The 144,179-nt window shown below is 41.2% G+C and overlaps 2 protein-coding genes across 3 annotated transcripts; one reads left to right on the forward strand and one right to left on the reverse strand.

The window, feature by feature from the left end:
* Positions 1-25,983: 25,983 nt before the first annotated feature.
* On the forward strand, positions 25,984-41,190 carry MSH6 (mutS homolog 6). The gene is made up of 10 exons (XM_051783686.1): positions 25,984-26,267; positions 28,249-28,451; positions 31,142-31,317; positions 32,381-34,919; positions 36,245-36,510; positions 37,119-37,236; positions 39,418-39,507; positions 40,019-40,173; positions 40,383-40,582; positions 41,022-41,190. Exons 1-10 carry the CDS (start codon positions 26,005-26,007, stop codon positions 41,101-41,103), a joined length of 4,092 nt encoding a protein of 1,363 aa, XP_051639646.1. The 5' UTR covers positions 25,984-26,004; the 3' UTR covers positions 41,104-41,190.
* On the reverse strand, positions 41,157-113,339 carry FBXO11 (F-box protein 11). 2 transcript variants are annotated; one of them, XM_051783688.1, is made up of 23 exons: positions 112,901-113,339; positions 77,707-77,834; positions 77,507-77,588; positions 71,565-71,706; positions 70,162-70,291; positions 69,061-69,144; positions 68,838-68,970; positions 63,611-63,717; positions 63,410-63,521; positions 58,378-58,484; positions 58,155-58,292; positions 49,272-49,489; positions 48,870-48,955; positions 48,694-48,788; positions 47,539-47,661; positions 47,352-47,437; positions 46,961-47,037; positions 46,704-46,847; positions 45,676-45,786; positions 44,461-44,568; positions 43,066-43,174; positions 42,575-42,673; positions 41,157-42,496 (listed from the first exon to the last, which is right to left on the reverse strand). In XM_051783688.1, exons 1-23 carry the CDS (start codon positions 113,010-113,012, stop codon positions 42,367-42,369), a joined length of 2,661 nt encoding a protein of 886 aa, XP_051639648.1. In that variant the 5' UTR covers positions 113,013-113,339; the 3' UTR covers positions 41,157-42,366. The 2 variants fall into 2 exon arrangements, with proteins under 2 accessions (XP_051639648.1, XP_051639647.1); XM_051783687.1 differs by having other exon boundaries at positions 71,565-71,709.
* Positions 113,340-144,179: the final 30,840 nt, after the last annotated feature.

The raw sequence follows: 144,179 nt of genomic DNA on the forward strand, positions 1-144,179 counted from the left end.
AGTTTTGAAGCTTTTGACAAGAGCAAGACTAACCCTAATAAATTACTTATGAACTCAGACTTATCAGAACTTATGCAGCAGCTGTCTGAGAATCTGAGAAGGTACAGTGAGCTCCTGAAAAACTGATTTAATGGAATGCAATTAAGGACTAAGAAGTATCAGATGTATGTAATCATATTCTCTGGATCTAGAAATTCATATTCATAATTCTCAGGCAGCATTTTCAAATTTGTTATTTGCTGGTATTTTTGTGTGTGTGTGAAAAATTTATTCCCATTATACATCTCATTGGGTCTAACTAGCAAATTCTGCTTTATTACGATGTTATTTATTCAAATTCTGGTCAGGGAACGTGAGCCTGGCCTAGTAAATCCAAAGAGCAAGGGATTTTTTCTGTCCAATGGAAGCTACCTGAAAACTAAAAAAAAAAAAATACTTGCTCCAAAAATTTCCTGTGAGTACAAAATGGAATCCTTAAAGAACATGTTTGGACTCATTGGGTGAGTAATTTTGTTGTGTTAGTTAAATTTAGTTGCTTTGTCTGACACATAGATTGGCTACCAGCTCTGTGTCTAAATTATTTCTGCAAAACTAGTGCAGCACTTTTACAAAAAGCATACCTTGAACCAAACTGTGAATTAAAATCTTGAAGGAGCTAGCAAGTAATTCTTTCTTAGCAAATGGCCAAGTAGAAACAAGTATCAGACATTCAATATGGAAGAAAATTTTTATTTCAAAAATTATTCTAAAAAAGCAAAGTATTAGGAGAATTAGACCTGTTCTGTAAAATATTAGACCAAATTACTTTTCCCACCCATACAATTGATATTTCTTTTTTTTAAGTGATGAACAATCTATGTTGTGGTTGATGTATTACCCCTTGGAAGTTCTTTAACCCACATCCCAGAAATAATTAAACTGAAATTACTCTGTGCAAGGCAATGTAAAATAAAGATAATAGTTTAAGATTAATCTGAACATCAGTTTTGGTGAAGTCAAACTGTCAGCACTCATTAATAGCGAGTTTGAATCTGAAAGAACTTGAGACTCTTTTTGCTTTAAAAAATTCAAAAATAGACTTTGGTGGGTGCTTCCTTGATGTGGGACTGCATTTGTCAGCATCACGTAAAGACAAAGGAGAGTGAATGTTGTGCTCCCAGAAATCTTGCATCTCTTGCTTCACTGAACATGCCAGGCAACTTGAACTCCTGACACCGGTGGGTGTGCACAGAATAACATCCAGGCACTCCAGTTTCCATAGGAATGCTGAGAAGGAAGGCCTGGGCTCTCTGTAATGGCACGACTCTTCTTTTCTTCTCAATATTGTCACAGAGTGTGAAAGGACAATGGCCTTCCAGGTCCCTCTGTGAAGATGGGACCATCCCGTGGCTGCCAGTCTGGGGTTCCTTGAACCAAAATGCTTCAGAATCATCTGAGCTGATACCTTGTGATGCACACAGGAGACACTACCCATTTTTGCAGTCCCTGTACTGTTTAAATGACTTACATTCCTGTTAGCTCTTGTGCTAGTAGTGCTGTTCCTCTGTAGGAACATTTAGGGAATACTGTAAATCCTTCAGGAATTTTGTGGTCAAGGCAGTGTAATACAGTTATTTTGAGCTCCAGCTCACAGTGCCATACAATTACATCAGATTCTGCGTTTTCATAAAGAAGAAATGGCAAGTTTCTTGCCCTTACAGAAAGCTTTAAGCTTTAAAATATGAAACTGATGCAATGTCATCTGCCTGAGGGCCTGAAATAAGAGCTCTAAAGAGACTGATGCAATGTGATACGCTTGAAAACCTGAAATGTGCTCTAAGGAGTGTGAACTCTAGTATGCAACTTCATTTCATGTTTATTCCTGAATCCATGGTCCCATTGAGGTTAGTGACAACCACCCTTGCAAAGAGCAGTGAAAAGGCAGGAATAGATAATTGTGGTAAGCCCTGCCTACTCACCAAGTCACTGTGCAAATTAATGAGGTATTATAGGTTATCCTACTGTTCTTCCTTCTTCTCTTACAAAAAAGAAGACATTCTATTCTCCATTTGCACTGATTAAGCAGGACTATGGCAGAAGGCTTCTGAATATGGAGACATGGAAGGCTTTTTGGCAATACATATGGGCTTTAAATTATTTTGTTCCAGCCACTACGTATTGGGAATGTCATTAAATAAGAGGATGTAAAAAAAGTAATATTGGAAGTTCATGAATGCTACATAGCTTGGTAAACTATTATTTTTCTGTGTAAAGAGCCCTTAAAGTACACATGGGGATAAGGGAAAGGTGAATCTGTCAGGAAACTGTGTTGAACAATTATGCAGTTAAGGCTAGAAGCAGAAAAAAGCCAGGACTCTGCAGAAAACTAGAATTAATGAAACCCATTCTTCCCTTTGAGCCATAATGTTATCAGCTTGCTTTACTCCTCACTTATAGAATTGGCTCATCTCCATTTTTTAAACTCAATTATATGGTATAACTGAAGGCATCATCTGGCCTTTCAGTACTTGTTGTTACTTTCATCTGTTAAATCATGTAAGTATTTTTGTAATTAATAAAGTCTTTTAAGTGTTTAGTTTTAGGTTTTTTAAGCTGTTTTTTTTTCCTCTTTGGGCAAAGGTATTGTAATTGCTCAGCTGCTAATCAGCTAACAGCAGTTGGTTTGAATATTTGTGATCTGACACTGTATTCTCAAGGGACTAAAAATATGCGTATTTCAGATTTTACTAGAAGAAACCATGACATTTAACTGACTGAGGTCTCTATCCCACAGAGAACTCAACATAACCTTTGGTATACTATTTGTTTGCAGAATAAAGAAAACCTTCACCGGGAGTTAAAAGAAAATAGAACTGAATGAAAAAGTCGTAATCTGGAATACAAATAGGAACAGAAATATATCTATATGTGTGTGCATTTCTACTTCGCTTCTCTTTCAGTTGCCCCATTTCTCCAGAGGAAAAGAAGCTCAAAGTAAGAGATGTTTAAATTTTATTTTTTTAAGTACTGAGGGAAATAAATTGACAAACAATAAAAGCAGAAAGAATGGAAACAGCAGTGTAGGCTACAGTCAGATTGGCTGCTGTAACTCCAGTTGGGTAAGAGGTTAACGTTGAAGCTCTGCTCACCACCTCCCCCTCAATGTTACTGCCTCTCCAAGATCTGCAGGCGTCACAGAACATGCAGATTTGAGTTGTGTTATCTGACTTTAGGGAGTCATTGAACGTGCAACCCTGCCAACTGCTCCAAAGCCAGTACTGCTGCAGGGGCAGTGGCATCCACCCAAGGATCTACCTGGTGGTAGCAACCCCAATAACCCAGCTCAGCTGCCAGGGCAGCACCTCTGACCAGCCAAATCAGTGTCAATCCAACAACACCAGATTTTTACTGCTGTAACTCAGAGCAGAATGTGACACATAAAAGCTGCAAACAGAATGAGAGCGAAAGTGCATCAGTTTAGAGGAATAGGAAATGAAGAAGAAAAAGTTAAGAGAAAAAAAATGAAATGAGGCAGAATCTGGCTCAGATGTATAAACCATCTGTAGTGTGTATCAGTGGAGCAACAAAGACCTCCAGCAATACAAGCTTTGAGGCCAAGTGAAGATGGAGTGACTGCATATGCAGTGGTTTGCTTATACCCAAGGACCTGTTCCAAAGGTTCCAAAGATTCCAGACTTCCAGAGGAGTCTCCAACAGTGACCTGGGCTGCATGGGTAGCTACTGAGTCTCCAGGTGCAGCTCAGGTCTAAAGAGTTTTTTTACTTTTAAAACTGTAAGAAACACCTTACTCCTTTTGCCAGATCAATACTTCCACTCTAAGATGCAGTGCGATTCTGCAAATCAATCTTGGCTTTTTTTCTGCTTGAGCCCGGATCTCACAGTTTTGTTGATAAACCATGAAATCCCTCATGTCACTCAGCACACAGGGGTGTGAATGGAGGTACTGGGGTGAGGCACTGAGAGATCACTTGAATAGGAAGTCTTACAGCTGTGATGTCAGAGATACCTGTTTTGGCAGGGAAAACAGCTGGTTACTGTTCTCTCCACAGCCACTTGAAATGTGGGAGGGTGCTTAGCATAGAGCCAGTCCTCAGCACAGTAATCCTATAAATCCAAAGAAGTTAATGGAATAAAGAGCATTTTTTTATGACTTGGGAGCCCCCTGTGGCTGCAGATTTGGCAGTAGCATCTGGCTTCATGTTCCAGAAATCTCACAAAAAAGCTTCATGATGGAAAAACAAGGCACATTGGGTCCCTAAGCCTTTGATGTGTATTTCTCATCATAAACCTTAGGAGTTTTTGTCCTTTTTAGGGTCTCATGGATTAGTTTTGAATGACTTACATAAAGGCTCTGTGTCTGCATCTTCCATATTGTTGTGCCCTCAATGCATATTTGCTTTTATCTCCTACAGGCAGCATTGGCATCCCATATCCAGTCAGAACATCTGACTTTGTGGGACCGTTTTTACACCAAGAAAGAAAGTGTCTTGTGCCAGTCCAATTCTTTTCCACTGAAGCTACTCCTGGTTATTTATTAAGGAATAAATACTTTTCAAATCGGCTTCCACAGTCATGAGCCTTTCCAGCACAATAGAGCTTTGAGCTGTCATTTGGACAGGGCTTGTGGCACAGACAGAAGTGTGTCTTTGCTAATTTACAGTTTATTCTGTATGTAAAAAAGCTCCACAGAAGGGACTGTCACTGTTCTGAGAAGGGACTTCTGAGAAAGGACTAGTCACTGTCATTCCATGACATTCACAAATAATCTCAGTAAAAAGCTTGTTCTCACCTCTATAAAATAAAGGTAACATGAGAAAACTACAGACTGTGCCCAGGCAAACCTGTGAAGGTGAGCAGTTACTATTCTCCTCCCCACTCTTGAAATCCCTTAGTCTGATACTGAACCCACCCTGTGCTTAATAAAGGGCTCTGCTAAGCTACTTCTAGGGCTGTAGGAATTGACCAGCCCAGACTTTACTGAAAATGTGGTACACAAGACCCTTGCCGGGTTCAACTGCTGGGACCATCCAGACCAATTGCTGTGCTTCCAGCATAGGAGAAAGGAGTACTCTCCTGAGCCTGGCCACTGTCTGCAGCACATTCCCTCTGTATTCACAACTGTTGGATTGGGGATTGTCCTGGATTTGGTTGGGATAGAGTTAATTTATTCTCAGTGACTGGTACGATGCTATAGTCTGGATTCAGTAGGAGAATAAAGTTGAGAACACACTGAAGTTTTGGTTTTTCCTAAGTCGTGTTTATCCTATGTCAAGGACCTGTTTTTGTGTCTCATGCTCTGACAGTGAGAAGGTATGGAAAAGAAAAAAAAATGGAAGAGAACACAGATGGGACAGGTGACCCAAGCTGGCCAAAGGGATATTCCACACCATAGAACACCATGGCCAGTATATAAACTGGGGGAGTTACCTGGAAGGGGGACTGATCTGGGTTCGGGAATAGGGTCTGGCATTGGTCAGTGAGTGATGAGCAATTGTATTGTACATCACTTGTTCGAGGTTTCTTTCTTCTCTTTTTATTATTATTATTTGCCATTACTATTATATTTTACTCTGTTTTCAATTATTAAACTGTTCCTATCTCAACCTACAATTTTTACTTTTGATTCTCCTCCCCATTCCACCTCTAGGGGAAGAGGGGGTGTTGAGCCAGCAGCTGTGTGGTGCTTAGCTGCCAGCTGGGCTTAAACCATGACAGGGATGTTGAAAGTATATCCATTTAGTGTCTGCTGATGGAGCTAAAAAGAGTTTGCCTGTGCCTTTTTTAAGCTTGTTGAGAGCAACAGAACCACAGTGTCCTAGGGGAGCAAGTTCAAGAAGTTCAGACCTTGCAAGAGCAGTAAATTTTTCATCTCTTTTAAACCCATCTCTTACAAGTTTCATTTAGTACCCCTCAGTCCTCACGTTGCAATACTTGGAGAACAACAGTTCCCCATCCAGCTAACAGCAACTTTGTAAACTTCACTTGCATCTCGCTCCACCTTTTCCTCTCCATGTCAAATAGTGCTGGTCTTTTTGGCCTTTCCATGCAAGGCAGAGGCTCCATCCTTTTAAAACTTCATTGCTGTGTCTAAGGTCTCTCTGCCCACACTGAGGTGCAAGGCAGCAGAACCGCCAGCACTCAGAGCACAAGCTGTGGGTGTACCATGGTCCTTTGTGGCGGTGCCAAGGTGACATCTGTTTTTGCCAGGATCCTTTCCGGCGGTGACCTGATGGTGCTTTGGTGCTTTTCCAGCTGCTGCTCTGCACTGAGACAATGATTTCAGTGACCTGCAGTGATGGCTGCAGGAGCCCTTTCCTGAGAGCTCCAACTGCCAGTTTTTAGTTCAATGTTGTGTGAGCCTGAATTAGATGTACTTAATATACTTTTATCGGCACTGAAGCATATCTGCCACCTTTTTGACTCCCATTGTCAGTACCTTGTTTGACTGCTGATCTGCATAAACTGGGAATTTTTCTGTCTGCCACCTTCTCCAGGTTACGGATGAAGATGCTGAATAAAGTCTGACTCACATCCAGTTCCTGAGAGACACTACTGTTGACCCTCCTCCACCCTGAAAAGTGACAGTTTTGCCTCTCTTTCTGCTTTTATCCGGTAATCATATTTCAAACCATAAAAGCACGTTTCCTCTAATCCCATGGAAATCTAATTCCTCTAAGAGCTTTTCATACAAGTCTTGTCAAAGGCTTTTTCAAAATCCAAGCATACTATGTCCACTGGCAATCTTTCTTATAATTCACAAAATATTCCTTGTCCGTGTAAGTCATCAACACACAGGGTTACCACATGAGAACTAAGCACATTTAACACTTGGTTTCAGAATTAGAATCATCTTTAGGTCGTATGCTTTTATTTCTCAAGTGCATTGTGCAAGAAACAGTCCAGGTTCCCCTCCCATGTGATGCACCTGCAAGCAGAAGATAAGTGATAGATCCTAATTTGTATATTGGTAGTTCATAGCATTTTCTAAACTGAAATCTGAAGAAACAAATATATTCTTTATTTAAATAAAGAAGCTGAACAAATACGTGAGTTTTACAATCTAATTATATAAAATCTACTCAAAAGAAAAGTCTGTGGTTTCATCCTGATCCAAATAGAAAGTAACAATGACTGCTAGGTCAAATTAAATAGTTTTGAAATCCAATATTATTATTTCATTAGATTTTAATATACTTTCCTGCCATCCTAAATAGTTAACTCAATTTTGAAGTTAAACATTATTTTAAAATTACAAAGTGCCACATGTCATTATGATACATTATGTTTAAAAAAGCTTTTTTAAATTGTAGGGGATTTTCTGTATTTGTTGGCTGAAACTTACTAGCCAAATTCTGGTGTGAATTTACAAATATTTCCTGCCTTATCAGCAAGTAAATTTTCGGAATGAAAAATTTCAGTGAACTTTATATACAAATCTCCCCATTTGTAGTCACGAACAAGATTCTATGGACTACAGTATCATGTTTTCTGTAACTTGACTGAATATCAAAGTACAGCGTTGTAATTAATGCACAGAGGAGTCTGGTTTGAAAGTAATTCACACTTCTTCCTCTCTAAACTGCAAAAAGTCAAACTTTCAAACCGCTCCTCTCTCATACTTATTGACGCTGTTTTCTTACTATGAAACTGAACTGTGTTGGTCATTTGATGCTCGGGGGGTTGGGACATGTCTTCTATGAAGACAGGCTGGGAATTTTGGTTGTTCAGCTTGGAGAAGAGGAGGCTCTGGGGAGACCTTAGAGACTCTTCCCGTACCTAAAGGAAGCTCACAAGAGAGCTGGAGAGTGACTTTTTACACAGGCAGATAGTGATAAGACAAATAGGAATGGCTTCAAACTGAAAGAAAGCAGATTTAGATTAGATATTAGAAAGATACTCTTGGCTATGAGGATAGTGCACAGGTTGCCCAAAGAAGTTGTGGATGCCCCATTCCTGGGAGTGTTAAAGGCCAGGTTGGGTGGGGCTTTGAGCAATCTGGTCTACTGGAAGGTGCCCCTACCTACCCATGGCAGGCAGGTTGGAGTTAGATGATCGTTAAGGTCCCTTCCAACCCAAACTGTTCTATCATTGTATGAATTTGCAATAATTCATTTTTAGAGGTTAATCCTCTTAAAAGCAGAGTTGTTCTGTGCCATATCTTTATTTCTGTCCTGAAATCTGAAAAGGCCTAGAGTGTCACAATGCTTCATATTACAGGTATATTTTGATCATTTTTACTTATGACGTCTTAGGTGTCCAAGTTACAAAAGATTATTGTCAATATTCAAATCAAAAAGTCATTCAGAAAGAGGAATTTGCACAGGGTGTAAGTCTGGTATGAAATCACGATCAACTATGCGTGAATCACTCTTTCAGAAGACAATTGCAGGTACTTAGTGATCTAACCACACACCTCAGGGAAATTTATATGCCAGTGATGTACTCTCCAGAATTTAATAATGCATATGCATCATTAATGTGCTACTTAGCAAACCTAGGGAATATCATTTATCAGTCAGGCAGAATTTCTCTTAGTTTTTATCCTGTTGCTTTGCACTACAATTCAAAATGAATAATCATCTAACTTCAGCTTAATAAAAATACATTAAAGAAACTCTTGTTTTTCAGACAGAATTTTGGGGGTGAGTTAAACAGTACAAGTATTAACTGGCCTAACTTTCACCAAGAGCAACAAGGCTAAGGAAAGTGAGGACTAGAAGTTAAGGGTGTCAAAACATGTAAGCAGGGAAAAAAGACAATTTCAGCATGGCAAAGGTGAAAAACATTTAGAAGAACCCGCTACTGACTGTACTCACTGGCAGGATTTGAAAATACTACCAACTGCAAAAGGGATGCCCCCACCACAAACTTCTTTACAATATTATGTAAACTTGGAATTTTCCTAAAACGTGATTTTGTTACAGCTTTGTTCATTTTTACAAATGACCCCAAAGGTTACAAAATACGCAATATTATTGGATTTTTTTATTTTTTATTTTTTTTAACCAAAGCTCTGGAATAGGGGAAATAATGAGCAATCAGGCTAACCAGATTCCGTAGTCTCAATGTGTTATATAGAGGTATAAGAAACTGCTATTTATAAAATCATGTGAGGGACCTCAAAAATTTTACTATTCTTTGATCTTTAAATGTCTTTAGAAGTCCAGCTCTTGGACACAGAAAAAAAAAATCCTGAAAATCCTATCAGGTCAAGATTCAGCAGGTAACTATGTTAAAGTTTATTTGCTCTATGTGTTGTAACAATTAACATTGCTTTAACCTGTCACAGTTGCATTCAAAGACAGCATCACAGTGGTGATGTTAAACCTTTAGCACCTGGAGTTAGGAATTCTTTTTCTATCTGGATTATTTCAGTTTATATTATATGGAGGTATCCAGTGTCCTAACTTGCAGAACATCATGTTATTGGAAGACAAGATGTTAATAGAAAAATTACTGTCATGAAACTAATACAAAGCATGTAATGAACTCTTGCAATTATTCCTTTTTTCTTCAGAGCTTTGGTCATTTCAGCACTCATTAATAGTTAGGTAAACACAATATTGCTGGAGAGTAGTTGAAAAATGTATGTAACCTGTTAGCTGAGGCAAAGTGACCCACAACCATCTGACGGAGAATAAACCCTCTTGGGTGGGGTAATGTGTACCTACTTTTCTTTTTTGATTATGTTTCTTATTGAGACAGCTCTGATTTTGTATTAATTAACTTGGTCCTTTGTAGTGATAGAGGAGGCCTAAGCATTCAGTACACATTTCTTTCTATAGATCATTTTCTACCCAAGCAAGTGAGAGTTCACGTGGCTGACAGATGTTCACGGAGGAGCGAGATAAGTGCAGTGTACCTAAATATCGATTTGGGATGTGATGATGTGGCTCCCTCTACTGCATTATCCTGGATGGTGTTGCTGGTCCCTGTCAGGGTTCCCTGGCTTGGCTATGAGAAAAAAGAAGCAGCACTTTTAAATGAAAACAAACTAACCCACCCCAAAGATTACACTAATAAATTTAACTCACTAAGAAATAGCTCTATGATTCTCTGAAGTAAGTCACAAAGATATACCTCATTTTGACACTCCTTCAGGTGTAGCTGGAGCCTTGTAGCTCCTTTAAGGCAGGGAAGTGCCCTAAGGAGATGGGCTGTTCCTCCAGAAGGGCTCCATGTCTCTTAAGGTCCTTTTCCTCCTGCTCCTATTGATAACTCCATCATCAACTACTTTTCTTTTTCTCTCCTGTTCCCTGATTCTTGTTATCTCCTTTTATGTGTTTTTTTTTCCGTCCACTTATTGTTTTGTTTTTATTTCCCCTTCTTGATCTTTTTGTCTTACCACTTCTATATAAGGCAAAATGCTTGGAAAGGAGTTGTTATTTCTTCTGACAGTAGCATTGATCATTGTCACAAAATCCTTAAAGTGGAAAACAATTCACTGGCAGCCCAAAAAGAAACTGGTTCAGTATCCTGGATGCTACAGTTATTACAGTGCATCAACACCATCCATACAACCACAAGAGGAAGGATGTTGGGGACCATGGGGCAGATCTGTGTTTCTACATGTGCCCTGACTCAGTGTGGTGTGACATCAGTGTGACCTGTCATCCCTGTCCTACACAAAGCTGGGCTGCTCTCAATTAACCAAGGAGAAACAAGTGACTGCAGTTAGAACTGATGTGGAAAATGGCTGAATGTCAGTTTGCACTTATTCTAAGCAGATCTGTTTGAAATGAAGATGTAAATTTACATCTGCTTTGCAGGCACCTGGAATGACTGTGGTGCTTGTGCAGGAGGTCACCACTTCGTCTCTCTGCAGAAGAGTAACAGTGTTTATAGTGTTATTCCTTTGATCTTTGCAATATCAGTGAACATCTGTGATTTCAGCTCATCTCTGACCTTGCAGTGGAATTAATTGGCAGTGGAGTTTCCACAGGATCACCTCCATCTGACGCTGATGTGGAAGGTAATGACCGTCCAGCTGGTAGGTGACTGTGAGTACTGAGCTCTTGTGCCATTTCCAGCCACTCCAGGTAGGCCCATGAAGGGAAGTACAGCTAACCCCCTATACTGTCCCTGCCTACTAACAGGTACTTTCCATGTCTCAGTGGACAGCCAGTGAAAACAGACTCCCCTTCATACACTACTGGAAAGATGATCCCTTTGGGAAAGAGAACCATCTGAATTTTCCACCATGTGTCTGAGTGCATGTGCATACCCATGCCCATGGGCACGCACACCAGATGCACTCCAGTGAGGCTGCAGAGCTGCCCTGTTGTGAACTGTCAGCTGCACAGTTACAAGTCTCAGAGTTGGTTTTTTTCCATGAAATTTACAACACATGATACCTTTTGTGAAATCCCAGTTTCCAAATCTCCAGGACGACACGGGAATTTATTTCAAAGGAAGGCAGGTTCTTAGCTCTCATTCTTCCAGAGAAATATTTGAAAATTAGACCACTTGGAGCCTTGGATTAAGAAATCACAAGGCAAATTTAAAAGTTCATTACATTTTAAAAGCTTGTTATTTTTTAATGCCCAAAGTTGGCAATATAGCATAAGTCTGTGTAAGCTCACAGATTTTACTTAAATTAGATGCTAACAGAGTTCAGCAGTCCTCACCAAAAAAATATGGGGCCATCTGTTACCAAAGAGTTTCTTCTAAAATTATGAATCCCCATTGTGGCTGCTGCCCAGCTGTAATTGGCTGAGAGGTAAGTAAGCCACCGCCTGAGGGGAGAGAAAAAGACAGTGAACAAAAATTTTACCCAGAAAATTAACAAATTATACTACAGCTGTTTAGTAATTTTTCCAATACAAAAGTGCTTCAAACTAATTAAGTGCCTTTTCCATTCACAGAAAAACACGTGTTAAAAAGTGCACCAATTCAATGAGCTCGTTTAACTATGAAGCAGAATTTTCTTTAAGAGACCCTGTGTTAAGATTTAAGGAAGAATGTAGGAGGAGATAGCAGATGCTCCAAGACAAGTGAAAATTTTTTAGGTGTACTTCTATTAATAAAAAAACTGAACTGTATTATTACTATGAACGCAGGACATTCAAGACACGGAGTAATATACAAGCCAAGAAGTGATGTGGGAGTCTTCCGGCTGAAGTTGCCTTCCTGAAACTACAAAGAAAAGAGGATGTGTCAAACAGAAGACCACTAAATGTGAAACAAAAAACCAGTAATGTAAAGGTAGTCTGTCAAAGGAGACCTTGTCTCCTGGTAACCCTGTGGAAAAGTCAAATTTAGTGATAGAAATTATACCTTAAATTATGCATCAGTTAATGTCACCACTAGAAGCTTTAACTTCTGAATTTCAGGGAGCACTGACAGCAGACTTGCCATGCAACTAGCCTAACCTCTGAACCACTCAGTGTTAAACTTATGAAAATGCCAGTGCCTACAGAATGAGCAATATAGATATTTTCTGTCTGGCACAGACACGTGAACTCCCATTTCTGATGAAAATCACAGATCACAGGTTATAGAGTCACTTAGGCAAGATGCTTATCATTCACGGCTACAGCAGTTCTGTTCAGAAGGATAATTATCCTTCTGCAATTTGGCAAAACCCTCTAAAACTCTGCACTTTTTTCCAGAGATGCTTCCTTTGTATGTTTTTGACACCTGTGTTATACATAAAATGAACATAAGTGGTGTCCATCCATTTTTAACACCCACCAATGTTTTAACATAAGGGTTAGTTGCAGTTGGTTCCACAGAGCAATGTAGGAAGCCCAGTGGCCACGTAGGAAGCCCTTGGATAAGGAGGAGCACCCTCAGGGTCATCCAGTATTTGAGGAGGAAGAGCATCTGTGGTCAGCCTGTGTGTGCTCTAGACCACACACGGGGCTGACTGAATGTCAGCCTCAAGGTGAGCATGCGAGGACTGGCTGCGCATCCTTTCCAAAACTTCTCGTAGCAGGCTACTTGCTCTGTCCTGGCAAAAAGCCTTACACATGCCTCTTCCAAATTCTCCACAGGAAAACAGAGAAGAAAATACTACAGTGATCCTAAAAAATGAAGCTTCCAATCACCCTGCTCAGTGCAGACCACCAGGAGTGCAATTGTCAGTGCAGGACTGCGGAGTTCCATGGTAATACAATTGTCAGGGGATCATGAGTGAGTTGCTGGTTTTAGCAGGCAGTTCAGGGAAGATGTGGAAAAGGATATCTTTATATAGTAACCTATTTTAGACACCAATAAATCTTAGAGTTTTTTAAATTAGAAACTTGCTTGAGGAAGGAAATAATTTTTAGAGCTGACCTGTGGAAAGGATCAGTGTATTTGGCACTCTCTCTAATTTGTGAAGATATACCTGTGTCCTTACTTGAAACGCATTCAGTTTTAAATCCCCTGCCTCTCCAAGGTGTGGATGCCAGCTGCACAAATAGATCTAACAATTCTGTCCTGTAGGTAAATTGCCCCTGCATCACTCCTTGCCTCACTGGTTCCCCAGCCTGCTTAATTGCCATATTGTATCATGAAACAACCTGCCGTCCAGATGCACCTCATGCATTTTTATTTTCTTTTAACAACTACAACAGGAGATTAGTAAACTGATTGCATGTTGTATTGCATGATATAACTTATCAACAAATAAACTGTGTAGCAAAACAACTATACTAGTAACTATTTTCAATAATAACTGTTAGGTACCCACTAGAAGACCAATACCAGCTGTATTGTTTCATGACAATATTTTGCCCAAACACTAAAGGAGTATTGAAAAATAATCAACTGGACTTTATATCCAAATGTGGTGTTATTTGTCTGTAGGGTTTGCTGCTCTTTCTGTTCAGTTATGGTGGTCAAAACTTTGTAAAAACTAGGAGGGGAATGAGGACAGATTGACAACCGCCTACAGATCAACACCTTACAGCATAACATTGTCCTTATGTATGTGAACAGCAGCTTGGTGGAGAATATAATATTAGCACCCTGCATGGCTTTCTTCTCAAAGAGAAAGAAAGGAAAAACAGCACCAAGTGGAGCTTTTGGCAGGGATTAGAGATGCCCGTAGAGAAAACGAAGACTTACAGGAAAAATAAAAGAATAGGAAACCTTTCTTTGCTATCAGGTGAAGAGAGATATGGTGTACACAGCAAAAAAAAGGAGATAACCACAGAGAGGGTCCTGAACTCATGAGGGATGGCAAAAATCATATGGAGAGGTGACACATAGAGCCACTACCATGTACAGGAAGGAGACCAGAATGTTGCAGAGAGTCTTTGCCATCACAGGGATGAGCAGGATGAAAGCCCTGATAATTCCATTGAAAGCTCTCAGTCTCCATGCTTCCCCTGGTTTATATTCTACCACACATACCAGGGAGCGATCCCTGCTTTACCTTGAGCCAAGCACAACTTGTTTCAAGGAGAGGTCATTACTGCCCTCTCAGAGATCTTGAGCCCTGACTCCCTGGAAGCTTCATATTATGTGGCTCCCAAGTCTGGCTGCTGAAATACAAAGTGATAGTGAAAACCAAGATGCATTAAAATAGCAACATTCTAAAATTGAACCATATTACAGTGTGAACTACTAGGTTAGAACCAGCTCCCTAGTGCAGCTACAAGCACATAGGCAGTGAATTTAATGAAAATAAACTCTTACTAAGCATTTGAATTCATATTGTGAGTCCTTCTGCCCTTTGTGCTGCTTTACACGCACTAACCTGGCCACTATGGGGAAAATTAATTTCTAGACTCACTTCAGTCAATAAACTCAACTATCACAAACTCACTGTATGCATGTTTAAAAATAAATTAATATAAATACAAAGCTGCTAACAAAACAGAAACTTCAGGAAAGAGATCTTTTGGAGGAGCTGCGTGAAAAAGTCTACAAAAAGGAGCTCAGAGTAGTAGTTCCAATAAACGATTACATTCCAGTAAGATGACTGGTTATCATCTCCTTGTAAAAGCAAAGTCATTCAGCAAATGTTCATAGTTAAATTCTCTCTCTTGCTAGGAAAATCAGTTATGAGCTGAGGTGTGAGTCAGGGGATGGATCCAGTGTGGACAGGGCTCGGTGGGCACAGTACTCGTCCAGTGTGCCCTCACAGCTCCGCGTGGGCAGACCACCCAGCCCCATGTCACTTGTCCCAGTCTGCACCCTCATCAGAGAAACAACTTTTGGAAGTCATTTCCCAGATTTAGTGCCAATGTCACTTGGCAATAGATTAGCTCTGCATAAGGAACAAAGTTATAGATTTAAGACGGAAATCAAGAAGCCTCTTCTTTTTTTCTGCCGCATTTTAATTAGTAGGAACCAATTTTCCTTTGGCTCTCTGAGCACTATCTGGCAGGGATGCAGAACTGAAACATTTAATGATACTGTACTCGTTCTTCATCACCAGGCTGCTTTCCTGTTGCCTCTCTCACCCATCATCACTGCTGACAGGGGATATCTCTGAAGCAAGAGGACATCAGTAATGCAAAATACAAATAATTTCTTTTTGCAACACCAATTTGCAACATTAATGCAGTGCTGGGGAAAAACCTGGAATTTGCTTAACCCTATCCATCCTGCTCAAAATTATGTTCCCTGCCCTAATGGCTGCAATTATCTCATAGCACTTAATTAACAGATCATTGTCATGATCTGTCTTTGCAAACCTTTAAATGAAAACTTTTTGTTTTCCACAACAGATTGTCTGATTTAAACAGGGATTGATTCAGGGAAATTCAATGCCATGTGCTATGTAGGTCAGACTGTTTGATTACAGTTGTTTTTTTCTGGATGTGTGAGTTATTTTTTCTTTGCAAATTGTAATTATTAACCTGTATCATTGAAAAACCTGCAAGTGTTCATATTATTAATAGAAGCACAATAAAACAGACGGCAGGAAACAGGATAACTGTGGGTGGCTACTACACTTTCATACAGCAATAGCATCTTGAACCCAACGAAATCAGCAGATGAATGTTCCTGCTCTGTGGGAGCAGGATGGAACCATGGAGAAGAGTTTGATCATCTTCAGCCCTGGCCCATTTTAATTTTGTTTCCTGTTATTTTTTTTCCTTCTGTTTTTTTTAGGACATTCTATTATTATGCACGGATCTATACCATATCACATGAAAAACATCTGAATTGGAGATGCAGTCTGTCTGCAGTTTTGGTTGTGAATTAATTTCACAGGTTATGTTTAGACTCTTCTTCATTTTTGAACTCTTGTTTCTGGTAGTTCTGCCACATGCTATTCAAGCAGCTCTCATCTCACTTCAGGTCTGCATCTAAAAGAAGGCAGAATGTAAACAAAACATCCTAAAATGTTATTTATTCAGAAATCTTACATTTTCATCTCTTCTTTTTGCTGCTTTATCATGTTAGAAAAAAGAGTAAAAAGGTTTGAGTCATAGACTGTATCATTAAAGGTACCCTAAATAAACATCCATTTCTTGCTTTATTTCTTGCTGCTGAACAAGCTCTTCTAAAGCTCGTACAAGGAAGCTGCATGTCTGCAGACATACAAAAAAGCAAGCAAAGAGGAAAATAATTATCTTCTGTTACTAAAATAAAGGTAGTTTCTCAACCCAATTACAGAACAATCAGTTACTGCATAAACAGTCTCTTATTTATTTCATACCCATGCTTAGCCCCTTAAATATGCTAGAAGTTGAGAAGGAAATTAAGAAGTGGTAAACTTAGCACTGGGGAAAAATTGTCCTTTAAACACACTTTCAAAGCATCCTTTCCTGTTTTCTGGGTCTGCACAAAATGAGTATATTAGGATACCTGACTCTTACCAGCCCACCAGATCAATTACATTTAGGTCAGAATGACCTCAGCACTCATAAACATTTTGTCATGGTCATATTTTTCTTAAAACTTAACCTTTTCACCTGTTACCTGATTTACAGCATTCATCTCATGCTTAACTTCTCCTTTGGGGCAATTTCTGAGAAAGGTCAATGTTGTCTTCAGTGCTGTCTATATCATATAACATGACAAAACTATTTCTGTAAAATGTTCCACCTCACAATCTAAGATTGGCCTGTCAGCCTTTGTCACCAGGGTGAGGCCCATAAAGAATTTAGCACCGCTTTAGTGTTGCCTCTGTTCATCTCATGTCCGTGGATAAAAAAGCAGTGGCTGCTTTCTATTAGTCAGTCTCAGAGAAAGGACACACATTAATCAAATGAAGCAGTGGATTGCTCTTTCCACTTCCCTTAAGCTATTTGCATGCCAGTTATTTAACTTGGTTTTGATAGCTGATAGATACTGAGTATCTGCAAGAGCCCTGTAAAAACAGTTAAATCTCACAAACTTCCTTCACAGTCATGTCTTGTGCCAAAAATGAAAATAAACTGTACTAAAAGTTTTTTAGAAATTGGGTTTATAATAAAGGAAGAAAGTGAAAATTGTTGCTTTTGTTACAGTGGGACAGCTGCAGAATATTGGAATGATAAAATCTTATCAGTTTTGTTCAAAATGAAAAAATCCTAACTATAATAATAGCTAGGGCTGTGGGGTTTTTCTGTCAATTTAAGAACTTTCTGTTAGCTCTGGAAGACAAATTTGTCACTTTGCTCAGCAGACACATAAAGAAGGGTAGTGCACATATCCTGTGCTTCAAATCCACACCAAAGTGAAGTTTCCTAGACTGCTGTTGACATTAACTATCATAGATAGAGGTCTTTTGCTAATTGCTTACCAAATTTTGTCTGAAGAGCTTTCAAAAGTTTGATATGAACAATTTTTTTTGCCCTGGGCATCCAGCCCCTGCCTGAGCCGTGCTCACTGTAGCTGTGCCTGCCTGCAGCCCTGCCTCCTGGATGGACCCTGGATCTGATCCAGCCTCTCGCCTGGCCTGGAGCAGTTGTGGTTATCAGCACCCTGCTCTGCCTTTAACAACTGTCCAGCACCCCTTTCTGTCTCAGCTGTAGAGAGGCACTGCATAATCTAGAAAAAGCAAGGTTTCAGTTTCGCAAATTTTGAGATATCTTGAAAAAAGCCAAATCCTTGCCATTTCCAGGGCTCCTAGAATTGAAAATGTTCAGAACCACTTAGGGAGCTGAAAAGCACAGTTGAAGGCTGTGTGGGAGTATTTGCGTATGCACTGGCGGGGGAGAGGGAGGAAAAGAATTACGATAAATACAGCACTTTTCGGTGTTCAGCTGAGTTTGGTGTAAAGTCTACACTGCAGGAACTTAACAATTCCCTGTGGTTTTCCCTGCAAAATAAGGTCTTCAAAAAAAGAGGGGAGGACAGAGTTGTTTATAGTATTGTCATTAATAACACCTTTTATATCCTTTCAAAGACTTTAGTTTCTTAATCACTCTATAACCTATCCTATTGAGACTGATTGAAAAACAAGTAGAATTTCTTTACTGGATAAAAAATGAAGACCGTGTCCTAAAAGGTCCCTCAGCATGAGTTTGTGTGAATGGCTCTACAGGCACATGTGTGGACGGAGAAATAGGCACCAGGAACAAGGAGGCTGAAGAATGCCCCTGGGACAAAGGCAGATGAGCATAGGGCTCCTAGGCAAGACTCTTCCTGGGGAAAAGGCACCAGGGAGTGTTTGAGAGGGAGGAAAACTTCACCTACTGCAGGGAGCCAGCTGCACAAGAAATAGTTTCTTGTTGAAAGGAGTGCTTTAGGAATGGTAGTCCCCAATTTAGTGTTCCCACTGGAACTCCAAACCACGTGCAGCTTGCTCACTCGCTCCCCCCCTTTCCCCTGTCCCTCCCCAATGCAGCAGATTGGAGAGGAGAATTGGAGGCAAAAAAGGCAAGGATCATGGGCTGATCCCAAGCAAGGGCCTGCCATGGCCCAATCTGGCAATGAAGGAAGACCTGGTCACTCACCAGGTGAGTTTTGGAAGGAAAGGCAACCCTGTGCTCGGGCCAAGCTGCGCTCACTTGTCCCCTGAATGTCACCATGCAGGTGTGGCACCTGGAGGGAGGACGTCACCTGGACGAGCAAGGACACCCGCTGGGCAGCAGCCACTGGGCACAGCTCTGCAGGGACAGAGAGCCTGTGCTGCTGCCCACAGCTTGGAGAAGGGCAGGGCAAGGTTTGGGACAGGCTGTGCCGGTGACATGCCAGCTCTCAGGAGGCTGCTGCCGTCTCCTTGCCTGTCCTGCTGCATCCCTCAGCACGGAGCTGAAAGCAGGGCAGGGCAGGCTGTGGGAGTGCTGGCCTGGTGCTCTTCACTGGGTTTTTGCTCTCTTTTCCTTTGCAGCAGGAGGGACCAGCAGAAGCAGCAGCAGGAGGAGGAGGTGGCTGCCCTGGTGCCTTGCTCTGCAGAGGAGCCCCTCTGCAGCTGCCCAGGCACCAGGGCAGGTGGGCTCTCAACTGCTGTTGGAACACAGCTCCTCAGACAAGCCCATGCCCTCCTGCCTCTCCTGCAGGAGCTGCTGGTGGTCCTGCACCAGCAAGGACCAACCACTGAGGGCATATTCAGGAGATGTTCCAGGGCGAGAGCCCTTCAGGAGCTGTGGGAGGCCCTGGACCACGGCACAGAGGTCACCATGGGAATCCAGCCTGCACTGGCACTGGCCCTCCTCCTGAAGTGAGTGCTTCTGACCTGCAGCTACAAGAGCTCCTGGCTAGGCTGGAATCTTCAAAGGCTCACTGGGAGCCCTTGGCATTGAAGGATTTCCTCCGAAGCATCCCCTCCAAGCTCCTCATCACAGAGCTCTACAGGGACTGGATGGCAGCGATGCAGATGGCCAGCAGGGAGGAAAAGATCTGTCAGCTGAAAGGGTAAGCGTGGGCAGCAGCCTGGCTCCTGAGCAGGGACTGGGAAAAGGCTGGGACTTGCCTGAAAGGGGACAGTCTCCTTAAAACACAGTTTTTTCTGGCAACTTGCTGTTGCTGGGTTGGGGTCAGGTTGCGGGGGAATGGACAGGGAGCCTTCCCTGGTATGGCCTTGGGTGAAATCAGAAGCTGGGAGGTAACCATGTGCTGCCTTCCTCAAGTGCAGAGCCTCGAGCGCTGGCTGAGAGCACCTGCAAAGCTGCACAGCAGAGCCACTGGCTGCCCCTGCCCCGTGCCAGCCTTGGGGGTGGCTCTGGGCAGCACGTGCTTGAGGAGCGTTGCCTTGCTGTTCCCTCAGGGTGGCCAAGAAGTTGCCGGCAGCAAATCTCCTCCTCCTCAAGCAGCTGCTGTCCCTGCTCCAGCATATTGGGTAGCAACGTCTCCACCAGCAGAATGACCTCCAGCAGCCTGGCTGTCTGCCTGGGGCCAAACTTGCTGAGCCCACCCCAGGAGGAGCTACTCCTGTTGGAGGCTGCGCTGGCTCTGAGCACACCAGTGATGTTGTCTGGAGCAGCTGCTGCAGCTCCCCACCCGTGCCAGCTGGGCTGCCCAGAGGGCCCTGGCAGCCCCCTGTCTCCAACAAATGCTGGTGGGGCAGATGCCTGGAATAGCTGCCCCACGGCCACCGCCTTCCGTGCAGGGGCTCAGGAGGGATGGGAAAGGCTGCTTGACGTGCGTTCAGGCCCCTGGGCTGAGAGCATGGCTGGGACGTGTGCAGGTGAAGGTGCTGGTGGAGTTCATGATGGACAACTTTGATGCCACCTTTGGGGAGGAGATGGCTGGCCTGGGGGAGTCACCAGCACCCACCGACAGATGCACAGGTATGAGCAGGAACCTCCAGGGGGTTGTCACAGCCTGGCACTTGGGATCCCAGAAATCTCACCATCAAGAGGACAACTAGTGTAGGGCTTGGCTGGGTTTTCCTTTATGTCTTTTGCTTTCTAGACCTGTGTTTGGAGGAGCAAAGTGGCCCCACAGGCGGAGCAGACGAGGATCATCAGGCAAAGACCTTCCCGGATGCCTCCTCTGCCCTGCCGGGCGTGTCCACAGAAGACGGGGCAGACCCAGTGGTGGAGGCCAAGGGGGCAGAGGTAGGTCAGCTGCACAAACACTGGGACAACGTGTCCCACAGAGGCAGAAAGTTTCTGATGAGGCCCAGTAGCTGCTGTGCCTCCTCCTGACAGCCCATCCCCTGAGCCCTTTCCTACCTTTCTCCCCCTACAATGACACCTCTGAATAAAAAGCGGATGGGTTGTTTCTCCAATGCCTTAGGCACATGCTTGATCAAAGTACAAAAGACCTACAAATTCAAGCTAGAGGGGAGTAGCTGTCAACTTGAGAGGGCTTTTGCTCACATCCTACTTCATTCCAGCTTCCTCCAGTCTATTTTGGGGCAGGTGTACTGTGTGAGACGGGGATGATGCAAAACAGCATCTTCTCTGGGGAGCTGATGGCCATTTGGCAGTCAGTCACTTCCTACTCCAGGCTGTCTCTTGCCACCTCTTACCTCCCAAATTTCTGGTTTAGGCACCTCCAGCTTTGCCTCCAAATATCCCCCAGAGTGCAACAGAATCCCTGGCACCCACAGAACCACTGACGAGCCTTTCAGCATCCAGAAGGTAAAGTGAGCTGGCGTTGGCTCAAACAAGAACTGACTCCTGGAGATTGTGGCTTTGCCTATCAAATGCAATTTTGGGGGTAAAGGTTTGCAGGCTGCTCCCAGGAAAAGAAAAAGAGAAGGAAAAGATGAAGAGAGGAGGCCTGGCCCAGAGAGATGGAAGGCCAAGAGAAAAGGAAGAAGGGGAAGACAGGAAGAAGACAACAAGAGAAGTGTAAGAAGGTCCAGCAGGTCAAGAAGCCCAGGTATGTCCCAGGCTCTGCTGTCCATCTTTCTCAACTCTCAACACTGCCCTAAGTCAGCCCAACTCCCTGGCAAGGGCTGGCAAGGGGTGGTGCTGAGCAGGGCTTGGCAAGAGCTCCATGGCAGCTCCCCAGGGGATCTCCACCCAGCCCTGCTGTGTGGCACAGGGGCACTGGGCACCTCTGCAGGCACCCAGGGCTCTAAGGGCATCCATCCTCCATGGGGTAAAGGCCCAGAACCAGCCCATCACCATTGTCAGCAAAAGCTCTCTCTACTGGGCCACAAACAGCTCCTTGTCAGCTGCATTCCCCAAAGACAGGGGAACCAAGCCACGCCAATTCCTGCCTTTGTGGGTTCATTTTCTGACCTTCTGACTGTTACTGCAGGTGCTGCTTTCGTGTTGCCAGGTGAAGCCCTGGGACTCGTGGGCCTGCCTCCCTCCCTGCAACTTAAGTTCGTGTTTGTAGTAAAGTTAGCTTTTGTTTGTTCTCACTGTGTCTGACATATGATGTTATGGACTGGGGAGATGTTGCTTGGGAATGAATCCTATGGGAGGAGTTTGGGATCATCCCTTGCCCCAGAAGCCTTGCCTCCTGCAGGTCAAGCAGAGGAAGAGCCAAGTCCTGCAGCCAGGCAGGAGAAACGCCTTGCAACATGGGGATGCTGGAGAAGAGGCAGCTGGAAAGCTGTGCAGACACCTGGGTTCCCAGTGGATCTATCTATTCATCTATCTGAATACATAAAGTACACACACACACACACACACATATATATATATGGTGAAACAAATGATCTGGAAGGACTTCCTGAACACCCTCCTGAAAGCTCCTGATACATCAGTGGACACCCCTGCTTTTAAGTAACCAGCAGGGGTTGGTCTCCAGCTCCTGCTCCCCCCCGTGTACCTGTTAGTGCAGATGTTTGTGAACTGTGTGAGGGAATGAGTGCACACAGAACGTGATGAGCACCTTGCTATTAGTAACAGCATAATAAAGGCCATCTAGTACATACTGGTATGATCTGTGTTTCCCCAGACTGACCTCGCCAGAAAATTAGGGAACGTACAACAGGATTGCACAGGTTAACTCCTACATTTTTGTGGGTATCAAAGTGCAGAGCTACCCCACCTTGGAGAGGATGTCTGATATTTGATCCAGACTTTCTAAATTACAGACTTTGGTACGTCTCTAACGTGGCATTTCATAAGTGGCTGTCACCATAAGTGGAGGAATGTCCAGACTCAGACCCAGGGACACCACAGACCTGAAGATCTGGTATCATCGGAGGGGACAAATTAAAAAGTTGCAAAAAAAGTATTAATCTTCTCAAAGGTGCATACTCTGTGTCCCTTGCCCAAGCTACAACAGTCATCTCCAGCCCGAAGACATGAGAGCCTATCAGGAATCTGTTCAAAACAGGTTTCATCTTTAAAGACTGGGCCTGTTCACAGCATTCTCCCAAGTTTTTTCCCTCTCTCCCTCAGCCCATCTCCCTGCTTCTACCTGCCAGATGGATGATTGGAGTGTAGTTTTCCCAACAGTTATAAATTTACATAATGGTGCCTATTTGCTGCAAACAGTTGAAAAAAATGTGTCATCCAAATATTTTTGCAAGTACTGGTCCTGGTGAGTGTTTTTGATGGGAACAGCCATACCTGCTGAGGGGATTACCCTGCAGCATGTTCCACTTCCAAGCACTTCACCGTCCATGTGCTTTGGAATCCCTGGATTATTCTCAGGAAACTAAATACCATTGCTTTGCTTCTTGAGTTTGAGGCTTGTGTGGCTGAGGACACATCAGATTGTTTCTGAAAGCAATAGATGACAAATCAAACAGAAATTTTGCTTTTATATGAAGCGAAAATAATTCTTATAGGAGGAACACGCTTCTAAAATCCCTCAGTATCATCTGGGTTTGTGTGACCTCTTGTGGTTAAAGCCCTGCTTTGCAGTTCCATATTTTTACTGGCGGTGAGAGCACACCTGCGGCTTTTTCTGCTACAGTTGAGCAGAAGGGTAGAAGAGACTTCGGCTTGCATTGCTAAACCACAGTCTTAGTGAGAGAAAAAGCTGTGCTAACAGGCATGTCGTAACAGTAAATATTTTTTCTCTGTATTTATGTTGTTATTTTTGCTCTATACTACTGTAGCAATTAAGACCCATGAATGGTGGGTTTTTTCCCCTTCAGACATAGGTGCAACTTTGTTAGTTAAATTTGTCAATTCACTATAAAATCACAGAAAATTCTGAGTTGGAAGTGACCCACAAGGATTATCCGGTCCCACTCTTAGCCCTACACAGGACCCTCCCCAAGAGTCACACCATGTGCCTAAGTATCATCCAAATGCTCCTTGAGCTCTGTCAGCCTTGGTGCTGTGACCACTTTCCTGGAAGCCTCCGGGGGAAGAACCTTTTTCTAACACCCAACCTAAACCTCCCCTGACACAGCTTCAGGACATTCCCTCAGGTCCTGTCACTGATCACCACAGAGGTCAGTGCCTGCCCCTCCTCTTCCCCTCACAAGGAAGTTGGAACTGCAATAAGGTGTCCCCTCAGTCTCCTCTTCTCCAGGATGAACAGACCAAGTGACTTCAGCGGCTCCTCATACGGCTTCCCCTCAAGGCCCTTCACCACCCTCATTGCCCTCTCTTGGACGTTCTCTAAGACTTTAATGGCTTTTTTGTATTGTGGTGCCCTGCACACAATGCACACAATGTTCAAGATGAGAGCAGAGCAGAGCAGAGCAGGACAATCCCCTCCCTCGACCAGCTGGTGATGCTTTGCCTGATGCCCCCCAGGACATGGCTGTCCCTCCTGGCTGCCAGGGCACTGCTGACTCATATTCAACTTGCCATTGACCAGGATCCTCCTGTCCCTTTCCCAGCACTGCTGTCCAGCATCTCATTCCCCAGTCTGTATGTACATCCAGGGTTATCCCATCCCAGGTGCAGAATCCGGCACTTTCTTCTGTTGAACTTCATATGGTTGGTGATTGCCCAGTCCTCTAATTTGCCAGGTCTCTCTGCAAGGCCTCCCTGCCTTCCCAAGGAGTCAACAGCTCCTCCCAGTTTTGTGTCATCTGCAAACTTGCTTAGTATTATTCCCAGTCCTGAGTCCAAGTCATTCATGAAGATGTTGGAGAGAACAGGCCTAAGACCTGTGGAACCCCACTAGTGACAGGTCACCAGTCTGATGTCCCCATTCACTATTACCCTCTGTGCTCGACCATGAGCCAATTGCTCACCCACTGCATGATGTGTTTATCCAGCTGTGTGCTGGACATTTTGTCCAGAAGAATCCTGGGAGAGACAGTATCAAAAGCTTTACTGAAATCCAAGAAGATTACATGAATGGCTTCCCTTTCCTCAGAAAAGGAAATCAGGTTTGATAAGCAAGACTTTCCTCTCACAAAGCTGTGCTGGCTTGACCAGTGACTGCATTGTCTTTCAGCTGTTTCTCAATACTTCCCGGAATAATCTTCTCCATAACCTTACCAGGCACTGAAGTGGACTGACAGGCCTGTAGTTGACAGGATGCTCCTTCTTGCCCTTCTTGAAAATTGGGACAATGTTCACAAGCTTCCAGTCAGCTGGGACCTCTCTGGATTCTCAAGACCACTCAAAAAATCATTAAGAGAGGTTTTGCAATGACATCAGCCAGCTCTTTGTGGATTCTGGGATGAATCTCATCAGGCCCTATAGATTTGTAAGGATCCAGCTGGAGCAGCAGATGCCTCACAATTTCAGGATTGACTGGGAGTTGATCATTCTCGCAGTCATGGTCCTCCAGCTCAGGGCACTGAGACCCCCTTGGTCTGTCATCCATGTGGAAGACAGAGGCAAAGAAAGTGTCAAACACCTCCGTCTTGTCTCTGTCCCTGTTTGTGAGGTGACCATCCTCACCCTGTAATGATATTTGTATACTGCCTATTGTCATTAATATATTTGAAAAAAACCTCTTTTTATTGTCCTCCACATTTCTGGCCAGTTTCAACTCCGCTTGAGCTTTGGCTGCACGAATTTTCTCCCTACCGCAATTTTGTCCTGACACCCGGGCATCACTCAGAGCTAGTTTATTAGCTGCTATTTCATGGATTAAGTCCCTTGCTGATTAGGTCTGAAAGCATAAAAATACCAAACACCGAAGAACATCCTTTTTTTTAAGAAAACATTTACATATCCCACACTTCGCAACACAGCTAACAGGGGCAGACCCGCTGGGCTCGGGGAACGACCCCCCGGGTCGCCCCTCACGGTTCCCGCCAAGGCGGCGGGCGGGGCGGGGCGGGGGCGGGGCCCGGCCCGGGGGCGGGGCGGGTTTGGCGCGCGTTTGGCGCGCTGGGGGCGCGCGCTTCCCGCCGCGGCCATGTCTCGGCAGAGCACCCTGCTCCGCTTCTTCTCCAAGGCCAACCCGGCCCCGCCGGGGGACGCCGTGCCGGCAGCCGCCCCTGCGCCGGCAGCCGCCCCTCCGCCGGCCGGCGCGGGGCTCCGGCGGCGCCGGGGCTCGGGGGAGCAGAACGGCCGCCAGGCCGCCCGCAGCACCCGCGGCGGGGCGGGCGGAGCGGCGGCGCGGGCCGGGGAGAACGGCGAGAAGGGCGAGGGGGACGGCGCGGCCGTGAAGGCCTCCAGGTACCGGCGGGGGAAGCGGGGAGGCCGCAGGAGCGCGGCCGGAGGCGGGAAGGGAAGGCGGGACGGGGCTGCTGCCGGCAGCGGTGGGAGCGGGACCCTCGGGCCACCCCTGTCGTCGCTCCCGTCGTTGTCCCACCCCCTGTGCCCTGGATGTGGTGCTGTCCCCCCCCCCGTGCTCTGGATGTGGTGCTGTCCCGCCCCATTCCCTGGATGCGGTGTCCGGCCGTGCAGGCCTGCAGCCGCCCGCGCTCCCGGCGGGCCTGGGCCGGCGGGACAATGGGACACCTGCGGGGAGCGGAGCCGCGGGGTTGGTTTTTACTCTTTGGGAATAGTGTGTCACTCGTGCCTGTATTCCCTTTCCGTGGTGTATCATAGAATGGGTCAGGTTGGAAGGGACCAGGGTGTGTCATCCGGTCCAGCCTCCGTGCTCAGGCAGGGTCGTCCCAGAGGACATGGCACAGGATTATGTCCAGACTGTTCTTGAATACCTCCAGTGAGGGTGATGCCACACCCTCTCTGGGCAACCTCTTCCAGCCTGTGGCCACACAGAGTAAATAAGTTCTTCTCCGTGTTCAGGTGGAACTTCCTGAGCATCAGTTTCTGCCTGTTGCCTCTTGTCCTATTGGTTGGCACCACCAAGAAGAGCCTGGATCCAGCTTCTTGGCACCCTCCACTTAACATGTTTATACACGTTGATGAGGTCCCTGCTTGGTCCTCTCATCTTGAGGCTGAACAGGCCCAACTCCCTTAGCCTTTCCTCTAAGAGAGGGGCTCCAGTCCCTTAAACATCTTTGTTACCCTCCTCTCAGACCTCTGTGTCTCTCTTGTACTGTAACACCATGATGGCAAGTGTCCCACATGTCAGCGAACTGAGTGTTGCTGGTTCTTGGACCACATCCCTCAGGAATATCCTGGCCATCATCTGTGGGAGTGTGGCAGTGGCTGAAATATCAGGGGAGGAGGAGAGAGAAAATAAAAGCTGCATCAGGTGCTTTGCAGTGGGGACAGAGTTTTTTATTTATTCATTTTTTGTAGCTTGAGGGTTTTTTTAAAATCTTACTTTTTTCCTTTAGGTGCCTAGTTGATAATTAGTCTCTACAGGAAAACTTGTCTTAGTTATGTAGGTTGATAATTCGTAACACCTAGTCTGCTATCTTTTAGGTAAGGTCTGGTTGGACCCAGCTACTCTCTCACTCCCTTAAATCCACGAAGAGTCTGGTTACATCAGGCTGTAGGTGGCCCAGCCTGAGGAGAGGGGTTGGACAAGATGACCTCCAGAGATCTCTTCCAACCTCAGCCAGTTTTCTGTGACCGTGAATCCAGAGGAGGCCACAGAGATGCCTGGGGAGCTGGAGCACCTCTCCTATGTAGACAGGTTGAGAGAGCTGGGGTTGTTCAGCCTGAAGAAGAGAAGGCTTCAGGGAGACCTTACAGCATTTTCCAGTACCTAAAGAGGCCTACAAGAAACCTGGGGAGGGACTATTTACAAGTAGTGATAGGACAAGGGAGAATGGCTTTAAACTGAAAGAGAGTAGGCTTAGATTAGATATTAGGAGGAAATTGTTTACTGTGAGGGTGGTGAGGCACTGGCACACGTTGCCCAGAGAAGTTGTGGATGCCCCATCCCTGGAAATGTTCAAGGCCAGGCTGGATGGGGCTTTGAGCAACCTGGTCTAGTGGAAGGTGTTCCTGCCCATGGCAGGGGGTTTGGAACTAGATGATCTTTAGGGTCTCTTCAGACCCAAACCATTCTGTGATAAAACTCTGTCTCTGTGGGGATCCAGTAGAACTTGGGGGAGCAAATAAAAAAAAATTGAGAGGTGTTGGTGGTGGTGTAGAAGGACTGTGTAATCCAGGCTGTACCACCTGGGAGCCTTCCAAGACCCAAGGGGCGTAAGCCGCTCAGAAGCAGTGTACAGTTACAGTTATGAAGAGAGCTCTTTTAAATGTTCCTTAAATTACACATTTGTTGTCTCTGCAGTGTCTCCTGTGAGTATTCTCCTGGGGACTTGGTCTGGGCCAAGATGGAAGGTTATCCTTGGTGGCCATGTCTCATATACAACCACCCAACTGAAAGAACAATAGTCAGAGGAAAAGGAAAATCCACTCGTGTCCATGTACAGTTTTTTGATGACAGCCCTACAAGAGGCTGGATCAGCATTAAATACCTGAGGCCATATAAAGGTAAGAGATACAAACTAAACTTTCTGAAGTAGAAATATGCCACTTGTTTTGGAAAAATGTGCTTGAAGTATAAGGGTATGGTATTCTCCATAGAGAAAGAGCAGCAAAACCAAGATTAGAATTGAGCATGTTTTGTGCTTTGTAACTTAGAGACAGCAAGTTTTTGAGGATTACAGGTATGTTTATGGTTACACAGTTCTTTGGACATAAACCATTAAGCCCTCTTGTTTATTAGATTAGAACAACTAATTAAGCAAACTTGCTTATGCTTTAAAGATTTTTCCTTCATTTCTCCCATCAACATAACAAGTATCTAAAGGATAAATCCAGTAATTCCCACTTTTAGCCCTGAAATCCTTCATTTATTAGGAGTGTTGAACCCAGTTTTTAAGCAGCTATTTAGGAACTCTAGTTTGTCCAGAATCAGAAGACTAGACTCAGGATGTTAGGTAACTAAAATTCATTCTACTGTGGTGTTTCTTTTAGGCAATGCAGCAGTTTTGTTAATAAAATATATAACTTGAGAATTGAGTGTGTTTGTGAGGGTATTGCTTGTAGTTACCGATCAAAGTTGGTCTTTGTCATATTGAAGAAATGACTTGGCCAACTAGTGCAAATCAAATATATCAAGAATTGTCATTTTGCATAATAAATCTTACCTTATTAATAATCATGATCTGTTTTCCCCTTATTTAATAATTTTACTGTTGCTGAAAACTAAATCATTGTGAACTGTCATGTGTAAATCATGTTGCTGTGAACTGTCTTGTTGGTCAGTCAGATACTTTGGGTGTAATATGATATTTCTGATGTGCTTTAGGATTTCCTTATGTCAGTGAAAAAACTAAATTTAAACAGTCTTCCTTTTTACAAGTCAGAGTTCCATCTCATATCATCATGTAGCCACATTTTTTTGACTCCTTTGTACTTCAAGGCACCGCACTTTGGCCACAGTTTTAAATTCAAATGTTAATGTCATTGCCATGAGTGTTAACATAATGTAGTGCAAGTGAGTTGGTCCATGGTTTATATGTCCCTTCCCTGAAGGTATTTTAAAAGGATCAAATGGATTTTAAGAGCTTGCAGTTGCACTTAAAAGCAAATACAGCTAAGGGGAATTAATCTGTTTGCCAATGGAAAATTGTGGAAAAATAAGAAGTCACAGATACACAGGTCTTTCCATGAGAAATGTGCTGAATGCGGAACAGAGTAAAAATATTTAAAATATGTGGTTTGCTTGAAAATTCAAGCAAAAAGCATCTTGGTATACAAAGTAAGAGTGTTGGAGTCTTTGGATAAGAAAATGGTGAAGCTTCTTGTGTTGTGTTATTGTTTTTACCTGAGTAAATACAGACTGGACAGGGCCAGGGGTGTAACAGCTGGGCATGCAAGAAGGGCAGGTGAATACCAGTTGGTAGAGTGAATATGCAGGTGTTGCACACTTGAGTGTGCAGTTAAATTATAGGAGGAGATTTTTCTCCTGCCATTGTTAAATTGCATTTAATATTAAAGCAAAATATTTTTAGATTGCCTCACTGCATTTGCAAAACTAGAACGGAGAGACCTGGATTGTTAATGTGTTGCATTTGTGCTGTAGAAGGAGCTACTTGTAACTCCCTGCTTTGCTACTGCAAGCTCGAAGAAACGAGTGTGAGCAAGAGTTCCATTTGGCTTCTTTCTGAGGTAGTTGGCCTCCTATGAGTCAGCTGCCTGTTGTCTGCCTCTGAGTTGGAGCTGAAGCTTCAGTCAGTAATGGGATTCACAGGAGTGGGTGTGAGGACCTATCCAAACAGATCCTAGATAGACTTGTTAGAGCAGAAGCAGGAATTGCCCTTCTTTATCTATCACATGCTCGTGTCCTCTTTCTCCTTTCCCCGAGTTGAATATATGATATCTTATATATAGCACTGTTTTCTTGAGCATGGCGTTAAGATGAATCTCAGTGTCTTTGTGGACCCTTTCTAGAAACCAGTCTGTGGATTGGTTGGCTTTGTTTTTGTGCTGTGTACAGGTGGTGGAAGGAGGAAGTGCCGTGCCATGGGGCTGTGAAAGAGGATGAGGGAATGGTGCAGTTATTAATAGCAGGCTTTACTCGATACCCTGCAGTGTCAGGGTGAATCACCAGTGTGATTGAGGATCAGCTAATCTGGCTAATAGGTTAGTGTTGGGTCTGGACACCTTGCTGCTCTTCCAGGAGCAGTTTGGAGGCCAGCAGAGCTTTATTCAAGAGGTCTGTGTCATAGGTGACTCGTGCCTATAATGTGAAGATAACTTTGTGGCTGAACTTCCCTGTGATTGCTAAAATACCCGTGTGGTCTCAGTCAGGCCTGTTTGCTGCACTGTGAGTGTGAAGCGTTATTTTCAGTAGTTACTACAGTGAGTGTGAGGGTGTTTAGAGCTCAGCTTAGAAGTATTCACACGTGGTAATGAGTTACAGAAATAGAAGCAATTCTTCAAGTGTTCATGTACTAGGTAGGCATTTCATTTGTGAGTGTTTATACTTTCTCTAGGGGTAGTTTATCAGGCTGAGTGATGAGTTACTATATTTAAGTATGGTGGGAATGTCTGGTAACAATGCAGAATGTTAGGGATTTATCTAGTTGTCTGAATACATTTAAAAGTGAAGCACGAACAGTAACTGTCTAAATGGTAGACTGACTTCAGTTTCTGACAAATTTGTGGTTTTGCAGGTTCATCAGATGGGGAGACGCTGAAGGGAGGAATGTTTTACAGTATGAAGCCTGAAATTAAAAGAGCAATGGTATTAGCAGACGATGCAATGAGCAAAGATAAAACTAAGCGGCTTGAGCTGGCAGTATGCAATGAACCTTCAGACACAGAGGAGGAGGAAGAGGAGGAAATAGAGGTAAAATGTTTCTTACTTGCTGTCATTTTCAGAAATAGTACTAGAACCTAGGAGCTGTGTCGTGGAACTAAGCATGGAATATCCTGCAATTCTCTGGTACAGTAATCACAGCTTATCTCCTCTTTAATCATATGTGTATGTGTATCCATATGTCTTTTTTTTTTACTGCTTCTGTGTTGTCAGGTCACATGCTGGTCTCTCACCTTTTCTAGTTTGAAAGACAAGTCTCTCTGGTGTTTTGCGTGGTAAGGACTGACCTCAAGCTACTTAACTTCCCTGACTCTCTTCACTCATCACTCTCTGGGTGACCCACTTTCTCACTCATAAGTGCTTTTTTCTAGTGCATCTTTTTAATCTTCTCTATCTGCTATTCATAGTCCAAGTTGCCTTAAGTTTGATCTGAAGTTTTAGTGTGTCATAATGTAGAAGTTTGTAACATTTGTTCATGGCAATGGTGCAGTGGGCACTGGCACTTTGTACTCACTCCAGTCCCTCCACTGATGTTTTTTTCCGGTGCTGTTGCTGGAATTATTAAATTGTAAGGCTGAAAAGGCAAATAATGGAGTTTCTTTTTCATACACAATCTTCTTGAAGGTTACTATAAGGTAGTATGTTTCTAGGTGGAAATAAGTAGTTAACTCAAAAGTAAAACTCAAGGGCAAATCTCACATGGGCTTGTACTGAAAGGTAGCAAGACTTCATCATGTTTCTGACAAAAGTTAACATTGAGTTGGTTTATGGAGGTGTTTCTCCTTTTTGTTGAATTTCATGTGCTATATACTTTTTGTGCAGTTTAAATGTTTTGTTCATCAGCATCAGTTAGGCACAGTACTGAATGAAGCTGTAAAGGATACAAATAGGACTAATTATGCCACTGGCCAGTAGCAGTTAGTTATCCAGAAAAAACCTGAATTTTGTTAAGGTAAATGGAATTGGCTGTGGCTCTGCTGTCTCTTGCTTGAAGTATCATAGCTACTACATTATTGCACACTTTTGCATTTCTTTTTGCATCAGTGACTTTGCAGTGAGAATTGTCTATGGGTAAAATAATTTATTTTTCCAGGAGATGAGTGAAAATGCATCAGGCAACAGTGATGATTGCAGTAGTGAGGAGGACATGAAGAGCAATAAGCGAGTAAAGAGCAGGGAAAGAGCTGTAAAAACCAAGAGAAGAAGAGTGTTGGATTCTGACAGTGACCAAGAAGGCTCTGACACAGAGTTCAAGCCCGATGTGAAAGAAGCAGCAAGCAGTGAGGAAGCGAGTAGTGGGGTAGATGAAAATGAATCTTCTGACACAGAGACAGATGCAGAGAGTGTTGCAGAAAGTCCCATTAAAGTCCCTTCTAAACGAAAGAGAACAGAGGTGAAAAAGCCTGCTAAAAGGAGTAGCTTAGGAAATGAATCTTCTGAAACACCCAAAAGAGCAGCAACCGTCTCTTCAGAAGCCAAGTCCAAGCTGACATCATTTGCAGCACCTGAAAGTTTTGAGTCTCAAGCAAATGCTTGCAATGGAGGCGTTGGTGGCTTCACAGTGTGGGAACACGAAAAGCTTGATTGGCTGCAGGAAGGGAAAAGGAAAGATGCGCACAGGAAGCGTCAGGGTGACCCTGATTATGACCCTTCCACTCTCCATGTGCCCGAGGATTATCTCAACAAGTGTACACCGGGAATGCGGAGGTGGTGGCAGCTGAAAAGTCAGAACTTTGATGCTGTGATTTTCTACAAAGTCGGAAAGTTCTACGAGTTGTATCATATGGATGCAGTCATTGGTGTAAATGAGCTGGGCCTGATCTTTATGAAAGGTACTTGGGCCCATTCAGGTTTTCCAGAAATTGCATTTGGCAGATTCTCTGATGTTCTAGTGCAGAAGGGCTACAAGGTAGCCCGGGTCGAGCAAACGGAAACTCCTGAAATGATGGAAGCGCGCTGCAAGTCAACGGCCCACACCACAAAGTTTGACAGGGTGGTACGCCGAGAAATCTGCAGGATCATCACCAAAGGAACTCAGACTTACAGCATTATGGACTGTGATCCCTCTGAGAACCACAGCAGATACCTTCTGTGTGTTAAGGAGAAAGAAGACTCGTCCGGACAACGTGTTTATGGGGTCTGCTTTGTTGACACATCAGTGGGGAAGTTTTTTGTAGGCCAGTTCTCGGATGACCGTCACTGCTCGAGGTTTAGGACTTTAGTAGCACATTACACTCCTGTGCAGGTTCTCTATGAGAAGGGGAACCTGTCTGTGGACACACAGAAGATACTGAAGAGCTCACTTGTTTCTTGCATTCAGGAAGGGCTGATCTCAGGTTCCCAGTTCTGGAATGCTTCTAAAACACTAAAAGTCCTTCTTGAAGAAGAGTATTTCAAGGAGAACTCTGAAAATGGGTGTTCTCTGCCCTCTGTAATCAAATCTCTGACTTCAGAGAGTGACTCCCTGGGATTAACTCCTGGTGATAACAGTGAATTAGCTTTGTCAGCTCTTGGGGGGTGTGTCTTCTATCTCAAAAGATGTCTGATTGATCAAGAGCTGCTATCACGGGCAAACTTCGAGGAATATGTCCCTGTGGATATTGCTGCTGCAAAACCTATGAGTTCAAGTAGTTTGTTTGCCAAAACTGGCCAGCGGATGGTGCTGGATGGAGTCACCCTGATGAACTTGGAAGTTCTGCAGAACGGAACCAATGGAAGCACAGAAGGTACTTTGTTGGAAAGGATTGATTCTTGTTGTACACCGTTCGGGAAGCGACTCCTGAAACAGTGGCTTTGTGCTCCGCTTTGTAATCCTAAATCCATCAATGCTCGTTTGGATGCTGTTGAGGACCTCGTAGCAGTGCCAGATAAAATGGCTGAAGTTAGTGAGCACCTGAAGAAACTGCCTGACCTTGAAAGGCTGCTCAACAAAATTCACAGTATTGGATCACCACTTAAAAGCCAGAACCATCCTGACAGCAGGGCCATCTTTTACGAAGAAATCAAATACAGCAAAAAAAAAATTGCTGACTTTCTGTCTGCACTGGAGGGTTTTAAAGTAATGAATGAAATTGTTGACGTCATGGAAGAGGTTGCCAGTGACTTCAAATCCAAAGTCCTGAGGCAGCTAGTCACCCGCAAAGCCACAAATCCAGACGGCCGCTTCCCAGACTTGAGTGCAGAGCTTACAAGATGGGATACTGCTTTTGATCACAACCAGGCTCGGAAGACAGGGGTGATTACTCCAAAGGCAGGTTTTGACCCCGATTACGATGGAGCACTACAGGATATTAAAGCTGTCGAGGAAGATCTTCGCAAGTACCTGGATAAGCAGCGCAAACTGCTCGGATCCAAATCCATCCTGTACTGGGGGACAGGCAAAAACCGATACCAGATGGAAATACCGGAAAGCGTCGTGTCGCGTAACTTGCCCGAGGAGTACGAGCTGAGGTCAAGCAGGAAGGGGTACAAGCGTTACTGGACCAAGGAGATCGAGAAGAATCTGGCGGCGATGGTCAACGCGGAAGAGCGGCGCGACGCAGCGCTGAAGGACTGCATGAGGCGCTTGTTCTACAACTTTGATAAAAACAGCAAGGACTGGCAGGCAGCTGTGGAGTGCATTGCTGTGCTGGGTAAGAGCTCTGCTTCATTCTGACATAGGGTAAAAATTACTCTTGTGTAGGAAATGATGGCATCTGATCTGGATAAGCAAAAAAGGCTTGTTGCTAGCTCTTAAGTTGTAGTTTAAAAACTCTGATTGTGGTAACAGCTTTGGTAGTTAACAGTGATTCCCTGTTTCCTTCCTGTCAGTAAATGGCAGGACAGTTGCTGGGTCTGGATGTTTGCAACCTCTTTCTTCATTCCCATTGTGTGGTTGTAGATGTGCAGCCGAGTATTTCTCACTGTTCAGCGTAGCCTGGTGGGTCTCTCACTGCTTCCCAATTCTTGTGTATGGATTAGTAGCTTCTCATTAAATGGAGCTATAAAGATCTAACCTGCTAGTCGTCTCCTTTCTATCTGAGCAGGCTGCTCTCTCAGCAGCCTTTAAAAATAAAGAAGTGGTGATTATCAAACCTTGAAGAAGGTAGTTTACTAGGAAGACTTCCCCATATCTTTCTAAATTTCTGAGATAGAACAGTCTCCTCTATTCCCTTCTCAGGACTGGCATACTTTTGTACTGTGGATTTTCTGCTAGGATGAGGGATTCTGGGATGTCTTTGTTCCAGGGAAAAATGAGAGCATTCTCTGAATGCCACTGGGGCAGAAAAGGGAGGACAGGCAGGCAGGCAGTGTTGACTAGGAATGGATTCGCTGGGAGATCTGGGAAGCAGTGACATCAGCTACACCACAACATCAGAGAACTCTGATCAATTCAGAATACTGAATTTGTTTCCAGTAGAGGCTGAGCTGTAGTTTTCTGTCTGTAGAGCCTCTAAAATCATAGAATGGTCTCGTTTTGTAGGTAATCAACTTTTAGAACCTTAGATCTCAGCTGACTGGTGGGACTTGTGCTGCCGGTTTTTGCTGGACCAGCAGAATTTTCATATTTATATAAATTTCCTCTGGCAACTTTTAAGCAGCATTATGGTCCTTCACAAAGTAATTCACTGTCACAGAAGCTGATTTCCTCTTTACTTACTCTAAATGAAAAAACAATGCAAAAAATTAATATTTTATACACGTACTTTTGCAGTGAAATTATGTGGATTTTAAAGACTTTAAAAAAGCTAGAGGGGAGGATTTTAACCTGACAACACTAGAAATCTGGAAGGAATGAGGAAAGGCAGTGTAAATATTCCCACCTTTTACTTGTTCTGGAGTGCTTCTTGGGTGTTTTCCTTTAGAGGAAAATGGAATGAACTGGAAAATTGTGTTTACAAAATTGCTATTCAGTGAGTAAATGAATTCCAGTGAATGAAGAAAGTGTAACTTACTGGAATGTCTCCTAATTTTATAGATGTCTTGATGTCCCTTGCTCGCTACAGTCAAGATGGTGATGGACCTCTGTGCCGACCTGTCGTTGTGCTGCCTGTGGACAGTGCTCCTCCCTTCCTGGAACTTAGGAACTCACGCCATCCGTGCATTACAAAAACCTTCTTTGGGGACGAGTTTATTCCCAACGACATCGTGATAGGCAGCAGAGATGAAGGCAGCGGCAGTGAAGCTTCCTGTGTGTTGGTAACCGGCCCGAATATGGGCGGCAAATCTACGCTCATGAGACAGGTGATGGGCTGTCTGTGTGAGGTCAAACGTTCCACAGTGCCTCTGTGTTCGGCATAAGGGAATTACAAGGCCTGGCTGTTGCCAGAGGAGGTCCCAGAAGTGGTCTTTGGGGTGTGCAGCAGAGCACAACAACCGCACTGTAAAGATACAGTCTGGTAGAAAATGCCCATGTTTAGATAGATTTTCTACTTTCACTTTAGGGAGGAATAAGTTTTATTTCTCCTGTGAGAGATGGTTGGGGAAAAGTGATAGAGTACCTTTTTTCTTTTTCAATTGACTTATCTAGGACTTGGCATCATCTGGCAAAAGGTGCTTCTGCAGGTTGAACAAGATGAAACTAGAGATCAGTGGCAACTGTGAAAGCAACAGGGAGTTTGCTTTATAAATGCTGCTTGCTGTGATAACTTGTGTTTTGAAACCTTCCAGAGTAGTTTAGTGCTGCCTGAGATGATGATGCTGCAGCCTGGAGCTGTTAGAACAGTAGGAAGCTTTATGTACTCTAGTCTTTGCTTTAGGGGAAAACAGAGTTTCATCCCCTCGTTCTCGGTGTGGAACTGAAGCTCCAAGCACATTGTGGAAAAGTGACTGTGTCCATGTCTGTTCTGCAGGCTGGCCTCCTGGCTATCATGGCTCAGCTGGGGTGCTATGTACCCGCGGAGGCCTGCAGGCTCACCCCCATCGACAGGGTGTTCACGCGGCTCGGCGCCTCAGACAGAATCATGTCGGGTGAGTTATTCCAAAGGGCTTTTGCCACCCAGCCCAGTGACTTCCTTCTCTTGCTTTGAGTGGCAAGTTGGAAAGGGATGGTACCTTGATTGTGCAGGGAGAGCTGGGCACTAATCTGTTGCCTCTCATCGTTCAGAGTGGAAACAGGATCGTAGTTAGACTTTATTTCTTTCACGTGCGTGTCTGTTGTTATTTCTGACAGACACGTAGGATCACTTCTAATGAATTTTAATATTAAAAGCTGGATACCAGTCTGCGGGATATCTTTTTGGATATGGTACAGTTGATTATATTCTACTCACATTGATATCTTTTTCTGAGTGTTCTGAAATGGGACAGTGATATTTGGGTAGCTGTTGTAGAGGAGTTTTTTTGTACCTTATCGCCAGGCCTAGAAGTCCCTTGTTTCAGTCAGAATGCCTTATGTCTTCAGACAAGGAAAAGAGCCAGGCTTCCTTCTTAGAAGCAGTAGTTGACAATTCTTGGGAGTATTTTGTCTCTTTAATGGAGAGGAAGAAACAAGTGGAGGATGACACAACAACTGGAATGGGAAGTCTGCCTGTGGTGGTGGGCAAAGTGTCACCGGGCTAGAAAAACAAAATTATTGTTGTGGTAAGAAGAGCAGTATCACTGCTCATTTAAGGAGGGCACAGATTTTCTGTGATCTCTCTGCTGAAAAATATGGGTCAGTGATTATGAAAGGATTTAAGCCTACTGGACTTGTTGCACATAAGGAATTTGGAAATGAATCATTCTGAGTTCTTAATTAAAAAAAATATTTACACTTCCCCAAATCAAGGCTTTTCTTTGCACCTAGAGAATGTTTATTAAGGTTTTCTTTGCCTAGCTAGTTTCCATTTTAATTTCAGTACAAAACCAAATCTTAATTGTAGAAGAATACCTAAGTGCTTATGGCAGAAATAAAAACCACCCTTCCTGCACGGGAGGCGATCTAGCAAAATGCAGCATTTTCAATTTTTTTTTCTATCGACTGAGAACTATTCTTTTACAAATATGTGCACAAATGTTACAACATTTCACATCGTGAGGCTGAACACTGCTCAGAAGAACTAGGTTTGATATCTGTTCTTGATGCATTAGTTTGCACACTGCATAGATAAGAAAGCACAGCAAAAGTTGTTCCATGGCAGTTGCTCTGTAATGGGTGTCAACAGGGCTTTTATGAAGTTAGTTTTTTAAGCAATATATAATTTTAAAATTGCCTGTGCAATTTTTAGGGCTTTGTTTTCTAAAATGAATAAACGATTATTCTTAAACATTGGTAAAAACATACTCAATCTTGGGAATTTCTTTAAATGAATGCAGAACATCAGGATTAGTGGACACTGCTTAATAATTCATGTTGGACAACTTATGTTAGAGCAAAGCAGTGTTCATGCAGCACAAGTACAGGAATTAAATGCTTGCCTTTATTGGAATAATTTACATTAATTGCTACTGCTTGTGATTATTTGTAATGACCACTACAAAGAAGTAGTAAATCCAGACTTTATAAGTGTGCATTTATCATGTGAAAGGGTGGGAATAATTGTGTGCCTCTGCTTGTAATCTGCTAAAACCAATTTCATGTTTAAATTTCAGGCCTTGTATTATCTGGGTTGCTTCAACTCCCATGAGATGTTCAAGCCTCAGCAGCAGAATACTTCTCTTGTCACATTTCACTCAATTAGAGTGCATACAAATAAAGCCCTTATTATCCAAATAATTTGTTACCTTATGACATCACAACCAAACCAGTAATTCCAGTCTCTCAGTCTTTGCTTGCTTTTTCACTGAAAAGTCACACACACCTTAGGCCTGTCTCATGCATTTAGAGCAAGAAGGGGCCAAAGATTGCCCCCATCTTGTATCCTTAGTGCCCCTGTTTTTGTCCAGCTGGTACATTTGACTAGTGCTGTGAAAGGTGGACAGATATGGTGGCCTTAAAACTTAATTAACTGTACTCATGCCTATGCCTGTACTCTTAGGGAACCAAACCCTGCTTTTTCTGGCAAATGGAAGCCCACCATTTTCACACTGGAAATAAAGCTCTATGTTTTTGTTCCATTTCAGTTTGCTGTTGAGTTTCACTTAACCAAGATTTTAGTGCAGATTAAATGGGGGTTGAGTTGTGGTTTTCAGATCTTTTGACTACTTTTTTTTTTGTCATTTCCTTTAAAGGTGAAAGCACCTTCTTTGTTGAACTGAGTGAGACTTCCAGCATTCTCCAGCATGCAACAGAGCATTCCCTCGTTCTTGTGGATGAACTGGGTAATTACTCTATAGTTTTAACATAATGCTCCTGATGTTTAACTGGCCAGTGTCTAATGCTCTCTAAAACATGTATTTCTTGTGTGCCCCAGGACCTGATACACCACCTCCCACCCCCCCTCATTATTATCCTATTTCCAGCTGTGTTTCCCTGCTTTTCTTTTACATAATTACTTGCAGCAAACCTCAGGAGAGCAGTAACATCTTTTTCTGCAGTGCAGAGGAGTGTGATTGTTACAGGGCAAATACTTGGGTCACTTCCCACTGATCCTGGTGGCTCTCACCACTCACTGCTGTTTATCCACCTTCCACACAGTGCAGAGGGAGAGAAACCAACACTACAAATGCATTGCTGCGTTTGCCTTTAGAAAGGCACCTCTACCTCTGTGGTTCTTAATTTTAACAATTAAAGGGATGTGCGTCTCTCCCCAGTAGCAAGTAAACTATGGACTGAATTTACTCTGCTGCTTCTGTTCCCGAGTGTGCCAAGGCTGTCCCGTTTTCCCTGCAGGCAGAGGCACAGCTACTTTCGATGGAACAGCTATAGCGAGTGCTGTTGTGAAGGAGCTGGCAGAGAAGATCCGGTGTCGGACGCTGTTCTCCACTCACTACCACTCGCTGGTGGAGGACCATTCCCACAGCGCGGCCGTGCGCCTGGGGCACATGGTATGTGTGAGTGCAGCACAAGCCACGAGGCCTGAAGGACAGGATTTTTCCTTGTGGCTGGAGGGGGGGTGGATCCCATGCTGTGCACCCTTTCCTGTGCTCTTCTACCCCGAGTCACAGGCGTTTTGAGAGGAGGACATGACGTCCCGTGCATTTATTAGGCTGTAAGCCTGTGTTGCAAACACTGACTTGTGCCTTGCACTTCCTAGGCATGCATGGTTGAAAATGAGAGTGAGGATCCAAGCCAGGAAACAATTACGTTCCTGTACAAGTTCGCTGAAGGAGCATGCCCGAAGAGCTACGGCTTCAATGCAGCAAGACTTGCAGATATTCCAGATGAAGTTATTCAGAAGGGGCACAGAAAAGCCAAAGAGTTTGAAAAAACAACCCTTTCACTAAGAGTGTTTAGGTAAGGCTTTGGGTTTCTGTATTTAAGTTGCACATTACTTAGTGGGTACCCACTTTAAAATCTAGGGAGTGGCTTTTTTGCTCAGTCTCACAGCAGTAGGGGCAGCTACTACTTTTGGGAATAGCAAACGTACTTCACAGAGAGGGGAAGGAGGTACTACAGGAGGGCAGATATGATTGGCAGTGCAGTATTTTATGCCAGTCTTAATTTGCACAGAAGTGCTGGGCTGGCTGTGTGCTGAGCCACACTGGGGGAAAGGCTGTGCAGTGCTGGGGGGCACTGGGGGGACCTTACAGTGGTACTGGAGCCTCTGCTGCTGGCAGCCTTCACACCAGGCCCAGCGTCTTCTGTGTCTCCCAAAGCTGTGCCAGGATAGGGAGCTTAAGCTCTGCCTCTCAGTGTCTATCCACGTTCAGTAAAGGTGTTTTTTTCCCCTCAGGTATCTGTGCCAGGTGGTGGATGGTGCAACAAGTGATGCAAATGCTGTGCAGAAACTCACCGCGATGATCAGCCACCTTTAGGGACATGCAGGTTTTGTATGGGCAGTTTCTCAAAAACACGGTAACAGACAACATTATGATCTAATAAACTTTATTTTTTAAAAATGACCATTTTTCCATTGTCTTTCCTAGGAAATTAAACCCTTTAATTCATACCTACCCTCTACATAATGGTTATTGAGTACTCCACAATATATTAAGTCTAGATGTTATGGTACATGCATACACTTTCAGGCTGTTGATTACCCACTGTCACCAATACACATAAATGGAAAAAAGCTATGAAACTGTATAGGGCTGTATATATACTTGTCTCAGCTTCATTAGAGCAGGAAATTGCTGTGATTTTTTTCCAGCAGGTTATGTAAGTAATGTCCAGACTGTTCAAAAAAAACTATGAACAGAGTAAAGTACAAGACTGTTTTGAGGAGACTTTCTACTGTGTACTTTAAAACATAGTAAAATTTCTTTCACAAAACTTAGTTACATGGGTACTTTGTTTTATAGTGCATTATAGTCTAGGAAGTCTCATTAAAACACTCGCTTTTTTCTTTTTGTTAGGGTGGTTTGAGTACAGACTATTGCTGGGGCAGGGGAGGAGATTATTCTAACTTCAGAGGACACCAGAAAAATTGCTGGATATAATTTAAGATTAGTGTTTTCTCTTTCATAGAAAGAACGTACATACTGGGACATGAGTACAGTTACAGCAAGTCTAGGTGTGCTAACAAAACAGGACACATTCAAGTACAATAAGATTTTTTTGCTTGAAATTAGAAACAAACTACATGAGATTAAAGCATTAAAATCATATTTCTCAATCTGAATAAATGTTAAAAAATCAAAAGAAATGCAGAAGTGCTAGCTCACATTTTTACCATGTTACAAAAGCAATTGGTACCCATGTCCATAAAGGCAGCAACAAAGAATGCTGCTTGTCTACAGAATAGTACTACTGCAAATTGGACTGCGTTTCAATGCTACTTGTAAAAACACCAGCTCTCAGAAGTTGGTATCTGTACAAAATTGCAGCTTATTTTTCTTCACTTCTGTCCCTTCAAAGTCTTTGTTTACACAGTAATGCTAAAACGCCCAGTTCTGTTATCCTGAGTCAACATATTGCCACTTTCTTTTTTGGTAGGTTGAGCTCCATAGTGTCAACACCTCACACATCCGCTTTAATACAGTCTCTTTCTGCAGAAATGGGCAAGTGTAACTTCCTCCAAAAAAAAAGTTTTAATAGGTATGATATTAGAATGGCAGGACTTTCTTTCTGAAAGGAATTCAGTTGTGCTGCAATGTATTAGATTCTATAGGTGGAGCAGAGTCATATAGTGTGTCTGTATCGTGTGTAGGCTCTCCGGCAAGCGTACAGGGATTGGACAGTGTTCCAGCACCACAGTCACAGAAAAACCTACAACGAGAGAGAGCTCTTTAGTGTCTGCCTCCCTCGTGCTCTCCACACAGCCCCACGCCCTGGTCTGACACATACCTATCATGTCTAATGAATTCTACGTCATGTCCTTGATGGCACTTCTTAATGCAGTTCACGCAGATGGCGTTGCGGTCTGTGGTGTTGCAGGTGTGACATCTGAAGGGAAAAGCAGCACATCAGGCACGAGCCAAAACCCGACGAGCTCTCCAGTAAAGGGCGGAACAGCACTAAGGAAGGGGGTGCACAGGGCTGGAAAGCTTGGGATTTTTACGCAAATTTGGATTTCACAGCACGCTTTTTGTTGCATGTGTTGAAAACGCTCGTGCTGTGTGATCTCTCAGGCTGAGGTTCACAGTAACAATCTGTTTTCCTCAAGCCCACAGTAAATTCCAGACAATGGGAATTTGTTCAATCCTCCTGTTGCTGCTGAGTAAGAACACACATTTGTGTGTTCACTGACATATGGCAACTGTTCTAGGGGCCTTGTGGGAAGAGAAAGAGTATTTATTTGAAAACCTTACTGTAGGTGATGGGAAAGAACCTGTTACCTGTAGAAGTCATGCATCGGGTAGCTGGTGTAGCTTGAGATCTTATACAAACACTGGCCTCTACTGACAGCTTTCTCTATGGCATCTTGATTGTTCATTATTTTGTTATCTGTTAGAGGGAAAAAACAAATCCAGAACTAATCACACCTGGATCAAAGACTTATTTTTTACCTTGAGGTGTTGCAGCAGAGGGCCCATTAGCAAGTTAGTTCTCTATCTACATTTTAGTTTTGGCATTTACACATATCAAATCCTTGATGCCAGCTCACAAGGCCCATGCCCAGAGTGCTGTGCATTCCTCAGGCGAGAAACACTATTCTTCACTGCACACACAGCATAAAACACCTGACAGCCTCCATTTAAATACTCTGTGCAGTGGCCTGTGAATAAATGGTTGCAGACACAAGCCTTCCTAGCAGGCTTAAGTTTTGTGCTGAGGAACCTGAAACCTGAATGTTTAAAGGTCTCTCATATACCAGAAGGACTTCTACACATCCCTTAGGAAGAGAAAAAGGATTGCTCTTTCTCCATCAGTTTAGGAATGAGGTGCTTACCAACACAGTGGAAGTAGAAATTAGGTCTGACCAGTTCCAGCAATTAAAAGGTGTGCCCAAGGCACAGGAAATTTGATAATCCCCTCTGTTATTCAGCTACTAGATCTTGTGTCAAGTCTTGAAGTGCACCTCAAACTAGTTTTGCCCACTCCCAATAGTGTCACAGCACCAACTGATGCAGTCAGGAAGCCTGGGAGTTGTGAAATGGGGAGCCAGAGCTTTTGTTTTAAGTGGTGTAAAGGATCCATGGGAAGAGACTTAACAACTAAAACCAAGCATGTAAAAATTCTGCAAACTGAACCTTTTTCTTCTAGAATAACCTCCTGGAGCAGTCTGGCATTCAAACCATCATTCCTGTCTCCTTCAACTGGATCTTGTCTCATGCACACTTCCCCGCTATACATGAGAATTTTATGTATGTAAACTGTTTGTATTTTCTGAAAAAAAGTGATTTAGGATTGTGAATATTCATGCCTTTAGATCCTAAAAGTGAAGTGAGGCATGTTTCTTTACTGGACACTTGTTTTTGGACATGTGAAAAGACTTTCCATTATACTAACTTAGAACTGAAGTTTGACATGCGCTGAAGACCAGTAACAAGTTCAGAAGCCATTTTGAGACAGAAGAGCTAATAACAGAGTTTTAATATTATAGCAAAACCTTAAGCTACCTTTGAAAGCGCCTGTCTAAAAGCTCATTACCTTCCACTGAAACTCTCAGTCACAACTCAGCTGAAGGTGGTACCAAATCTGAGCCACAAAGGGTGCAATAAACCCAAGACCCAGCACCAAAGAAAAAAATGGCAAGTGAACAAACACAACCAAGGAGGGCTCAGGCTCACCTTTCATCGTGACATTGACACCAGATGCTAGAAATAAACCTCCAAAGCGGTTGTTGAAAATCTGATTGCCTTCTAATGTTGCAGTCGCATGATTTGTTATTTCGATACCTTTATTGGGTCGGGGGAACAAAAAGAGAAAAGAAAGTGGCAAAGTTAAATCCTTGGTGATTGTGCACTGGTACCTCTCTCACGTTCTTTATTTTTTAAAACCATCATAAACTCAGGGGGAAACTGCACTGTAATTTGTTATAAAACTGAGGTTCAAATGCTGCTGTTGAGTCCTTTCAAAGAGCTGCAGCTGGCATGCACGGTTTCTGGGAGAACACCCTGCTACTGGCTTATCTGATAATAAAATGGTACTATGATCATGTATATTTTCAAGGGGGATATAATCTTTGGGTGGTTAAGGCTGTCATCTTCATGTACATTTGCAAGTTCTTGTGCACATACCTTACCCTTTTTAAAATATCTTTCTAAAAAAGTTCTCAAGATGGGAACCTAAAATAATTTCTTTAACTCTTAGCTTTTATCAGTAACCCGTGTCTTCCAAGTCATTTGTCCAGGACTGCTCTTGACAGCAACCTATCCTTCCCCCCCACCACACTGAAACAACACCTTTAGAGGCTCTTCTCAGAAAACTTGCTTCTTCTGAAAGAAAGATGGGAGAAAACTCAAGAATGCAATTTTAGTTGAAATGGAATGGAATGCAAGAAGTATGGAACCGCAATGATTAAACAGTAAACTGCCAAAAAATCACTGTTAAACATTCTTCATCTCTTTTGGAGTAAGAAACACTTATATTTGTAATTTTTCTAGTTTATGGAGCGAGAAAGTTGAACTTGACATGCAATTCAAATCTCTTCAAAATGTATATTTGCTCAGTTTCCTAAGTTTTAAAGCAGTGATAAAATATTCAAACCAGCATCCAGCAGATCAACTATGAATATGTCCTAGACAACTTTATCAATTACTTCTAGAATAAAACAATGAAAAAGTATTTCGTTAAAAAAATGAGAAGAGAGAATGTATCACTTCTCAACATGCTACTAATTCCAGAGACTTTTATAAACATATTCTGAATTCTCAAATGACTTCTAGAATACACAGTTAAAATGTCTAAATACCATGGTGTAAAGAAACTCAGAGTTAGCTTTGTGAAGAGCCTACACTTTGTGAAGCTCCAACACTTCCAGATTTGATTTAAACAACACAAACCTGCAGCAAATCCATCAAATATTCGGTTTTTCCTTAGCACAGGGTGGCTGTTGGTGCTGATAAGAACACCAGCTTGAGCATTCCTGAAGATATCATTCTCTTCCAGAAGACCTACAACAGACCAACACACAAGACATTTGGGCCTGGTAACATTTCCTGACCTGTAACCATTCTGTGACATACTTTCAAAAGATCTCATCTGTTATCACCCTGCTGATTCCTTTCATTTGAAGAATACCCACCAACAGCACTGAAGTTAGTGATACAATTTTAAAGTAACTGGCAGGGTATAATCTTGGAAGTGTATTTTTTCAGTATACAGGATAGAATTTGGGATCGTAAGCGCCATTACAGAGAACTAAGTCTTTTTGCTTTCCAAATTCTCTTCAATTTTTCCAACACCTTTCTGTTCTTGTCTTTCAAAACAAGCAGCCTGCTGAAGCCAAGCTCCACTTGCATTTTTTTTGTTATTGCATGACAGGATTACTTTGAAATGCTTAACTTAAAATTAAAGCTCATTTACAGCAAGCGATTATCTACAAAATATGAGAAGCTGATATGAGGACACACAAGTCAGGAGATTTCAGACAGGGACCACTTCTAAGTTTACAAGTATACAAGAGATTCCTTAGAGATCTGTCTTTCCCCCCCCCTCCCGCCTAAATCTTGGACATTGGCAGAACCTGAACTGTTCAGGTGCATGATTTTGGCTACGTGACTTGAATTCAATACTGTATTTCAGTCAAATGGCAAAGCTTACAAAAGCAGATGGGATAAAAGTACTGTCCTAAGCAGCAATCTCACAGTCGTCTTGGATGAGATTAATTACCTCTCTGCCTCCCACAGATTTCACTATTACTGATGTAATTAAGGCTAAAAAGCATCTGGGTATGTTCCCTATAACTCTTTTATTACTTCAGAAGACAAGAGCGACATTTCTAAAGAGCACTTTAAAGAGGACACTGTTTAATCTGAAATTAAACTCTCATCCAGAATATTCAGTATATGCCAGTAAGAGAAAAAACTACCTCTTCCCCCATTAAATATACAGATGCCTCCATCTCTTCCATCATGGATTTTATTTCTTCTTAGTGTAGGATTACTGTCTGTTTTAATCCACACACCAGCCATTGCATTATCAAAAATTTCATTGTCTTCTATAAATCCAAGCCCTGAAATTGAAGGAAGGGTGGAAAAAAAATAAAAATCAAGAAGGATAATAGATGATAAGAGATAACATTGCAGAGCATAAACAATTCTGGATAAATGTGAAAAACAAACCTACCAGAATTATAGACAAGAATACCACCATTCTGACCACCCCAGATCTTGTTGCGTCTAATTTTGGGGTTGCTTCCAGTTCTAGAGTAAAATGTAAGCAAAGAAGTCATTTAAAACAGTTTACTACATCTCAAGGCCAAACATTAAAAATGCATCTAAAGGGCCCCATAGATCTCACTGCTTAAAAATCTTAGTAAAATAAGGGCCACCACACATTCTAGTCAATATTTGGCCTCTATTAGTAATAACTTTCTTGTAGGTTAAAGCAGAGGGTATTTAAATATACTGGATTTTAAAAAAGTTATTTTTATAAACAAAATGACAAGAACAGTTAAAAAGACACAAAAGAGCACAAGTCAAGCTACATCTGTTTTGACATAAAATCAGAATGTTACCTTATCTGAACCCCTGAGTACATGTGATTATAGATGTCATTGTCTTCTAACACGCCATGTCCATTGTCATAAAAATAAACTCCAACCTAACACATTGAGAATTAAATTATTAGTTCCAAAGTAACGAGGCATAAAACCACAGACTTTCTTTTCTGTGGCCCTCTTGTAACCACAGGGCAAAACTCACTTGTTTTCCACTGTGTATTCTGTTTCTCCTCAAGACTGGAGTGCTCCCTGTTGTCACCCAGACTCCAGCCAAAGTATTGCTGTAAACTTCGTTTTCCTCAATCACGCCTTGTCCTTTTTCATGCTAAATCAAGATGATTTAAGAGTTGAGAAAACCTGCTAATCACCAGTACTGTTTTTCCTGCTGTATACATCCCTCCCCAACATGGCTTCTTTACTGTAGCAAAGTAATTCCTTTCTATTTGAGTACATTTTTTCACCTTTCCCTCCCCTGCAAACAGCATATCATGATTTTCTGTGTCTGCCATGAAACACCCTGCATGTAAATCCTTATATTCAAGGCTCTGCAGTGGTATTTGCAAATCTCTGCTGGCTGTTGGCAGCATGGCAGCTCCTCAGCACTGTGCACTCACATGACAGCCCTGGCATGTGGTTCCCAAACCTACACCCAGCCCTGTCCACCAGGAGGACAAAAAACTGGCAGTACTATCCCCACCACATGTTTGGGCTCCGAGGCAAAGCACCAGTGTCCTTGGTCAGGGGAAGCTGTTCTGGTTAGATTTACACAATGAACAGATGAGGCTGCACACCTGCAGCATTAGCTGAACCTTACAGAAAGCTACACAAATATTTCTCAAAACCTGATATTGCTAAAGGCAACCTGACAGCTCTTTCAGTTCAGACAGCAGAGCCTTGCACACACTGGAAATTGTGCTTTATTCCCCACTTCTACAATACACAACTGTACAGAAATTGCAATGTAAATCACCCTGAGGGCATTAAAAAAAAATCTTATTTGAGGTTAGTGGTAAACACATTACACTCCTTAAGAGCTGAGCAGACTTCTATTTTTTTAAAAATAATGACATACTACTATGAAAACTAAGCCTTTTCAAAAAGCTTTTAACCAAGAAATGATGAAATTCTGTAATCTATCCTATTTTAAATATTTTATTCTGTAATAGGAAAAATTTGGTGGCATTCATAAAAGCCTTCATCTTTTAAATATCAGCAGCAGCTTCCGTCTCTTACAATGAACCTAGTTTAGAACACAAGAAACTCAATCATTCTAAGCACAAACATTTTACAGAGTACTCTTCTCTAATGTTTATAAAACAGAAGACAAGTTTGTAGCCTGTTTGTAGGTTGTACTTACTACATAAATTCCACCATGTTGACCATCATGAATCTTGTTGTGTCGAACTATGGGACAGCTGTTTGTTCGAATCTGTATTCCTGCTAATGCATTACCTGTTAACAGAAGTGTTGTTTAATACTACTTAGATATTCACTTTTCTCAGAATTCAAGGTGCAACAAGCAAATCAGCTTACCATAAATGTCATTTCCTTCAATAAGGCCTCTTCCATCACCAAAGATATAAACACCACCTTGATTCCCATTAAAAATTGCATTGCCCCTAGGAAACAAAAAAATCCACATTATGAAGAATGGTTCTAATCTCCTGTACAATACTACACATGTATGTAGTGTCTAGGACTGTGCACTACTCAGATTTAAAATAAAGACCTTACGTTCTGTTGCTTTGAGAAAGATCTACCTCCAGGTGTGTACAGAAACTAAAAATGCAGTTCAACTGAACACAGACAGAAATTTAATTTCTACATACACAGTAGTATTTATAGTTCATTATAATTAAATGAAATTAAAGTGCACTTCCTCCATCCCCAGCAAATCTCTTCTAAGCAGTGAAATATCAATGAGGAAAACAATACCTTATTGTTGGGTCACTGTTTGAGGTAATCCAAACACCTGCAAAATTGTTTGCATAGATTTTGTTCTCTATGAATTGTCCTCTTCCTTTTTCATGAACATAGATTCCTCCAGTCTGGCCGTGATGGATTTCACACCGCACTACCGTTGGATTGGCATATGCTTTCACTTCAAAGCCTGCTATCCTGTTCCTATGTATGTTGCAGCTTTCAAAATAACCCTTAGGACACAAAACATGCAGTTTTCTGGTTAAAAGTCCTTTCTAAAATGAAGGCTATTCCCTCCCCTCCCTCCTTCTAAATACAATCCTCATTTAAAAGGAAACAGTACCAAAACTGACAACACAAGTACTTACATAGGTCATTAAAACAACTACTGCCACTATGTAATTTCATTTCCCCCCCCCCAACAATACCGTGTTTGCATTGCTATTTATTACTACCCACGCAACACCAAGCAAAAATGGCAATTCTGGATATAGTCCCTTGAACAGGACTCAGTATTATGTTACCTTAGCTGCTCCTGAGGATCAGACTCCTCTCAAAGGCCATTAAGCCCACAGGCCCAACAAAAAGAAGACAGTGCTATGGAGAAGACAACCTACTTGTTTTCAGACCAAGAACTATCTATATTTGGTAAAAATATGGTTTATTTTTGAAGAACTGTGCTAAACTTCTTTGAAACATCTAGTCAAAATAAATACATAAGAAGGTGGGAGTTCAGTAATTTTTCCAGGGCTGGACTGGTCTGAATGGCCAACTGGTAAACTTTTTTCCCTTTTCCCCTTTTTTTAAACGGTATGCACTTCCACTTAAGGCACTGCAGTAGTAGCAGTAAACCTACAACAGAACAATATTTAAACAAGTGCATTATAAACAAAGGCCATTGCACAAATCCATCCCCAGCACGCTCCTTCTATGCCAACAAGCACTCACATAGCAGCACAATGAACTGGTCCATCTGAAAATTAATCTGGCAAAACAGCTGTTTTCTGCCCAATGATTTCTCTGATTCTAATGCATTCCAGGACCTTGCAAAGGAATTGTGTCAGTCCTTTGAGAGCATTTTTCTGAAACGGTCTCAGAGCATTTTGATACTCAAATTCAACCTATTCTCGAGGTGAACTTTAATGGTATTTCATGCCCATTTTGCCCAACTGAAACAACAGATATTAAACAACTGAAAGACAGGAAGCACCTCTTACTGGAGATGGTAGACAATCACCGAGTGATATGTTTTAATCTGTGGATGGCCTAGATGTAAACTCTTGAAAGCTCTAACACAGACCACCTCCAGCAAGCAGCTGCAGAGAGCAGGACTAACAACAGAGCACGTGACGTTCAGAGCAGGACTCTGCTGCTGACAAACAACCGAAACCACACTGACCCTTCCATCCAAGAACACACGGCTGAAAGATCAAGTGAACCAGTCTCAGTTCTTTCTTTCCTCCTAGATGTCTGACTCTCTGTGCCCTGCAAAGCCCTCTATAGTGTAAACAATCTATATGATTCCACCTATAGTTGTAGCAGTACCAGTCTTTATAATGCAAAAAGGTTACCTGTTTAATGAACTGATAACATTCAGTTATAGATATATAGGTAAAACATCTGACCCAAAAGGAAAGGTCATGACTTTCAATGATCTTTGTCACCCCCACAGGCACCTCGTCCAAACACCCTTTTTCCTGTAGCCACCTAAGTCATTTAGACTCACTCATCATGAGACTTGTTATACTTGTGAACTAAAAAAAAAGCACAATTCCTGCCACTGCTCAGAGTAACTGGATTCCAGTGTTTGTACTCACAAGATCTACCACCCGGAACACCTCAAGCCTGGAGCTTCTACTGGCTATCATGTGGAAATTACTCAATTTACTGCCAGCCTAGGTAGTCAGCAACCTGTTTCACTGTGCTGTGAATTGCTATGGGACTCCATCAAACATATTTTGATTACAAAAAAGCAGAAATACATTCAGTTGAATGAGTAAGTCAAGATAGCATGCACTTCTCTCTACTCTGAGGATTGCAGCCAGGAAAGACACTGCATGGCTTAAACATTCTACAAAAAAAGTACTATTCCATGTGCACAGCTTGGCTCCCCAGACTCCTCTGGGTGACAAATAAAAAAGTCAAATAGAAGATGACTACTTTCTGTCAATATTCTGAATACGTTTTTTTCAAGGACTTTGAAGAAATCCAATCCTAAGTGAGTCAAGATATTTTCAGAGTTCTCAAGGAAGCTACATGCTAACAGACTGGGGAATCTAAAAATCTCCTCAGAAATACACCTTCATGCCAAGAGGCAGTCTTTTGGACTTCTTATCCCAAAAGGAAACACTTTTTTCCTCGTTTTCACCTAAAATGAAGCCCTCAGAGAAACTTAAGTAAGATAATTTGGCATAAAGGCAAGCTTGATTCTCTTAATGGAATACATAATTTCAATTAAAATATTCCTAAACATGGTCTGATATCTTTTTAAATACTTCACACATTACCCTCCCTTTGAAGGCCAAATGATGGCAACATGATGAAAGAAAAGTATTTCAAGTGCACTTCATCACAGCCATTTAGGATGCCATGTAGAAGCTGCAAACAAATAGAGCCTTTATCATGTGGTCTGCAGTATCTCCACAAGCTTCAGAAAGCACTGTTATTTAACAGTATGGAAATTTTGGCTAAAATACTTTTAATTCTTGAAAACAATACCATATACTCTGTAGCTTTTTAACTTGCTTGGAAATTAAGTGAAAGAGAAGGCTCCTTCCCTTCTGCTTGTGTCCCAGTGTATCTGTGTAACATGCAACTTCAGGGAGGAACAGAAGAGGTACCTGTAGATACACTGTGCTCTGCCCACTACATCCTAAGAATGCCATAACATCACTTGACAGCAGAGTACAAGTGTAATTTCTTCAGAAAGCAGAAAATGGAACCTTCACAATGACTGTTCTTCTACTTTCTCGAAAAAATGTTGGACTGCTGATTCAGAAAAAACTGAGAAACTGCTGTTAAGCCTCTGTGAGGGAAATGCTCCTACAAAGAGGAAGAATAAAATAAACTAAAACTTTATGTCAGATAATTTTATAAGGTTGACTGCTGCGTCAGAAAGTCAAGGCTTTCTGCTAGGTGAGATCCTGTAACATTCAATATTCATAAAAAGAAACTGCATTAAAGAACCCACTCTAGCTCAATCGGAGTCAGCTTAAGCTGAACTGCTGGCTTTGAGCTGTCATGGTTAAACCCAGTGGACTTCTAAAACTTTTGAGACCATGTCTGACCATTACCTGTATGCATCATTATTAAATTGAATTCAGTCAAAACAATAGAACTGCTGTTTGTCAGAAACACATGCTCTCATTCCCAGACTTCCTATTTCCTATGCCATCCTCTGTTGATACCAACAACTTCTTTGGCCCAAATTCACCACCTAGGGAGGGCTAAAACTTATTTCAGTCTCTAAGATGCACCCTGGCAATCCCTGGTATCTTTTCAACCACCAGAGCCAATTCCCTTCAAAAAGCATTGTTGTGCCTTTCAACTGTAGCCTCTCAAAGATGTCTAGTGATGGACTTCTGGATCCCAAGAAATCATATATGGGTTCAGACAACATTTCCTCTTTGGAAAGCTAACAATGAAATTGTTTCCAAGTATGAAGATAAATGATTTATTATCCACAAACCTTACTGCCAGCTCCAGCTATAACCAGTACCACCATCAGACACAGCCTGCTCCTTTCTTACCACTTCTGTCTCACAGCACACACACTCTGCCCAACACACAGCTCTTAAGCTCTGTCCAGCTGTCAGGCAGCTCAAGCCCAGATCCTTTGTGGAGACTCTGCCAGGAAGCTATTAAGGTCAGGAAGGTCAATATCCCTCCCCTGCATAGAGGGATTGCAAGCCTTATACTGCCTTCACCTCCTTCTAAGACTCATTTTCAAGTGTACTGGGTATTTTGCTTGTGCTTTGTGGTGGTTTCTGCTTATCATCACTTAGCAGAAGAAGAGTCTGGAAGACACATCACCTGGCAGTGCCAGGACTGCAAAGAAAAAGAGGCCTTTATGATTAATAAGGAAAAGGAATACGGGAGACGTGGAAAAAGTACTACAGACTTACACAAAAATACCAAGTGTAAGGAAACTCAAAATACCTTAGTAGTAGCTTTCTGCTTGAAAAATCCTAGCTATTAAAAAGTAGCTCTGCACATCAGATTTATTTAAAATGCCAGGCAAAGCACTCGCTGTGTGCACAAGATGACAGCTACAGTGACAGAAAGCGTGGGCAAGAACGCACTGCTGCAGCCTGTTAGGATCTGAGCAGGTAAAGCAATCACAAACAAACACCACAGGAATGATAATGTTGATATTCTCACAGGTACACAGTGAACAGAAAAAGATGTGATGACAAAGATGGGCTCCTGAACAGCTGGACAAGCTCAGAAGACTTTTTACATCAAGACAAACACAGTAATTGAACTCTGATGTTTTTTTTTCTTTCTGCATGTTATCTAGTTTAACAAACACTGCTTAAAATTTTAAAAATGATGGGATTTTGTTTGCTGTTTTTCCTTCTCAGAGTAATTTCCCCCCCATTTATTTCTAAAAGGACTATTTTTTCTTTCTCTATCTCAAAGATCACAACATTACAGAAATACAGAGGTATTTCATGTTACTATTTGAACAACACAGATATTTGAAGAAAAAAAAAGATAACTGTGCAAGCTTCCTAAATATTTATTAACGCTGGTATTCCCAAAAGGGTAAGAAAAGAAAAACAAACAAACAAACAACAGGAGATCAAGATAGAAAAAAATTAACTGCTTAGGAGTATCTGACTCTGTGCCAATTTAATCAAATGGCAATTAGAAATGTGACTGACAACAGAAAAAATATGTTTATAAAAATTTGTCTCCCAAAGCCTGGAATGGTCTTTATTTGAAAGTTGGTGCATTTCATAAAAATTCAAATGCAACATAAAGAAAATCACATCCAAGATGCAAAAACAAACCCTTTGCTTTTAGTGCACAGCAAAAGGCCAATCGAGTTTTAATGTAGTCTGTATAGAAACTGGCATATGCCTAATTTTTTTTTTACTTATATACACACTTCTTTAAAATGATCTGTAGTACTTAAAAGACTGAGCTGTAAACTAGTTAAAATCACCCAGACACATGCTGCTATACTTTTATTTCATCAGAAAAAAACCCAACCAAGTAATAGTGAGTTGTGGTTCTCATTTGGGAGCAATGAAAACGAAGATTATTATGCCTAGATCTCAGCTTTAAACTGTAAAATTATGCTCATTCTTACAGAAAGTTGGAACTTCTCTGTTGTTGGCATACAACTACTAAATACAATTTATGACAGATGTCTGGTAACTCGTCTCAGGCAACTGCAGGAGAGGTCAGAGTAAGGCACTGAGGGCTGCCAACGTTATGCTGCATTTTTAATGCCTGCTTGTTAAACCTTCCACACAGCACTAAGGCAAACATCAGAATATTGCCAGTTTAGAAATAAGAGGTTAAGATCCTACAAGTATCAAAACACAAAGAACAGTCTGAGAACATGAAACTCAAAAACTGAAAAACAAAGCACTCTTGAACCTTTCAGAGCCAGCACTTCAGCACAGAAACCCACGGGAAAAGAACGTGTAGGGTAGGAATTCAGCACTGGAATGTACTTTTCCCACTTCACGGTCACAAGCAACATAAAAAAAATAAATATATCCCACAAAGTAACAGAAGGGAAGAGAGAGAAATGAATGTAGAAAAGCCATTGATTTGTTTAGGTATATGGAATTTGTATCTGAAAGATACCATGTCACTTTGTCACTTAATGAGTATGTAAATATTACCAATGATGTAATTTCATTAACTCTATCACTAGGCATGATGCATAAGAGAGGCTGATGCCAAAGCAGACTTTGAGATGGGAGTGCAGAATCTTTCAAAGGAGTTTATGACTACAAAGTATTTCAATAATATTTGCAGCTGAGATAAATATTATTCACAGGTTCTTTTTAATGTGCTAGTGTTTCCTCTGAACAAAACAGAAACATTTATTTCTATTCCATTTTGCTTGTGATATCACACTGATCACAGCACTGAAACAGGCTTTTCATCGGTAAGAAAACAGATCAAATACACTTTTATTTAAAATTAATAAACTGAATTCAGCCTGGCTTTTAATTTTTTTTTAATACTTCAGTATTCATATATTTCATATTTATACTTTAGTATTAAACAAGAAGCAGCTCCTAGCCAGACTTTCCAATTAACCCAAGCCTACACACAGACACCTCTCCTCCAGGAGTTACTGAAGCACCCTACTTTACCAGTTTTTCTATAGCTGATATCACTTCATTAAATTTTTCCAAGACTAAGTCTTGGAGGGACGCATGGATACATGTATCCACTGAAGCAGATTAGTAGTGCTTGCATAATACCTTAGTACAGCTTAATACAGTCCAAACAATGAAATAATATAAAACAAAGACATAACATCTGAAGTTTGCCACCACTTTTTGCAAAATAGCCAAACAACTACATTTCTAGAGAACAGAAAATGATGTAGAGCAATCCATCAGAAGGCTGCCAGCTGGGTATTCTTCTGGACTGGTGCAATCTTGCCCAACACAGAATAAATATACTTTTTAAGAGGTAACTACGAGAGCAGAAAAGAGGTACCTAACAGCAGAATCCCATCACGTTTCTCACCTTCCACTGGAAAGAAGATTTTATGCCAGCAGCAAAAATAGCAGCATTCTGTGACCTGTTTACTTTCCACTGAAACCAGAAAACCGCAAATCCAACAGCTACAACTAAGCACTGCCTCGATCCTTCATCCCCACCTCCCCAGCAAACTGGATGAAAAGGAGAAAGGTCTCACTAGTTTCTGTCCACAGTGGATTTTCTGTTAATACTATTTCCAGTCTGCCAATTCTCATCAAAAACCTGAGGAGATCTGGGTTGGAAATTGCTGAAGGTGCACTTGATCCCACTGTCCACGTCACTGATGAATGGTACTAGTCCCAGTACAGACACTGAGGGACACAACTTGTCACCAATCTCCATCTGGACATTGAGACGTTGGCATCTACCCTCTGGATGCAACTATCCAAACAATTCCTCACCACCAAACAGTCTATCCATCAAATCCACATCCCTCCAATTTAGAGAGAAGGATGTTGTGGGGGACTGTGTCAAAGGCTTTGCAAAAGTTAAATGGCATCTGTAGCCCTTCCCTTGTCCACTGATGTCACCCCATCACAGAAGGCCACTGGGTTGGTCAGGCAGGTCCTGCCCTTGGTGCAGCCATGCTGGCTGTCCCAAATCACCTCTCCCTGTCTCCCATGAGCCTTAGCAGAGCTTCTAGGAGGATCTGTTGCATGATCTTCTCAGGCACAGGGGTGAGGAGTTCCCAGGATCCTCCCTTCTGCCCTCTCTTAAAACTGGGTGCAAGGTTTCCTTTCTTCCAGTCACCAGGGACTTCACATGACTGCCATGACTTTTCAAATATCATGGAGAGTGGCTTGGCAACCACATCAGCCAATTCCCTTGGGACTCTGGGATGCAACTCATCAGGTCCCATAGACTTGGATATGTTCAGGTTCCTCAGGTGGTCATGAACCTGATCTTCTCCTACAGTGGAAGGGACTTTGTTCCCCCAGTCCCTGCCTCACAGTCCATCCACTCAAGGGGTGCAGGAAGAAAGACTGCCAGTGAAAGCTGAGACAACGTGTTGTTGAGTACCTCAGCCTTCTCCTCATCTCGTTACCAGTGTTGCTCATCGGTGGGGTTGCTTTTTTATTGACATTCCTTTTCTGGATGACATACCTGTAGAAATCTTCCCTGATACTCTTTGCATCCCTTGCCAAGTTCAGCTCCATCCACACCCTGGCCTTCCTGACCCCTCCTGACACAATTGGACAGTGTCTCTATACTCTTCCCAGGTCACCTGTTCCTGCTTCCACTGCCTGTTCATTTCTTTCCTGGCCTTGAGTCTTACCAGCAGGTCTCAGCTCAGCCATGCTGGTCTCTTTCCTTCCTTTCCTGATTTCTTACACCTGTGGATCAAGAGCTTTTGCACCCTATGGAAAGCATCCTTAAAAATCGGTCATTTTAAGAGTGACCAGAAGAAAACAGCTCATTTTATCAGCTGGGTGGGGGGAATTGGGAGTTTGTCCTTCAAGCAGGAGAAACAATGATTTGGCACTGTTTAGTAGTCATGCAGAATATTTTCCTAAAACAAATCAGCAAATAATCATCTTTTATTTCAGTGGCAAAAATCCATTCTGTTTACTTCAAGGGCTATCAATCTTATCACTCACTACTTTACAAGTACTGGGAAGCTATCACCCTCACCCCACACAAACAAACATTTTTATGAAAGAGGATCTGAATTCTGATATGAAATTCTGTTTCAAAATTCCACAACTAATTCCATGCTACAAAAGTCCCTCTTCCCAGAGAAGTTGTTTCAGAGTTTTAACACTAAAATAAGGTTAAATCTCCACAGAGCATGTTTCTTCATTTCTAAATCTTCCAGCACCTTATTTTTTGTTCCATTTCAAAGGGAAAAGAATGAAGCATAAATGTAAGCCTACCATTTACATCCTATTTCAAGAGGTATTTTGTCACTGTAACATAATACAATGTAACAGGCTGCCAATCAACTGCAAAAAGCTTGCTTAAACCTCTTTCAGATAAAATTGTCTTTAAAGTGAAGTCTCCCACTGAAGGGCAAGAGAACACCAGCAGGCATATTTTAAAGCATCTGTTCATAAGTAAAAGCATGTTTTTTTAAACATTTCTTCAATGACAGGCAAAATGTGAAGGCTTCAGTTACACAACATCTGTATTCCTTTCTTCAAAAGAAAACATATATGTTACCATGCCATGGTCAAAAGTGAAAACTCCAACGTCACGTCCATGGTGAATGTGATTCCGTCTGATAATGGGATTTCCATGGTTTTTAACCCAAATCCCTGCTAATGCATTATTGGATATCTCATTGTCCTCGTATATTCCCTGGGAAATAAAAATGTAAATTAAGACAGGAATCAAGAACACCAAACAATTTTATCAAAGTAAAGAAATTCGTATAGAAAATTACCTGTGCATGGTCTGTAATATAAAGTCCAACATTTTCACAGTCGCTGATGTTACAGTGTTTAATAGTAGGACAAGCTCCCTGGCCACTAACACATACTGCAGAGCCAACTGGAAGAAAACAGTACAGTTACCATAGCTTCAAAGCATAGTGTATTTATAAATAGTCTGGCAGTGCTTTCGCAAGAAAAGTTAGTGTGAACTGATATTTAAAAAAGATTCAGCGTGGCCAGTGCCAAAACACTGCAAGACACTGGCAGAAAAACACTAATGTCATCATTTTGCAGATGCAAAAATCACAGTAGGAGTTGCTTTAAAAATCACCCTGCCACGATTATACATCTGCAAGGACAATGCTTTATATAATAATTCATGCTTATGAAAGTTCTCATTTATCTCCCTGCATTAGACCCACTGTATACTGACCACAATAAAGGGCAACAGAAATAGAAAAAATTTCTATGCTAATTACTGCTTTTTTTTTACTTCCCTTTAAACTTTCATAACTCAGTACTTCAAAGAGGCCAAACAAATAATAATTTTGTAGCATACAAAGACACACTGTCTAACCAGAGATGAGCAGGACACAAATGCACAATCTCAAGTACACAAAACACCAGGAACCAACAGGTCTCTTCTTGGCTGAGTTACAAAGCTCCTTGAATAATTTCAGCTACCATACCATAACCTAGAAAATAAACCTTTTTCAGGAAACTAGGACTCAAACTGCTCAGGTCTTCAGCAGATCAGCTCAATTCCCTGAATCCCATGAAGTATGAAAATAATAAATTCTGCAGCCATTAAAAATCAGCAGCAGATGCACAGTGATTTCTGAAAGCTAAGACCTTGTCTCAGGGTACTTGGTCTATGTAACACACATCATCCCTAAATAACCAAGCCAGTACCTGCTCTGTTAGCATATATATCCTTATAGCAAATTACCACAAAGACTGTACTTTAATAATTCACAGCCTCATTTACAGAGAGTTTATTTCTTTAATTCCTACAGATATTATTTGGATTGTCTAGTCTGACCTCATGAATAATACAGGCTATACTAATTCCCTGAATTAAGTCCTGTTTCAATTCTAGTAGCAGGAACTTCAACACGTTATCTCTTAGAAACACATTTAATTTTGACTCTATGATTTCCAGCAACTGAGAAACCAGCATAAAGCTTGTTAGCTGGTTACAGGGCTGTTCCCTTTTAATTTACACTTTAATTGCTCATCTGAATTCCTTCAGCTTTAGCACACAGTTACTGGTTCTCTTTACACCAATGTATGCCATACCCAACACACACACGTTTAGTGCAAGCAATTTTCTCGTTCAGCCTTCTCCTTGACAAAGTAACAAACTGCAGTCAGTGTGTTTTTCACTACAACTGAATTTTTCTGCTTTACCTTATATGACTTTTCATTGAACTGTTTCTAAATTTTCGAACGTGTTGCTATGGACACCAGAAAAGAGCACTTTATTCTCAAGTAGGACTAAGCAGAGGCGTTAACACAGTCTCTCTACTTCTGCTCAGTATTCCCAGAGGTGTAACTAAGGATCACATCAGTTCTTTTGGCCACTCGACTACATGAGGGTTCATATTTAGCAGTTCCCCCACTGTGACTCTCTAAGCTTTTCCCAGCTTTCCAGGGGGGAGGTTTATCACTTAGAAGGAGGAACAAATGTGAGTTGTGTGTATAACTTTGCACTTGTCCAGACTATCGTTAACAGTGTTTGACAGCCCAACTACCAAAAAAGGTCACAGCAACCCATCCTCCTGGTTATTTATAAGATTACAGTTATAGTATATTCTTATTATATCTATAATACTCTAAAATATAAAGTCCTCATTCTCTAGAAGTCTCATCAATATGCATCTTATTTATTTTCTTCAAGTCATTACATGGCTTAAAGTCAAGAAGTCATCTTTGAAATAACCACAAAAAAAGCCATTTATAGTTACCCTGAAAGTTATTTTTCATCTATTTGGTGTGTGGTCTGGTAATTCTGTAGAATTCTAATATTTTAAGGCACTATATGCTGAAGTCAAGTATTTTTCAAGGATCAATGTAATTATACTGGGACTGCTGCCTTCTTTTAGTCAAAGAAAGTAATAAAAAATGCTAACAGTGTGATGCAACCATTATAACTTTCTGTAAATATACAATCATTTGATTCAATCATAAATTTTAAATTCTTGATTAACCAAACCCCTTCATTTACTACCTCATTATTCTACCCAGGATCAATAGACAGTAGTCATGCCATACTTCATCCTGTGTAGTCTCCCTCCATACTGCCTCCCCCAAGGACATACAAGATCTCACCCAGGTTTCAAGTTACTGTTGATAGATAATAGGAGCCCAGAGAATTTCTTGGTCAGTTCTTTTTAAACTCCTGCATGATTTTAGAATGTCTATTTTTACAGCTGTTTAACCTCATCCACGGTTACTGTCAAGAGTGGAACATATTTCATTATCCCTCTAGGGTATGAGCACATTTATCATTCCTGCCTATTCTCATTAAATATGGAACAAAAATTACACAACACTTTGCCATTCAAATTTTTCCATGCTATGATGGATCAGCATCACTGCCAAAAGTCCCTTTGTTCCCCAAATTAAGACACAAGCACGGTCTCTTCTAAAGACAGATGTATCTTGTCTTGTTTATCAAGTTCTTTGTGGGGGTAAGGTGTTATTTTGATGGGGTGTTTGTATTTTGGGGGGAAGTCCCCACAGTTTACTTCAATTCCTATTCTCTACTTAAATTAGCTGCTAATAACTTCTCCTTTCTTGTATTTCATAATTGCTTTCACTCCCCTTCCCTCTACCTCTTTTGGTGTCACCGAGGAGTGACAGATTTTTAGGAACCCAGTCTGATGTTCTAAAAGCATACCTCTATCACATTTTGCTTCTTTAAATGAAAGCAATCTTTATTCTCACTCACTTCACTGGACTGAAGTATTCATTGTGTGAAATTGGTCCTTTTGCAGTACCAAGCACACATAATACTGGTTTAGGCTTTATTTTGTTTACTCAAAATATAATGATTGCACACACTTATGCAATATTTAAAATAAAAAGGCACAGTGCCATCCACTATTACTTTTATCCATCGAGGTGAGGACTAACACAGATTTCTTCCACAATGGATGCAATAGAACCTCTAGACTCAGGATCTTGCCATTTAAACTTTATTTAAAGATGCTCTGGACTGGCAGCAGGAGACTTCCAGCTAAAATCCCTTGCACTTACATAGCTCGTATCTCTACATGTTACATACATTAAGACCTTTATATATGACATAATGTAGAAATATGCTTTAATGCAATTAGGAGATCTGCAGAAAGGATATCAAACGTGCTAGGAAAGATTTTGAATGCTTATGGATCAGTATTTCAGAGATGTCAATGATCTGGAAACAGTAAATGCCTTTTCTGGCGGACTGCCATTTTTTCTCCCTTTTTACACACACTCAATACTTCTGAATAGGTTATAGCAAGGCTTGGTAGGATTTAAAAGTCAATAAAATTTAATAATCAATAAGTGATGATAGTACAGCCTCCACACAGGCTCCAAAATTGACCAGAAATTTTAACTTTGGAGAAAAGAAGCAACAATTCAATACAGCAAACATTCAGAAACTTAGAGTCTTGAAGGGGGCAAAAGTCCAAAATCCTCAGAAAATCTTCCATAATGAAAAGTGTTCATAAAAAACATCAAATATTAATTTTAATAAACAACTTTCACCAAAATATCAAGACCTACTAGCATATTTGTAAGTACGTTTCAATATGAAGCCATGCAGCTCTTCAAACTTCTTTTATAATCATGTGGTTCAAGAAACTAATCTAATTCATTTGTTGTCAAGGTCCCCAATATTGCTATATATGAAGTTCCAGAATAAATTTTCTTCATATACTTCAATTTCCCAGTAGTTAGCATTAACACTGAAATACTGAGAGCAGTTCCTGTCCTTTGTTCCTCTCTTGCTATTTTTAATACTTCCATATATTTGCTGATATGCCTTCAATAAAACAGATGATGATGACCAAGGGTAGTGTTTTATAGCCTGAAACCTCCAAGAAAGAGCCCATCTTTCTCCAGAAGGCACAAACAAGGAATCCTTCTACCACTCTCATTGTGGTTCCCTGCAGCATTCTCTCCTTCACAGGTTGTACCAGAAAAGTGTAGTTTTTCTATCTAGTTTGAAGATCTTTTTTCCTCGCCTTTATGTTGAGCTGAGCAACCTCTGTGCACAGCCTGCTGCACAGATCCATTCCCTTTCACTAGCTGAACTTGCTGATTTAAGTTCATACTGCCATTTCCATGCAAAGACTCAGTATCTTAATTCTCCCAAACCACTTCTTTCTGACACTCCAACTGCATTTATCAGGTTGTGTTCAAACACGTCTCGTGTCTAGTGATTACAAACTGTTGTGTCTCCCTGCCAATGACTAAACTGCCATTCAGCTTCTCACTTCAACAGATTCCAACCAGTTCTTCCCTGAATCTCAACTACTAATGTTTCCCAAATCAGGTGGTATAAATTCCCTATTGTCTCTGACGGTGACACTTCTGCCTGTCTTTCAACACTTCTGCCTGTATAGCCAGGTACTCATACTCTATGTCCAATCATTCCACTCAAGAGGAAAGTGAACTCAACTTAGCATTTACATCCCATGACTGTTTAATGCCATCAATCCCAGTAGTGAATATCACAACAAACCTCATGTACACATCCCACGTGTACCCCCTTCAAATGCCCCCTCCTGCCAGCTACAATTAAAAATACTAAAACCAAGTAAGTTTACTTAAACTGTCACTTTTCAGGTTTTAAACCAATTGCCCAGAGAGTCTAAACGGATTCAAATAGAAGACCAAAGGTTTTGGACACAAAGAAGTCGCTAATAGTGCCATTTCAAGGCAAGTAAGGCTTGCAGACATGTATTAAACACCTGCATCAGAAAGTGAAATATTCCAACAGTGACCATACTCAATTTGTGCGTTTCTTCAAACGACAAAAAGCCCACTAACCCGTACAAGTACTTCGAATAATACAGTGATCTATAATTGGACTGCAGTTCACGGTAATCTCTAAGCAGTGGTGAGCATTGTGGTGCTGAGCAGATTTGTCATCAGGGTTGAACTGAAAAAGGAAGAAAACACAGAAATGTTACATTCAATTGCTCGGGTCTTAAAACTTTTAAAAGAGCTGCTGAAGTTTGAGATTCTTACCCTGATTGTCATATATCCAACATAGGCATCTTCAGAACCCTCCATAAAAACGAAGGTGGAATCTCTAGTGTTTTCTATTATAACTTTATCTGCTACTTTTCCAGGTGCTGTAAAGAAAACAATCAGTAAGTCTTAGTTTATGCCACTGGAAAAAAAAATCCTCAAAAGATTTACAGAATTCTGTTCAAAGTAACAAAGGAAATTAACGCTATTGTTGGCATATAAACAGTCTTCATGTAAGAAGAATCTTAAACAAGGAAGTTTCAAAGACAATGAAGAAACTGGTCTTTAACTAAGACAATCTGGCACTAATTTACTGTGCAGTACCAGGAGAAAAACCTTCTCTTGTACAGAGCTAGTTTTTGACTACTACTTATGATTAACTGAATTAGCAGTTTAAGCGTGAGGCATTAGGCTAGAGGCACTTTAATTCTGTTCCAAGCACAATTTATTTTGGTATTCTAAACCCTTTTATTAAAGCTAAAAACATATATTCCATCACTAATTTGAGCCACTATTTAGTAATCTGCTCACGACCTACAAGTGACCTCTTCCCATACTTCTCAAATGTAGGATTCAGAGTTTTGAACTGATATCCTCATTATTCTTCAGGGGTGAAAAAAAAAAATCTTATTAAACTGGATTGAACTACACTACTGCAAGTATGTACAGAAGGTTTCAGACTGGTTCACTTGCAAGATGCCATAATGTGCCATTTGATCTCCTGTGCTACCAGAGAGGCTCTGCTTGATTCTTTATCCTTAATCCAAAGGCAGGCGATGTTTACATTGGGATGGCAAGAGCCGGCAGAGGGAGCACGAGTTAACAACAACCTTGCACTGGAATCAATTCAATGACGCTCATTCACAGGCAAGATCGTTCATCCAATTCAAACCTGCACATTAACTATGCCAGTTAGAAGCAGCCTTCCTCAATGCATAACATATAATGTTTCACATTCTATAGCAGGTAACTTATCTGAGAGCAATCTCAAATCATTCCACACCCCAGACACACAAACACGACCGGGTATTTGCCCTAAATTCTGTATTTTATTGAAGAGGCTACGCACAGGATTTCTCATGAGCAGATCCTTTTCTGCTGTCTGTTGACACTAGTACAGACAAGTGGTATGTCCTGTTCTTTATCTCTCTGGTAGAAAGGTGTCAGTCAGAATGGAGCAACATTTATATCATTATCCAGCTTGTTCTCACTATCTAAAAGCCTGATCTCTGCTTTCACTACTGCAGAGCTGCAAATATTTTAAGGTAGTCTAGCTCTTCTTCATACCACTATTCACTTAGTACTACATAACTAAAAGAGGCTTTGATGAGGAGTTCTGTCATCATACAAAACATCTTTCTGTGGCTTGATAACATTTCTATATATTCAACATGGTGCAAATGCACTGGTATATACAAGTGTATTTCAGTATATGAAAAAGAACAGCACCACAGTATTGCAGGTGAACCAAAACTAGAAAATAGAGGCCCTAACAGGATATAAGAGCCATAAATCAATATCAGAATTGTGTTCTCTTTTAAAGTGGCACAGAAAAATTGCACTTTACACTGGATGCTCTGAAACACAATAAAACAGATTTGTGGAATTCTGTTTGTAGGTGTTTGGAATGCACTTGGGTCACATTCTCTACAGGTATTTCCTTCCTCTCAGCACACGAGTTACTCCATAGGCCTCTGAGTCTGGGAGGTCCCAGAATGCCCATCATGGAATATGCCAGTTAGTAAGACCACTGCACTGAGACCCCCCCTGGGAAAAGACTGAAGACTTCCTTGAGCATTGGTTTCATTCTAAATGCACCAATAAAATTCTCTGCAATATCCTACTGAATCTTTGCAAAATCATCACTCACAGAAGTATCTCTATTTCAGCTTTTGGCTTAGACCATTTTAGAAGAAATGAACCAGTATAAGAATCGGAAAAGGAAGAAGAGGACTACTAATTTTGTAAGCAAAACGCAGCTCCCAAGAAGTCTATTTGCTGAAATCTAAGGGAGTTGTGTTCCATGGGATCAGAATTCATACTCAGCTTAAGGACCAAGATGGATCATTTAGAAATGATGTAACAGAAAGCCTACAATAAGGGACTGTCTAAAGAATTATAAACTAACTGGATGTTGCCTCATAATTCTTTAATTCCTCAAAAGGAATAAAACAATTTCAATTTTCAGTGCATTAAAAGACAATCCACTACGTTCTGCAGGAAGTAATTGTAACCCTGTTCAACTTTACCAGGCAAAAAATAGAGATACCCTTTTAGAACTTGCAGTCTGCAAAATCTTCATCAAAGAACACAGCTCTAAACTAGTCCAAAATACAACTTTCAAAATTCAAAGATGCAGAATGGGTATTTAAGAAAGAGCTCAAGCATGTGAAAGCACTCTTGCACTCTAAAGTAAAAACATATTTAATTACGACAGTCTTACCATTTTAGATTTTTCCACCCTTACAATCACAATAATAATTCTCATTGTTTTTACTAATGTGTTTCTTGATTGAAAAATCCCTTGATAATCCCTTTTTACTTACTCGCACATTATTTAAGCCAAATAAAAATAAAAGAGACACAAAAAAAGAAAGCTGTAGCTCCTAAAACATAGAAAACCACACATATTTAGTGAAAATTCTCATATTGGGACACATGTCTGTCAACTGCTGAAATTCAGTCCATTGAGAGACTTTGTGTCTTGAGTGCGATGAGCACTCCATGGATATTCCTGCACTGAACACACATCCCCTCTCCAACTCTGGAAAATAAATTCTTTTAAGAAATTCATAGGTATTTCTGTCCACTGAACCAGATGCAACAATTTCCTTTCAGAACCTCTACTCTTGTTCCTTACTTGACAGTTCAGATAAGTCCCAGTACTAACAATACCTCCAAAGGCTTCCTTCTGAACTAACTCCTTCCCCTGGATTTAAGGGAAGAAATAAATAGCCCCAAAATTAAACAGGACAACAAACCTAGAATACTAGGCATTATTCTGTAAGAACATTTTGCTTATGTGTGAAAGCAGAAGCTCCTTGTGAGCTCAAGGTATGTTAAGCTGCCTTTCTAATAATGTTGTGCTTCTTCAGAAGTCAGCAGAAGAAATATTAAAGAAATTTGAGTAGAACTGCAGAGAGATTTGGTGCTGCCTTAATCCTACCATTCTGAAAAGCATGTCAGACTGAACAGAGAAGAGGTAGTTCTCCAAGGCTTAGTGGTTCACTTTAATTTGTTTTCTTTTCCAGACAAAAGAAAATTGACTCTCTCTACAATGTCACTCACCATACAGTGGAGAAAGTCTGAGGAAGTGAAGTCAGCAGTGCCAAAAACTGAAATATAAATACATCCAGCATTTCTGGATTCCTCTTGGAGGTTTTGTTCCCCAAGATAGCTATTCTGTTACAAAAATACACAATGCAGATCCCTGGCTTTTAAAGGACTGTAGTTAAGATAACTTAAGTTATTCAGAAAAACAGTTAATTCCAGTGGAAGGGAAAGCAGAGGACTTTTCAAAACCTAAAAGGAGCCAGAGAACATGCAGAAGTCTAACCATGTATCAAAGATGTCATTTCAAGTGTCATGAAGTAACTGAGAAGTTTTGTATCTTAGGACAGCGCCGATCCAGTTTCTTCTGGATTTTAAACACTTCATGAATACAACTTGCCCTATTTGTACTGGCATCTATTACTGTCATCCCCCATCTGAAACAGAAGTCAGGGGCGTTCTGTTATTTGTCTACAGCCACGTCTCCATTAGCAAGCACTGTAGCCAAACAACAGTGGTACTACAAAGTGAAATAGTGCTGAGGATCAGACACCCACACCACCCACGTTGCAGGACAGGGAGGGTAGAAAAGACCGACTTTGGACTAGTCCTGTCCCGGTCTCTCTGACTGAATGTACACTGGCTACTAGAGTGCAGGAAGAGTATTCCAGGAACACATCTCTTAAATTAGTCTCATCCAAAAGGAATCCAGTTAGTGCTCCAAAACCTCTCCACAACACAAATCAAAGCACTGTAAGTAGGGATGTTCAGAATGCTGGCTTCAGATACGCAGCCATGAACTGACAAACTAACACACTAACACAGCCACATCTTGCGGGTCTGGGGGGACAAGTTTTAGGAGTAACACTGGAACAATCTGACTGCACTGCTCAAAACCATTCTCACTGCCAAGTCTGCAAAACCCAGGCAAGAAGTGCCAGAAGGGGCTCACTCAAGAACAAAACAGTTGGTATGGAGAACAGATAAATACCCAAAAAGAGGGACTTTTCAAAACAAAAAAATCCAAACCCAAACTACACACACACACACACAAAACACACCTTACCAAAACAACTACAAACCCCTAACCTAACAAGCAATCAAAAAACCCCACAACCCAGAAAATCCAACCAACCAAGCCAATGCAAATAGGTAGCATCTCAGAAAAAGCAAACAGCAGGCAATTCACTTCTGGGTCACCAGAGAAGCAAGAGGTCTGAGACCCCTTAACCAAGATCTCTACCAGACATGAATACAGTCTCAGTTTCTACCAGTTATCATGCTACTAGGAATTAGCACGCTCACAGTAGTGATAGGAAAAGCAAACAGCTCCACAAGTACCACAACTTGCAGCCAGGTGTATTATCTTATATTATAGATTATATTATATCTTACATTTATCTTATCTTTTTCTTTCCTAATCTGAAAGTCTTATTTGCTTCTCCATAAAGGTTCTCCTTTAGAGGAAAGGTTGGGAGATGAATAGAGAAAAAAACCTCTAGTCTTAGAATCTTTCTGTTGGATGCTCTCATTTCCTTCCTCAAGATGGAATTACGATGAAGAAAATGGGACAGATACTAATTTGGGCTTGCTCCCACTGCTGGTTTCTACTCTGGAGATGGGATATATATATATGTACAAATTTCATAAGAACCACCTGAAAATTTCAGCTGCAGTCATATAACTGAATATACTTTCTGAAAAATTCAATTTTTTTTCTCCCAATAAAATAAAAAGATAAGTCGTTCCAAGAACTAACAAGCAGACAATGGTACTTCAGTCTGAAGCAGCAGCTACTTCTTAGTTAGCAATACTTGTACAAAAAAATATATATTTACTAGGCTGATGAAGAAAGATGGGTATTTATAGTAGATATTTAATACATCAGAGTATTTTTGTAATTAATGTAGTAATTAACACAACTTTGCGATGACGATGCTCTCGGTTTACATACCTGCACCGATCATGGTGATTGGAGATTCTATATATATCCATTCATCAGTATATATTCCAGAGTGAACAAAGATAAGTCCATCAAAATGAGCTTCTTGAACTCCACCAAGAGCATCCTCAATAGTATCATAATACTAGAAGAAAAGGGACAATTTTAGAGAAATGTCCATTTCCATTTAAATACAGATATCTAAATACTTTTAAGAACTGCTTTAGATACATACCAGCATATTTTCTCTTCCTTTGTATCTTGCAGGATTACTGTAGAAGTGTTCAGCAAAACCTGGCTTTACATGTGCTCCTTTGTACTGAAATAAGGAAAAAAGTCTGTGATAAGTTTGCAGACAGGTGGGTCTGAATGCATGGACAAGAGATCTACTAATCCTCTCATTAACCAGCCATTTGCCAATATCAGTTTGTTCCAAGAAGTAAGGATCACATACTGAGCTCCCATACTAGGCACACGATTCAAAATGGCAACAATCAAAAATGGTCTGAGCCTAAGGGAGTGATCAACTAAACCTACTTACAGTAGGCCAACCTACTTACACAGCCAGGAGCCTTGAAACCGGCTGAGAGCTTCAAACACCTTATGCACTCCACAGCCACTGTTTTTACATCCATATCTTGATTCTCCAGCAGCTTGCCACAAAACAAACTGCATTTATATGGTGAGGAAAAGAGAACCCTATACCTTCGCTTGTGATGGAATAAACAAAGAAGCCAAGTCAAGCATTTGTCCTCAACAAGCTTCTGAATTTCATTAATCAAGGTCACGCAGCATTGTTTGATTCACTCACCCTGATATTTCTCTTACTTATGTTTTTCAAATATCATGCCCAGTCATTCTTACAATAGCTCTGGAATTTTGGATCAGAGGTTCAATCACATGCCCTAAAGATAACTTGTTGAGCTGCAGTCACTGTGGAAGATGCACACAAATCTGATAACCAGCACACACACTGGTTTAGTAACAGACAACAACAACAACGTATTTGCAGTTTATTGGAAAACCACAGACCATGACAATCTTTTCCACAGAATTTCAGTGATGCAAAACACAAAGAAAACCCAAGACAGAAGAGCTGGATGCTCAGGCACTTTACAATGTTGTGTCTCCCTAAAGTGTGCCTCAAAACAGGAAATAACTTCAGATTTCCCCCTACTGTGTAACACCAGAGGATCTCTCCCCACCTCCTCAGTCACATCGCCTTATTTAAAGTCTAAACTCAAGCGAATCCCTATTGTCAGCTCCATTTCACAAGTTGGGTTTTTTACTTTTATAAACATCTGTAAATTTGAACATAGACAAATACTACTCTTACCAGTTGCTGGAAGCTTTCTTTCCAGGGATTTGGATGTTCATATTCTTCTGGATTAATCTGATAAAATTTACCAGGTTCAGGATGCATCATGGGACGAGTGTACTCAAATACTTCCATATATAATCTTTTCCTGAGCAGAAGTGTCAAGCAAAAGAGAAAATTAATGCATTTCTGATTACTCTTTCATTTTCACGTAACACCAAAAGTTAAACCCCATTTTTTTTCTGGGATTTGCCAGTCTGACAGCGAATTTTACCAAGATCAGTACCCACCACTTAGACACTTCCAAAACCATTTTTCTGTTGTACTGACCTTTGTGTTTTTCTGAGAAAAATTTTGATGTGTTTCATGATTCAAGTGAAAAAGTTCTCAACGTGCAATTTCCATGAAGAAATTCAAGCGGTTAGTTACAGTGTTTGTGGAAACAGAGTCTAATTGCATATTAACTACAGCATTGCCTTACAAAAGTTAGTAGCACGAGAATAACAAACTTAAAACAAAGTGTGCCACCACCTCTTCCTCACCTTGCCAAAAAAAGACTGAAAAATGCATTCACAGAGAACAAATAATGCACTGTATTCCAAAAAGAGTTCATCAGTGAACAAATTACAGTGGTTTAAAAAGAAGAAAATGGCACACAGCAGTTGGATTCTTTTGATTAGTGCCAGAATGCAAATAATTGCAGTGTCTGAGCCTGTTGATATTAAGCCCAGACTTACAGGATGCCACTGAATCTCAGAAGCTGTAATTCATCTGACAAGACATCCCCAAAGCTGTCTTTAGGACAGAAAAAAAAAGGGGCATTTTTGTGATGTGATTTTATTCTTTTTCTTTTAGTCTTTATTTTTAAAAAAGCAGCCTAAGAAACATGTTATTTTTCCCTTATAAACAACTACAAATTTAGATCCTTTTTATTCAAACTCTCAATAACCCAGAGGAAGGGTGGATTCAAATGGGGGAAAACAGCCCCAACACCCAACCATTAAACAAAACAAACAAAAATCAAATCAAACCAAACAAACAAACAAAAAAAATTTAAAAGTAACACTATACAAAGCTTGCATCTAACATTAAGAAATATTTTATTTCTTTTGCATCACAATTCCCACTGCAGCCTGCAAAGGGTTAAAGAGGGAAGAAGAAATGGCTACTGAAGGGATTGATTTTTTTAAAACATTGTTTAACTAGTATCTATACTACTAGAGAATCAAGTTTTACTGTTTAATACATACAATCAGACATTCATAAGTAACGAATAATGCTTAACTGAACCAGACACATTAAAATACAATTGGTTTTAATTCAACTAATTGTAACCAACATTTCAATTTTTCTATTGTACTGGCATCTTGAGCAGCACATCTAGTATTTCTGAAGATAATGAGGAATAGCTTTTCACTTACCACAAAATTGGATCGTTAGCCAGCTCACTGAAGCGTTTACACACACAAGCTGCTCTACAGAGATCCTGCTCCAGCAGGTAGGAGAAGATCTTTAGAACCACTTCATCTGGCAACTTCTCCTGAAGATACTGTTCTGCAGGTGCTGCTATTAAACAGTAATCGATATAAGATTATTGACATATTTAACCACCTCAAATTCTGACTGAAGTAGATTACCAACTTGTCACTTGAAAGATTTCCATTTAAAATGCCAATTATCTCAAAGCAGCCTTCCTTTCTTTTTTTTTTAAGCATGTTTCTTCTAAATCTGAAGGCAAAAAATCCAGAATAAGTTACAGACTTCAAGTCCTCTTTCCAAACATTTTTTTCACCTTTTTCTATTGGAGGAATCATTCTGTATATGACTGCAGATGTTAAGTAGGCTACTGTGCATGTTCCAGATATACTGGCTTTTCACTGCTACTACCTTCATTGTGATTCCATTAACCCACATTATCCATAAGATAATAATAATAATAATAATGCAGTCCCAAAGCCAAAATCTCTGCAAAATGCTTTCAAATACGAAAGAATTTACTCAGAAATAGTCACTATCTGGAAAAATTACTAGTAAAACTTCCTTGGTCTCCCACAAAGAAGACATTAGGAAAAGAGGTCACCTGGGATGTGGGAAACCAATACCCTGCAGTAAATCCAAAGTCTCCTCTTCCACTTACTCCTCTTTATGCTTTTTTTTTTTTCAAATCAAAAATCTAAACCAGAAGAAGTGTTAGTCTTGCCAGCTGTATTGCTACAGGGAGGCTGGAGAAAGTGGCATTCCCATGTCATTGTGTGGAGATGTGAGTGCACTTTATTAAACCCCTGCTCTTGGGCACACGGGCACTCCACATACACCAGTTCCTTCGGGAAACCCCCACCTGTATTTGTGTTCTCACAAGACCCTTCTGTGGCAGGTATCCTCAGAGCAGGTGAGTTCTGCTTGCACAGGTCACTTGTTTGGTCAACACCTTTAAGATCCTTTCTATGACCCTAAAGGCAGAGCCATACAGAACAGCTGCCAAAGTTCAGAGGATTTGTATGCAAGGCGTTAAAAGCTCTCATCTGCTAAATTCATAGCACAATTACACCCATGTAATGCTCCTTGCATCATTTATTTTCTCCTAGAACATCTGAATCCAAGGAGCAACAGGATTGTGATTTTGGCTACTACAAGAAGATTACTGAAGTGAGTTTAAGAAAGGTAACTTACTAAATGGGAGGGAACAACATTCTGAAAAACAGTATCCCCGTGAGATTTCACCAGAAAAAAAAAAAGCAGCATCCCAGGACTTTCCTGGGAAAAGCTGCACAAATAAATACATTATTTCCAGCCATAGGAGAGAAAAAAGGAACTGCAAGGATCAGAACTGTGGCTTTATGAAGATGCTGAACTGTGGTCTGTAGACCACATCACCAGCACCTGTGTACTATGAGAGAACCAATTAGAGGTGTTTTTACAGGGTGTCATGCATACAGTCTCCAGTCAGACCAGGTAATAGAAATTCTAAAATATTACTGACTTTGCAGTGCCTTTCCCTGAACCTGTTCCTTGTTGCACCACTGTATGAATGTTCCCTTAGTGACTCCCAAATACTGATTTCCTCCAAGATGCCAGAAGGGCATTTATGCAGTTGACAGCTGCTCACAGCAGTATCACAGCTAACATTAAGTATAAGCTACAGGTACATGGCACTTCAATCCAACAAAAATCTATGCTGTACCAAAGTGGGAAGTGTCATCATTCCACATGCCCACAACTATTTGCTCCCATAGTATCCCCATCCTCCTACAAACTATTTTTTATAATCAGATCCTTGTTTTGGTTCATTGCAAGCTGCAGAAGTGCTACTATGGAACAAAAGGAAGGAGACAGGGATGAACATCCAGAAGTTGGCCAAAACAGTTCTGTTCAGCAATGGTATTATAATGTCAGATTACAAAATTATTTTTATTCAAAAAACAAAGCAAAAAAAGGCTTATGAGCCAGGCTAAAGCCAGTAAGTCAGTAAAACTTATGAAATGCAAGTAGTCTGGAAAGGTCTTATGCTCAAGAGACACTTGGGAAGCCCAAAGTCTGGAAATCAGAACAGCAGCCCATAAGGGGAATATGGGTGGGCATCACCAAAGAATGTCACATGCACAATCAATGCTGGTTTTTAAAAAGGTCTCTTTCCACTGGAGATATAAAGGTTCTTTCCTGTGTCAAACAGGCAGGAACAGTTAATTCTACAGTCCTAATTACCCTGGAAATGCATCATAGGGTAATTGGACATTGCTTCTGAATTCATCTTTTTGTGGTAGCTTTCCAGTTAGATGTAGAGATAGTCTTCTACTGTCTTATTGAAAGCTGAAATGTGATATTGCAAATGCAAGGCAGTAAATCCTCCCAAGTCTTCCATGACCTGTCTTCTCCTTTTAACACACAAATCCCTGAGGCATATAATTTGATCTTCTTCCCAAGACAATCAGTTACTTCAATAAGCAACCTGCAGATTTTTTTCTTCCTGTAAGTTTATATATGTTAGGACCTTGAATAATTCTTTATTGAAGAGGGAAGCTCACTAATGTAGTGCCTCCCACTGCTCCAAAGTTCATACTCGTGTTTTCCTCCCTAGGCCCTATCTCAAAATGAAAATTGAAATCCAGATGTGTTTCCTTACTGCAAGGGACAAGGACCAACTTTGAAAGCGTCAAAGCATTTCCTGAAATAAAAAAAAATACTTTTAAAGGCCTCAGTAAACCCCCTCAAGCCCTGCAATTTTTCAAGCAGTATTTACATGGAAACTTAGTCACTGTTTTCAAAATGAAGATGATGATTTTACAGGTGTTTGCTATCCTCACTCAGCTTTATCCAAAATCCTGTAGAAGTGAGCAATTTAACTTAAATTGTCCTTCTGCTCAATTAAGTAGGGGTTGATTTAAAACTTCTCCACTTAAATCACTGATACAGTGATTACTAGGTGAAATTCTCCAGTGTAACTTGAAAAAGCTGATTTGCTTCTTAATGTTACGACTCAAATTTCCTCTGCATCTAAGAGAGAACTACATGCTTTTGTTCTATAAATCCGCACTCCACATCTTGGGTATCTTTAAATAATGTCTCAAAGCAAGGATGCAATTGATGTGTTCTTCCTCTCAGTTTATAAAAATAAGCCAAAACCATTTAAAAGGCTTGTCTGGCCCCCAAATCAGAAAAATTAACGTGCTCTTATTAATGACAGTTTTATGCCTATTGACAAAGTGAAGGTTAAGTACAAAATGCATATTCATATTAAAAAACCCCCCCAGTTTTCCAAGTAAGTGTCAAAACCAGACAAGAATAAAAATAAAAACAAAGTGCAAGAGGTCATCGCCAATCTTTATCTTTGCTCTAACGTAAGTTGACAGTTGAACTATTTATGATTCAGTAAGTGCTAATGTACTGCACAACTGAAAATTAGAAACACATCTGGTTATGTCACTCTGTTTCCACAGGATATGCGTGAAGCTAATTCAGTTTCGGTTTTGATCATTTAGTAGATAGGAATTAGCAAAGTAATACCAAGACAAGGGGCAGGGAAAGCTGCCTGAAAGTGAATTGCCTTCTTTGTACAAAGACCAAGAATGCCACCCTAAGAATTCCAAATTGCAAATTATGTCTTGTATGGGTACCTTTTTTGTCCACTTTTGTGGAGAAGATGGAGACAAATAGCTTCTACTCTACAAGGAGGTATTTAGTAAAAAATCTTTTCTTGTTAAGAAGTAGAAATATGCCAGAAACATGGCATGTACTGTTCTTGGGAAAATATCTTATAAATCACTGGGAAAAGACAAAAATAAATTTAAAAAGTCAGTAAGTTCTGTAAACTATGAGTTACGCTTGTTCCTGATGTACAGTACAATCAATGAGTGATCCAGTAACCTGCAGTCTCAGTATGTACTGCAAAGCCGTAATTCAGGGAAAAGGGAAATTTAAAATAGCAACACTCCCAGCAGAACTAAAGCTGAAATCAGTATTAAAATAAGGAGTAGTCTTCTGTTTTCCAACTACTGCCTCCACTCCAGTTGGAAACTCCAATTGACTGGCATTTCTCTTTCGACTCCACCAAATTTTCCTCAACTCAGAGTTCACACAAAAAGGAATGGTTTTCCACCAAGACATTTTCCTGTGTTTCCAGTCCCATGCCTTCATTTCATCTACAGTTCTACAATAAATCAACTGTACACAAGAATACACAATCTCCACTGATGAGGAAGTCTCATGCTTACAACTCAATTCCAACAGCTATCATTACCTATGCCAACAAAAAACAGGGTGGGAGGGGTTTGTGTGTTAAAATAAATCTCACCACAATCAACACTTGTAGAAATTTAGAGGAATCTCTCAGAAATTCAAGAAAGAAAATAACAAAACCCCATCACCTGTACTGGGAAAGAGATTAATTGCAAATCGGTTGTGGAGGACACTCCCTTGTTAGATTGTGACTGGTTTGAATACAATCTTAAAAGTAAAATTGTAACAATTGTACAATTGTAACAACTACTCTGTTAATTCCATGCTAGAGAAGCCTCAACAATCCCCGTACTCTCCCCACACGAGCTCAAGAATTTAACAAAAGGAATGCACAGCGAAAGTGTGGAGAATTCCTTTGGAAATCAGTGTCATTTGTGCTCTAAGCTGTACCACAGGACTCAAGTAAAGCTACACACCTTCACTAAAGCAAAGAGGAGAGTAAAAGCACAATGATAAATACAGCAAGAAAGTGAATGACATGGAAAAAAGTCTAAGAACTGGCAAGAGAAACTGAGGCCGTGTCAAGATGACTTTGCACAGGGCTTCGGATAGCAAATCAGGAAATGAATCAAAGCAAAATGACACAGGCTGATGTCCAATTGGTTCTGGCTATTTCAAGGATATAAATCTGAGATTAAATGGTTCTTAAACAGCTGCTGAAATCAGGAGTTAATCAAAGAGAGGGAGAATGAAACACGAGTGGGAAAGAGACAGAGTTTGAAAGATAAAATCTACACTGTGGAGAAGGTGAGGAGCCAGAAAGAGCAGACCTCAACAGAAGCAATGAAAACAGACCAAAGCCTTGAGCCAACTGCTCAGTTTTAGTTTACAATATTAAGGGAGACATGGATTAAAAAAAAAAAAAAACCAAAACAAAAAAAACAACCAAACCAAAAACCAAGAAAAGCAACAGAAACCACATCAGTGGCGAGCATTGGTGTTGATTTTCCAGGGAGAAGTGGCAGCAGATCTCCTGGAACCAAAGAGTGTGTCAGGAAACAAAAAGGTATAGAAGCAGAGAGACTGAAAACTACACAGAGAAAAAGTACAAGTAGGGTATGTGTGCCTGTGTATATCTATGATGTGGGTACACACAAAATACACACACAATATAATTATATACACACGTATTGCACATGTGTGCCTATTATACCATGTACATATACTGTAGCTGTGTGCAAAAGTATATGCACATCTATATATATAGGCACATGCATATTTTTATTTAAAAACACACAAACTCTCTCCACAATTAAGTGCTATAATAACATACCAGAACTACGTCTAAACAACACCATCAATAGGAGAAATGGTAAGTAAGGCACCATTACAGCCTTACTGCTCCAACAGTAACTTAGATACAACTACACAGCATTGTGAGGAGAATAAAAAACAACCAAAACCTGCCTGCAGTGAAGCAGACAGACTAAAGAATCAGATTCTAAAAATTCTGATTAAAATCATCATTCCAAATTTGAAGTTCAGAACAAGCCAGTTTTGGGGATTTTCCACTACTGTTTCTTAGCTGGAGAGCACATAGGAAAGGTTAAGTTTGGGGGTGATGTGTGGGGTTGCATGTGAAGCTAAACTGTCCTTCTCTCTCACCCCATTTTTAGTACAAAGTTATTACCTGATAAATCCTGGGATTTTCCAGATACTCTAGCACGTTTTGCTCGGTGGCCAAAGTTTTCAGTAGCTGAAGTGGAGGCACCCTTTAGTGAAATAAATAAGAATTAGTTCAGTCACTAGGTAACTTGTGAAAAATACTACATTAGTATCATATTCTTGAATCAGTAAGATTTCCTTTACAATTAAAACCAAAGAAGTTACCTCCATACTGCTCTTTGTAGGGCAAGCTGTTCTTTTAGGTAGAAGAGTTTTTCTGCGAAGTTGGTATGGACTATTTTGTGCACCAGGACCTGATTCTTCTGCAACCATATCTGCAGGTACATCATCATCTGTAAACAAAAAAAGAAATTTGATCATTGGAATTTTAATTTTGTTTTATACCAGGAAAATGCTTCAGAAATTTTCTGGTAAGTCAGGAGGGTGGGGAGGAAGTGCAAGAGAACAGAAAAGCTCTAGTAAAAAAAAAAAAAAACAAACCAAAAAAACCCAGAATATACACAGCATACATAAAGCTACATGAGACACCTAGGCTTTTGGTTTCTCTGCAAGCATTTAATTCACTACACTAATTCCATCACCTCATTACCTCAAATTTTTCACCTAACACAATCAGCAGAACAAGGAACACGGGATTTCAATTATTAACTAGATGTTATCAAGAAATCCTTTAGTAAACATAACATTTAGAACAAAACTCAAGGCAGAATTTTCCTCTAACATTTCAGGAATAGCCCAGGACAGCATACAGAACCTTCTGTAAAATAGAGGTAGCTTTAAATACATCCTCTTCACCTAAATTATACGTTAGAAAACTAAGAGCATATTTTCTCCCTGCCCCCTAAAAAAAGAAGTGCAGAAAGTGTGATGAGAATAATTTTAAAGTTTTTGATTCACTACTTTCAGTTTTCCCTATTCATATATTTATGGAACATACTTGAAATAAGCAAGGAATAATTACTTATCACTGCATGTCCTATAACCAGCATTACATTATAAAGTTACAAGAATTTTAAAAAGGCCAGGAAAAAAACCCAAACAAAAAAACCAAGAAAATAAATTTAAGCCAACTCCACTGAAGTAAAAGGCATACTTTTTGCAGGTGCTTAACTGTGAGAAAAAAATTTTGGATTTCCTTTTCATTTTAATTGGTCTTTTGTTCTTAAACTGGGCAAAATGTGATGTGGAAGTGATAGCTAGAAAAGCAGTGCTGCACAGCCAGCAGTTTTCCTAAATATATTAGGTTGAGAAGAGATTGATGTAAAAAAAAAAAAAAAAGCCCCAAAAAAGCCCCAGTAACCCACCATAAAACTCCCCTACCCTTCCAATATTAAAGTAATTTGTTTAAAACACAAAGAAACAACTCTAAAGAGACTCTCTTACATTTCAAAATCTTAATATCATCATTTTCCTAAGGGGTTTTTGGTTTAACAATAATTACAAAACTGGATTACACATACCATCAAAACAATAAAACTCTGAGAGAAAAACCCCCCACACTAATTCAGCGTCCTCCTGCTCTCTTATGGTGCCATTTTTTTCTGTTCCTTGGCTGGTATTTATAAATTGCAACCTTGCCATGTACCGTAACAGATCACAACACTGCCAGGACATCTAATTGAGGACAGAATCTGGTACAAAGATGAAGTTCACTGATGGTACATGTGCAACTTCACACAGGCAGCTCAAAGCAATCTAGGAGAGCTTCAGCAGCTCATCAATCCACCTGGAAACCAACCTGCAAGTACCACCTCCGTGATTAGCTTTTGGCCAGCCCAGCACAGCCACGAGGGGACAAGACCACATGACTGGCAAGAACCACCACCCCCTTTTGCAGCACAGGTTTTAGGGACAGAAGTGAATGGTGGAACTTCTACCAAGACCCACCACCTTTTAAAACAGAGACACATCTGTAACTTCACCTACAAGATGGCTCAGTCTTCCTGTCTGCTGCTTACAGAGCACACCTCACTGTCAGCTGAACACTTCTCTACCTCAGAAGCCTAAGTAATCATGAATTATGTAAAAAAACCTAAAGAACACTGACACATGACCAGCAGTGTTTTCTTGTGGAGTGTCTGGCCCAGTGTTGGCATTGTGTGCCTGTGGGAGATTGCTGACCTAAGAGCAGACCCACTGCATGCTCATGATTCAGTCGCCTGGTTTTACCTGTTTCTTTTCATCCCTGATCAAAAACACCCCACCAATTTCACAAGATATCAACAGGCAGAAGATAGAAGCCTCCCCTGGCACACCAGAGCTGAAAAAGAAGCAGAGGGTGTAAAGCAGGCCCTGCCAGGAAAAATTCAGGCACCACCACCAGTCCGAAGGCTCTCTCATAGCAAAACACCAAACATACTCAAACATCGCCACACAGATCTACTCTGCACTGCTTGTTTCTATTTTAAATTTGATACAGTAATTATGATTTCTGTTGCTAATATCTTCCAGAAGCTAACCAGGGACTTTGAGTGCTGTGTCTTAAAGCCTCCACTGCTCCCCTACTTTGCATTAAAGACACAAGATGACTGTCAGCAGAGCTGGTTTTTCCCCCCTATTCTGGATGGTCGGTACAATAGTTCAAAATTGCCACATGAGACACAGCAAAAGCATCATAAGCAAAGACAACAGGAAAAAGAGAAAAATAAAAATCAAAGCACAGAATTTTGATCCCTCAATAGGTGATGAAAAGGGCACAGATAAACCCCAATCAGGTCTTCAGAAGTAAACCCATGGAGGCCACAAAGGACAAAACATATTAGTGCTGGAAAGAGAAGGCAGAAGCCTGAGGGGGAAAATGGCAGTAAAGGTCAGTTTGGCTGAAACACTGAAGGACTGGGTAAGCAGAAGAGAAATGTATTCATTTTCTTGCAGTGGTTTTAGGAAGATGGCAGGAGTCCTGCTCAAAGATCACTTTTCTAGCACAGACGACATTAAGGGATATGCACACGTTCACTCACGCTCACCGCGGGTATTAGAAGAATTAAAATCTTCCTTTTTCCATTTGAACAGCAAGCAAGACGAGGGAAGGGGAGCAAGGGAAAGCAAGAATCAACACAGCATGGGAGGCAGAAGGGTGCCCAGCACACATGAGCCAAGGTGCCCTTCACTGCTGAGCGGTGCCAGCCTGGGGGCACCGGTCCATGTGGCCGTGCACCTGGAACGTAGGGTGACACAGGCTCCTGTATTGTGAGAGCAGCTCACAGGGAGAAGGTGCTTCAGGAGCCAAGATCCTCTGGCCTGGCCCTGCCCCCAACCTACTGACAGGTTGACACGTCACCTGCACAAGTGACGTGCTTATGGAAGGATAACCACAGTCAGGTGAGCTGGATGACATCCTTCTCACCAGCAGTTTTTGCCACACATCTGAGAGGCTTCTGCACAGATGATTTCTGACACTTCAGGAACAACAACTGATCGTGTTTTTCCAAGTGCAGCCTGTGTACTGCCAAGTGGAACGCTACCAAGAAACCTGAAGGTCTTGAGTGATCCTTTACAGCAGTAGCCTCAGTGCTTGTTTTTAGCCTTCCAAACGCTCCCTGCAAGCTCTGAACAGACTAAACCAGCTACAGGGGGAGCCTTCAGAGAAATGTTGCTCACAAAGTAGTATTTCCCCAACACTGCACATTATCCTTCCCTGAGCAAGCAATGTAACAACTCTTAAAAAATACTGAGAACTCCAAGAGCTCTATTTTGAAAATCCTTCCCTAAAAACCACTTAAACGTATGCTGTTTCAGAGCAGAAAAACCTATTTTAAAATACAGAACTTCAGTGCCTCCAAAATATTTTGAAAAACCTTATTTTGAAGTGTGTCAGCTAAACATACATAGAAAGCATTATAATCACATTTGTCAATGACAGAAGCATAGAAGTCAATAAACAAATTTGGAAGAATGTGTGTGTAATATTAATATCCTCATACAAATAAATACCTGCTGAAATGACTGCCAGATGCTGTCACAGTCTTAACCAAGCCATATACATCTGCAGTTTTTAAGAAATTAAATTGAATCTGCTCTCAAATAAATATTTACCTGAATATTTTACACCAATTGTATTGTATAGTAAGATAAAATAATTTCAAACAAAATCATGTTAATTGAACTTTGTGACACTGACAGGTCAAAACCTAAATTTAAATTAAGAATTATCTCAGTTCATAGTGCAAAATGACTCTTGAAACCTGAACCATATACAAGCTTTAAGACTCACAAAAGACCAGTAAGGGCAAATACTGCCATGAGGGAAAGAAAAGAAATCTGCCATTCTGGCAACTGCTATAATCAGTCAAGACTGCTTTGCCTTTCCACAAATGCTATGGAAGTGAGTACATTAAAATAAAGAAAAAAATTAAAATGACACAATCGACTTCTTCTGTTTCATGAAGACATTTTAAGTTACAGAAAAGTGACAAAGGGTTGTCAAAATAGTTTATTTACTGGGAAAAAAAAAACCAAACAAAAACCAAAACCACCTACAGATTACTTCTAGTGAAAGTTCATCACGTCAGCAACACCTTTTCCAAAACATGTGCATATGATGTAGTTTCATTTCTACCTTATATGTGTTCCATTAATATTTCCAAAAATCATCTTACATATAAATGACAAGTAGAGTGAAGATAGTAAGGTTGATAAAGCTTCTTTTTTTTTTTAAAGGTATTAACCCCCCCCAAATTGACTCATTGACTCACCAGTTGAAAAGGAAACAAGGGGGGCTCAAGGGAGGCAGCTCATATACTAACCTGTAGGATTTAAATCACTTCAGTTTTAACATTGCAGCCTCCCATCTTTGTGCTAATTTTCCACATCTTCTCCAAATGGGGCAGGAGGAACAAAACAAACCAAACAAAAAGATTTGTAGTCAAGAGAAGCAAAAGACTGGGGGTGGCAGATATTTCCAGACAGACACAGCATTGAAATTGTTCCTGCAGACTGGGGGAAGAAAGTAGTGGGAAACATAACCAACCAGTTTTAAAATAGAAAAATCCAAATCAAACTGGGAGTAGATCCTAGAAAAACAGCTCTGAAAAATAAAGTTAATCCATATTGAACCTATTTGAATGAAGCCATAACTCATCTTGCCTATCAAACAAATTTCAACAGTAACAAGAGTTCATTACACAGTGTCTTTAAGTAGAACTAGTACAACTTCAGAATGAAATAATAAACTATTAAGATAAAAAAACCCCAATACTGTCAGTCTTCTTAATTAGAAGAAAATCTGAGTAAAGCAACTAAAATGTGAACTGATACAGTTCACTTGCTTTGGGTAGAGCGAATCTTGCCATAAATTTGGCAAAACATGGATAAGGCATAGTGCCAACCTGGGAGATGACAGTTCCAAATACCTCATTGCTGGATTAGTTCAAAATTGCAACAGAGAAGAACAAGTTTAAGGGAGTAAAGAAGGAAGGTACACCCAACAGAACCAGCAATAATGGCCAAAAAACTTACAGAACACAAATACAAGGCAGGAGTTCTGTATTTGCACATACAGTAACTGCAAAAACATTAACATCTCTGTAACAAACTGTCCACACAAAAAATAAGCAGAACACACCCACCCACCATTTTTCTTTAAGGAGCAAAGTCTCTGGGAGTGAGCTGTTAAATAAATGTATGTAGCAGTGGTGTGACTGACACTCATCCTGTGTCCTTGCAAACACTCCCAACAAGTGGCTGACACTCAAAAGCAGACACAGTACCAAAACATGAAAGATACTGAGTAAAGAAATTGTACGTTCTACTCTGCATCTCAGAGCAAAGGTTTCTCACACTAGTAGAGGCTTTCCCATGGATTCCAGACAGCATTTGAGGGTTAGTTTAAATTATGGATGGCTTAAGGTTGCTTTTGAAAACCACTAGCTAGGAATACCACTCCCATGAAGGGAAGAAGAAGAAAAAAAAAAATACAAGAGTGAGAAAAATGACGTGTAAACGTCATTGAGCCCAGATTCAATGTGTCCTCAGGGCAGGAGCATTTTGGTGGTCCTTCACTGTCAAGTTCCACTTCTCCAAAGTGAATTTCTAAACAAACCAAAACCAAATAAAAAGCCCCCAAAAAAACAAGAGGCATGTATAGAGCTATTCCCTTCATTTTATGTTTCATTTTAAAAATACAATATTAAAATAAGAAATAGCTGCAAATTCATTTACTACTAACACCAAAGAGTTTAATAAATACTGTAATATATTTACATTATCATTAAGGAAAGAAACCCTGCAGTATTTTCCCAAGCAAGATCCAAAGCAGCTCAAGTCACAGAAAGGTAAAATCTAAGAGGTGGTACTTTTGTAAGGTTCTAATGGCAGTGTTTGACGAGAAGGATTAACCTCTGACAGGAGTCAAAGCTGTTTGGAACTGGAAGAGACCCTGCAAGAAAAAGATTCAGAGACAGATCTCCACTCAGAGCAGCTCTCAGCTGGGAAAGGGGACAGACCTAACATTAAAAATGTATGCTTTCTTAAAGACTACAGAAAGATCAGACTTGCCGAACACCATATGGGATGAAGAGGTTTTGCCTTCTGGGAAGCAACAACTAGACACAATAACCATTACTGACTACTAGAATATTTTAAATACACATACAATTTCTTACTGATAATAAACCAGAGATACATAACACTACACAAGCCTACTGTAACTTGTACCAGTTTATTTAATAAACAAAAAGTATTTGGAATACCTTGAATTTTTCCTGTATAGAAATTCTTTCTTAAATTGAAAGAGGAAAAAAGTTATGCTTAAGCTAAAAGTCTCAGTACTTGTACAGAGCACAATAAAAAACCACATAACACACCACCCTCAGCCCAAGAACCAAACAGCACCTTTCTGGAATTTACATTTCAAGTTTTTAAACATTGATACCCAAATGAGACATTGGAAATAGGTCGTGCAGTCATCATGGCCTAAAAAAGAGTAAGAATAGATCAGACACTCAAACTCTACCTGTATTTGTTCAAAAGCTTGTGTTAGTTTTACAGCACATGTAAATTATTTTCTACAGGGAGAAAAGCAACTACTTCTAGCTACACTGAGAGTTTCTTAAGGCTTAGATTATTTCTTGTGTTAAATAAAAGTTAATTTCCCTGAGAGGCTAAGAATCTGATCTTTTCTCCTCAGCACACTTTGAAGCCCACCACAGCAATGCTCACGTAGGTCTCTCAAATCACATGGGAGAGAAAACACTCCCTCAAAGGTCTGTCAGGTCAAGTGGCACCCTCGAAATGCTGCACATGCTAAAACACAGCTTACACAGCAAGGCACAAACTTCAGTTCTTAGAGCTGGCACAAACCAGACAAAGTGAAAGGAGACAACTGGGAAAGAAACTGGCTGCAAGCCCAAAACTTGTCCCCACCTGTTTTTCTTAAAAAATTATCAACAGTCACAAACAGCTATTCACATCTTTAAACCTCATTCAGTACAGAGTTCATGGTCCAAAACCATGTAGCACAAAAACCATGTGTGAACACTAGTTAAAAACCCCTCCAGGTACTCCAGAGTATTTTCCTTTTCACAAGTCAGGAGTAAAAAGTGGTAACTAGGATTTGATGAAAAATTCTGGTTTCTTTCCACAACCACACCTCCAAAAGAGATATTTAACATCAGGTAAAAGACTGAATTTCTAAAGAAGTACATTAACATGCACATTTTTATTAGACATACAGAATAACTGTGCAACTACCTGCATACTTGAGCTGCTTGTTAGATAACTCATTTTAGAGAGGGAAGAAAAAGATCTTTTTCTTAGAATAAGCAGCTCTAACCATCAGCACTAGCATGTAGAACTGATGAACCAGAATAAGGAGACAGATTTTTTTTTAATTATATTGTTTTCCCAAACTGCTGATAACTGTATTACAGTATCATATATAACATTTAGCAAAGCAATAAACAAATCTCCAGGTGGCTGCCTTGCAAGTATTTTATTAAAAGAACTGCCCTTCCTGCTTAATAGGCAGCTTGACTTCTGCTCTGACAAGCTTTCATTGAGAAGGGACAAGGATCCCTTTTTGGGTGCATTCCTCATTTATAAAGCAACACTTTCAAAGCTGTGGCCTTGCTGCAGGGTTGCTTGATGTTACAGTGAAAAAGCTGACCAAGTAGATTTTAAGGTTCAGAAATATACATTGTTTAAGAGCCTTTCCTATGTAGTGCTTAAGAGCCTTTCCTCATTATATTTCTGAGTGATACTAAATAAAATAGACTTTATTACTACAAGTTGGGTTTTTTTCTGTCTGACTACTGACTCAAGATTCCAACCAGGACCAATTAAAATTTCTACCTGGTCATACTGCTTCATTTGTTAGAGTAGTCAAATTAGCAGCCTCAAAGGTCACCTCCCTTTTTGGCTGAAATACAGCAACTTTGGTCTCATTAGAAAAGCACAGCCAGAGAGAACAATAAAAACACACTGAAAGAGGTTCAAGTATCCCCACTTTATCCTGACCAGAAAGATGTTTCTGATCAACTCACCTTCAAATTCAGGCAGTACTTCAAGGTGCCTGAACACAGAGGGGAGAATGCAACCCTGTGACCACACCCTTGGTGCCTACAAAAATGCCACCTTACCAGGAGACTGTCTCTCAGACAGGAGGAAATTACAGATTCTCCAATAGCAACACAAAGTGACCAGAACAGACATACAGAGGAATTGTGGAACCAGTCACTGTTACTTTAAAAAATGCAAAACCAACCATGAGCAAAACAAACTAACAAAAAAAACCCAAGCCACCACCACAACCAAAAAAAAAAATTTTTAAAGAAACAGAGAACTCAGTTTCACAAACAATGATGTCAGTAAAATGGCTGGACATTGACAGGATGAAAACCAGCCTCTGAACCTCATGAGAAGAATATTCTAATTAGCATATGTAAACTAAATATGATATATTTTGTGAGGACAGATTATTTCTAATAAGAAGAGAGTAGCTGAATTATGAAGCAGAGAGCTTGCCTTCTTTAATTAGACTGAAGTCTGAATATTCTTGACACCAATATCTCAAGAAAAATAATTAGAAGTTTGTAATTTCGTGTTTTTATTAACTTCCGGCGGCAATTATTTCCAGCCTCATCTCATCCTGCATTATGAGTAACTGCCTTTAGCACTGCTGGAACTGAAGAATGAGCATGACACTCAACTCCAGTTGAGTTTCTGATATCTTTGAAAAAACTGGGTGCAAACCCACAGTGTAGGAATGAGTAAATTCATTAGAATACTGAGATTTCATTAATGAATCTACAATTTACACTTCAAATTTTCTATGGTCCATAACTGATCTATTTGCTGAGATTTTCTGTGATGCACAGGAAGTCAAGAGAAAAATGGTTCCCATTGAAAGGATAGGAAAGTTTATGTGTAATAAAACTATCTACAAGTCTCAATATGAATTAACACTACTGCAACTTTTCAAGCACAACCTCCGTAAAACACCATCTCAGGGCACAGTCATTTCACCAAATTTTCAGGAAATGAAAGCCTCTAACAGATTTCTCTGCCATAAGCCACATCTGCAGAACACTGTTGTAACAAAGGCAGGAAAAAAAAAATCTATCTCCTGCTACTAAGAGCAGTGCAGATTTGGAGATACTTGCCATGCAAAGCCATCTGCCTTATGTGGACTTTCCATCAAAAGTGACTGACATCTATCACTACATTGGCCCAGCTGAAACCTTGTTATGTCAAAGAGCAGTTTTGATGAACCTTTGGAAATTCCTAGTTTAGGATTTCAGAATTTTAAAAGTGTTTATGAAATGCCTATCATGACAAGGAGAGGCAGGCACAGATCTGTCTTGCAGTGGCAAAAGAGCTGAAGAAAAAAAAAAAAGGCAACCAAGATGAAAGGCCAGACAGTTCTTTTTGCATGCTGGGGATGAAGGGGGTACAGTCAGTGTTAACTCACCCAACGAAGAAGAGAGAGGATGAAAAAGTACATTAATAGTACTTTATAGCTTACTGGGTTTGGCTCTCATTCTTCCCTTTCTGTATCCTACTATTATGTTAAATCATAGGAAGGAAAAAAAATTTAAAAAAAAAGGTCAAGACCCAGGAGCCATCAACTTCAGCACTTCGTATGTTTAAACGTAACCAAAAAACAAAGGGTCACCAAGGAAATCCTACTTCGATTTCTGACTTTGTACAGATCCCAAATAACATTTTATCACAGCCTTCAGAAACAATATAAGCCAACAGACCGTGACGCGCAGTTTTCTGGAGAAATCCATACGTGGATTGGCAAATACAGACTGTACCAAGCAAAGATTCCAAGTCAACCATTAGTCTATGAAGAAGCAGAGAAACACCAAACAATCCAGAGGAAAAAATATGGACCATGAAACTTTTGAAAGATAAGTGGGAAGAAAGCACACCTTGTGCTAATACTCCTCACAATTTGGGATATCCAAGAGCGTGTCTCTAGAAAAAGATAACTGTGTAAACTGCAAAAGGTAAAATATTAATTCTGCTACCTCTTTTGGCTATTTTCCCTTACTACTACAATGATATTAAACATGCATTCTACTTTCTCCTCCTGCCCAAGTACTACAATCAACACTTACACAGTATTTCAAGTGTTACAGCTGAAATGAAAAACAAACAAAACCCAAAGAAAATCCAACACATACACCCCCCAAAGAAACTATGAAATACCACTATAAGAACAACTAGCAGCAGTATACTGAAAACCTAAATACATTAGACTGGAGAGGAAAAAAAATAAAACCCCCTCATTACTTCCCCTCAAATTATTGTTCTTTTACTCACTAAATAGACAGACCCCCTTTTACAATATATAGTTATTTCTCACATGACTTTCAGCAAGGCTGTTTAATGATAATTATGCCAGAAACATGCAAGCATTTATTACCCTTGAATTAGTCACAAGTATGTTGTATCTAATATACTTTGTAGTCAGGCTGAATTTTGCAAGCCTACCTGTGGCAAGGTTTGCACACGCCGAGTCAGACTTATCTGAATCCCTACTTACTCTGAAAACTTTTCTCAAGGACTGTTCCTATTATTCTATCCCTTGAATGATCAACTCCAAAGTGCCTGTCAGGAGCAGGAAAGCATAGTTCTGTTTAGCTTCAGGGAAATAACTGAGAAAACAACAGGTGGAACCACAGTAAACGCAAGTACCATCGGGGTGCAGGAGGAAAATGTTTTGTTACTCATTACTTATTTGCCAGCATATATGTTATTAAACGAGTTGAGAAATCTGTCATCAAACTATAAAACACCACTGCAGTAGGTAACTTCTGATTCAAAACCTAATTTGCTAAGAGCTACAGTAAAAAATAAAAAACTGCTGTCAACACCAAATACTGTAGGACTAAGGGCCAACAGCCTACTTAAGCCCAGGCTACTTTGAGAAAGGAAGGAAAGTAAATCCTACACAGAGAACAACTATGCATATTCAAACCTTCTACTCTGGGAGATAAAGATTAAAGAGCTTTTCTACCAAGTTTTATAATATTAATACATGATACAAATACAAATTGCAAGAACAGGATCATCTGTTTTCCACTGCCAACATGTGTTGCACAACAAACATCAGGAAGGCTGGAAAGGTTCTGTATTATATGTTCAAGGAAATTGCAGCACAGGGAGGACACTCTGTTCTTCCCTGCCCTGTAGACTAAGGATCTCCTAAGTACCCCAAACCAGAAGTTACTGCTCTTGGACATCTGGAGGGGGAAAAAATAAAATTACATTCTGATTTTTTATTAGAAAACCAAATGGCATAGTTTTGATATATTAATCAAGTTTTTATGTTGGTTGGTTGGTTGTTTTCTCTACTTCTAAATAGAACTTTTTTTAAACCATGTAATTTTTATAGACACATACTTCTTTTTTTACACCTGAGCACTGTGCAAATTCTGTACACGTTGCCCAGCCCATTCCACAGCACTTCATAACCAACCACCCTACACCACTCACCTAGTTTTAACATTCCCATTTTCAACTGCAATGAAAACATGCTGTCAGATGCTGACTGATGATGTATTTTTACCATTAAAAGCAGTATCATGCATGAAATGCTGCATCAATGAACTTCTAAAAGCCTTTTTTAAGCAGCTATTAAACTTCCATTAGTATTTTCTATTAACACTGTCGTTCCACATTGTGAGGAGCTTTTAGATACGTACATAAACTCATGTGTAAGTGCATCTGAACTTCAGAAATAGGTTTCTAATGTGCAGTACAACTGATTTCGTCACAGGAACTCTGTTTTCAGTAAAACTTCAGAGGCTACAACACCAGCAGTTGCAAATGTCAGGGTGTGGGGGTGGAGGGCAAAAAATCTGTGTATTTGGCTGTTAATTATGTCTTTTGGTAACTAATAACAGTAATTGCAGGTACATTTTTCCAGAAAAATTTTGAAGTAAAATGTAATGGCAGCTTAATTTTAAGAGCTTCCAAATTGAGACATTTTTGCAGTGAATGCTCTTAAGTTTAGAACTCTGCAGACAATGACCTGCATCTTGATGATCTATTCTCAAGTACTGACAATTTCATTACAACAACAACAACAAAAATCTAGCTTCTTTTCTCAGTATCTCTCAACTGTTTTTCTCATTGTCCCAAATTGGCTGAACTTTTGTTACACTAAACAATATGGAAACGCCCATCTTAAAAAAAAAAACAAAACACTTCTTAGATTCTTCCCTGGTAAATGAAGTAGATGCCTATTATTTGCATTTCAAATTTATTCTTAACAACACTGAGCAACAATAAAGTTCAAGCAGGCAGAGCAAGCCTAAGTCACAAAATGGAAAGAAACTATTTTTTCATATTGTTTAAACTATCCAAAAGTACTGAAGGGTTGTTTTTCTTCATCCACTGCCTTTTACGTCTAGTTTTTCTATATATCTGCAGCAGAATCCTGACCTTTTCCTTTTCTTAAACAGGTCCTTCTGCTCATCCACCTGAACTCCCACTTTTAGTTTCTCAAGTTCTGAATATTCACCCATTTTAAGACCAGACAGGACAGGTTTTTGTCATTTATTCCATATCCATTTTGAAGGTCTGAGCCACCACACTTCCTACAAACTCCCTGTAATTTGTCATGCCACAGTATGGTAAATGTGTATTCAAAAAAGTATTTTTCAGTAATGTGTAATAACTGTAAAAGGTGTTTGAATGCAACAAAAAACAACAGGGAAACAGTATGGTTGAAAAAAAGAGTACAGTAACACAGCCCCTTCCAGACTCTTAAAAACCCTTCACAACATAGTAATCCTGTGTTGTGAGCCATTAAAAGACAGATTGAAAAAGCCATCAAAAATAAACCCTGTGCTAGAAGGCCACAAGGACATAAAGAGGTCTTAAGAGGAAGAAGTGTTCTTTAACACTATGCCCTCCCCCCCCCAAAAAAAATAAAATCAAAGATCATCTAGAAGTTGCATATTGAGATGGTCAGTTTTCTCCTTTCATATCTGGATGCTTCCATCACTATCCATCTGCCTCATGTATTTTTCTCTCAGACATAGACACAAAGCAGGGTATTTACAGACCAAGACACTCTGGAGAGTCAGTAGACAAAACATAGGCAGAAAAATAGGGAATCATTAAACTCCTTTTTTGGTTACTTTACCTGCATTTCCTGATTTTTTTTCCAGAGAAAGATTTAAAAAAATTGAAAAAGACTGATAAGAGACTATTGAAACATGTCAAGATGTGCCACAGTAGCTGCCCCACAGTGAGGTCCCCCTCCATCCCATGACTAGTGCTGACTATCCCTCAACTCCCTTATTCCCAACAAACATACACAGTTTGATCCTGTCCCTTTCAGTACTTTTTGGTATTGATGAAGGTTAAAGACGTGAAGAATAAAAATGCAGTTGTGTGCATATGCACAGCTGTCGAGGCATTCTTCTGGAGACAAATCTGATACGTAAATACACAGAAACACATTGTAAGAGAAGAGTCACAGGTGCAGAGATCTAAAACAGAGAGTTCAGTTCTGAACACACTGATCCACCAGAAGAGATGGACACCTCTAATTCAGATAAACTAATTTTGTTTTGTACATCAATGGACTAGGTCGGCCACAATACCTCAGTCGAAGAGGGCTGCCACTGCATAATATTAATTTATTGTGGGTTTTAGGTCATCTAACTACATCCTTTAAAGGTTGCAGAATAAAGAGTATTAACATTAAGAAGGAACATCATATTACAAACAAGATAGATGGTTAACAAACCTTCAGATAAGTTCTGGATGTCAAATAATCTCACAGACAATTATCTCTTCTGGAGGACAAACTGTTCCAAATATTTAAACTAAAAAACAAAGAATTCCTTGGCCCAAAGCAATGCACAAGTTCACTGAGCTTACAGCTGTACAAAAATAAGGGGAGAAAGTGTTTAAGCACTGGAAGGACATTAGAAAAAAAAGTTTCCATAAGAAGACTTTTTTTTTGATCATGAGGGTGACTGAATGTCAACACAAGTTGCCTGGAAAGTTTGTGGAGTCTCTAAACTAAGTGAACGCTTTCCAAGACAGCCATGGCTTTACTCATATGGCAAAGGCAGAAGACAGCATCAGAGAACAACTCAATCACTGCTCCATCATTCTCATCAGGCAGGTGAAAGCTCTCCCACTCCTGCTCAACATACCGAGACTTATAATATTTACTTGCCAGATTTCCTATTATGTGGCCTCACCAGTACACTGAAAGTCCAATCCAACTGCTTTGCTATAAACCCTAAGTTTGTAGTTCATTAGCATCTCAAAGACCTTGGCCCATTTTCACTCTGCTGAGTACTCCATGCTTCTAAAAATCCCAGACATTGTGATATCAGGATAGAAAGACAGACCATAGCACTGGAACCTGTTGCCCAGAGAAGTTGTGGATGTCCCATCCCTGGAAGTGTTCAAGGCCAGGCCAGACAGAGCTCTGAGAGACCTGGTCTAGTGAAAGGTGTCCCCACCCATGGCAGAGGGGTGGAACTAGGCAGATGATCTTTAAGGTCCCTTCCAACCCAAACCATTCTACGATTCTATGATTTTCAACCGCACACATGTAAAACTACAGAGCTTTACAGAGATTACACCGCTACATAAACGTGGATATTTTCTACACTGCTGTTGCTATGTTGCCAAAGAATCCATATCAAAATATATTTTGCCAGTGAGAAACCTTTTATGAAGAAATAATATTTCAGTTAAGTCAAAACATCCTCAGCACAGTAATTTAAAGCTTTGATTCGAAGTACTAAAATATAACTCGGTAAAGTGTTCTGCAGTAATAGAAACTCCCTCCTTCTCTTAGATTTGCATAACATATACATTATCTCATTCCTTCCCAAGTGTCAGACTCAGTTTCATTTCATCATCTTCCTGGTCCAGAGGTTTGAGAGGGAAAAACCCACCACTACCAGGCATTTTGACTCAGTAAGGTTGTAAAACATTCTAGGGTACTTCTACACACTTGACCAGGCAAGTGAAACACCACCAAGTCTTTACAAAAACACTATGTTTATTTAAAAACAAACAGATAAAGGGGCTAGCAACTGGTGATGTATTTATAACCAAAAAAGCTATTTTAGAGCTGTAACAACCTTTTTACAATACTGAATGCTGATGAATAACTGAAACATCCTTTCCAATTTAATTATATCTACAGAAAAAAAAATCCAAAGAGGGTAATCTCAAAGGCAATTTGCATAAGTTTCAAACAAGAGGACTCAAGCTGCTTCCCTCCTCACCTTTCCAAATTAAAGACTTTCCCAAAAGGTAATGAGGTATTTGTGTTTACCTGGAAGGCGAGCATGAAGAAGTAAAGAAACTGCTGCCTGACTGTGTAATCTCATTTACACTGCTCAAACTTGATTATAACAGAAATAAAAGCTTTGGTTACAGAGGTGCAGGAGATTTATCCCCTACTGCTAGAGCTGAGAAAGAAAGCAAAAAACTCCAAGACATCCAACAGACCTTTTTTAAGAGAATTAAGATTTCAAAATGAAGTTCTAACGTGGTAACGTGCATGTTGAGCTCTCCTGGAGCTCAGAAAGGATGAAGAGAGAACTGTACCAAGCTATGCTCCCTTTGATTTTTTCAATTATTAAGCATTTAAAAAACAAAAAAAAAAAACTAAATCAAGAAGTGCTACTGTACCGCTTCATGGTTTCAAGGATCTCTGCAACTGTAAACTGAAGTATGCTAAAACACGTGCTGGTTGAACACACTATAAAACTGCTAGACAAGACTGCTCCAGCTAGAAAGTCAGAGTAATAATATATGTAACCTCCTACATTTTCACTCTAAATTACAGTCAATCTGCTAAAAGTGAAGCCACACGCAATCACTGTCCCTTACAAACTATGTTCTCAAACTAATGAATCTACAGGCTGCACTAAGATGGTTATATAACATGAGCAAATTGAATTTATTTTCCTGACCCTATTTTCTGTCAGTCTTTGTAACCATCACCTCAGTTTCAGTTTCCTTCATCAAATCATCCCATCACAGTTTCACCTGTTCTGAACTCACCAATCTGACACACCTATAAACTACTCAATTGTTCCACTATTATTAATTTGCTGTAGCACCTGGTGAAGCAACCAAGTTAGTCACTTCACACACAGTGGGGGGAAAAAACCCCAAACTTACCCTGAAGAGCTCGTGGACACGGCTGCAAGCAAGACTAGAGCAGAAGAAAGCAAGACAAGTAGGCACGTTGAGTTTGTTTTTACAATAGCAGCGTATTGACCATGTACTGTTTTGGGGTTATGTGAACATTGCTGGTTTACATATGGCCATCCCTTCTCCTAACTGATAATCTGGGATGAGATGATTTAAGAACTCTGCCCTCAAAAACTTGCTTGAAGCTGATGGAGTCAAACCAGAACTGGCTGCTGCCATCTTGATATACTCCACTCAATTCATGAGTTAACGATTCACGTCTTCCAAAAGTAGGCAAGGAGGTTTAAAAGACATTGCTGCTCATATTCTTTCACCTGCTGCTTCTTTCAGACATCACTGCTATAAAGCAGGGGTAGAATAAGTATTTCCTATGAACTCACTTGAATTTAAATACTATCGAAAACTGCTGGTGAAAATAAAGGAGTATGTGGTGAACTACAGTTTTCAATGTTTGATCTGAATTACTTTACCTTGTATTAACATTTAGGAGGTCAATTCAGTACCAAAAGTCCTTAATTTCATTAATCACATTTATCCCACGTTTTTCTTTACTGCACTTGCAAACGATGCAGTCACACTCATTGCTGTGCAATGACACTTTCATAGGACAGTCACCTTCTTCCCCCAGCCCAAAGCAACAAAAGCATCTTGATGCCAAAGAACCGTCCGAGCGCTTCAGAAACATATGACCCCCCAAAAGGTCTTTGGGCAGCAAAGAAAACACACAAGCCCACGGCTTCTATGCCTGGACAAGTGGGTATTATTCAAATCCTGTGAAACCAAAGGCTTGCAGCCAGCACAGCTAGAAGGCAGGCTACCCAGAAACACACATTACACCTGGAAGAGCCCTGTCACTGTACAGTAGCTGGCTGACAATATTTTTTTCCCTTAGATGTCAGAGCATATGCCACCACTGATGACTAACAAGTAAGGAACACAAAGAAGTTTTGGTGCATCAGTCAAACCATGGTTGAAAAACTATGAAGCCTGACATCCAATCAGGCTGCTATCTTTGAAGTGTAGTACTTAACAGTCAGTGAACTATTTCATGTCAGTATTGTGTGCATTTCTGACACTGGCACAAGATGAGAAACAGGCCAGAGACTGAACTATGATGGAATGAATCTTTACTTCCAGTTGATAGACAATAGACACTAGTAGCAGATGGATGCACTGCACTATCCACAGTGATATTCTGGGAAAAACATTACAGTAGTTAGAATGACCAATTATAAGCAGAAATCAACAAGTAAACAAAACTGAGACATAACCATAGAGATCATCTCCCTTAACAGACATCTCTCTTATTTTCAAGTATAGAAAAATATTTTCAGAAAAAAATATTCTACTTTATGTCTTAGACTCTCAAAGGACTTACAGGAGGTTCTGTCTTCGGTAGAGGAAAGTTCAAGACCTCTGTCAAACAGCAAGAGCTATGCATCTGTGCCTACAGACACTAGACAATTAAAAAAAAAAACAAACCAAACAAAAAGAACCAACCTTAAATACTTAGAGGAGGAAGAGTCAGAGCCACTTCATTCTGCTCCTGTCTTTTCACATTTCCTGCATAATTTAATCCTGGAGAACTGCAGTGCTTCAGGGAGCAAGCACTGGTCAATGCCAACAATTTAGCACCAATCCAGCATTAACCATCACTTCTACAAACAAGAGGTTTTTATTGACTATCTAGCGTCCTTACCCTGAAGAGAGCCTCTCTGAAGTGTCTAAGTGTTCCTAGAAGAAAACCTTGCATGTAAAACATCTACAGACTGATGATACCATCCTTTCACAGTCACTCCACACTGCACATTCACCTTCTCTATCAATAGGGTAGCGAGACTATAGATGCAAAGTTAGAACAACAGATCACAGCAAGTTTCAAATTCTGCACATATAGAATGTGTAAGACACAAAAAGCCCCCCCCTTACACAACTACATTTATCTAGTCTGTCATATTTGAAGTGCAAGTGTCGACAAAAGCAGATTCAGTATCACTAAAGACTCAAAAGAAAGGAATCCTTCATGAGTTGCTCTTAAATCACAAGCATTCAAAACATTTTTAGGAAGTGAAATATATTTTGTGCACTCAACACCAAGTATGCCACATGGATCTCGAACATGGCTAAATCCAGCCTACTGTTTTCCCCCCTGAACTAGAATATACAATACTTGTCAACTAGTAATTATACTCCATCTGGTTCAGCATCCTTAGATTTCTGTTCTTTGTTTTTCTACCAGGAAAACCAGGATATTCTCTCTATTCTAATATGCAGTAAAGATACTGTACAAGTGCATCGAGCTCTGCCATGTTCCCCCCTGTAATCTGGTTGAACACACGGAATGTTAGTCATCTTTGTTATATTCATGCTCAGCACACCCACAAAAATGGTCTTAAGATGTATTCTAAGCAACTGTCAGATTGAATTCCTGACATGTTTATTCTCAAACTACAGCTAATTTAAAAAACCAAACCATTCATATTCTATAGAATGAAGAAATAAACTTCTTGCATTAAAAATGCCAGTATATTTATTGAAGTACTTTATGGACATGTAACTTTAATGACTATTTTGCACAGAATACATATTTTAAGAATAATCCTTCAAAATATTGCATCAAGTCTCACCACTCTGAAGTTAATCCAGAAGTTACCTACAGCAACCTTTACTCATTTTCCTCCACATATACCAATATCCATCCTATATAGAGATGCTGTAAATATGCATTTGGGTTCTTTCTGGGGTTTAGTTGCTTATTGAGTTTTTTATTCACAACTTCAAAAACTGGTACACTGGCAGGAACAAGTGCTTCTTCTAAGAACTTTCATCTTAATTGATATGTGGGTGATCTAGCAGTCCATACTCCTCAAAAACAAACAGTACAAACACAAACACCCTCTATGAGGAATAGTCCACAAGCAACTCCAGGCTTTGCACACAGGCAAGAGGCCAACAGCTCCTTTAAGCAACATACACCTACTACTTTTAATTAAACATATAGACAAGTAAATCATGCAGGACCAGCTCAAGCCCTGATACAAGTAAAATGTACAGAAATAACACAATAGATACTTTCTGATCAAGTGCACTAATCAAATGCAGCTATTGGAGTGAAAAAAAATTAAACACTTCTAACAACCTAGACTGGGAGAGTAAAAGTTGTATTTAGAGCTCAGACTAGATTTACTACCAGGCAATATCCTGCTGAAAATATATAATGACGCATACAAAACCAGTATTACATTAACAAGATTTAAAGAGCAGCAGTTAGGTAAAAGACTAAAACTATCTTTCATTGCAGCAAAGCCTTCCATATTCCAGGGCAGGAACCATTTGTGCTCTACATGGTGCCATCTATTAGTAAGAAAACACCGACATTGCTGCAAACAAAGCAAAGAGCTGTGAAATAAAGTAACAGGTTTTGAAAAATTTGTTAATCATATTTCACACTTGAGAGCCAGTCCCCTCAAAAGAAGAACAAAAGAAGTCACGTGCATTTCAAAACCAAAATCCAGTTTGGCTACTTAAGCTTAGATTTCCAGACAAAAGAAAAGCCTTATTAAAATATTTTTTGCGTTCTTTAGAAAACAAATGGGAAAGAAGTTTTCCCTTAATGAAAAGTAACTGATTGTAGATGAAGATCTGAAAACCTTCAGCTATGAGTGTTGGGAAGAAAATCCTACAAAAGAAAAACTTCTAGAACAAACACAGCAATAAAATTGTCAATAACACAAGTGCAAAAAAGATCTGGTTTGGTGCCTTTAGTGGACAAATACAGAGCTGCAGTCATACTGAATAAAGAGCAGTTAAAAATTAATTTTCATCTTCTTTAAAGCCAAACCTTACTGTGAACTAGTTGCTCGCTGTAAACACAGAAGAGTTCTGGTTTCCCAACAAAAAAGAGACTTGAGATAAAAAGGAGGGGAGGAAAAAGTTGTACGACCATCACATTCCCTCCCACTCATAACCACAAATGACACTGGAGACTGGAGGCCCATGTGTATTAAAACACAAGTTAAAAACCATTAAAAAAATAATATTAGGACTACCCCCTCCAATGGGACAGCCTCGGACAGGAGTTATCAACATAGAGTTGTCTCTAATGTATCTACTGAGAAGCGTGGTGCTTGAGTACAGGTCAAAAGCAAGGCACTAAGTCATGGACTTGAACATCTCAAAACACAGACAATATCAGGCAAGTCCTTTATCAAAAGTAATTACATTGGAAGTAATTTTGAAAGTGCCACTAGAATTCACTTTGCCAGTATAAATGAGTACAATAGTTTGTCAGTGCCCTTTCTGGTACTTAGAGTTGTAACATTTCATTCCAAGTCATTACAACTTTATTTTTTTTTTAAATCAACTATATTTTTCAAATTGAAAAGTACAGAGAACTAAATACAGTTTCCTGGAAATTTGAAGCAGTCATTAAAGTCAAATGCTTCCACCACATCTAAAAGCAGAAAAAAAAAAAAAAAAGAAAAGAAAAAAAAATTGTTCTCCTCTAGCAAATAATATAATTTAGTAGGACAGCTCTACAGAAAAATTTAATTTTGGACTGTTCTCTGAGCTATATGTAGCAATGAGGAGATGCTTCAGACATGTTCTACTGCATGTTTGTAAGATTCCAACCTGAACAGCCTGGGAGTCTTATCAATTATTTCTAGACATGACTGTGAAAGGCACAATCAGCAGTGGCAGATTCTGAGGCCAAACCACTGTCTCTTACCAGCAAGTCAATAAATGCACATTGTACATACTCCCTCAAATGGTCTCTGGTTAGTGGATGGAAAAGCAGACAGAAGTGGACAGAGCACACGTACACCAGGTACTATCATCTTTATAAAGGTCCTTTTAGACCAGCCAGCAGCAGCAGGTTCAAGTTAGAGCAGAATATCATCTCCACCAGTCCAGATTATGATGGAGTACTAAGAATCCATTATTCAAGTTATGTTGCTTCCTATCCTCTCCTCCCAACGTATCACCTGGATGAATGGGATGAACAATAGCAGTTAAGACTTATGCAAGAGCCAATGTAAATCCTGGGCTCCCTGAGACTTCCCAAAACCACTAAACTATCAACCTGTTCCCAGTCTTGAGAAAACAAAAAAGTCAACCAATCAACCAAGAAGAGAGGGAGCAGTACCCCCTCTTTCAATAAAAATATTCAAAGCATTTAAAACTAAAAGCCATATATTGTTTGATTGCCAACTGCAGTGTTTTCTCCAGCTACTTATTCTCCTAGCAATTACCTTTTATAAACTCACATAGTCTTCCTCAGATAAAATGGTTTTTTTTTCTCTCTCTGTTCACAGCAACGTGACCATATGATTGATACCATTCAGAGTTACTACATCCTTAGTCAGGAGCCTGTATGATAAAGTTTCTAAAGAACTAGTGCAAAATCCAACTGTTTGAATCTTCCACATGATCTGTAGGTCGCCTCTCAATGTACTTCCTTCGGCATTTGTGCTTTCACAAAGTAACACTGCATTTTAGTAACAATGTGTAATTTTCTTGTGCCCTATGTGTACGGTTCAGTGCACCCACAGGCACACCTATGGCTTCACAACTGTCACGTTGTTTCATCTGAAAACACAAAAAATAGTCTATAACAACACAGAATGCAAGTCATACAAATGTAATTTATTTTCACAGAAATGTCCACAGTTTCTATCAGGATTTTTAAGTTAACTGCACAAACAATTAAAGCAACCCCTACTCCCTTACCCACAACGAAGGGTTCTGACTGACATGCAGTGGCATATTAAAAAAAAAAGTCTGCCAGCCAAAGCAAGCCTCAACCCTGCCAGCTGCCCCTTAGAATACAAGTTGTTGCCCCAATGACAGATGGCCACATAGCTCACTGGCAATGCAAGCACAGCTCCAGTTTGCAGCCCAGCATAATTAAGCCAACTGCAATTCCCATTTACCTTAATATGCTGCCCTAAAAGATTAAAGCACTACCACAACCACCATCTGAGGCATTTAGTGATCCCTGTCTTGAACAAGGATCAGCTGGGAGCATAGGATAAATGACAACCAAGAGCAACAACTCCCAGTACAACCATCCAGTTTTTAGCCTGGGACAAGCTGAGCACTAACATAAATCCAGAAAGAAAACAGGTATTGTACCAAGAGAGACTGCATAGTCCAAAACTAGACTACCAACCACAGGAACTCATGGGCATCATGCTCAATCCTGTGCTTTGTCACAGATATGGTTCCAGGATAAAGATAAACCAAATATAGAGTACAATACTGCCAGAAAGGAGAGTACAGACCTTTTTCCACCAGCTCCTCACACAACAGGCACTGATTGTACAGGTACACCATCATTAAAACAAAGGAAGGAAGAAGCAAATCCCTACTGAGAAAATCCCTTTTGGTAGCCATTTGCAATGACACTGCTTAAACCAACAATGAAACTACGCCTATAGACTTCCCTGGTCACTTTGGGCAAGATATTTAATTTCTTCACACTTTCGTTTCCCACTGCTGAAGTCAGAACAGGGGCACTTCAGTACATCCCAGGTGTGCAACGAGGACAGCTACAGACATGACTGGAAACCCACAAGACACAGGACTTCTGCAATACAAATATCAAAATCAGTAAAACAGAGGGGATCCTTTACCAGTACCTGAAATTACTCCAGGCCATCGCTACCATTACTGTAAGAAGTGCTGGGATAACAGTCATTTCCTCACGTTCACTGCAACTCAAATGCAAGACCTTCAGGCAGAAGGGGAAGATTAAAGTTGAGTGCTCTGATTAGTATTCTTTTTACATCACAGAATGCTTGAACAGCTCTTTCCCAAGTAAACTCTTAGCATATACAAGAATAAGGACTTCTGTGAAAAGATCAGTAAGTCAGGAACCTTCTGGACTAGAAACTGCTCATTAGCCTCAACTCCATCCACTGCATTGCTGTTACCAGAAATACTGAAAGAGGAAACAAAGAACCACTGAATTATTCCTCTTATTCTAAAAGTTAAATATGTAAATATATGTCTGCTCTTAAAAGGAATAAAAAAAAAAAAGAAATTTCTTATTTAATTTAAACACCTAAGATCATTAAGTCTTCTATAGAGACTCTCACTAACAGAAATTTTATCTATGTGGGGGGATTTTTGCCAGCCAGGTTTGCAGTAAGGGTTACTTAGGAATTGTCTCTGTGTATGTGAAAGGTACCTGATGGAGGGAAGATGCATGCCTTGGGAAGAAATGTGTCAGCTGTTTTAATAAAAAAGGAGCAGGTTGATTTTTTTTTTTAACTGAGCTACAAAACCAACACAAGCAGGATTTGTGGATACCAATTCTCAAACATCGCTATTCTGATCTATCTCCCTTTGCCCCTTTCTCAAACCATATATTGATTTCAAAAGCTAGAGGAATTAAAATTCATTTTCTGTAATATATTTGGCTGCTTCTGTAGTAGTAATAAATTTGGGGGAAAGACAAAATATGTCCCAGAAATCTTACCAAAGAAATCTTAACCAGGCTCGAGCAGTGCCCCCAGCCACCACAGTGCACACACAGGATTTAGATTTTTATTACTGAAAAATATAACCTTCCTGCCAACAGGACCCTACACACAAATAACAAGAAAGAAATCACTGTGAATGTTTAATGCTCAATATACACACATAATTTTAGTGACTACATCTGCATCAAAACATCATAAACATACTAAAACAGACCACTTCTTTTTCTTACTATTTAAAACTTGCTCATTGTGAAAGTGGTAATTATTTCCACCATGCAAGTGACAGAAAGAGTCGAATATTTCTGTCTTTCACAGCCATCACAGCACTATTTCAACAGACTACCTGTTTGCTAATAGTGGTAGCCCAGAGGAACGCTGGAAGGTTGGCTGGAAGGCCAACCTTGTTGCTAGGAAAGAAACACTGGGACGGCAACCAAGTATATTCAGTCTGAAAAAATCACTGTGCCCAACTCTCTACAATTTCAGCTAATGTTCTTGATTCCAAACAATTGTACAACATTTCTAAATCATATATAAGCACAAAAAAATACACTGGCAGCTCATAGCACTCTTTGAGATATTGGTCATTGAGACAACTGAAATACAGTCAGCTGAAAGTCAGTCTGCTGGGATTTACCCAAGACATGGTAATGAATCCACTCTTACAGCATCGATGGATGGTAGGCACTGCTTGATAGGCCTCTGAAATAGAGGAGTTAAAAATCATGCTTTTTCCATATACTATCCACTTTTAACTTTCATTGTATTAATATCCATAAGAGCAACCCAGAGCAGAGGACACACTCAAATCTTCAGTTTCTCAAAAAGTTATCCAAAACATAGGCTGAAAAATTAATGAAGTGAATACAAAAACTGATCTTAGATATCAATATTTAAATTTCCAAATATAAATTTGTTTTAAATTAATTTTCCATTCTTCTTTTTCTTTTTCCCACATTTTTACAAATTTAGAGATATCAACATTAGCATGACCAATATATTTTCCCTTTAAAATTACTTATAAAGTTATGTTGTCTATAACTGAAAAATCAGAATAATTTCATGTCCTCTTCTTCTCCTCTGGCATTTAAAAAACAGGTTTAGAGGAGATGGAGCTGTGAGTAAACATTATTTCCTGTTAAGACTTTTAAAGTTAACAAGATCAGATGTTCAAATATTACTTACACAAAATGGGAAATCCAGCATCACATTGACACATATCATGACAACTTGATTTTCAGAACAGAGCTTCATTAGATACCCACTGAACCTACTCAGGTATGCCTTTTTCAGTTTTTAAACCTTTTAAATTAAGGTAAAATTTGACAATGGCAAACATCCATACTGATACTGTCAAGTGTATCAGCAGATTATTGATCACAAGCTGCTGAATGAGCAGCTGCTGCTAAGAAATTTGGCAAGATATGAAAAGGGTCTAAACTTGTTATCAAAGGCCACTTGAAGTCACTCAGATATCACTTGTTATCACAATCACACCCATTCTTCTTCTAATCATCCAGACAGCAACAGTAGCCCAAAGCATTAATCCTCTCTCCTCCCACTGATGCTCAGCTGGCCAAACAACTCTTGTGCTAAAGGAGGTTCTCTCAACAGCGATCTGAGGCACATACCTTAGAGGCTCAATTACTACAGAGCTTTACAGAGTTAAAAGAGAGGAAGCTCCAAATGAATCTGAAGAAAATGGGAGCTGGAACTAGATGATTTTTAAGGCCCCTTCTAACCCAAACCATACTATGATTCTATGAAAACAATTCTTCTGTGATAAAAAATCCACTACTCATTTTCATATACTGCAAACCCCGTGGACCTTTGGTCTTCCAAGGTAGTAAGAGAGAGCTGACCCAAGTCAGCTATCTCCTGTCCTTATCCATGGTCTTGATGAGGGCAGTTGCAGCCAACAAAGGTCAAAACAGGCAAATGAAACTTCAGAGTAAACCCTTGTTTCTTTTGTATAACTGATCTCCACTGACCATGGAAGAATATGAGAACCTTTCTGCCAAAGCAAATGGTCACAGATCTTACCACCTTCAGAGAAGGGTGAAGTGTCACATCTTGCCAACGACAAATGTAACAATCATCTAAAAGTTGCAGTCCTTCCTCCTTCAAGACAGCAACAACTGAAGGAAATAAACATTAATTTGAACAGCTACTACACAATTTAAACTGATGACCCAACAGTATTTGGGTCATCTTTCTGGCCTCTTGCTTTCCCAATAGTCAGGAAAGGCTGGTTTAGCAAAAAAAAAAGGATTCCATTTTGTTCTCAGCTCTTAGAAACAACGATTAAAATCTGAAGTTTTCCTATGCTTCAGCAGCATAACATTTTCTCCAAAGGTATGTTGACAAACCTCCCAACTCTTTATTTTTCAGATGACTATAGCAAGTCTTCACCAAGACCTATGTCTCAAGATGACTGAATTCTAATTTTAAAAAGAAGTCACACATTTCCTCTCACTTTTTCAAGTACAAGAAGCTTGGGAACTGTAAATTTTACATATTACCTCCTAGAAAAAACTCTCACTGACCAAATAAGAATGAAAAATGGCGAGGAAGCTTTGCTGTATGCACACAGGATCAGTAGTACAGTAATCAAATAAAGAGATTCATCTGTTGAAGAAGGGAAATGTAGATTCAAGAGGCAGTTCTGAGTTTCTCTTTGGGAGCCTTAGGAATTCAGTAAGGCAGAAAGACAGGGTGGCGACATCCAACTACTGAAAAATATTTTCCCATAAGCATTTAAGCAGTATTTTAGATTTTTAACAATTATTGATGAACCAGACTGGACTGGATTTTCTATTGCAAAATCAAATTTCAGATAAGAACTAAGCACTAAAAAGAAAATCAATTGTTTTACCTTTCCTGTCATTTCAGATCAAGTTCAAGTGCCATTTGTGGTCAATGGGAATCTTTCAGTCAGCCAGGATTTCAGCGGGCTTTGAATGAGAACATCAAAAATCATTCCTGCAGTGTTAGAATTATTTCAATTACCAAGCATCTTCTGAAAGAACTCGAAGTAAAACTCAATTCTTTAAAAACAAGAAAGAAGTATACCAAGATACTGTGAAATAAACAACTTATTTGTGGTGCTTTAAAATCCATTAATAAAGCTTTTGTAAGGTCTGCCAAAGAAAAACGCACCTGGCAATTGTAACATCTGACTGATTTTCAGGGTAGCATCTTTGTAGGATTCATTCCTTCGGAAAGGTAGGGTCTCAAAACAGCAACGACACAAGAAACTGGTGAAGTCCTCATCTTACTGTTGTACAGATACACCCAAACTAGCTGGGGGACAGAAACTGCATTATTGTTTTAGCCATGGCTCTCCAGCAGGTCTAACAATCCACATGGAGAAGGGAGTGCCTTGTAAGAGTATAATGAAAGAGGGTCAAGCTAACTCAAATTACCTTCCATTTGCCACAGGCTAAGAGCATACACATGAACAATTACTGTGAATCAGATACCACAGATCAGCTGACATATGGTAACCTGTCATCCTACAATAACCTGTCCAAATACAAAGATAGCTTGAAATTCAGACCGGCTATGGAGCCACAACTCTCCTCTATTCAGAAGGCAAGACACTAAACCCTTGAACCTTTGCTTCTGGAGGTATAAACTGAAATCAAGCAAAGAAAAGAACCCACAAATGAGAGCCCTTAAGGTAAAGAGGCTGTTTCCAAATACTACAAACTGGGATTACCAAAAGGAAATAGTTACTGTAATATGACCTATTCATGCTAACCAGCCCTTTGGTATAAAAGCATGAACACAGCATGATGACCATGAGACTGCAAATTCAGCTCTTCTGTTGGTATGGACAGTGGTTATTTAAAACAAGTGTAAGAATTCCAAGTACGGCTGTTGATTTGGCCTTTTTGCCATGTAGCAGCAATTCACAGTAGGACAAAAATCAAGCTCTTCCTTCCAAATCAGTGCTTCCCTCTCTTTTTTTTCCTTCCCTCCCCAGGAGTGCTTATTTCTCTATGCTTTGTACCTACCAAGCTCAATGCAGTCAAGCAGCACACAAGAACTAAGGATAAGCTTTATACGCTCTACCAACATCAGACTGGCACTCACATGGTAGAGCTCTACAGCTGAATCAGTTCTTTGGAACACAGAAAAAGTTGCACAAGAACATAAACACCCCTATAATTTTGATATTGGAACATCAATATGGATCTGGTATGTATTGGCATGCTGTCTCTATACACCTCTGTGGAATAACCTACATAGAATCAAGGTACAGCTGAGAACAGAAACAAACCGAGGAGCCCCAGTGACAAGGTTTCTAGGCAGAGCACAACTATGCAGCAGCTTGAGCTCCTAGAACAAAGCAATGCCTGAACTCTCACATCAGAGGGACTCGACAAACCTGGCAACGGAATGGAAACTGCAGGTTTCTGTTACAACAAACAGTAGGTTTCATTGTATGTACCATAGCAGGTACCTTAGCACAGAGCCCCAGCAGCATTTCAACAGCTCCTCTCAAATGGACAGGACCATCACAGGTGTTGTGGAAGGCTCCAGTCCCACATGACTGCCAAGGGGATCTAACGGCGAGCTGTGAGGACAAGGGGCAGTCCCACTTCCTTCACCCCACTCCCAACTGCGTACACACCCACTGAACTCTGCAGTTAGACAGCTCACACAGCTAAAACAGCAAATAACTACTCAGGGTGTTTTGGAGGTCTAGTTTCCGTGGTGACGTGGTTCAGGGAACTAAGAGTGCAAAGGCAAGGCAGAGGATAATAGCACGGAGCTAGAAGCAGGAGTAACGGGACAGCCCCTTCCTCTAACAAACGGGCTCTAAAGTTAATTATCTTGTAAAAATGCAACTAAAGGAGTATCTCAGAGGAGAGCATAAAAAATAGTCCCCAAAAGCCTGCTGCAAAAACTCGACGTTTTTCAAGTGTTTGTTTCTTGTCTATGTCCTCCCAGCTTCTACACATGGGTGAACCACGGTTTAAGAACAGACAGCGGTAAAACCAGCAAAACTCTGCTTTTGAGAAGAACCACAATAGCCACTATGCAAGTTATCTTTTAAGAAGAATTCCAGATTCAGAGACTTTAATCACTTCAAGAAGAATTCACTAAACTTTCTAACAGGAAATACAATTTTAATGATAGGAGATTCCTTTAGAGTGTCTTCTTTACTTAGGAACCTACATCCAGATCTTGCTCTTCTCTTTTACAAAAATTTAAAAGTAGCAATATATTATAAAAACAGAACTTTGATGTTCTGTAATTTCGTTGTATGTTTTAATATGCTTTCTTCCCCTCCCCTTCCACCCCTTCCATTTTCATTAAGAACTGAAGGACTCAGACTAAAGCTCTAGGTTATATTCATATACTACAGCTTAGTACCACGAGCAATAACAAAATTCACCAAGTTTGCTTCCCCTCCTATCCAAGTGCTGAACAGAGAAACAGCACATAAGTAAGAAACAAACAAACACTTAACAATTTGAAAACATGAAAGGATTAGGTAATAACAAAGTCAACTGAACAAAACACTCATTTTCTCAATTCCTGTTAATTCAGTCAGCTCACCTCCGCTTTTACTGTCCACATTTTGCACAGATCTGGTTTACTTTTCCTCGTCCACCTGTTGTAATGTGTAAGGCTAAACATATTTAATCACTATTAGCACAACTTAGAAATCTTAGAGAAGCATGCTACCTCCTCTCCCTAGCAGACCAAACAGTTCACAGACTGTAAGAGGACGTTTAAGTGCTGCCACAGGTGAGGCACACACCTGGTGCATCCTCCTTCCCCTTACATCAGGGACTCAGACAAGAGTGTGGATTAAATGAGTTGTCCCCACAGCAGTGGCAACTTCCTCTGGCTCCCACTGGCCTCTGAAAGATACCCCCCTGTGCGTGTGCAGAGTTAAGTGTGCTTAATGTGCCGAACAAACACACGCGCGCAGCAATGGCTCTGCACAGGCACTGCACATTCAGCACTTGCACAGCACACCAGACCTACCATGCTGGAGAGGGAACTGCCCAGGGAAAGCAAGCTGCAAGCCTGACATTCCCAGGCAGCTGCTGGGCTGACAAAGCATTCACAGTGCTCCAATGCTATGCATATATATTAAATCCTTCATATTCAGTGCATATAATGTTTTTCATGCTTACTGCCCTGCACACCTGCAGTAAAAGCACGACATACATTGGCCAGCTCTGGTCTACTCCATAACTGTGATTCTCCCATGAAGCACCACAGCAGGAGTGGGGCACAGAGCATAACCCCCAAAGCACAAAGATATCAAATAGACCAATGTAGGAGACACATTACCTCTTAAACCACTGGGCTCCAAGTTTTTGAAAGTAAATAAAAAAAGATTTGGTATTTCTGGGAAACTATAACTGATGTTAATAGTCTTATGAACGACCAAAATATACCAAAACTACAGGCAGTGAACACTACTGTGTATACCAAGAAGAAATACACTTGATTTTGATCTCTCCAAATCAGATAAAAAACTTTAAAATAGATTTAGACACTTGCCTTACATGAAGGACAACACAGGTACACAGATACTCCTTTGTACTCATGATGCAAAATCAGGCTTTGGAAAATAGAAGTTGCACTTGAAGAACCAAGTTTATAGATTCTAAACTTTTATGTGTAAGGTAGGCTTTGGAAACTTCTCACTGAAGAAACAAGAATAACATTTCCATATGTAAATGTATCTTTTTGCAGCCTAAGATTCTCTTTCAAGAAATACAGAAAAGAGTGGACTAGATTTCCTTTCACCTGGAGCAACCGATGCCCAACTTGACTTCTTGCCACAAGGGATGACCTCACAAAAACTGAAACGCATTTAAGTACTTCCATGCAAGTCTGCACATTTGCTTCAGAATAAGAATAATTTAATTTGGTTACTGTTACTGCCCTGAACACACTAAATAAGCCCTTTGGTGCACATACTAAAAAAAAATTTTTTTAAAAAATCGTATATAATCATGCACATGCTTGCACGCAGGCACTTGAAATAGAGCCAAATAAAGACTCTTACCTTTCCTGAGATATTTATCTCAACATTACAAAATTCAGTCGTTGTGAGCAAGAACTCTACTGGAGCTTAGTTTCTACATGTTTGTGTCTTACACAGCCTGACCTACTCTTTCTCCCAGTACGTCAAGCCCTCATGTCCCCTATGCAGACAAATGACTAATTCAATTACCTTGTGTGCTGACAGGCCAGCTGGTTGCTGCTTCTTGGCATGGGTAGAGAGGGTGAGTTATAAATGTCTTTCCCTCATTGTCTTCGTCCTCTGCCCAGCCAATAATTTCCACAAAACTTAACTTCACACCCCTTTGTCAACTTTGGTTGAAATGAGCTAACAAGTTCAGCAGCTGCAGAGTGACAGACAGACTGTATGGGTGTACGTATCTTGTTCTCCCTGGAAAATGGGTGGGGGGAGGAGGGGAAGCAAACTTGCAAGGTAGGTTTACAGGCTGCACATATTAAATTTGCCTCAGCTCCAAGAGTATTGACCCAGGTTAACACAATCTAAATCCGAGCTGCCACAGTCCCACCACACCCACAGGCATTCAGTGTTATCCCTTCCCTTGTACTAGCACTTGTGCCAAAAATCAACCTGGGAAAAAAAAGTCAGTCAGCGCTTGGCGCAGGCAGGTCTGGAGCCAGCTCAGCGTCTGTCACATGGACTCCGCTACCACGTAAAAGAAACGCGCAGGGCTGTGGCACAGGCAGCTGCCCTGGTGCTCCACGTTTGGGACTTAACAGCACGCAGGATCCAATCCTAAAAGCACTTAATTCTGGACATGAAGCTCAGAACCTCATCAGTACCATATACAGCGCTGTGCTGGTGCTACAGAGAGGCACATATGCACTAATGGAGTTGTTATTTTGAAAAGAGCAGAAACAAGAAAAAAATACGCATATGATAGCTCTGAGGTTGACAATTTTAGCTGCATTCTGGACAAGATCTTTTTTTTTTAAATAAGTGCCTAACCTTGTCTTCTTCCTAAAACTATGGCCAAACCTATACGCTCGAGGAAGAAAAAAAAAGGCACTATAAGCAAATATAGGAATATTTAAACACAGATATCACCCAATCCAGATCTCCTTTTGGATAGACCTTTGTCCTAAAGAAAATGGAAGGACACATCTATTCTGTATCCTTCATGCAGAATTGCAAAACCACTGAATAAACCACTGGCAACTCCTCTGGTGACTGGGGAGAGATCAGGAGAGAGAAGGTAAAGAGAAGTAGCAGAGTGTAGCCAGAGTGGCTAATGTAGACGGAGGGAGGTGTGAACAGCAGAACATAAGGCAAAACATCTTGGGAAGTATATCCTGATGACATCTTATCTTGGCTGTACAACACAGTCAGTCTGGGGGAGAAAATGTTTTTATCTGCGATCATTTATGATCTCCCTTCTGCACCATTCAGAATATGTGTACAGTCATTGTTTATCGATGTATGATATAGACGGAATGATTATGCATTCATAGATTTATTCCTACTGCATATATAAATGAGAATCACTTCAGTATAAAACACAGTTTTGCACAATTTTTAAACCCTTACAAGGAACCTTTGATGGAGGATTTTTATAAAAGCATTTTTTCCCAGTGATCTATTTATTAACAACAGGAGTCATAACTTGATTTTTACCCAGTGGTGAACATGTAACAGCTGTTACTCAGTTGTAAAACACTGTCTACTTACACAGCATTAAATAATAAATAAAGCTCAAGACCTAGTACATGTTTTACTAAGCAATCTAATGATATGAAACAAGAAGTTCCCAAGATTAACTATGTGCTGTATTATCAACTCTATTTCATGATATCTGTGCTTATAAGTACTATGCTGTAATATGAAGGGGGAAAGAAATTAAAAATAACAAAGAATAATTTTCATTTAATCACAGCTGCACTCACATTATCTAGTAACAGGTTTTTTAAACAAATTTACATCTGAGTTCAAAAGAAACCCTTTCCTAATAACTTACACTGATTCCTTTGTACAGCCTTTCTGAGGATGACCTACATTGACTGGGAATAAAGGTGAAAAAAGTCACCACCGACTTGCGTGGTATAATCTAACCCCAGTATATTGGCTTTTAATTTAGTAGCATTATTCATCGTCCTTTACTGTAACAGCCCTGCATGAAGCAAGCAAAGTCACAGGTGAAATTGAAATTACCTTCCAGATACAGAGGATCAGACCTTGCAAGTTCTGAGATAGAAATAGAAACTGCACTAGAGACACCCCAAATGTAGGTGGAACACTAATGACAAAAAACCCTAATGCTGTTGATACATTTTGGGGCAAGGGAGACCAAGTGCAACTGACCTTCAAAAATGAAAGGAAAGAGCTAGCAGTGATCTATGTGGAAAGGTAATTTCCATAAACTGTGGAACTTGATTTTGTTCTAATTTCATCACCACTGAGTGGTAAATAGCACTGAACAATGTAAAAAAAAAATAAATTAGGTGAATCTAGAGTGCCAGAAAACATCAGAGTAATACAAATACACTGCAACCTCACATTTTAATAGAGAAAGTTTCTGCCTGTATCTTTAGCAAATTAATAACATATGAACAGTGGCAGTCCAATATAAAACTGAATAATCACAGTATTTAATCCATAGGCACATCTTTCCAGATGCCTTTTAGAAGTTGTATTTTCATCTGTTTAAAAGAAAAAGTAAACCATGAGGTTGAAAAAAAAAATCTATATTCTGCATATGGAACACTGATGATGAAAATCCTCAGTGCATGTCATTGAGAGGAGGAAGTTTAGGGATTTTTTTTGTTTGTTTGTTTTGTTTTGCTTTTTTTTCCATGTTGTTTTCTTTTTAATGTCAGTATACCAGAGAAGTCATTTTAATTATATAATTACTGAAGATTTTGGAAGGTTTACACAAGACCCATAATTGGGCATAAGACATCACATCCTCTGGTTATATACACAGCAATCTGGTCTGGGTAACATTCTTTGCTCTGACCAATGTGTGCGGGGGGGGGGGGGCGGGGGAAGGAAGGGGAGGGAGGGGAGAGGGGGAGGAATGGAGAATTAAAAATACTTCCTCAGATTAAATTTTCTTTACTTCATTTGCTTAAAATGTTATGATTGCATAAAACGCACTAAAATATTTATCGCGACACATCTCCGTAGTTAAAATACCTTGCTCTCGATGTGATATCCTAGATACTCAAACAAAAGACATTCAGCTGACAATGAAGCCCTTTTTTTTCTTAATTTTAAAAAGGCATTTGTACACCTAAAACCGCACCATGGATCAGTCTCCTTTATCACGCCGGAGTTGTGGCAGGTAATGCATAAAAAATTAAAATCCAATCCACCAGATAAGACATGCAAAATGTCTCCTCCAATCCCACCCCCATCTCGCCTTCAGGAAAAAAAAAAAAAAAAAAAAAAAAAAAAAGCCCAGCCACCACCAGCCCTGCACATTCGGAGCACACGCACAGCGGCACCCCCAGAGCCACCGCTGGGGCGACAGCGCCAGGGCCGCGGGGCCGCCACCCCCGAGCCCCCCCGCGCCCCGCTCCAGGCTCCATTAGGGGCGAATCCCCCCTCGCCGCCTCCTCATGCCCTCACACAATGGTGCTTCCCCCCATTAGCTCCGAATTGTCAACATTTTCACGCTAGGCCCCGGCCGGGCTGAGCCGCGGGCGGCCCGAGCCCCCGCTCCGCTGCGGGGCCGCGGGGGCGGCGCGGCCGGGGGGGATCAATGGCCGATGGGCCGCGGCCCCCCCCGGCCGCCGGAGCCGGAGCCCGAACTGCGCAGCAGGCGCGGCGCGGCGGGCCCGGCCCCGCGGAGCCGCGGCCGCCGCCCCCGGACACCATTTCGGGGAAGGTGCCGCCGCGAGTCGCCCCGGCACCGCCGCCCCCCCCGCCCCGCAGCCCCCCGGGCGCTCTCCCCCGAGCCCTTCGGGGGCCCGGCCCGCCGCTCCCCGCGGGGAGGCACCGGCGCTGCCGGGGGGAGAAGGCAGCTCGCCCGCCCGCGGTCCCCGGGGACGGGGCGGGGGCTCGGGGGGGTGTCCTGTCCCGAGGGGCCGCGGGCGATCGGCTCCCCCCTCGCCGGCCGGGGAAGGGGCCGAGCCCCCGCCTCCCCCCGAGCCGGGGCAGAGCCCGAGCCAAACAAAGCGCGGCCTGAGCGGGAGCCAAGGGTGAAGCAGCCTGGGCTTTTCCTGCCGGTCCCCGCGCAGGGCGGGCCCCGAGCCCGGCTTACCCCGATCCCCGGCGGCGGCGGCGGCGTTGTTCCTCTCCTGCTGCTGCTGCTGCACCGGGCGCGGCCTGGACACTCGCCTGGGTCTCCTGTTGGCGGCTCGGACCGAGTTCATTTGCCGGCTCGTGTGGGCGGCGGGAGGGGAGGGGGGGAATCCTCCGGCAACCGGTGCCTCGGCGGGGACGGGGGCGCTCGGAGGGAGCCCCGGGGCGGCCGCCTCGCAGGCGCGGGCAGCAGGGAAGGGCGGGGGGGGATCTCCGGGCGCGGGTCCCGCCGCCGCTGCCGGCTCGCTCGAAGGCAGAGGAGCCGCCGGCTCTCCCAGCGCTGCTGTGGGGGACGATGGCGCCGCGCCCCCCCCGTCCCGGCCCCCCGGCGATCCCGCGGTCCTGCCCGGCTCAGGCCCGTCGCTGCTCCGTGGCAGGAGGAGCCATTGACACCGCCAGGGACGCGCTCGCGAGCGGGCGGCCGTTGGGCGGCCGCGCTCCGCCAATCGCCGCGCCCAACACAAACGGCCGGCGGCGGCGCGGCCAATCGGCGCTGCCGTACTATGCAGCGCGGGGTGGGGCGGGGCGAGCGGGCGGGGCGGCGCGGGGTGGGGCGGCGGTGCGGGATATAAAGGGCCGGGGCGGCGCGTGCGGTGCGGCAATGGCGGCGGTCGGGCCCGGCAGGGCTGTGAGGAGCGGGCTCAGAGTCGGCCCGGCACAGCCCGGGCACCGCCGGGAGAGGGGGAGCAGAGGGGCCCCAGCGCCCGCGGCGGGCTCCGCTGGGGCTGTGTATGATGAGGGAGGGAGGGAGGGACGGCGGGCGGGCGGCTGGTAGGCTGGCGAAGGTGCCTTGTTGTGGTGCCGTGCGCCTTGGTAACCCTGCCTGGGCTGGGATTAGCCGTGCTGCGAGTGCCGGCTCGCTTCGGTTTCCTGGCTGGTTGTTAACCACTTTTCCCCCTCTGGAGCTGTGTGTATTCCTTGGCCAGTGTGCACGCTCGCGTTTGCGTTACCTTTTGGTAATACAACAATAAGTTATTTCTCTTGGGCTGGCACTTTCAGACAGTGCGTGAAGCTTCTGGGTTTTTTATATTTGTCGTGTTGGTGCTCAGGGGGGGGCCTGGGAGCAGGAAAGAAAAAAAAAATTGTTGAAATTAGCTGTGCTCTTTTTTCATTCTCAGAAATCACTTAACAAAATAGGTGGCAAAACTTAAGCAGTAAGGAAGAGATCTCTGTGTAGGGTTACTCGGGAGTCAGCTTCTAATGCTGCGAAGGTGTGTTTGTGTGTAGTCCTACTTAAGCTAAGCACTGGGAGCTTCTGGAACCAGAGCCATTGTCTGTGCCTGGAAAGCTGAAGTGTGTTATCTGGTATAGAATGTAAATAAATGATGGTAATTAAAAACACATTAGGCAGGAGCTTGTTTAAAGCTGACAAATGAAGGTATAATATAGCTATAGGAAATGACAGCTTTTTTTTAGAAAGATCTCTTAAAAACATTTGTATTTGTGCTTCTAAAGGAAATGACAATGAAATTGTATCTTCAAGTTCATATCAGGCGAGAAATAAATGTATGGGAAGTCTCAGTAGGAGATTTCTCTTGTTAAGGAGCGTTTTTTAGACTTACCATTTTGTTGCTTTGAAGAATGACTGGAGAAAGAGTGGAGGATGTTTTTCCCTGTCTAAGTAATTCTAGCCAAATTGTCTAATAGTAGGGAAAGAAATAATGAACTTAGAAGAAGAACTTCATAGGGAAAGAGAATATAAACATCACTCTGTTTGGTGCCAGTTTCTGTCATAACAATTGCCATGTTAGTGTACTAAACGTTCTGTAGAGCTACATAATTACATGTACATATCATAAAAATATTTTTACTTTGGATAGCAGCGTTGTGAAACTGTTTAACTCTCGAATGGAAAGAATGACCCCACCCAAGAATTGTGCTGAACTTGTTGTGTCATAGTTAAGGATATCTCACATCATTAAAAACTTAAAATACAATATTTTGGTAGTTTAAATGCGTTTCTGTTCAGCTGTTCTAGTTGTGCTTTCTTCACCAAGCAAATGAATTTTTGGTGTCACAGGATTACCTGAAATTACTTAATATGGGTATATTCCAAATTTTTAGTACACTGTGTAAATCTTTGAAAATCTATTCAAGGGTCAAGATGGATGACAAGTGAATTTTCACCTAGAACCTTCAAGAATCTGAAACTTCTGATATTAGAATAAAACTTCATTGAAAACTTGAATCAAATCGGACTTTAAACTTTCTTAAAAAGTTTTGAACTACTAAGAAACTCAATGATCTTTTGCCCTCTGTCCTAGTTAGGACAGCTGAGATCAGTTCATCATGGTGGGTGTAACCCAAAACTGTATTCTATAGCCTTCCATGTCATTTCCCAGAAACTAGACTATTGTTGTCAATAGACTATTCGCACCCTCTGCCCATAGAGCATGGTGGGTGTAACCCAAAACTGTATTCTATAGCCTTCCATGTCATTTCCCAGAAACTAGACTATTGTTGTCAATAGACTATTCGCACCTTCTGCCCATAGAGCCTGACTCCTCAGGCTATAAACTAGGTGTTAAGAGGCCTGTGAGATAGGAGGATGTTTCTGTCCTCACACCCTTTGTGAACTCCCCGCCCTGAGGAGAGTACCAAGCATTCCTGCCTGAACTGGAGGATATATAATCTTGGAGTTTTGGAACATTTTTCAACCCACTCGTGGGATCCAGAGGACGGCTGCATCTCATCGCTCTCAACCAGACTTAGACCACCACTGGACTGCGATCACCAGTTTGGCCAGACTGCAGCAGCTCTCCCACCAGCAGGTTCTTCCCCTCTCCCTTTACTTTGGACTCAAACAGGGCCCAAGGAACACCACTTTGTTCAGGCCCCAGGGCACTGGGTTATACATTTGGGTTTTTGTGGGTTGAGACCAATTGTTTGTTTGTATTATTGTACTTACTGTATTATTTTAATAAATTGTTATTCTGACTTATAATCTCTCCTTTGAGTTGAGTTCATTCCCCCTGCTGGTTAACTTTTGAACCAGCACATTTTGGCGCCCAAACGTCGGGCAGAGAGAGAGAAGTCAGAATCACAATTTCATTTGAAGCATTTGTCTATTTGAATATAGAAACTCCCTGATCACCATGTTGTTTGATGCACTCACATGGATGTTGTATTTGAGCCTGTTCATATTTCCACAGATGGCGTATTATTTGCCTATTTTGATACTCTCTTTAAGACCAGGGAGAGGGATCCAAATTGCTTTATTAGTATATTATGTTTATGTCATTCTAACATCAGAAGCAATGAGTTTCATTGTAAATGTGTATTCAGTCCTGTTTGCCTGTCCTGGTTTGGGTTGCTACCTCTGGGGCCTCATTAAAAATCGTACCCAGCTTTTTGGGGGAACAGGGGTGGATGGTTTCCAGCCTCCCACCTCCTTCTTCCCCTTCAGACCTGCTAAAACAGTTTTTGAAAATATTGAGTTCCCTTTTGATGTTAAGGACAGCATAATGTTATTGTTAGTGTTGCTCTGTCTGCTCTGTACTGTGTACACCATGTTTAGGGTCAGAAAAGTGCCTTTTAGGGAGGTTGGTTGGACACCTGCCCTGGGAGCAGATAATGCTGAGTGGCACGGGAAGTGGGAGGACATCAGCCAGTATTTGGAAAAGTTTTCTCCTCCAATGATCTGGAAATTCACCCCTGAACAACTGCAGGATCCTGTTAGCATGATAAGACTGGTGAAGGAAAAATGCTCTGGCAGCTCCAGAGATGGCCAGCTCACAGCAACCTGCTGGGCCCTGGCCACTGCCTACCGGGCACTGCTTGACATGATACAGCACTGTCAGGGTGAGGAGAGAAGGACCAAATCCGCAGACACCACGTCCACCCAAACCACAGCTGAGTCAGAGGGAGAAAGAAATGAACCAACCAGCACCGTGTCCACACAAACCATCGAGGAGCCAGAAGAACAAGCAAAACCAATAGCAGTCGCCCCTGTCCAGAAAAGGAAATCAAAGACTAAATCAGTCCGTATAGCAAATGATGACGAAGAGGCGGGACCTTCACATCCACCGGAGGAGACAGAGCCAGAAATAATCACTCGGTCCCTGTCCCTGGGTGAGCTACGTGAGCTCCGGAGAGAGTTCACACGACAGGCGAACGAGTCCATTCTGACCTGGCTGCTCCGAATCTGGGATGCCGCAGCTAACGATACGATCCTAGATGGGAGTGAAGCCAGACAGCTGGGATCCCTGTCTCGAGATGTAGTCATTGATCAGGGGATTGGAAGGAGGCAGGAAACTCTCAGCCTCTGGCGGCGACTGTTGTCCAGTGTGAGGGAGAGATACCTTTGCAAGGAGGACCTCCACGTACAGCAAGGACAGTGGAACACGATGGAACAAGGTATCCGGTGCTTAAGGGAGTTAGCTGTACTGGAGATAATCTTTTCAGAGGATGAAAGATTCCCTAAGAGTCCAGATGGCGTACAGTGCACCTCCCAAATGTGGTTAAAGTTTGCACGACTCGGGCCAGAAATGTATTCCCGCTACTTAGCAACGCTGCAATGGAGGGAGGGAGAGGACAAGGTGGGAGCATTGGTTAGCAAACTCAGGATTTATGAAGACACTGTCACCGCCCCATTACGAGCCCACGTCTCATCTGTAGAAACCAAACTGGCTGAACACGTCCGAAGCCTGGAAGAGAAAATTGAAGAGGGACACCAGAAGCTAAGAGAAGAGATTAAGGAAGGGATTTTCCATATCTCGCCAGGACAAACAAGAGTCTCTGCTATCAGGAGCCAGCGTCCCCCAGCTAAGGAGAGAAGGTACACTCCACGTGGCGATCTATGGTTTTACCTCCGTGAGCATGGAGAAGATATGAGGAAGTGGGATGGGAAACCCACCTCTTCCTTAGCAGCCCGGGTACGTGAACTGAAAAGAGGAACAAATACCATAAAGAACTCTTCAAGGGTGAACGTTGCTCCAGTCTCTCGTGGGCAAGACTCCAGACGGTACAGGAATGATGATACGTCTGATCCTCTTGAAGGGACCTCCAGGTCATACCCACAAGAAGAGCACAATGAGTACCATGACCAGGACTAGGGGTGCCCTGCCTCTAGCCAGGTAGAGGAGAGGGACAATCGAGTCTATTGGACTGTGTGGATTCGGTGGCCTGGCACATCAGAGCCACAAAGATATAAGGCTTTAGTGGACACTGGCGCACAATGTACATTAATGCCATCAAGATACGTAGGGGCAGAATCCATCTCCATTTCTGGGGTGACAGGGGGATCCCAACAGCTGACTGTACTGGAAGCTGAAGTGAGCCTGACTGGGAAGGAATGGTACAGACACTCCATCGTGACTGGTCCAGAGGCCCCGTGTATCCTTGGCATAGATTACCTGAGGAGTGGGTATTTCAAAGACCCAAAAGGACTTCGTTGGGCTTTTGGCATAGCTGCTGTGGAGACGGAGGAAATTAGACAGTTGAACACCTTGCCTGGTCTCTCAGAGGACCCCTCTGCTGTGGGACTGCTGAAGGTTGAAGAACAATTGGTACCGATAGCCACAGCAACAGTGCACCGTCGGCAATACCGCACCGACCGAGACTCTGTGACCCCTATACATAAGATGATCCGCGAACTGGAGACCCAGGGGGTGGTCAGCAAGACTCGCTCACCCTTTAATAGCCCTATATGGCCAGTGCGTAAGTCCAGCGGAGAGTGGAGGCTGACGGTGGATTACCGTGGACTCAATGAAGTCACACCACCCCTGAGTGCTGCTGTGCCGGACATGCTGGAGCTCCAGTATGAGCTGGAGTCCAAGGAAGCCAAGTGGTATGCCACCATTGACATAGCCAATGCCTTTTTCTCCATTCCTTTGGCAGCGGAGTGCAGACCACAATTTGCTTTCACTTGGAGAGGTGTGCAGTACACCTGGAATCGACTGCCTCAGGGGTGGAAACACAGTCCCAGCATTTGCCATGGACTGATCCAGACTGCACTGGAAAAGGGTAAGGCTCCAGAGCACCTACAGTACATTGATGACATCATTGTATGGGGGAACACAGCGGGCGAAGTCTTCGAGAAAGGAGAGAAGATAATCCAGATTCTCCTAAGAGCCGGTTTTGCCATTAAACGGAGTAAGGTCAAGGGACCTGCTCAGGAAATTCAGTTCCTAGGAGTGAAGTGGCAAGATGGACGCCGCCTAATTCCAATGGAGGTGATTAACAAAATAGCAGCCATGTCCCCACCAACCAGCAAGAAGGAAACACAGGCTTTCCTAGGCGCTGTGGGCTTTTGGAGGATGCATATCCCCGAGTATAGTCAGATTGTAAGCCCTCTCTACCTTGTGACACGGAAGAAAAATGATTTCCAGTGGGGCCCCGAACAACAACAAGCCTTTGAACAAATTAAACAGGAGATTGCCCATGCGGTAGCCCTTGGGCCAGTAAGGACAGGACAGGACGTGAAGAACGTGCTCTACACCGCAGCCGGGGAGAATGGTCCTTCTTGGAGCCTCTGGCAGAAAGTGCCTGGGGAGACCCGAGGACGACCGCTGGGATTCTGGAGTCGGGGATACAAAGGATCTGAAGCCAGCTATACACCAACTGAGAAAGAGATCCTGGCTGCCTATGAAGGAGTTCGAGCTGCCTCAGAAGTAATCGGCACCGAAGCGCAGCTCCTCCTGGCACCCCGACTACCAGTGCTGGGCTGGATGTTCAAGGGAAGAGTTCCTTCCACACATCATGCCACCGATGCCACATGGAGTAAGTGGATGGCTCTGATCACGCAGCGAACCCGGATAGGGAATCCTAATCACCCTGGGATTCTGGAAATTATCACCAATTGGCCCGAAGGTGAGAGTTTCGGACTATCCTCTGAAGAAGAGGAGGAGAAGGTGACACGGGCTGAGGAGGCCCCACCATATGACAAGCTACCCGCAGATGAAAGGCGATATGTGCTCTTCACGGATGGCTCCTGCCGCATTGTAGGGACAAACCGAAAATGGAAGGCAGCTGTATGGAGTCCCACACGGCGAGTTGCAGAAGCGACTGAAGGACAAGGTGGGTCAAGTCAGTTTGCAGAGCTTAAAGCCGTTCAGTTGGCTTTGGATATAGCTGAATGAGAGAAGTGGCCAAGACTCTATCTCTACACTGACTCATGGATGGTGGCCAATGCTCTGTGGGGATGGCTGGAGCGATGGAAAAAGGCCAACTGGCAGCGCCAAGGGAAACCCATCTGGGCGGCGGAGATGTGGCAGGACATCGCTGGCCGGGTAGAGAAGCTGAGTGTGAAGGTCCGTCACGTAGACGCTCATGTAGGCAAGAAACGGGCTAATGAGGAGCATTGTAACAACGAGCAGGCGGACCGAGCTGCCAGGATTAAAGTCTCTCAGGTAGATCTGGATTGGCAGCACAAAGGAGAATTATTTCTGGCTCGATGGGCCCATGACGCCTCCGGTCACCAGGGGAGAGATGCAACATACAGATGGGCTCGTGACCGAGGGGTGGACTTAACCAAGGACATTGTCTCACAGGTCATCCATGACTGTGAGACATGTGCTGCCATCAAGCAGGCCAAGCGGGTGAAGCCTCTATGGTATGGTGGACGGTGGTCAAAGTACAGGTATGGGGAAGCCTGGCAAGTTGACTACATCACGCTCCCCAAAACCCGCCAAGGCAAGCACTACATACTGACCATGGTAGAAGGAAGCACTGGATGGTTGGAGACATACCCCGTGCCTCATGCCACTGCCCGGAATACCATCCTGGGCCTTGAAAAACAAGTCCTGTGGCGACACGGCACCCCGGAGAGAATTGAGTCTGATAATGGGACCCATTTCAAGAATGGCCTCGTAGACACCTGGGCCAAAGAGCACGGCATTGAGTGGGTGTATCATATCCCCTACCATGCACCAGCTGCTGGAAAAGTTGAGCAGTGCAACGGACTGCTGAAAACCACTCTGAAGGCACTGTGTGGGGAGACTCTCAAACACTGGGAGCTGCATTTAGCAAAGGCCACCTGGTTGGTCAACACCAGAGGTTCCATCAATCGAGCTGGCCCTGCCCAATCAGAACTTTTGCATACTGTAGATGGAGATAAAGTCCCCGTGGTACATATGAGAGGAATGTTAGGGAAGACTGTTTGGATTAGTCCCACCTCAAGCAAAGGCAAACCCATCCGAGGGATTGTTTTTGCTCAGGGACCTGGTTCCACGTGGTGGGTAATGCAAAAAGATGGGGAGACACGTTGTGTACCACAAGGGGACCTAATTTTGAGTGAGAATGGTCTGTAATGTTTCATTGTATATATATAGATAGATAGATAGATGTATATAGTTTTAAAGGGATATAGTTTTTAAAGGGGGTTAATTTGGGCATGACATGGATGGCATAGAATAAGGGGTGGATAATGTCCTAGTTAGGACAGCTGAGATCAGTTCATCATGGTGGGTGTAACCCAAAACTGTATTCTATAGCCTTCCATGTCATTTCCCAGAAACTAGACTATTGTTGTCAATAGACTATTCGCACCCTCTGCCCATAGAGCATGGTGGGTGTAACCCAAAACTGTATTCTATAGCCTTCCATGTCATTTCCCAGAAACTAGACTATTGTTGTCAATAGACTATTCGCACCTTCTGCCCATAGAGCCTGACTCCTCAGGCTATAAACTAGGTGTTAAGAGGCCTGTGAGATAGGAGGATGTTTCTGTCCTCACACCCTTTGTGAACTCCCCGCCCTGAGGAGAGTACCAAGCATTCCTGCCTGAACTGGAGGATATATAATCTTGGAGTTTTGGAACATTTTTCAACCCACTCGTGGGATCCAGAGGACGGCTGCATCTCATCGCTCTCAACCAGACTTAGACCACCACTGGACTGCGATCACCAGTTTGGCCAGACTGCAGCAGCTCTCCCACCAGCAGGTTCTTCCCCTCTCCCTTTACTTTGGACTCAAACAGGGCCCAAGGAACACCACTTTGTTCAGGCCCCAGGGCACTGGGTTATACATTTGGGTTTTTGTGGGTTGAGACCAATTGTTTGTTTGTATTATTGTACTTACTGTATTATTTTAATAAATTGTTATTCTGACTTATAATCTCTCCTTTGAGTTGAGTTCATTCCCCCTGCTGGTTAACTTTTAAACCAGCACACCCTCAAAAAAACATTTTCTGTAATTAGCTTTTTAAGGTCCAGTGTGTGGTCTCACTGACAGCCAAAGTGCATTGAGGGCCACCTATAGAAGGTTATGTGGAAGTTTGTGATAAATGCTTTGAGTTGATACAATAAGAACCTCATACTGAATAAGTCAGACTTGATCAGGTTAATTAATTAGTGGTGTACAAAAAGTCAGCATTCAGTGGTTGCTTACAGGACATGGAGTAAAGAAATAGTCACAATGCCTGTCTGACATTCTTAGCTGTGCTTTAGAAGGCCAGACAGTAGAAAGCCTAAGAACTCATCAAAACATTATTGACTAGAACACTGTATCTCCTCGTATAAGCACTAAATCTATCCTGTCTGATTTGTGATGACTGGGACTTGGTCATAATAATTCCAGGTTTGTATGTCAAGTCTTTAATGTGTTATACTTGGCCATCCTGTGTCTCCATTGCTGCTGTAAAGCCTCTGAGAAGAAAAACACAGGTCTGTGATGGAAATGGCACCGAAAGCCCAAACTAATAATTCCGGCTTCATTGTACTGAGCACTGTGTAGAAGCTTTAAGCTATCCTGTATGATGTGCTAGTAAACCATTCCTGAATGTGGGTGCAATTTATACTGGCAAGATAATTTTGCCTTTGTCAAGACAGCTTTTTCTTTATTTAAATTGGGAAGAGAGGGAATGGGAAGTGGAACTGAACTGCATGGTGATCTTTTTGCATAATTGTCTACAGTATAAATGCTTGCTGGGCTGGTTATGTTGACCACAAATCACCTTTTGGTGACCCATGAACAGTTTCACATGAACAGGAAGGCGTAAGATCTTGGTGAAGAGCTTGCTTGGAGCATTTACAGCATAAGCAATTTGGGCAGAGTTGTCAAGTGCTAGCTCATCATATTAACATTATCTTCTAAGCTGCACTGAACTTCAGATGTGTGTGTATATTTAAATGTTAATGATATCTGGTTCTCTGTATCTACTTGAAGAGTTGGCTGTTTCTTTGAAGAGATCACCTTCCTTCTTACATAGAGGAAGGGATGCACAGAGTACTTAGTGATAACAACAATAACTTTTTAATTATGTGTTAGCATAGAATAGTTAGAGATGAAGTAGCTTCATAGAGAGAAATGGTGCAAGTTGTCATGAAGGAAATTCCTATTTTTGAGGGTGATGTGTGGAGACAGAAGAGCAGCTCTGAGTCAGCTGACTCGCTCCAAAGCAAAGACAGTTAAAACTACTTGAAGATCTGATCAAGCTAATGGGACATTTAAATATTTCTTTTCTAGAATCTGAGTATAGCTGAGAGGCTAGAGGTGGTGGGGTCACAGAATAAGTGGGATTGGGAAATGGGTGTGGGGCAGTGTAAATCAGCAAGGCTGATTCAGGCCAGACTGATCTGCAGGAATCACCACTATTTTATTCCCTTTAATGTACGTGTCTACTAGCAACCTCAAAAACCTTGCTTCAGAGCCTGTTAGAAATGCTTTGAATGTTGGACAGATTCCTGTAAATTGTCGTGATCCAAACTTACCCTGAGGATGTGGGTATTGCTTTAATAGTTGATCAAAACAAGCCTAGGGTAACAGATTTCAATGAATCTGTGAGCTGTGGATTACTTCTGAGAGGTTCACAAAAGATAAGTAAGGACAGACTTCAACTTGTATGTGATGGCCCAAAGCTCTATCTAAAATTTTTTCAGAAACTGCAAAATGAAAAAAACCACCACTGATTTACTGGCTTTAATTTAGTGGAAAATGCACAGTATTCTCCCTAGCTTTTGCTTCCTAATATTTGTGAGAGAACAAGAAATATTTTGAGGGCACTGTTGCAGTTTGTCACACAAAGCCTGCTGCAGAGCCTTTAACTACAGCTTGTGGATTTGAATAAGAAATGCAAAGAGTAATTTTTTTATTGTGCTTTTTAATCAATTCAAGTGGCTTTGCAAAGAACCATGTCTCTCCTTCTCCGTACACATGAAAGTGGAGCAAAAAGGGCTGAAATGACTTGCCCAAGAGGGTTTACAGGCTATTAACAGGGCTACAAATAGAACTTGGGGTACAGGAGTCCTTATCTGAGGCTTTCTCCACAGTGTCATGTTACTGCTTTCAGAAGCATAAGACTTTTGCCTATTATTTCTAACCATCTCATATGCTGTTAATATGTCCCTGGACTAAAAATACTGCACTGGAGATTTGGGATTGACCCAGTGTGGATTTCTGACTTTAAGTTCTTTAAACCTGGAGGGTTGTTCCTCTGAAGATTGGAAGAAGTGAGTCTTCCAGAAATATTTAGTGATACCTACAACTGGTTGAACCTGCTTGCTCTGCAGCTTAGAAGTTTTAATGTCATTTTGTTGCAATGTCTCTGACCCATAGTTCCTCTTAATTGTGTTTTACATCCTATCTCATGCAGCTAAATCTTCCCACTCTTGCAGAAAAAGGCACTTAAATCTCTCCTCCTTTTACCTGCAATCCATGTCTCCTGAAATCTAGCTTAATGTTAGCTGACCTTAGTGGGTTGCCTTCTGGGTGAATGTCTGTGGCTGGGATGTTTTCTGTTGCTATACCAACCTGGTTTCTGCACTAAGAATAAAGACCTCAGGGTGGGGAATGTGTGTTGTTTCCTATAAGCTCACAGGACTGTTGCAACATATTTATCTAACATGTTAATTCTGATTCTGCCCTAACAAAAGCTCTCTGGAAGCATGAATGGTACTTCAGTTCTCATTAATTTTTTTTAATAAAAGTAACTGCTGAAAAAAGTCCTGGAGGGATGCTACCTGAATTCTAAATCATTATTAGCTGTCCTGGTAGAAATTTCATAAGCAGATAAATATCTACACATCACCTGCCTTCTGGATTTTTCAGGAGTATTACTCAGGGGATCCAATTACTCAAGCATCCAATCTGTATTTTCAGCCTTGTTTTCCTGGTACCCACTGCCCTCCACTAAAATCCCCAAGCTTGGTCCTTTGGATGGTGCTGAATTTCAATGTTTCAGATGGTCTGAACTGATACAAAACTTCATTGCTAAAATTAATGAAAATACACTGGGTCTAAATCACATAATTTTATGAATGTCCAGTCAAAATAGCATGATTCTCTTGAATGATCTGTTTAGACACAATATAATACTGAGATAATATTTTGACTTGGTTCTTATTCATTTAAGATTTGCTTTTCACTACTCCTGTTCACACGTGCACGTACAGAGATAAAACATGAACTTCAGCTTATGCTTGTAGTTCCTCTCAGGACTGTGGCTCAGATTTAAGACAGTTCTCCAAATCTTGCTGTTAGTTTCTAAGTTTCAGATTTGCCTTGCACTGAATTCTTATTCCTTGGAGTATGCTTTTGTTTCGTTCATTGCATCTGTATGATGCATCTGTATGATGAGTTCTGTCTTTAGAGCTGGGATTTCCCACCCCCCAAATATGGCTGATATGGCTGTTGTTTATATTGCCTTGGAAGGGGTGCAGCCTGAAGAGATCTTTCAACATAACAAATTGAGTCAGGTCCCAAATAAAAAATGTTTCCAAGAAGTACGTCCAGTAATCCCAATGGAAAAAATCATTTACTACCAAGAGGCTGGAGTTGTATGAGGGTCTGGCTCCAACTTTAAACCTACCAAAGAACAAAAATTACTTCTTTAGGAAAATTTTTGCTGGTTTGGGGGATAAGTTCTTCCCCAAAAATATCTCAGTGAGATTCTGAGCTCCTCAGTTTTGCAAAGTACTTATGCTCCCTGATGTTTATCCATCACAGGTCTGGAGTGGCAGGAGCAGTTAAGGACACTTTGCTTCACCTTCATTATGAGCAGCTAAATCTGAAGGGAGCCTGAGGAATCCCAGTCTTCATTTTCAGCATCTCAAACTGTTGGCAGCATTGTAGAGTATCCAAAGGCTGGAGGTGCTTAAATGGGATTTGGTACCTCCATACAGAGAAGGGTCAGCAGTGAGAAGAGATATTTCTTTCGGTCCTGGAGACAGGAAGCTGAAAGCAGTCTCACCATCAACATGTGGTACAATTGTCTTCACTTTAAATCTTGAGAGCAGGAGGGTGTGGGTGCTATTGGTATTATCTGACAATTTTACTCTTAACTGACTTTGTTTATTGATGGGAACAAGTTCTTTATGCTAAGAAGAGAGACTATGAGAGATATTACAGTTTTTTACTTTGCTGCCTGGTGGACCAATGCCATTTTAAATGTTCTGCTCCAAAGCTGTATCCTTTTCTACGCAAGTGTTCTTTAAATATAGAAAGATTGAACCAACCTAGGGAAAAAAATGGATGTAGCACATCATATGTGTATGTCTTGCCAGTTTGCTCCTTTTCTGGGTTAAGCAGGTAGAAGAGAGGAATCTAGATCCTTTTTCTCTCACAGTCTCAGATGGATCTCTCGATCATGGCTTAACTAATGAGTGAGAGAAATGTGTAATTATCCTTGTGACTGAGAAATATTTCCCCAGAAAGAGTTTTTGAATGTCCTGAAGAATGTTTTGCGGTTAGGGACTGAAATGTCATTGCCATTAAGAAGCAATTCTGCTCTTCATAAGCATCTTTTTGCTGCCCCTGCCCCATTCCCTGTTCTGTCAACTAGCATTTCTGCAGCAGCAGAGTTAGGCAGATCAAGGAGGTAATCCAGCTGAAAACTAATCCAGCTGAAAGCATGGCTATTCTTTAGGCACATGTGCAAGTGGTAGTGCAGAGAAACAGTGGGAAAAGATGACTCTTACATGCTGAAGGAAGCTTGCATACAGATTGGCTTATTATGACCCTGGAAGCACACCTTTAGCATTTCCTTGGGCCTTTGTGTGAAAGTCATCTCTAATTAGATACATTTTACTGGAATGCTCTCAGATATAGCTGCTGTGCTGTAGGATCTGTTTGGGCTGCTGCTGAAGCAGCACATTATGTTTTGTGGTTGAGCTGTCCGTTCAAGCAGGTGGCAGCATGTACTTCAAAGATGCCCAACTTGGGACCACGCAGCTAATGTGTTTAAGCTACGTAATGACTTTAGGCGGTAAATTTCTCTTCACTGCCACGTGGTGGTGATGTTGCTTGTTGCCCTCAAGGAGCTTTGGACTTCTGCTCCTGAGGGCAGGTGGCAGATAAGTTGGCAAAGAATGTCTTACAGGATTACTTTCTCCAGTGCTGCATGTTTTTTCCAGTTAGCCACATGCTGGCTTTTGCTTCTGTTTTACATGTAAATGTTCCTAGACCTCAGCATGGTCAGCTAATCAACAACACAATGTGTTTTGCTAGGGATAACTGACAAAATAAAATAGATTTTGAGGGTAGCGTGCTGCAGATATCTCCTTTTGAGTCTGTTTGGCTGTCATTCTAGGATATTCTAGGTTTAGAAGTTTTTCCTAGCCCATCCTTATCATGTCCGTCAAAAACTTGGTTGTGATCTTTTTCATTCCCTAATGACCCTTCTTCTGTGGTGGGATCTGAACTCTGTCTTCTTGTCCTCAGTAGGTCAGCTCTCACCTCCTCTGGTTGTACTGTTCTCTGTGCCTTTCACTATGGCATTGCTGGTTGAAGTGTAGTCTTTTCATGTCTGTCCATTTTGAGACTCCAGGACTTTGAATAAAGGCTGTTTTCTGTGGAATATTGATTTATTTCACTTTCAGGGTGACAATCTTTGTAATGAGTCTCGAATGTTCATTGGCCACTAAGGAGCTGACCTGAAGATGGGTGGTTTTGCTTGCCAAGGTGAGTGGTGGAGTGGCAGTTTGCATCCTTGGAAGACTTAAGGGGTTTGCAAGTTTAAGGGAATCAAGTGCTTGCATTGATTCCTTAGTAGAGTATGTGGTATATGCCCTATAGGTGTGTATTCTCTAGTCTTGATTATGTTACCCAGCATGTGAACATAAATATCAAAGGTATATTACCTTTTCATTATGCAAAGGACATAAAAACATGAATTCACCCAAATTAACTGATAAAGAATAACTGTATATAGAAAATACTCTCTCTCACAGTTGCCTATAACTAATGTCTCAGGATCTTATCAGTTTTATGCTGACAAGCAGAGATGGAGGAGAGATCATCCATTCAGAGGAATGTGTGTATAAATGAGATCAATAGCACTATAAAATCCTCTCCAGCAACTATTGGTGATCAGCATGAGTGTGATCTAGGCCTCGATAAAGTTTATATAGTATAGGTAAATGCATATCACTGTAAGGACAGCTTACAAACAACTGATTTAAATATGTTAAATAAAGTCTGTTTTTCCTCCACTTGTTTGTGTCCAGTACTACAAACTCAGATTTACTGAGTCGCTGAGTTCCTGAGTCTTACATCTTCTCATTGCTTAAGTTTTTATGGTTTTCTTCACAGCAAATCAGAAGAGGAAAATGGGAAATCAAGATTATCATGTACTTTAAAGTCTCAGCTAAGATGAGAAGGAACACTTGAGTAAGACAAGACTATTGTAATACTTCAGCAAATTTTCCTATTAGGAATTGGATAAAGGGAAGTGATGTCTCTGCTGTTTTATGAAACAGGTTATTGACAGTCACTGCAAGTGAATGTTCAACACAGGTAGAGTAGCTGTTGCTTTAGAAGCCTATAAATATTCAACCTTTATTGTTTGTTTTGTAATCTTCATTTCTTAACAGCTGATCTTTGTCTTCCTTTTTTATCACACTGGTGAGTTTATTGTGTGAGATTAAATGGATGACTTTGTCTTGTAAGTTGCTTGGCAAAACCAGGCTCATTTTGATGCAAGTTGGTTTTTTGTTGTTTTTTTTTTTCTTTTTTTCAGATTTACATCTGTGTAGATGACATTGCTTCTGTAAAGCCCTTTGGATATGGACAAACATAATAGTTGTTCACAACAAAAAAATGCACTTGGGTATTTTACTTCATTTTTTTTTTCAGTGATATGTGAGGCAGAAAACAACTGAGAAGAAGGAAAGGCATCAAATCAAATTTTCCCTATATAAACTCTGTTCCAACACAACATTAGTTACAGTAGTCATTCAATGTTGGGCAGTGCTGGGCTGTGGCCACCCAGTGCTGGGATTTTGCATAGCTCTGAACATGTTTGGTGGAAAGGGGAGGTCCAGCTGTCACAATCATAGATTTTCCACAGCTTGCATGAGCATCTTGACAGCTAACTAGTTCTGTTGCACCACACTCTGCTGGACTGTGTATGTAGTATTTCCATACTCAGACTGTGAGGTGTGGGAGAAAGAAGGTAGCAGTCTGATCTATGAGTCAAAATTTTTGAAGGTGTGGAAGAGTAGTCAGTGAAGGAACATAAAAATATGAAGATTGGGGAATGGAATGTTTGGTGTTGGTTTTAATTAGAAACATCCTGTTCATCATTCATGTTGTGAGATAAAAGGAAAAAAATATCCATCACTATAGCACACAGAAAGAGGAAATATCTGTATTACAGTGAGTGAGCAATTCTAATTGACCTGCCAAATATAATTGAACTGAAATACCAACCCTATTACAGCAATATTTCCCTTATTGTGGTGTATGAGAGAGATTCACCTGGCATTACATTTATTCCTAATCTGTCTGCAACCAGATGACTTTTGCCTAAAATTCATACTACTATTAATTCAGTATTAAACTTAGCAATTATATTTGTCAGCTAAAAGATTAATAGAGCCCAACCAACAAACCTTGCTTTCACAAACACAAGGCTTCCTGTGCCTCACCCCTTAGAAAGGGACAAACACGGCTCTAATATCGTGACCTGGAAGAGTGACTGTGTAAACCAGAGAAGGAAGTTGTTACTTGGAGAACTCAGAGCTGAAGGTTCTTTTGGTTTTTGAGGGACTTAGTTCTTGCCGAGGAAGAACCAACCATTGAAATTCTTTGCTCATCTTCTCCTAGGTGTGGTGCTGTGACATGATGACAGAGGTATGTGCTACCCGTGACTGCAGCTAATCAGGTAGAGTGACCTGTGCTCTCCTCCCCCGCACTGGAGACCAGCTGGAGTGACTGATACTGTTACTTCCCATGTTGCTGGAAATTTGGTTAGAATCTGCTTCTCCTGGATTTGTTTAATTAGCTGGCAGTATCTTTAAAATACTTTTTAGAGCATTTCGACTGTGATGTGAAACATGCATCATTTTTAAGGCTTAAACCTTACTAAACGAAGTGAAACAATCTGAGATCCTTCCGTGTGTTGAGGGGAAAAGTTTAAGAGGTTTAAATTCAGATTGTTCTACATTTTAAAACTTAATAAATATCAGTATAAATGGGTACAAATAACCCTTTTGTCCGCAATTGTTGTGAAAGATTTTTTTCACTTTACATGAATGTTTCTATGTAGACTGAAGTTTCCTCTGAACCAATTTCTTTTGGCTTCTAACTAAAAAAGATGAAGACATGTTCCAGGGTAGGGTACTTTGAATTACTATGAAGCTGCCACTTATCTAAAAATAGTGATAAATAAAACTCTTAATTGATTGCTTTCCTTTTTTAAAATACACAGGAAGGCATGACGTTATTCCATTCAGGTCATCAAATTCATACAAGCTATTGTACTACAATGTAAGATGTAAATTTTAGAAGAATAAAAAGTGCAGGAAGTTTGAATGATGCATGATCATAAATTTACTCATCTTTTATATAATGCCCACTTGAGGTGCTGACATTTTCAGTACATTAATTGTTCATAATGAATACTCTTGCATAAAACATTTCACAGGTAATTTTCTGAGGCCAAAGAATGACTAAAAGGTTATTCACTGAAGAGCAGTCAATAATCTGTATCCAAGAGAACACTGGTAGGATGTGAAATAAACTGATGTAACAAGTGAGAAGTTTGCATATATAAAAGTATCTGCCCTTTTCACAGGTTCAGTGCTCTAAATCAGAAGCCTCAGAAGTGGTGTTGATTGGTGTAGAGGCAAAATCATTATGTTCTAACAGTTTTGGGCAAAATAACCACATCTCATGTAGCAGAGGTCCAAGAGGTAGTCACCTCTGCTGCAGGTAATAGACAATCACTTTTGTGCTGTATACTTCAAGATGGGTAACACTAATCAGTGGAGATAACATGTTTTAAGAATATACTAAAAAATCAGGAAAATAAATCAGTTGCTGTGTAAGGCTGCTTTCAGGCAGTAGATTTTAAACAACTTGTCAAATATTTTGTGGCTGTTACAACCTCACATAAGAGCTTTTCATGGTTCATAAAGAAAATTAATGTGAAATCAATAATGGTATTTAAAAATTCACCAAACATTTCCCATCCAGTGAGAGCCTCACTTTCAGAGTGCCACTAATGCAACACTCAGAGTGGGAAAACCACACAGACTTGACCTTAGTGATAAACAAAAGCGAGTGCAGATGGAAAGTGCAGGGAAGAAAGATGCTTTCAGAAGCAACCAGGAGGAAGACCTTCCTGCTTTCCCACAAGAATAAACCTCTAAACAGAGTTACTGTGGGCATCAGCTTACAAAAACCTTGCTTGAAGATGTAGCCTAGGTGTTAGGCAGACTTCCTCCTGGATGATACAAACTGGCCTGAACAGCAACACCACCACCACCAAAATCACATAAGGGTAAAAATCACAACAGAAATACAGTAAAATAAGTTTCCTAGAGCATAATACAGCCATTTGAACTGCCAGACTTCAGACAATGAAGAGGAAACCTTTCCTAGGTCGCTTCATTTTACTCTTGCACAAAACCGGGGATCATTGTGGAAATGGGAAGAAACAAGCCACGTAATTGGATTTGTTTGTTAGTTTATATTTTTAATAGAAGCACAAAGAGGAGTAATACATTATGTAGTGATCTTGCATCTCTACCTGCACTTAGGTGACTTCTCTGCTGCAGAAGATGCACTGTAGTTACCAGCTGTGTGAGTTAATACAACTGTAATTACCCACAATTGCCACATTTGATCTGTGAAATCAAATAGGATTTGTCAGTATCCTCTCTTCCTTCATCCCCAAAGCAACCCAGAACTGTTTTCCAGTGTCTAGCATGGGGTTGTTCGGAGAGAACAGAAGGCGAAGAGCAATCCTGCAGAAGTTGGGTGCAGTGGTCTCTCCTGAAAGGCTGGTTTCCTGAGCTGCTGCACTCAAGAGTGAGATTCAGAATTTTCTCAGTATTGTCATCTCCAGACACCCATGCCCACGCTCTCTTGGTGGCATTCACAAAGACTTTAAAACATGCTTCCTTATTACTCATGGTGACTTCTAGTTTTGGGGGTTCACGTGTCTCACACTTCCCAAGCTTTTTCTCTGAACTTCGGAGTTAGAAATTTGTTTTTCTTCTTCAGCTAGAATTCAGATTCACATGGAAGCACTTGACTCCCAAAGCTGCGGCTTCAACCATCAGATAGGAGATTCATGATAAAATTGGCACAATTGTACTGCTCTAAGCACTTTCGGAGACATATGCTGCTTTTCCTGCTCCTGGAAGTAGTCCCACAGATGTCTCATGATTATTCACTCGAGTCATAGTTGCGGAGTTGAGTTTTTGGTGGCTTGGATTCCCAGATTCCCACACTGCATATTTACCGTGTTCAAAGAGCGGATCCTAATAGAAGACCTGCCTGACTGACAGTGAGGATGTGTTTTACCGAAACCCGCTGTTTCGAACTTAAATCAAAGCGCCTCTTGGCTTGGTCAAAACGAGACATCTCCGAGGACAAAGAGACCAAAAAAGGTGTAAAACTGAAGCGGCCATGGCAGACAGCTGTGGTTGGGGTTGGATGTTCCACGGGGCCGTTTCCATGGCGCTGGTCACAAGGTGGCGCTCCCGCATTCCCGCCTCCGGCGTGAGGGGCCGAGGCTCCCAAGCTTTCAGCCGGCGTTTATTTTGGAAGGAAAGCATGGGAGCGACGAAGCTAGACGGCAGCGTCTCTCGCCGGTTTGGGCCGGGGTGAATTTTTAGAGTGAAATCGCTCTAGGGAGTCTGGGTGTTATTTTCTTGGCTGAGATTCCTGAAATGAGGAATTGCCTGCGTGCCCTTTATGACCGCCCGCTCTCCCAGGTTCATGTGCTCGGCAAGAAAGGCGGTACTGAGCCTGTGCTTACACGCAGTTTAGCTCTGTGCTGCGAGGCTTTAGTATCTAATGTATCAACAGAATAATTGTTGTTGTGGTTTTTTTTTTTTCCCAGGTGTGCTTTTACTGTTAACTGAATTATTCTATTAATTTGCGCGTGAACAGATGTTAGGCAACCTGAGAAAACTGTGATTTGCTTTGTCTTTTAAAATTCCATCAGTGGTTTGGTTGGGGTTTTGTTTATTTTTGATAGAAAACGAAAACAAATTCTGTCCACAACAGCCCTTTGCAGGGTTCAGAACCTTACCTGTGTCCTGCTAAGTGAGATTTAAAGATTCATCGAATGCTAGAGATGGTCTGAAAATAATAAGCATTTCTCAGCGCTTTCTCTAAATTTTCCTCAAAGCTCCTGGAACATTTGAATCAACTGATTCTAAGTCAGTTCAGTTTTCAGGGAAGGAAAGTTGTTTTCTTTTTCCTCCCTTGTAATATTCTTATGAGAAGTGAGGACAAGATCAGGCAGATGGAAGGGAAAAAAGGTACGAAGGAATTGTAACATCAAAATCTTTAAAACTGCATTATTGGTTTGAAAAATGAAGACATTAGTTGTGTAACTTCTGTGTCTAAATTTTGGAAAGTTTTAAAAATGCCATTTTAGTTTTTAAAAATGCTGTATTTATTCAAAGAGGGCTGCAAATGAAAAGTATTGATAAGCTCTACTAAGCGTTTTCATATGGAATCTATTTTCAGCCACATACCAGAAAATGTCTTTGTTATTTTTTTGAATGAGACCCTAATCTCAGAATGACTTTTCATTTATCAGAGCCTTTTAAGTCTGCTATTGTGTTTCCAGTCAGATCCTTTCCACTCACTTCTTTTTTCCTGTGTCAGCCTCTTACAAACTCGCCACAGGGCAAAGTTCGCAGTTATTTTCCAAAGGCACAAGGATTTCCCTTCTCAGGGGTGCACTTGGGCTTTATGCTGTGGAAGCCAAGCACAAATTAATGCCAGCTCTAATCGTTTGTGATAAAGTTTCTTATGGTATATTATACTTAATAGCAAACCTTACAATTTGTGATTTAACTTGTTAGCAATACAAAGGCTTTTGTTTCTCAGGCTGTTTAGTCAGATGAAATGGCTTAGTGGTTTTTTGCATCACCAGCACTGGCATTTGTGTCTGCATTGGTGTTTTTATTTAACATTGTGTTGGTTCCCACTCCAACAATCATTTAATAATATTAAAATACTGCTTTCTAGAAAAAAAGTAAGTTCTGGCATCTGCAGTTGAGAGGTTGGAAAATGTGAGTGCAGTGTGCCAAAAAATCCCCAACAAAAAACACTCAAACAAAAACCAAAACAAGAAATAAACAAACAAATCCCGAAACAAACAAATGAACAAAACCAAAAAAACCAAAGATAAATAATTGACACCTCTTAAAATTCACGATTTTTCTGGATTTTTGTGGGGCAGATTAACAATATTGTAGCATTTAGATTTCCTGAAATATATTTATTTTAACTTTTTTTCCAGGGTGTTCAAGTTTATTTCTTGTATTTTTATAGACAAAAACCAGCTGAAATTCTCTCAAGGGGTTAAGAAAAGCACAAAACCTGTTTGTTCTCTCCTGATTCACCATTACAGATATTATGACTCTTGGTATCAGCAAGGATTTGTGTTCATATCCTTGATCGGAATTTCCACCTCCCCATCCCTTTGCAGTGAGGATGAGCCAGCTGCCATCTCCCACCCTCCTGCAGCTGAGTGGAGCTTTTAGTCCACCTTGGAAAGTGCTTTGCAATCCCTTCCGACCAGAGGCTGAGGTTCAGACTGTAGTTCCTCTTATCAAACATGCTTTTGTATTTCTCACTGGGCGTTCATTGCCTTTAGCTGGGGCTGAGGAGGCAAACAGTTGTTTCCCTGTGTCAATAACCAGATATAAGAGGAGAGAACAGAGGATGCATGGATCAAAAAAAAAAGAGACAAAGCTGTGCTGGTTAACTGCACCATGGGCTCAAATTTTTTACCATGTGTCAGCGTAAAAAATAATCAATCAGGCTGTTTAGGTAACCTGTGCTACCTGATAGAGGCAAATAAACGTCTGCAGTCCCAAAGTGTAAGTGTAGGCAAGAAATCTGAGGATTTTGTGCAGGTTTTGTTTTGGAAGAGCCAGCTTGGTCAGAGTCAGGTCTCTGGGAAAGTATCACCAGCACAAATCAGCCAGGGCTCAAGAGGCCTGAGCCAGCACGGGCTGGCACTGGCAACCAGCCAGCCCAGCGCCTGGTTTTGCTTTTCCTCCTGACATTGAGATGTGACCTTTGGCTGATTCCCTTCCCGTCTCTCCACGCTCTGGTCTCCTCCTACCGTTTGATTGCTTTGTGTTTTTAGACTTGAGCTCCTGGGCAGGGTGAGGCTGCAAGTTCCATCCTATTAGGTGTTTGTGAAGTACACAGCACCACAGTGCTGATCTGGGGTAAGATCTCCAGGCACTACTGCACTACCAGTAATTGTTACTATTAATAGCAAAAACAGCTAGTTGTAATAGAGTGTGGAAAGGGGAATAGCTTGGCATTATTGATGTCAAGTTTAAAGGGTAAAAACTGCATTTGTGTTATTACCTGTCATCCTCTGGAGAACTATAAGCATCTCCCTGGACAGGGATCCAGTTCTGCCCTTACCCTGTATAACCTCATCAGTTTCAAAACAAGATTTAGTGTCATTAGAGCAAATTGGCATTAAGGCAAGGGATTTTGTCCAAGGAAGTCAGGTTGTCTTTACTTATTTTTCTAAGCACATGGCATGAGAAGGATCACTGAGAAATTTGCCTGTCCCAACCTTTCTTCCCAGCTTTCTCAGGTTCAGCTTGTATCACTAACCTTTTAGCCTATCCTGTTTTCCATTCTACTAAGTAGTAAATATCCTATGGAACATCTTAGCAACCTTCAGGATTTTTTTATATTCCTTTTTCTGTATCTCATCCAGGCACAAGGGATAATTGTGTGTCATCTGGTTGTTATCTGGGAACTTGGTCAGCTCTTCTCATATTCTCAAGATTGGTTATAGGTTAATGATTCTCTCCGGTACTGTTGTGGGTAAATGATCATAACTCATCAATGGACTAGTGTATATGACTAGCATTTAGTTTTATGCATTTCTCTTCCCTCTCTGCAACATTTTTATTTCCTGCAATTTAGTATGAGTACCTACTTCCATGATAGATTGTGTCTGGAAGAGAAGGATTTAGACTATCCTGCTATTGTCATCTTTTTTCATGCTTTAGAGATCTCTTTGCACTTTGAAATTTCTGCATTTCAAGAAAAAGAAGAAAAGTCCCTCCAATATGGAACTGGTTAGATTTCTTTGGTAGTCTTTGAGTGTTTCAGTCAGTGCTTTGTTTCCTGGTTGGTACAACTCCTCTATAAATGTCTCTCTAAAATCCTTCAGGGTACCTCCTAAAAGAAGGAGTAAATATGACTTGCAAATTAAGTGATTTGTTTATCGGATAGCCTGGGCTTAGTTCATTTTCCTTGACAAGATGCAGTCAGTTGCTTTGCATCATTCCTCATAAACTAGTTAGAATCTTCTTTTGTTTTTCCAGAGAAGGATCTGAACCCTGACCTCAGCACTGCTTTGAAGTCTTCCCTGGTAGACAAAGATGAAGCTTGAGGTATCAAAATGTTCTGGGAGGGACGTGACCCTGAATTGAACGAGGACCCGATGGGGTGGGCTTGTTGCACAGGGCTAGAGATGGGGAGGAGTGTGACTCTACATGAAAGTGTGGCTGCTCTGGAGCCCCTGTAATTGCAAATTGTAGCTGAAAGCAGGAGAGAAGCCATGAGGTTGTGTGGGGCAGTGTGTGATATCCCAGTGTCATTTCAGAAAATTAAGAAATGGCTTTAATGGAGAAAGGGGGTTTATCTTTGGATAGATACACATGGATGCCCATGTGTATCTTGAATATAAAAGAAAATGCATTGAAGATTTCCACTGTGGTACTTTGATTCCAAGGGAGACAGTGGCCTTGGTAAGCAGTAAAGAAAAAAGGCTTACTGTGACTCTCAAGGAAACTTTCAGCAGCAGAAGAAAAGTATGGAAAGGCAAATTAGAGGTTGTGGCATAAGAGAGGATTAATTCAGATCACAGAGATAAGAGTGTTCCCAAAGTTCAAGATACTCTTTTAGGAACATCCCCACATAAGAAGGAACTGTTGGATGCCTTAACCAAACTAAATCAATCTTCATCACATGACACGTCTGTGGGTATTTAACCTCCTTGCTGAAGCACCTCTGGAACTGCATTCTCCTGTTGCATAGATGTGTTCCAGGCATAAAAGTTGAAAAGTGAAGCATAGGCTGTATGAAAAATGTTAAAAAAAACCCTGGGACTTTTTTTTGATGGCCAGGATGTGTGAGGTAATGTCAGGTGTAAAGAAAAATTCTTATATTTACAGTGAGAATATTTCAAGTGAAATGTTTCCCTCTGAACCCAGGAGAAAGACAGAGGAATGATAACAGCTGATTTCTTGTCAGAGATCTACTGTCAGAATGAGCAGATAATACTTAATGGCATCCGAAATAGAAATCCTCCAGATCAATCTGCACAGCCCCTGTAGAAATAACAAAACCAAACAGACCAGTCAACCAAACAAAAAAACAACAAAAAAAGAGTTATGGACTATTTGAGAGATATACAGTGAAAAAAATGCAAGATGAAATAAATCTCTGAGAAATTAACTAGTACAGAACAGTTATTTTGTCTTTTCTCTGATTATTTTCCTTCTACTCTTCTGCTCCTTCTTTTCAGTTTTTTTTTTTTTTCTAAAGCATATGCCAAGAACATTTCCAGTGAGCCAATTCAGACAGGTTGAGCAGATATCTAAGGGAGCAGCCTTTACTAAATCAAGTGGGGTCATACAAGTAGCACTAGAAATCAGTGGCCCAGGCTGAACATCCCTTTATAGCTTGTTCAGTTCCACAGATGCAGCATGGCAACAGGGATGTGACATATTGCTTATTTAGGGGGATGTGCCAGAAATTGAAGTGCTGATCAAGCCTTGTGAAAGAAAATCAGACCAATTAGAATCTTGTCTCATGTTTTTAATTAACTTAAAACTCAGTCTCTTATTTCTAGAAAGGAGTTTTTGAGGGAATAGAGGCACTTGCATACAAAACCATCTCCCAAACTATTTGGAATTCACTCTGATAAAAGTGATTTCTGACTGAGCTTTATTTTCAGCTATATTTTAAAGCAAGATGCCAGGCAATAAAAACCTGTATGAACTGAAAAAAAAGAGGAAGATCCTACTGGTTTCTGATAGCTGTATATTGAACCAGTCAGTCCAGTTACTACAATATCTGAACATCTCAGTCTTTAATATGTGTAGCTTCAAAACTTCTACATAAATAAAATAGGTTTTAAAGGTCAAAATCAACTTCTTAAAAGCCACTCAGAATGTGAGAACCCATTTCTAGGAAGAGTTGCGTGTATATAAAAAGTGAAGATATGCTGTTTTTTTCCTGATTTTTTTAATTTATAAAATATATGTTTCCTGGGCATAAAACCAGCACAAAACCAAATATAAAATTCACATAATAAACTGATAAAAAGCAGAACGCCTTCCATGACCCTTCAATCTGCCATTTCTTATATTTTTCATCCAGTTATGCTGTTCTCAATACATCTTTTTTGTCTAGGGAAAAACAGAAGATTTATAATGTACCAGGAGAGCAAAAAAACTCAATCCTTGCCACACTAAGGTGAAAGTTTCAAATAAAAGGATCATCTCCCAACATTTCCTTGTCCATGTTGTAGCCTAATCTACTTGGATTTTATGTATTTTTAGATTATCTTCATCAGCACAGTATTTGAGCATTACCTCCTACAGACCACATATGGAAAGAAATACTTTGATGGTGTATGGCTGGTAGATATTCAGGAACAAATGGGATTCCAAGAGGAATAAGCCTGAATGGCTAATGACATCTTTAACACTTGCAAGCATTTGCTCGAGATGCATCAAGTTCTGACCTTGCATCAGTAAGATCCACAGCTGAAGCCTGAGTGCAGCTGAATGATAAACGAGGAGCAAAATGCACTCATGTTTTCAGTTCCCCTAAAGCCATAATGGAAACTTGTAGCTGGGGGGGCTCTGCTCAGTCCCACTCACAGAATGGGCTACACGAAGCAGTTGTGTCCAGTTAGGATAGGGGGAGGGGTGCACAATACAAATCCATAGGAACATCATAAAACATCCTATGTTTTAGGCTTTGCATGTTGTTGACATGCAAATACTGGAGCAAATGTATCCCACCTTTTCAATAGGCTTCTGGGGAAGAAGTGACCCTATCCAATCATTTCCTTAATGAAACCTGAAAAACAGATGAAGTTGGACTTTATAATGCCATGCTGGCAAGTGATATAATATTCTTATTCATCTTTTAATCCTCTTCTTTCAGGTGTCTAATTTGGTGCTTCCCCTATTAACTTTCTCATTTCTTTCTGTGAGGTACATCAGAGGTCACTGTACCTCTTGTCGTCATATTTCCAGCTTATAAGAGCGAAGAAGGAGCAGAAAGTAACTACAAGATAGTTCTGAATCTTTCATCTTCATTTCTAAATCCTGTCATTTCTTTAAAGTACACACTCTCCTTCTTTCTTGCCATCAGAAACAAGAACTTATTTGAATGTCAAACAGGGCTTTAATGAATCCCACAAGATAATCAGCAGCTGTCCAAGTTAGTTTCTTTAAATAATTCTTTATGATCTTCACTTATGTTTTTAAGTGCTAACTCAAGAGTTCACCTTTTTCTTCCTCTCACACACCCATTTGAAAACAGGGATGTTAATTTACTGGTTAATGCCTTTTAAGTGCTTTTTCACCTTAGGCTTGGGTTGTCATACTGAATAAAGCTCCTCAAATGTGCCGACTGAAATGGAGCACCTAACCTTGAGGAGTGAGGCACTCGAGGAGTGCAATATAGCAATCATGACATTGTTGATATAAATATTTAGAAATTTCTTGAAATAATATTAGTTACCATTCAAAAAAACTGGCGCCTTTAGAATGGTGGTTACTAAATAATCTTGCACTTTACAAACTCGGCTCAGCAAGGTTTTAAGGGTTTGTTACAGTCCTCTGAGGAAGCCCTGAGCACACACAGTGTTTTTCCTGTACTCTACCCTTTAAAAGTCTCTCACACAAAAAAAGGGCAAATAACAGTAAGTTGAAGTTTTGTTGACTTGCCTTCTAACATCTGGGTGCCTTGTGCATCTCTAGCAGATGCTTATGCCTTCCTTTGGGCAGAAGAGAAGTCGGTGGGTATTCTAAATTTGAATCACTTTATTCACACATACATCCCAGTCCCAAAATGAGGATGTACAGCCAACATGGAAGGCAGCTCCTTCATGTAGGAGTCCTAGCCCAACATCTCTGTCTGGTTCCCAAGTGACAACTCTTAATGCCAGAATTGCTTTAACAAGAAGCAAGGCAGACAGCCAGTTTCCAGGCTGTTCACATTGCCTCCTCTTCTTCTGAGCCTGCCAAGGTACAAAGTCCTTGCATAACCCAAACACTGAACAGCAAGATAGCGTGTCTCTCTAAGAGATGAAAACCTGCTTGCACACTGTGAAGGTAACAGTAGAAGATTTTGTAGTGATGCTTCATGGTGATGCTTCCCTTGACAATATGCCTGCTTATCTGTTAACAGAAAAGGTAACTGCAAAGCTTTAGCCCTTCACTTTTGACCAGTATTTCTGCAGTTAGGTTCTTATCCTAATTATTTATTTCTGCAAAACAAGGATAGGAACCAGCTTTTTCATAGTGCACCGATACTGTTTCCATTTATCTTTAAAAAATTTTCAGTGTGTTTAGTGAGAGGCTTGTTCTCAACAATTTTCATTCCCAGGCTGTTCAGTTACACAAATGGGGACATTTTTACTCCACGGGGACATTTTGTACTTCATTTTTCTTCCATCAGTGACTGTAGCTTCATGCTGATGTCTTGTAGGGCATCCCTCAAGAGTACTGTGTTTCACACATGATTTTCTCAGAAGAAAAGAAGGTTTTAGGTTTTTTTTAGGAGGTCAGAGCTGGCTGTCTCTAGCTCTACTTCACCTTTTCCCTTCGATTGTTTCAGATTTGCAAGTAAGATGCCACTAGTAACATAGGAAGGCTGCAGACACTTCCAGCCTGTTCTCAGCACTGCCTACAGACTGATGCAAACTGGCACATTTAAAGCCCAGGCAGACAGCAGCTGTGTAATCCAGTGGCATTTCCTTCTAAAATTTTCTGCACAGAAGAGGAGCTTGAAAGGAAGTAACAGTTTGGGGAGAAATCCAATTGCAGCCCCAGAGGCAATACTACACTAAGCAGTAAATCTTCTTGTCTGTATCTACAGAAAGAATAAGGCAGTCCTGACTTGCTGGCTCTGTCTCTATTGCCAGGCAGGAAGGAACCTGCAGACCTGCTGCCCTCCTCTTCTGTATCAGGGACCTATTTGACCATGCTGCAAATCCCTGTCAGTGCATGCTCATGGGAGAGATGCTGAGTACCTGACATGGCTTTAGGACATGAGCAGAAAAGAACATCAGAGCCAGACATTAGACATAGCTCTTTCTTTTTTTTTTTTTTTAACTTGCTAGGTATCCAATACTTTCAGGCAAGTCAGACAGTGTGTGATATGAAAAACAAGCTCAAAAAATTTGGAAGCATCTAGCTCATGCAGAAAAGTACCTACTAAACTGGCGGAAAATAGAAACTTAAAACCAGTCACTGCTGTAAAGTCACAGACAGTTACATAGCTTCAAGGTAGCAATGCCTCCCATCCAATTCCAGCACAATCTGCCACTGGGATTTGAAAAAGGCAGTGTGAGCAACAGTCAGTCAGTAGCAGAAAACATTGGTGTTTATTGTGCCGGCACATCAGTGTTGGAAGGAAGATTCTGCGTGATTCCATTCCTGAGAACCCAGTGGGGTTTTTTATCATTCCTTTTTGGTAAGAATAGGTCTACTTCTAAATTTCCCATTAAAACAATATTTTTGGTAAAAAATGCAGTTTCTGCCACATGAACAACTCTAATACACTAACAACTCTTTCATCATGAGATGTAAAAAAATGGTCAGGGTTACCTAACCTGAGCTTACTGTCCTTCAGCCCACTGAGCTAACCCAAAAGGTTGAAGGCTGAACTGCTTCCCCACAATTCAGTGGAGAGCTGCCCCTGCCATCCTCTAGTTTCCCCATCCCAGTTACTGCTCCAACAGCAAAACATGCTTTTCTGGCTCGCCTGAGGCAAGGAGATTGCTGTAGGTGGTGCGTGGCCGTGACATTTTAGGAGAAGGAGTCCAACGTAGGTGGCCAGATCAGAGAGGAGACACAGAAACCCAAGCTGCAGCTCTCAGGGGACATGGTTTCCCTGCACAATTTAACTTCGAGCTGACTCAAAATAAAAGGCTGAAGGATTTTCTCTCCCACCTCCCTTTTACATCACATGGGTATTTTTCTCTTTACCGGTATCTTTAGGCTTTCAGTTCCTCTACCCAGCTACAGTCTGTTCTGCTTCTGGGAAGATTTGGAGAAAGGAACTGCAAATAGAAAATACATCCCCTTGTTTCTATCCACCTCTTCCCTCACGTGCTTTGGTAAAGAAAAAAAAGTGTAGATCTTGTATCTCTTTTTCTTTAAGCTCAGATTGCTTCCCTTAATGCTTTCTTTAGTGTTTTCAGTTACACTTCTTTCTTCAAGAAGAAATAAACCACTTCACATTTAAAAGTCACAAATTGTTGCTCCCATTTTGTCAAAAAGGCTGGGCTCCTTCCAGGTTTAGAAATACACTAAAATCTGCCAAGTTTTGTCAAACATTACCTTCCTTTAACAAGCAATATTCTTACGTTTTGGATTAAAGAGAAAGAGCAGAAGCAGCCATTCAGATGCCTTTTATAAGAGGGAACGTTCTGTATTTTCTTGGGTGCAGACATGGGGGAGGAGGAATATGGAGAGACAAAATAGAAAAGAAAAGAGCAGATAGAAATACCCAGCTGAGGGCCAATCTGAGTTTATAATTGGTATCAGATTCTGCCAGTCCTACTCATGTAGTGCAATCCCTATTGATTTCTGGAGGTTCCTCACAGGGTAAGCTAATGTTTAACATAAATAAGGGTTACCGAATCTTGTCCTTGAGCAGTAAGGGTCAGGAAGCTGTTATCAATTCAACTGCTGTATTCCTGACTGGCAAGCCTGCTCAATTCAGGGTTAATTAACTGATTCCTTAAAGTGGAATGTTGTGAAGGAGCATGATCATTACCATTTATATTCATTCTAATACTGTGTATTCCAACTCCCCCTCCATCGTGTCTTACAGAGAATGATCTGGTGAAGGAGAATGACAAGTCCTTGCAAAATGATCTTGAATTCTGCCAGATACTCGTAGTTTAGGTTGTGTGGCAGTGCAAGATCAGATACAGTGTGAAAGGCAATAATGCACACATTTTTCATTCCAGACTATTTTCTAAGCTTGTGCGACACAAACCCCCATCGTTGCTGGGCAGCTTGCTTACTTTTCATGTCAACCTTTGCTACCTATTCCACTCCAGTGTGCGTGAAAGAAACCTTGATTTGAATTTTGCCAAGATGCCATGCATCTTAATAACACTCTGGAGTGTTTGGAGTCTGGATTCTGGGGCTGAATGCAATGTTTCTTCCAGGAGGCAATGTTGCGGAGAGGGGCTACAGCTGTGGTTTCTGAAGGGACCTTGGCTATGCTATCTCTGTATCCTTTCTGTCTTGCAGTGCTTGAAAATTCTAATTTGTCCAAGTTTTCCTCTCTTCATTAATGCATTCTGTCCTTAAAGATGCCGGTTTTTTAAGAAGTAATGTGTATTGTCTAGTTGAAAGAATAATCACAAGGAGGTGCTTGAGGTGGAAAGGCTTTTCCAGAGAGGTTCCACATGTTGTCAGCTAGTCACTCTTAATGGCAGTTTCCAGTTAGGTCCCTTAGCTTTTGGAAGTGACATTCAGTCTGACATGTGCCAGCCACACAATCTACCAAGCTCTGCGAAGTGAAAATATTAACATAAATGCATATTAAATTACTGTGTGTTAGCTCTTTAACTGAAATAAAGAGTGGGTGTT

Source organism: Manacus candei, unplaced genomic scaffold (assembly GCF_025592945.1).
Source record: "Manacus candei isolate 608988 ecotype Guabito, Panama unplaced genomic scaffold, ASM2559294v1 h1tg000017l, whole genome shotgun sequence".
In the NCBI taxonomy this organism is placed as follows: domain Eukaryota; kingdom Metazoa; phylum Chordata; class Aves; order Passeriformes; family Pipridae; genus Manacus; species Manacus candei.

Bases quoted from the DNA above. Each gene is read 5' to 3' on its own strand.
- FBXO11 (XM_051783687.1), bottom strand. From the start codon at position 113,012: ATGAACTCGGTCCGAGCCGCCAACAGGAGACCCAGGCGAGTGTCCAGG. The intron at 48,789-48,869 runs GTAAGCTGATTT...TTCTGTTAACAG, and splicing joins TGAAGGAAATGACATTTATG to GTAATGCATTAGCAGGAATA. The intron at 43,175-44,460 runs GTGAGCCTGAGC...TCCCTCTAACAG, and splicing joins TGTCAATGTCACGATGAAAG to ATAACAAAATAATGAACAAT.
- MSH6 (XM_051783686.1), top strand. From the start codon at position 26,005: ATGTCTCGGCAGAGCACCCTGCTCCGCTTCTTCTCCAAGGCCAACCCG. The intron at 31,318-32,380 runs GTAAAATGTTTC...TTATTTTTCCAG, and splicing joins AGGAAGAGGAGGAAATAGAG to GAGATGAGTGAAAATGCATC. The intron at 40,583-41,021 runs GTAAGGCTTTGG...TTTTCCCCTCAG, and splicing joins CTTTCACTAAGAGTGTTTAG to GTATCTGTGCCAGGTGGTGG.